The sequence below is a fragment of the Notechis scutatus genome, chromosome 8 (genome assembly GCF_049901735.1).
Source record: "Notechis scutatus isolate UNSWTSFEM ecotype Mainland chromosome 8, rNotScu1.2, whole genome shotgun sequence".
Lineage (NCBI taxonomy): Eukaryota > Metazoa > Chordata > Lepidosauria > Squamata > Elapidae > Notechis > Notechis scutatus.
Window position 1 is genome coordinate 25,987,195 of NC_142016.1, and position 139,221 is coordinate 26,126,415.

Below are 139,221 nucleotides of genomic sequence, written 5' to 3' on the forward strand. Positions count from 1 at the left end.
AAGACTCCTCTCCATTTGCTCCTCCTTTATGTCTTATGGGAGGGGCCAATCACCTCCAAGCCTTCCTCCCGAGTCGCCTCTTTTGTCTTAACTGTTCTTACCTTCTGGCAGCTCTGTGCATGCGTGCACTGGGAACAGGCTCCCACTGTTCCTCTGCCTCGCTGCTGTCAGATTCTGGTGGCTCCGGAGTCAGCACATAACTCCCAGATGGCTCTGGCCCCATCTCTGCATCGGACGCAGGACCCTCGTCTGAGTCCTCCTCAGACTCCCAGACTGGCCCATGTTCCTCCCCAATGTCCGACTCTGCTGCCAGCTCCACAGGCTGACGGACGACCACAACAGCTTACTGCAAAATCCCCCTTCCCTCCCCACCCCACTAACCTACTTTCCAGCTCCGTTCTCCTGTGCAAGGCAACCAAAGGAGACCCAGCCAATCAACTGGGACTCAATGGGAGGCGGAGACTAGATGGGGGGGTGGGGCCAGTCAGAGGTGGGATTTGCCGGTTCTCTGAACGACTCAAAATTTCCGCTACTGGGTCTCCAGACCTGGTCCGAACCGTCTGATACCACCCCGTGGCTACATCTGAGCATCTTCACGCATCAACAACTAGGTGTGGCCAGAAACAGCATCCGTGGTGCTCCCCCGGGAAGGAAGATTTGGGGAGGGGGTATCCGGTACCGAGCTGTGGATGATCAGCCTTCCCATTAGGAGTTTCACAACCCACGATTGTACAAGTCTGGATGGACCAAACACCATTCCGATATTTGCATGACACGTCGTGTCTCCATGCGCTGGACAACGGTGTCTGAGCCTCACCGCTGGGCCTGAGATTGTGCGGGGGGGAGAGAAGGGGGCTGGTGTGATGCACAATGCTCCAATCCTCAGGGCTGGGAAGGGGAGGGAGGGCAGGGGGCATCCCAGTCCAGGGTTGGGACTGGCCGAGCATAATTGAGCAATCTCACCTGTGGGAAATCTCACTGCTCTCCAAGCCTTGTGAGTCACAATCCTTCCATTTGCTGTTAAGAGTCAGCCTGGCCAGGAAAATGTTATTATTATTTTTATTTTATTTTATTTTATTTTATTATTTTATTATTTTTATTTTGCATTTATTATTTTTATTTATTTTATTATTTTATTTTTATTTCTTTTATTATTTTTATTTTTCATTTATTTTATTATTTTTATTTTTCATTTATTTTATTATTTTTATTTTTCATTTATTTTCTTATCGTAGATTGCATCTTTTAGTTTGCATGTATTGCATTTTTTTATTTTACTTCAGTTCAGTGACCTGATTATTTTATTATTTCATTCCTTTCATTTTATTCGTTTTGCTTTTTTATTATTGTTTATTGCCAATGTTCTGTTCGGTTTCGTAATCGCTTTATTTTATTTCCTTTATATTTTATTATTTTCCACGTCTTCAAGTGGTCGTAACCTGGAGCAGCTGCCGAACGAACGCTCCTAAGTCGAGGAGAACCTGCAATTAGAATTTTTATTTAGATCTGTATTTTGTAAAGATGTGGAAAGATTGTTTGGAGGGTGGGATTCTGCACAGGGGTGCCTGGCGTGCCAAACCTTGCCCCAGCCAGCAGCTGTCTTGCCATCTTCTTCCTGTCTGCCTGTTTGCAAATTGGATTTGGCTTTGAAAAAGAAAAAAAATCCATAATACATTTCCGGCAATTTTCATTTCCAGATCTCTCGAGTTGCGGTAATGATTTTACGATAATAGAAGGTTATTTAGTCATTCCACCACAGCAGTAAACAAAGTGGAAGCTGAATCAATAATTTGGAAGCCGGTTATGTTTATTTTGCAGATGCTTAATGGATTACTAATGAATCTTGTTTGGATGAAAAACAAGAGCAAAGAGGTGGAAAGAAAAGACTAAACATTTATTAGGATAAACCCAGGACAAGAAAATTTGTGCGGTTTTAATCTTCCAGGCAACTGGATCTCGGTGACGATGAGGACTACAAGCTTGCTTTTTTTTTTTTTTTCCAGTTAAAACCAGGCTGTTCCGCTTGTTTTACGGCGCTTCTCATTCAACTTGGAAGAAACAATCTGGATAGATAGATAGATATTGGAGGGAAATAAAAAAGAAGCCAACTTTAGAGGCAGGCAGATTAGAAAGGAATAAAACACCTTAGAAGCTCAGGCTTCCAATGTTTAAATACAAGTACAGGGTAGTCCTTGGGGTCAGGATTCTGGCACTTAACCCAGTTTAAATCCTGAGTCTCAAGCCAAACTTCCAAAACTTCAAAAGGATTTATCGGGAGTTAACATGCCAGCGCTGCCTGGGTGTGGCCAACTCTGAGACACATCATTCATTGTCACCCATGACCCTGGTTTTCCCTCCACCCCCTGGGTGTATCCTAATTCATATTCTCCAATGGGACACGTCCATAGCCAAGAGTCATCCATCATGCTACAATGGTCATACTTGTGAGGATGGGTCACCAGTCCCCTTTTTCGACGCCGTTGTCATCTCAAACAGTCACTAAATGAGTCATCGTAAGTGGAGGACTACCTGAAGGGGAATGCCATCCCTCCCCTATTCAATGCCACTTCCCCCCCACCTCCGTGCCGAAGTGTTTTGGGGAGGGGGGGTTCTTCTTACCCAAGGAAGAGGCCACAGCAATTGAGGAGGGGGGGGCTGTCCTGGCTCACAGCACGATGCAGAAGAGGCGTTTCTCTCGGAAGGGGTTCTCGGCCGAGGAGACGGGCGTGACCAGGGGGTCCTCCTTGGCGTGGGCTTCGCAGTACGCCAAGAGATCGGCCGCCGCCTTGGACACCTGGCACACAGGAGGAAGCGCGAAAGACAGGCTGTAGCTAGATTACGGCACCACATTATTTCAGGAGCAGCCCTGGGCATCTCTTCAGTGTGGATCTGATGCTGGGCGGGGTGGGGTTACTGGCTCCCAAAGCCTTTTGCTAGACTACTACATTGCATTACTTCAGGAGCGGCCCTGGGCATCTGTTCAGTGAGCATTCGATGTTATGTGGCTCACTCGTTTGGCTCCCAAAGCCTTTAGTTAGACTACTACATTGCATTACTCCAGGAGCGGCCCTGGGCATCCGTTCAGTGAGTCGATGTTTGTGGCTCACTCGTTTGGCTCCCAAAGCCTTTAGTTAGACTACTACATTGCATTACTTCAGGAGCAGCCCTGGGCATCTGTTCAGTGAGCATTCGATGTTATGTGGCTCACTCGTTTGGCTCCCAAAGCCTTTAGCTAGACTACTACATTGCATTACTTCAGGAGCAGCCCTGGGCATCCGTTCAGTGAGTATTCGATGTTTGTGACTCACTCATTTGGCTCCCAAAGCCTTTAGCTAGACTACTACATTGCATTACTTCAGGGCAGCCCTGGGCATCTGTTCAGTGAGCATTCGATGTTATGTGGCTCACTCGTTTGGCTCCCAAAGCCTTTAGTTAGACTACTACATTGCATTACTTCAGGAGCAGCCCTGGGCATCCGTTCAGTGAGCATTCGATGTTTGTGACTCCTCATTTGGCTCCCAAAGCCTTTGCTAGACTACTACATTGCATTACTTCAGGAGCAGCCCTGGGCATCCGTTCAGTGAGCATTCGATGTTATGTGGCTCACTCGTTTGGCTCCCAAAGCCTTTAGCTAGACTACTACATTGCATTACTTCAGGAGCAGCCCTGGGCATCTGTTCAGTGAGCATTCGATGTTATGTGGCTCACTCGTTTGGCTCCCAAAGCCTTTAGCTAGACTACTACATTGCATTACTTCAGGAGCGCCCTGGGCATCTGTTCAGTGGGCACTTGATGTTATGTGGCTCACTCATTTGGCTCCCAAAGCCTTTAGTTGACTACTACATTGCATTACTTCAGGAGCAGCCCTGGGCATCCGTTCAGTGAGTATTCGATGTTTGTGACTCACTCATTTGGCTCCCAAAGCCTTTAGCTAGACTACTACATTGCATTACTTCAGGAGCAGCCCTGGGCATCTGTTCAGTGAGCATTCGATGTTATGTGGCTCACTCGTTTGGCTCCCAAAGCCTTTAGCTAGACTACTACATTGCATTACTTCAGGAGCGGCCCTGGGCATCTGTTCAGTGGGCACTTGATGTTATGTGGCTCACTCATTTGGCTCCCAAAGCCTTTAGTTGAGACTACTACATTGCATTACTTCAGGAGCGGCCCTGGGCATCTGTTCAGTGAGCATTCGATGTTTGTGACTCACTCGTTTGGCTCCCAAAGCCTTTAGCTGACTACTACATTGCATTACTCCAGGAGCGGCCCTGGGCATCTGTTCAGTGAGCATTCGATGTTATGTGGCTCACTCGTTTGGCTCCCAAAGCCTTTAGTTAGACTACTACATTGTATTACTTCAGGAGCGGCACTGGGCATCTGTTCAGTGGGCACTTGATGCCTTTAGCTAGACTTGGGCATCTGTTCAGTGAGCATTCGATGTTTGTGACTCACTCGTTTGGCTCCCAAAGCCTTTAGTTAGACTACTACATTGTATTACTTCAGGAGCGGCACTGGGCATCTGTTCAGTGGGCACTTGATGTTCAGGGCCCACTTCCTGGCTCCCCAAGCCTCTTTAGCTAGACTACTGCACCACATCACTCCAGGAGCAGCCCTGGGCATCCGTTCAGTGAGGATTTGATGCTCTGGCCCCACTTCCCGGCTCCAAGGGAAACCCTTTTACCTTCATGCGATCGATGTTGACCTCCAGCTTCAGCTGCTCCACCGTCTTGCGCGCCTCCGCAATCTTGGCCATGTTGTTGGACATGCCGTTCTACACACACAGGGGGGAGGGGGCACACCTTCGCCCAGCAGGGTGGCGCACACAGAGACCAGCCGGTTGTGCGTTGGCAGCAAACGGGGAAGCACAGTGTTCCCTTCCCCGATGAGAAGATATGCATGCAAAACACGAATTTTGCATTCTCCATCAATGCAGCCCTTGACTCTCAGAATGTCCTTAATCACAACACACACACACACACACACACACACCATACACACCATACACAAGCCTGGGCCAGAAAAGTTGCATGGTCCCCACAGTATCTAACTGTCCCGCTTAATGACCAGCCTCCCCCAATCTGGAAAGTCCCATATGAGAGGAACACAAGTAACACACGCAGTTCCTGCAACCATTGGTCAAATATTTTAGTCTCTAATCCACTAACCCTCTTTTTGCTCTTCCCTGCACTCTTTTTCTAGAGGGCAATTAACCAATGTTGGTTTCCTGCGTCCAGCCATCTTTCTTGCCAGAATGAAAGGGAAAAAAATAACAGAATAGAATAACAGAATGGGACCTTGGAGGTCTTCTAGCCCAACCCCCTGCTCGGGCAGGAGAACCTATCTCGTTTCAGACAAAGGGTTGTCCAGCCTCTTCTTAAACACCATTGTAGCACCCACAATGTCTGGTGGCAAGCTGTTCCACTGGTTAATTGTTCTTGGGTTTTAGGGAAATGTCTTCCAGGTTGCTTCTGCATTCGTTTCCATCCATTGCTTTTTATTCTGTCTTCAGGTGCTTTGGAGAATAGCTTGACTCCCTCTTCTTTGGGGCAGCCCCTCAAATCCTGGAACACTACCATCATGCCGCCCCCCCCCTAATCCTTCTTTGCGTGACGTACCCAAGTCCCTCAACCATTCTTCCTATGCTCTATCCCCCAGCCCCCTAATCCTCTTTGTTGCTCTTCTCCGCACTCTTTCTGCAGAGCAATTAACCAATGTTGGTTTCCTGGGTCTTTAATTCTTGCCAGAATGAAAGAGAAAATGAGATTTTTGGGGGTGGGTGGGGGTGTGTGTGCAGGCTGCCGAAGAGATGAAGGGTGACAGTGGGAGGCTCTGAGCCTGGCCTGCTTTCCAAAGGAAAAGGGCACCACTGGACCCCCAACCGGGTGGAGCAACCATTTGCAGGGGGCAAAATGCCATTAATTAGCTCCCTGCTTACACCCCCCCCCCTTCTGCTTCTCCAGGTTCAAAGCCATCCGCTAATTGCACAGCCCTCCTGCGTGGAAGATGGAAGCGGCGGCAGGGAAGAAAGCTTAGGATACAGCTAGAGATATTTTTTTGGGGGGTGGGGGGGAATGGGAGAAATGTGGCAGGGTAGCAGGAAGGGAGGGGGGGGTCCCTGGAAGCAGCCCCTCCCTTCTAAAGGCTCCCATTCTCATAAGATGCGAGGTGTTAATACGGCTTTTCTACTGCCTTGGAATTTAGACCACGCTGAGAATATTTGCAGTTTTGGCCCACCACATTTGAGACTCTGGAAAGGGTGCCGAGGAGAGCAATAAAGACGAATTAGATCATAGAATTGGAAGGGATCTGGGAGGCCATCTAGTCCAACCCCCTGCTCCAGCAGGAGAGCCTGTTCCAAATATTAGGGGACTGGAGGCTAAAAAAAACATCTATAAGAATGGTTGCTGGAATTGGCTATGCCTGGTTTAATGAGAAGAAGGATTAGGGGGGTGACATGATAGCCATCTTCCAATATTGGATACTTCCAATCCTTATTCTCCAAATCACCTGGAGGCAGGACAAGAAACAACGGATGAAAACTAATCGAGGAAAGAAGCAACCTGGAACTAAGTAGCAACTTCCTTATAAGTTAGAAGAATTCGTCGTGAATTAATTCAATGTTAACTCATTAATTCAATGGGATGATTTCCCTCCCGAAGTTGTGCTGCTCCAACATTGGAAGTTTTTTTTTTTAAAGAGACTAGGCAACAATTTGTCCAGAATGGTATATACTAGGATCTCCTGCTTGGGCCGGGAGTTGGACTAGATGACCTCCAACGGTCCCTTCCAACTCTTGTTATTCTGTTCTTTTGTTCTCTTAAGAGTTCATTTTGGCCCCAGAGGGCAACAGTGCCTCTGAGAATACGCAGAGCTCTTTTGAAACCTGCAAAGTAGGTCAAGCCACTCTCTTTTTCCCCCCTTGCCAATTTTTTGGAGGGAGGGACCCCAATTTTGGAATCTGGAAGCCTTCTGGCAATTTGCTCCATTGTTTTACTTAGTTGCTGGGGGGATTCTGGGAAGAACAAATGGCGGTTTACGAGGCTGCATCAAAGGTAGGCTAAAGCAGCTTGCAATGCCAGGCGTCCAATGCTAGTTGCCAAGAAAGGAAGACTCTGAGCGTACGCAGAGGGCTTTTCACGGCGTTTTCTGCTTTCCTGGCAGGAAAGCCAGATCTTTCTGCTGCCCTGCCCTGCCAGCTGGGGCCCAATCCAGCTCAGCTTGGCACCTGATGCCAAGGGAGAAGAGAGGGCTCCCTCATTGCTGCTTTGCACAGATAAATATCAGGAAGGGAGCAAGTGATCCCTGGAGATCCCCTCCGTGTTTGAATGGCACAAAGAAAGGATCTCAAGAGCAGAGAAAGTGGCATCAGGGGTCACACACCCTACAACTTAGGGCAGTTGGCCCAAGTGAGAAGTATTTGATTGGGATCTAAGATGGCTAAAATACAGTAGTTAAAAGTGAACTGTTTTAAAATAAAATGGCTAAATAATGCTAATATTCATTACTGGAATGTTTGAAGATTTTATTCTGTTGCCTTTCTTTGTTCTAAGCTGCCTAGAGTCATCTTTAAGTGAGATGGGCGGCATATCCATTTCATAATAAATAAAATTATGATGCAAAGGGATAAACAACAGGCAGTGATCCAAATGGGTGTATTTATCCTACTTTTTTTCCCCTCTTGGGTACGTAAAGAAATAAAAATATAAGGGAAACCCAAACCTATTTTTCAACAAGGACCTAGTTTAAACATTCAAATTTTATTTCCCAAAAAGATTATAATTTTATTTATATCATATTCAGAAACCGCCCAGCAACTCTGGACACTGATAAACAAAAATAAACAAAAGCTTTTAGAAGTTTTAAATTAAATTAATTTTTAATTACAGTGGAAAAGCATCTGGTGCTTTACAGTTATTAAGTCCACATTTCCTGTGGGATACTGAAGGACTGCCAATATAACACTGCACGCAGCACATGAATTTTTAGTGCCTCCTAAACTGCTCATATTCCGAATATTCCATCTTGGCTCTCACTGTTAGCTATAGGTAACTTTCTCCTATACTGTAAGGCAGAGGGAAAAGGGAATTTCTGATCTTCGAAACCTTTAACTTGTGAGGATGCAACTCAAGTGAAACAATAAAAAGTTTGCAATGAGGCAAGAAAACCAGGTTGGTCTGTACCAGCCCGAAATTTGAATTTGAATTTTTGAATTTTACCTTTATTGTCATTGCATTCCACGAATACAATGAAATTTGAAAGCTACTCCAGCACAGTGCCCCAAGCACCACATCACAATCACACTACATGTATTTAAAAATTAATAATAATAATAATAATAATAATAATAATAATAATAATAATAATAATAATAATAATAATAATAATAATAATAATAAAAACCTAGTCTAAAACCTATCTAAAACCTATCTAAATAGTAAGTCAAATAGTTTAAAAATGCCACTATATACATCGGAATAGATCACAAATGCACTGTTTGATTCAAGACAATTCAGGTAGCATTTTTTATGAATAATAACATTTTATTCAAAGCCATCCGCTCTGCAACTTTGGATCCAGGGTTCTGAAAATTTGATTGGATTTGACTAAAGAAATATTGCACCTTATTTAATATAAGGCTACACACTTTTGATCTCTTACTCTCTTTCAGATGAAATTAAGACAAGAATGTTTCACGAAAACTGGCTTTTAGCAGGTGGGTGCTATTTATCGGTGTTACTTCTTCAAACTTAGAAAGAGCTGGTGGGATGGCTAAATAACTCTGCCTCAAAAGGAAACGAGGTCACTTATCTTGGACGTCTTTTTTTGGTTGGTTTCTTATTTCATCATTCTCTTTGTTTGTATTTTAAGGTGAGATGTCGAAACTGAAATGAAGGCACGCTTAAGAAAAAGCTTCGCTTTTGATGCCTCTGGATCAAATCTGTTAGCCAGAAAAAGATGCTAGCAGACCCCTCTAGAAATTTTTGATCCTCAACGCCTAATCCATCAAAACACAGGTCCTAAGAAGCAATTAAAATCTTGGCTTTGCTCGAGGGGGAGGTCCCCAAATCCCCTCCCTCCCGCCCCAAATCCCGGTTTAGAAGGAGGCAGCTTTGCTAGGGTCCGTGTGTGTTTGGTTCACCCTTCGGTTTCTCCAGAATTAGGGGTACCAAATGCCAGGCTCCCCTTCGAACCCACGCTGCCCAAGTTGGAGACTGTTCTTTCTCCATTCCTCCCTCCACCCCCGCCCCCACAAATCGAGTGGCTCCAGGTTCCAGAGAAGAAGAAAGAGAAGGTTCCTACCTGTTGCAGCTTCAGGGAGGGACTGCCTGGGTCTCTGGGTGGTGTGAGCAGCTGGTGGAAGGTCCCCGCTGGGGTTTCGCAGACAAAGCATAGAAGAAAGGGACCTGCTGCTGACAGTGGCTGCCCCCCCCCCAGGAGAAGCCGTTTTATACGCAGAGAGGAGGATGGGCCAGGCAGGATCTAAGGCTGGAGACCTGGTTTATGGAAGCATTTGGAGATTCCCACGATCAATGTTTCTCAAGCTTAAAAACTTATAAGGTGGGTGGACTTCAACTCCCAGAATCCCCTAGCCATCATGCTAGTGAACTTATAAGATGGGTGGACTACAACTCCCAGAATTCTCCAGCAAGCATGCTAGTGAACTGACAAGATGGGTGGACTTCAACTCCCAGAATTCTCCAGCAAGCATGCTAGTGAACTTATAAGATGGGTGGACTTCAACTCCCAGAATTCTCCAGCAAGCATGCTAGTGAACTGACAAGATGGGTGGACTTCAACTCCCAGAATTCTCCAGCAAGCATGCTAGTGAACTTATAAGATGGGTGGACTTCAACTCCCAGAATTCTCCAGCAAGCATGCTAGTGAACTGACAAGATGGGTGGACTTCAACTCCCAGAATTCTCCAGCAAGCATGCTAGTGAACTGACAAGATGGGTGGACTTCAACTCCCAGAATTCTCCAGCAAGCATGCTAGTGAACTGACAAGATGGGTGGACTTCAACTCCCAGGCTAGCTGGAGAATTCTGGGAGGTGAAGTCCACCCATCTTCAAGTTGCTAACTTTGAGAACCACTGCACTGAGAGGCCCTCGACAGGTAGAACTTAACTTACAACTGTTCATTCAGTGACCAAATGTACAACGGTGCTTTACAAAAACGACTCACCGTTCCTTGCTCTTAGGACCCCCATAGCACCCCTACAGTCATGCGATCCAAAAAAAAAAAAAAAAAAAAAAAAAAAAAAAAAAAAAAAAAAAAAAAAAAAAAAAAAAAAAAAAAAAAAAAAAAAAAAAAAAAAAAAAAAAAAAAAAAAAAAAAAAAAAAAAAAAAACAAAAAAAAAAAAAAAAAAAAAAAAAACCAAAAAAAACCAAAAAAAAAAAAAAAAAAACAAAACCAAAAAAAAAAAAAAAAAAAAAAACCACAAAAAACCCCCAAAAAACACCCCAAAAAAAAAAAAAAAAAAAAAAAAACCCAAAAAAAAAAACCCCCCAAACCAAAAACAACCAAAAAAAAAACCCAAAAAAACAAACCCCCCCAAAAAAAAAAAAAAAACCAACACCAAACACCCCCCCCCCCCCCCCCCCCCCCCCCCCCCAACCCCAACAAAAAAAAAACCCCCCAAATCCTTCGTGGCCGGGGTGTATGTACAATGGGCTCAGCATCCTGGGATTGCATCTCGTGTATTTTGCCCGGTTAGAAGTAACCGAGTTTGGTAGGAAGTTGGCTTAGAGTACCAATCGCAAGAGATGGTGTTTCTCTACCTTATGCTTTTTTTTCTTTTTTACAAGGAAAAAAAAAGGGTGGGGGGTGAAAATTAACTCGGGGTATCACAGGATGACCAGATTGTTCAGAATAAAATTCTCGAGAATTTTGCAAAAAAAATTCTGCCAGCAATGTTAGATTTTAGCAGCATTTGGGACAGGGGTCCCCAAACTTGGCAACATTAAGACTTGTGGACTTCAATGCCCAGAATTCCCCAGCCAGTATGTTAATGAACTTTGAGATGAGTGGACTACAACTCCCAGAATTCCCCAGCCCGCGTGTTAATGAACTTTAAGATAGGTGGACTTCGATTCCCAGAATTCCCCAGCCAGCAGCTTAATCAACTTTGAGATGGGTGGACTACAACTCCCAGAATCCCCCAGCCAGCACGCTATTGAACTGGATCATGACTGCCTCTGGGGAATTCTGGGAGTTGAAGTCCACAAGTCTTAAAGTTGCTCAGTTTGGAGACCTCTGATTTGGGAGGAGAAAACCACCTTGGGCGCAGTGCTGATGTCAGCCACAGGGGGGCAGAGCAGGCAAGACCATCACCCCGTGTGGAAGGCGCCTGCTTCACAGTATTAACAAATATTCTTGGAAAATTCCTGCCAGCCTCTGAAATTCGATTCCGCTACCAAATTTGGAGATCGAGCAACTTGCTAGACCTGAGTGAGCAAAAGGGAATTTCTGAGCTCATATATGTGGCCTGCCAGATTTTTATCACCTGATAAATGCCGCGGTTGTCCACTTTGGCGACTTAAAAGGTTTGTGGACTTCAACTCCCAGAATTCCCAAGAGGCAGTCATGTTCCAGTTCAATAGTGTGCTGGCTGGGGAATTCTGGGAGTTGAAGTCCACCCATCTTCAAAGTTTAGTAGCACGCTGGCTGGGGAATTCTGGGAGTTGTAGTCCACCCATTTTCAACTTCATTAGCATGCTGGCTGGGGAATTCTGGGAATCGAAGTCCATCTTAAAGTTGCTAAGATTAACAAACACGGTGGTAACGCAAGAGTTGGGTCTCCATTGCACACCGAATTCTATTTTTGCATTTAAGTCATATTCTTTTGCTAGACCCGGAAACCGTCATAAATACAAGTCAGTTGCCCAAGGTCTAAATTTGGACCACGTGACCACAGGAAGGCTGCAACGGTCGTAAGTGTGAGGTCCCTTTTCCCAGTGCTGTTGTAACTTGGAACCGTCACTAAATGAATGGTTGCAAGTCTCGAGGGCTAACTGTAGATGGGAGGATTTTTTTAAATTCCTAAATCCCTGCTTGTGTCTTCCGGACCTTCTGGATGATCTCTCTCTGCCTCCAACACAGAGGACGGAAGCTGAGTGTGTCTGTGTGTACATGGAGTCCTTTTTGCACAAATACTGCGACTGTGTGCAAGCTGCATGGGACTCTGACAGGAGCGCTCAGTTCCTTTGACAAACGTGTGTGTGTGTGTGTGTGTGTATGTGTGCGCACAACTCCCCTGCAGCCCCCTCTGGTTCTCCTTCTGCCAGCTGCGATAAGGGTGTTGCAGGGCAGGGGGGGGGCTAAAATTAACGGGGGGGGGCGGAGGAATTCTTGGGGCAGCGTCTGGAAAAGATCAGAGCTCTGCCAGAGGGTGGGACGGGGAAGGACGGCTGCGGAGCCCGGCAGGCAGAAAGGAGAGGCCAAAGCCCAGCCATTTTATTGCTGGAGAGGAAGAGAGCTGGGGTCAAGAGCAGTCTACCTGCAGAAGGGGGCCATCGAGGGAGTTCTGCAACGCAGCGAGAGAGAGCCGCTCGGCTATGGAGCCTGGGGTTTTAGAGCCGCCAGTGGGCGAATCTTCCTCTCCTTCTTTTTTCAGGAAAAGAAGAATGCAAAGTTAGCAAAAGACGTATCCGCTCTGCCGGGAGTGGCCTGGAGCGTCCCCAGATTTTGAAGGAGGGGCTGGTAGTTTTGGGGTGCCTTCGTTCTGTGTTTATATGCACGTTATATGTGAGTGGGTGAATGGGTGCGTTTCCATCCCTGGGGAAGGAAGGAAGGAAGGAAGGAAGGAAGGAAGGAAGGAAGGAAGGAAGGAAGGAAGGAAGGAAGGAAGGAAGAGAGAGAGAAAAGGAAAGAAGAATGAATGAAAGGGAGGGAGGGAGGAAGGAAGAATGAATGGAAGGAAGGGAAGGAGGGAGGGAGGGAGGAAGGAAGGAAAGAGAGAAAAGGAAGGAAGAATGAATGGAAGGAAGGAAGGAAAGGAAGGAAGGAGAGAGAGAGAAAAGGAAGGAAGAATGAATGAAAGGGAGGGAGGGAGGGAGGAAGGAAAGATAAAAAGAAGGAAGAATGAATGAAAGCAAGGAAGGAAGGAAGGAAAGAGAGAAAAGGAAGGAAGAATGAATGGAAGGAAGGAAGGAAAGGAAAGAGAAAAGGAAGGAAGAATGAATGGAAGGGAAGGAAGGAAGGAAGGAAGGAAGGAAGGAAGGAAGGAAGGAAGGAGAGAGAAAAGAAGAATGAATGAAAGGGAGGGAGGGAGGGAGGAAGGAAGGAAAGAGAGAAAAGGAAGGAAGGAAGGAAAGGAAGGAAGAAGAGAGAGAGAAAAGGAAGGAAGAATGAATGAAAGGGAGGGAGGGAGGAAGGAAGGAAAGATAAAAAGAAGGAAGAATGAATGGAAGGAAGGAAAGGAGAGAGAAAAGGAAGAAAGAATGAATGAAAGGGAGGGAGGGAGGGAGGAAGGAAGGAAGGAAGGAAAGAGAAAAAGAAGGAAGAATGAATGAAAGGGAGGGAGGAAGGAAGGAAAGAGAAAAAAGGAAGGAAGAATGAATGGAAGGAAGGAAGGAAAGGAAAGAGAAAAGGAAGAATGAATGAATGGAAGGAAGGAAGGAAAGGAAAGAGAAAAGGAAGGAAGAATGGAAGGAAGGAAGGAAGGAAGGAAGGAAGGAAAGGAGAGAGAGAAAAGGAAGGAAGAATGAATGGAAGGAAGGAAGGAAAGAGAAAAGGAAGAATGAATGAATGGAAGGAAGGAAGGAAGGAAAGGAAAGAGAAAAGGAAGGAAGAATGAATGAAAGGAAGGAAGGAAGGAAAGGAGAGAGAAAAGGAAGGAAGAATGGAAGGAAGGAAGGAAGGAGAGAGAGCAAGGCTATAACAGTGTTTCTTAACCTTGGCAACTTTCAGATGCTTGGACTTTCAGTTGGCTGAGGAATTCGGGGGTGGGGGGGGGGCGAACTCCACCCATCTTCAAATTCATTGGCATGCTGGCTGGGGGATTCTGGGCCTTGAGGTCCAAGCATCTTAAACTACCCAAACTGGAGAAACACAGTGCCCTTTGGCTTCACCCAGGAGAAAGGCACTCTGCACATGCTCCCGGCACCCCTGCCATCCCTTCCCAGGGTGGGATCATTCGAAAGCGCCCACCGGATGCTTGATTCTTTAAAAAATACAGATAACTGGACTCTCAAAAGTGAGAAGACGTGGTATTGAGAAGGCGTTTTAAAATGCTGGAACTATGGATCCTAGTCCCATGTGGACTAGAAACTTAGCCTTTCTTGCTTAAGGGGTGGGGAAGGGGGCCTGGTTGGTTTCTGCAGCCTTTTTCAGAGCAAAGGTGGCTTGTCAAGGAAGACCTACTGGATAAAATCCGGGGAGCGGGGAAATAAATTAACCTTCCCCCCCCCCCCCAATTCCCTTCTCCCCATCTTCTCGGCTCTTCCGCTCATCCTCCGCTGACTCTTCAGCATCTCCAGAGGATGAGGCTGGCTGGGGCCGTCGCCATAGCAACCCCGCCACCAGCACCCGCATCCTTCTGCTTGGTGGGTGAGGAAGGGAAGCATCTCCCGGCTGGTGGCTGGGGGGTGTGGAGGGGAGAAGGGGGAAGACACCGATCCTCTCTGACTCCCCCCCACAGCCCTCGCCCCAACCACCACCAAGGCCCGTCTTCCCCCAGTGCCTTTATCTCAGGGCGGTGTGACCCGGTGGCTGCATGGCGTGGGACGCTCGGCTGGCAGAAACCGGGATTAGAAGAGTGGGTGGCTTGCGCAAACTAGGTTTCAGAGTCATTTGCAGGTCCAGAAATGGGTCGATAGAGAGTAACCAGGTTAAATACCTTCGTAGGAGTGCAGCCCGGATGCAGGATTGCACGAGCGATTGGTTCCCACTCCTGCTTGGGCAGGGGGGGGGGGTTGGACTAGATGACCTACAAGGTCCCTTCCAACTCTGTTAATCTGAATTCTGAATCCTTTGTTTCCCCTGCATGGACCAGGGAAGTACAGGCCGTCCTCGGCTTAACGACGGTTGCTAAGTGAAACGTTTGTTAAGGGAATTTGGAGAAAGTTCTGCGGTTGTGAAGTTAGCCACAGTGGATCTGGCTTCCCCATGTTGAATTGGCGTGTCAGGAGGTCACAAAAGTGGATCACATAACACACACACACACACACACTCAACTGTTGAGCCAAAGAACACACAACCGCTTGGCTGCGGCCTTTTAACCCACAACAGGCAGTCCAATCTGTTCTCAAACCTTGGCAGAATTCGAATCGTCCGTCCGTTGGGCTCCAACTCAGCTTTGAACCCCGAATGCTAGGGGGTGAAACACACAGACACACACACACACATTGAGCATGCTTTCCTGGTGTGTTCAAGAGGGTTCAAAGCAATCCTGTTCCATCCTGTCCAGATTAACAGATAATCAGAGTTGGAAGGGACCTTGTAGGTCATCTAGTCCAACCTTCCAACCCAAGCAGGAGACCCTGCACCATTTATGACAGATGGCAGTCCAATCTCTTCTTGAAAGTCTCCAATGGCGCTCCCACAACTTCGAGGGCAACTTCTGTTCCATTGGTTGATTGTTCTGTCAGAAAGTTTCTCCTTATTTCCAGGTTGAATCTCTCCTTCTTCAGTTTCCATCCTTTATTCCTTGTCTGGCCTTCAGGTGCCTTGGAGAATAGCTTGACCCCCTCCTCCTCTCTGTGGCAGCCCCTCAAATATTGGAAGACTGCTCTCCTGTCTCCACTGGTCCATCTGTTCATTAAAATCAGATTAAAGTCAGATTAACAGAGTTGGAAGGGACCTTGTAGATCATCTAGTCCAACCCCCCTGCCCTCAAATATTGGAAGGCTGCTCTCCTGTCTCCCCTGGTCCTTCTCTTCCCTAGACCAGCCAGGCCCAGTTCCTGCAAATGTTCATCGTATGTTTCAGCCTCCAGTCACTCTCTCTTGTTCTCCCTCTCTTTCTCTCCCTTTCTTTCTTTCTCTCCTTCCTTCCTTCCTTTTTCTCTCCCTCTTTTTTCTTTCTCCTTCCTTCCTTCCTTTCTCTTTCTCTTTCCTTTCCTTTCTCTCCCTCTCCCTTCAAATATTGGAAGGCTGCTCTTGTGCCTTCTCTTCCCTAGATCAGCCAGGCCCAGTTCCTGCAACTGTTCCTCGTATGTTTTAGCCTCCAGTCACTCTCCCTTGCTCTCTCTCCCTCTTTCTTTCTTTCTTTCTTTCTTTCTTTCTTTCTTTCTTTCTTTCTTTCTTTCTTTCTTTCTTTCTTTCTTTCTTTCTTTCTTTCTCTTTCTTTCTTTCTCTCCTTCCTCCTTCCTCCTTTCCTTGTTTTCACTTTTCTCCTCTTTCTTTCTTTCTTTCTTTCTTTTCTTTCTTTCTTTCTTTTTTCTTCTTTCTTTCTTTCTTTCTTTCTTTCTTCTTTCTTTCTTTCTTTCTTTCTTTCTTCTTTCTTTCTTTCTTTCTTTCTTTCTTTCTTTCTTTCTTTCTCTCCTTCCTCCTTCCTTCCTTGTTCTCTCACTTTCTCTCCCTCTTTCTTTCTTTCTTTCTTTCTTTCTTTCTTTCTTTCTTTCTTTCTTTCTTTCTTTCTTTCTTTCTTTTTTTCTCTCCTTCCTTCCTTCCTTCCTCTTCTTCTTTTTCTTTCCTTTCCTTTCTCTCCCTCTCCTTTCACATATTGGAAGGCTGCTCTCCTGTCTTCCCTGGTCCTTCTCTTCCCTAGACCAGCCAGGCCCAGTTCCTGCAACCGTTGTTCTTCGTAGGTTTTAGCCTCCAGTCCTCTCGTCCTCCTGGTCGCTCTTCTCTGCCCTCTTTCCAGAGTCTCATCTATCCAGCAGATAGACAGACAGACAGACACACACACACACACACTGTTTTTGCAAAGGAGAGCCTGTTTTATGGCTTCGGCTGCGGGTGGGTGGGTGGGATGGCTTTATATGGCCTTCTCCGCTTCGTGCGTTCTCCCGGCCCGTCTCATGCTGCCTTTGCAAACCCTCCTAATATGAAGCGATTGCTGTTTGGGGAGAGGAAGCCCCCTTGGGCCGTGGAGTAAGACAGGAGAAAAGGAAACAGGGGAGGGGGTGGTGTGTCTTTTGTCTCCCATCTGGAAAAGATTAGGAGAGGCCCTGTCCCCATGCCAGGTTCAAGTCAGCACGGTGGAGAGCCAAAAACCCCGGCCTGCCGACAAGCTTTCCCTCCCCTCTCGCTTCCTCCAGCTCAGATTTCGGTCGGTCTGGCTTTCCACCCCCGAAGGGCTCGGCTGGATAGGTGGGTTCATGAAAGAAGAAGTGCCCCCCTCCCCACCTTGGCTGGTGCCAGATCTGAGCCCTTGGTCAGGGCGGACTGGGTGGGGCAAAATCCCCCGAAGAGGTTCGTTGCTGGCCCCCCTGCCCGAGTGGCTGATCGGAGTTTGGAGTTCGGGGTTTTCTCCTTGGAGTGGAAAGGAAGGAGGAGAAGATGGGGGAGAAGAGCAGCAAAGAGAGGAGGAGGAGGAGGAAGAAGAAGAGGAGGAGGAGGAGGAGGAGGAGGGAAGAAGAGGAGGAAGAGGAGGAGGAAGAAGAGGGAGGAGGAGGAGGAGGAAGAAGAAGAAGAGGAGGAAGAGGAGGAGGAAGAAGAGGAGGAGGAGGAGGAGAGGAGGAGGAGGAAGAGGGAGGAGGAGGAGGAGGACTGTGGGGTCCTGGATGCTCCCTGAACTTGGTTGTTTGTTTTCAGATGTTTCATGACCCAACTAGATAACATCATCAGTGCTAGGAGGGAGTGTGATTTGCAGACAGGAGGAGGAGGAGGAGGAGGAGGAGGAGGAGAGGGAGAAAGAGGAGATAAGATAACCCATCCAAGCCCACCCTTAAAATAACTGCAGCCGAACTGGGACTGCTCCCAAATGAAGGGCGCGGGAGGGAGGAAGAGGCCGCCCAGCCAGCCTCCCCCCTCCCCCTAAACTGGGAAGGGAGAGAGGGAGGGGAAGTGGGGAAAGTGCCCTTCATTCCTGGCTATCTTTTCTGAGGGGGGGGGCAGCATCTGGTTCTCATAAGGGCCTCTGGGCTGCTGGAGTTGGAAGCAGAGGGCCGTGTGTGTGTGTGTGTGTGTGTGTGTGTGTGTGTGTGTGTAGGGGGAGAAGGGAGGGGCTGCAAGGGCGGGGGAGAGATGGACCCCAGAAAGCCGGATGGAAAGTGGAGCTGAGCCCATGATGCACAGCTGGGAGCTGAGCAGTGGAACGTGTGTGTGTGTTTGCAACAGGGGACCCAAAGAAATTGGGGTTTGCTTTCCAGGAAGGGTCGGCCCACCCCACCTTCTATCTCACGATCAGGGGGGATATTCTTCGACGTACAACAATTTGTTCACTGACCAAAGTGACCACGGCACTGAAACAAGGGGAGTATGTTTTTCACACTTACGACCATTGCAGTATCTTCACCGCCACGTGATCAATATTCGGACGCTGGGCAACCGACTCGTATTTACAACGGTCACAGTGCCACATGATTCCCCGTCTGGGAAGCCAAGTGGGCGGATTTCAAACCGCCGTCTCCCTAACTTAACCAACCGCAGGGATTCCCTTTAAGAATGGCAGCGAAACGCGCTGAACCCATGACTCGCTTAGCAACAGAAATGATGGGTTGAATGGTGGTTGTAAGTCGAGGAATCTACCCTCCTTCACTGACGAACCACGCCGGCCATTCTCTCCTTTTAACTCCAGTAGCCTTTCCGTTCTGTTGTCTTTGAGTGACTTTGGGTAAACAGATCAAATACTTTCCTTGCTATTGGCTTGAAGGACAGGTGTGTGTGTGTGTGTGTGTGTGCGTGTCTTTGTGTTGACCTTGGAAACAGTGGTGGGCTGCCAATTTTTTAACAACCGGTTCTCTGGCTGGGTAGGCGTGGCTGGTTGGTCATGTGACTGGATGGGTAACATCACTCATCACACCCAGCCTCACCTCCCAGCCAATTGCTTCAAAGGCAGAGATAGGAGTCAGCCAGTTGGGGCTAATCTAACCACTGGCTGGTCCCGCCCATTTTTCAGGCGGTTTTTGGCTGGTTTCATGCTATTTTTGAGCTGTTTTTTTTGGGCTGTTGTTGGCTGGTTTCAGGCTGTTTTTGGGTGGGTTTTTTTGGCTGTTGTTGGCCAGTTTCAGGCTGGTTTTTTGGACTGTTTTGGGGCTGCTTTCGGGCTGTTTTTTGGCTGTTTTCAGGCCGTTTTTCGGGGGTTTTTCAGTCCATTTTTGGGCTGAAAACAGGCCATAAAACAGGCCGAATAATGAACAGGAGCGGGGCCAGCCGGTGGTGGGATTTGCTGGTTAGCCAAACTGCACAGAATCTTAGCTACCGGTTTGGTTGAACCGGTGTGAACCGGCAGCTTCCCACCTCTGGCCTTGATGCCAAGTCACAAAATCTGCAGCCATGCCCAAAAAAGCAGTGCAGACCAGAGAAACGGAGAGAAGCAACTCTGTTGAGGAAAGTGCGAATTCCCGGGCTGAACTGTTGTTATCCCTTAAATCTCCCAACTTGACCACTTTTAAGACTTGTGGACTTCAACTCCCAGAATTCCTCAGCCAGGAAAGCTACCGAGTTTGGAGACCCCCCTCAAGCGGTGGGGAACCTAACAAAAAATAAAATCAATTTGCAAACTTGTTTTTGCTGAAAGATGCAACTGGGCTTGGTGGAACCACCGTAACCATCAACCTTCCTTTCCGATCCCTGCAGATTCCCCACGTAGAGGTAAGATGGAGAGAACACTGGGAATTCTGCCCAGACTTATAAAAATGGATCAACAAACTCAGGGGTTTTACCCTCAGGGAGTTCCCAGCGTTAGTGCTCTTGTTCTTTGCAAAAGAGCATAAACTTTAGTGGGATTTGCAGGGGGCCCCATGAAGATTTGGCCTGCTGTAGCTTATGGGCTCAAGCAGGAAGTTCATGTCTCTCCAGATTGAAGTAGAGATCAATCATTAGAGACCTTGGGAGGTCCAAGGTGCCCCCGTTTAGCCCAAACATTTGGGAGGTTAACCTGGAGGTGAGAGATACTTTCAGGAAGGGCCAGGCGGTAAGACAGATTCTGCAAGCAGGTTCTCTCTCTCTCTCTCTCTCTCTCTTTTTAAATGTAGCTTTTTACCTTTAAGTTGGTTTTTGAAACGTTCCTTTTGGGATCCAGGCTGCTGAACCAAAGGTTTATCCAAGCAGCTTTTCAACAAAAACACACACAAACAAAACCATAGATTTTTATTTACACAGCGAAAAGAAATATCTGTATACAAGATCGGCAGGGTGGACTCCATTTTCAGAGTTTTAAAACAAAAAACGTGGACTCTTGAGAAATCTGGAAGAAGAAAGGAGAAAGAAAGAAGAAAGAGGAAAGGAGGAGGAGGAGGCGGGAGGGAGAAAGGGAAGGAGGAAGGAATGGAAGGAAGGAAGGAGAAAGAAGAAAAAAAAGAAAAGAAAGGATGAGGAGGTAGGGGGAAAGGCGGCAAGAGAACAAAAAGAAAGAAGAAAAAGAAAGGATGAGGTAGGGGAAAAAGGCAGGCAGGGAGGAAGGAGGAGGAGAACAAGAAAGAAAGAAGGAAAGAAAGAGAAAGAAAGAGGGAGGGGAAGGGAAAAAAGAAAGAAAGAAGGGAGAGAAGAAAGAAAGAAAAGAAAAGAGGAAGGAAGGAAGGAAGGAAGGAAAGGAAGGAAGGAAGGAAGGAAGAAAGAAGAAAAGAAGAGAAGGAAGGAAGGAAGGAAGGAAGGAAGAAGGAAGGAAGGAAGAAGGAAGGAAGAAAGAAAAGGAAAGAAAGAAAGAAAGGAAGAAAGGAAGAAAAGAAAGAAAGAAAGAAAGAAAGAAAGAAAGAAAGAAAGAAAGAAAGAAAGAAAGAAAGAAAGAAAGAAAGAAAAAGAAAGCCATAATAAATATCTCTCCTTTTAGAATGGATGGAGTTAGCAAGAAGGGCAGCCAGGAAGCCCCAGTCTCAGCACTTTCCGGGCAGCCCAGGGAGAGAAAGACGTCCCAAACTTCTCTTCCTTCCATCCAAGGCAGCCTTGTTTTTGCCACTGTTTTTCTTCCCAGCCCAGACGTGAAGCTGAGCAGCCCCTGGACTGGCACCTCGCTGGTTGCTGGCAGCTGAAAGGGAAGATGAGACACATTCAAGGGGAACTTTCTGCCCCCTCCACACCACAGAAATTTGGGGAGGCGACGGGACGCTGTGGAAGTGACTCTGCTCCCCCTTACACCGTTGTCATGACTTTGAGCGAGCCGGATCGGAAGCGCATAATTTTCTTCTTGAGTGCGTGAGAGGCCTTGATCTTGACGAAGACTTTGGGCTGCCCGCTGGTTGCCTTTCCTGGGCCAGAGGCCGACACCAGCTGTGGGGAGAGCTGCTGCGGCCACACGAGACCCCCACTTTCATCCGTATCGCTGGAGGCGCCGCTGCTGTACGGCGGTGGCGAGTCCCCGTCGCTCAGGCTGGACTCGCTGTCTGCGCCGACCAGGCCATCCTCCAGGCGGCACACGGGGGCCCTCCTGGCTGGCTCGCCAACACTCGGAGTCGCTGCCCGGATAGGTGTACCCTGCAGGGCCTGGCCCCTGTTGGCCCCGTGCCGGCTCCATGGTGCTGCCGGGAGACAGCTCCTCTTGAGAGATCTCAGCCGTCGAGCTCCACTTGCGGTAGCCGCTGTCCACGTTCCCCTGCAGCCGACGTTGGCGGGACAGTTTCTGTGCTGATTCCTCCCGGTCCACGGTCCCGTATTTCAGCCTGGACCTGTGCAGGAGGCTGTTCTCCGACTGAGACCTGGCCGCCTTCTTGGATTTGGGGGAGCTTTTCCTCCCGCCGCCCTTTCTCCCGGCCCCCTCGCTCCCCTCATCTGTAAAGCGGCACTTCTTGGCAGGGGCCGCAACCCGCGGCCGTTCCCTCACCAGCAGAGGGACCCTTTCGGGTGACAGTTCCACCGAGCGGCCTTTGGTCAGGGGTGGGGGCTTCTTCCTGCCCGCCCGGTTTGCCTGCTGGGCCCAGGGGGGCTGCTGAGCAGGGATGTACTGGGCTTTGACCATCAGGCAGCCTCCTTCCTCTGACTCGTAGGAGACCGGCTCCTGGCCACTTCCCCGCAAGGACCCGCCCTCCCTGTCCAAGAGAGGGGACGAGGGGTAGACAGTGTCGTAGTGGTCTATGGAGGGAGGCCTTCCTTGGGCTAATGCTTGCAGTTTGGGGGGCTTCCGGAGATTGGATGGAGGCGGGTGAAAGTCCTCCACCATCGTCTTGGCGGCCAAAGTCCTCTCGGCCGCAGCATCCCACGAAGACCAGACACGGGCGGTGGTGACAGCCGTGCCGCCCTCGTGGCCGCAGGGCGAAGGGGTGCTGCTCCCCCTCTCCATGGCCGGAGGGTGCCTGCGTTCAGCCTGCAGAGGGAGCAGCTCCGGGGGTCGCTTGCGGAGGCTGCTCTGGCGCACCACGCCACCCTTGGCTGGCGGTTCCGAGCTGAGGCTCGTCCGGGGCTTGCTGCCTCTGACCAGCTGGCTGCGGCGACGGAGAAGGCGCGAGATGTAGCTCTCCACCCGCTGGCCCTGCGAAGCCGCCTCCGTATACAGCTGGAAGTCGTTCCCGTAGGCCTCCAAGTTGCCGTCAGGGTCCTCCGGGTAGGACAAGGCTCGGGAAGCGGCCGAGAAGGTGGGGTCCTCGTAGAGGGGGCTCTGGAAGAAGGGGCTCTGCAGGGCCACCGCATGCAGGGGGCTGGGGTACAAGAAAGGGTCTGGGGTGAAGCAGGCGGGCAGCGGCTCAGCAGGCTGATCTTGGGATGAGGCGTAGGGGGCTGAGAAGGAGCGCGGCATGGTGCTCCGTTGGGTCCTCTCCTTGCTGTTGTTGGCTACGTCCCCTGTGGAGAGCAAGAGAGAGAGAGCTGGGCAGGTGGGGAGCTGGACCCCCGAGCTCTGAATGCCAAAGCTGCCTCAAGGAATCGTCCTCACTGAATAGGGGCTCTCTGGGCCTGGTTGTTTTCTTGAAGACATTTCATTACTCAAGCTAGGGAACACCATCAGTCCTGATATTGTTGCCTGGTTAGGTCAAGAAATGTCTTCAAGGAAAGCACCCAGCTCAGAGACCACTAAGGACCACCATTACCATCTCCTCCTCCTCCTCCTCCTCCTCCTCCTCTGTCTTCATCTTCCTCCCCCTCCCCCTCCTCTTCCACTTCCTCCTTCTTCTCCTCCTCTTCCTTCTTGCCCTCCTCCTCCTCTTCTGTCTTCATCTTCCTCCCCTCCCCTCCTCTTCCACTTCCTCCTTCTTCTCCTCCTCTTCCTTCTTGTCCTCCTCCTCCTCCGCCTGTCTTCATCTTCCTCCCCTCCCCTCCTCTTCCACTTCCTCCTTCTCCTCCTCCTCCTCTTCCTTCTCATCCTCTTCCTCCTCCTCCTCCTCCTCCTCCTCCTCCATCATGAAACATCTACAAAACACCACCAAGCTTGGAGAGCTCCAGGGGCCTCACAGTCCTCCTCCTCTTCCTCTCCCCTCCAACCCCACTCCCTTTTTACACTGTTGATGTATCTACTCAGGTAGTGAAACATCTGCAAGAAAACCACCAAGCTCAGAGTTCACCAAGAACCCCCACTACCACCTCCTCCTCTTCTTCTTCTTCCTTTCTCCTCCTCCTCCTTTTCCTCCTCCTTCTCTTCCTCCTCCTCCTCCTCCATCATGAAAGATCTGCAAGAACTCCTCCAAGCTCAGAGAGCACCAGGGACCCCATAGTCCTCCTCTTCCTCTTCCTCTCCCCTCCAATCCCACTCCCTTTTTACACTGATGACGCATCCACTCAGGTAATGAAACGTGTGCAAGAAAACCACCAAGCTCAGAGTTCACCAAGGACCCCTCCCTCAATCCAACCCTGACAGTGTTGGAATTCAAAAAATTTTTACGACTGGTTCTGTGAGTGTGGTTTAGTGGGCGTGGTTTGGTGGGCATGGCAGGGGAAGGTTACTGCAAAATCCCCATTCCTTCCCCCTCCCCGTTGACCTGCTTTCCAGCTCTGTTCTCCTGTGCAGGGCAACTCAAGGAGACCCAGCCGATCAGCTGGGACTCGATGGGAGGCAGAGAATAGATGGGGTTGGTGGGGCCAGTCAGAGGTGGGATTGGCCGGTTTTCTGAACTACTCAAAATTTTCGCAACCGGTTCTTAAGAACCGGTCAGAACCAGCTGAATCCCACCTCTGAACTCCGATCTACAAATATTCTCCTTTCTTAGGCCTCCCTTTCCCCACCCAAGACTAGCCGGCTGCCCATCGAGATATCCCCTTCCTCTTACCTACCTACAGATTTGGGGCGCTCGTTGGAATAACCGAGGCGGGATTCTGGGTGGCCGAGCCGGGAATAGGAGCCGGATGCCGACGGGATACTGGACGAGGAATCTTCAAACCCGGAAGCTGGTGAATCGGAGGCCACTGCTGACTGTTGACCCTCGTGGAACCCTGGTGAAGAAGGGGCATCTAGGTCAGCGGTTGCCAACCGGTGGTCGGGCGAGAAAATTTTGGTGGTCCGCAGAGAAATGCCCCCCAAAGCAATTAATCCAGGCTGCGCAGGAACACAAGGCTGCACCACCCACATGGCCTGCGGGAACACAAGGCTTGCGTCATTTGCATTGAGGGGGGGACTCGCCCCCCTCACCCCACACCACTCGCGCTTCTTTCTTCTTCTGCTTTTGGTTGCACGCAAGGAAAGCAGCAAAAGTCTTTCTTTCTCTCCCCCAAAACTCTGCCAGAAATGAGTCTTTGGGACCCTGCAAGGCCTCCTGCTCCAAGAGGCTGTGCCGGCAAAGACTCATTTCTGGCGGAGTTTGGGGGAGAGAAAGAAAGACTTCTGCTGCTTTCCTTGCATGAAGCCAAAAGTCTCTCTTTCTCTCTCCCCCTGAGAACGGAACTGGAGACGATCTCAAATAAAGAAGGATCGATCGTTAGGACAAATGGGGTGGGGAATTTTCCTGCAGAGATCTCTGGGGATTTTCCCAGGGTCTCTGGTCCGCGGGATTTAAAACGATGAGTTTGGTGGTCCCTGAAGTCCAAAAGATTGGTGACCCCTGCTCTAGATTACTGGCTTCCTGTGACCCCCTGACTTTCCAGCCGAGCAAGGAAGGCCAGATTTCCCATGATCCCACTTTTGACACCAACCATAGAAGGAGGGAAGGATCAAGGGGAGACCCAACCAGCCAGCCAAGTCCGGCCACACCCAACGGAGGACGATGCGTCAGGCAGATGCCGTGCTTTCTTCTCCCCCATACCTGAACTAGGCCAGCTGTCTGTTTCCACTGCCTCCCCACACGTCTTCTCGTTGCTGTAGAGTCGCAATAAACCCATTTGCTGTTCCATTTCCCACATCAGGTCAGGAATGGAATCCTAGAAGAAGCAGACAAACCGTCAGTTGGTCCCTTGATAATACAGGATATTACTGCCTCTTCAGAATCTATAGTAGCGGGTATAGTGGCATGTATATAGTAGTCTCATAGTAGGTAAAAATTAGGTATACCCCTCATGCATCATCACAAAATCTCCAGAACTGTAAAGCCTACAAACTTGAAATTTGGCACCTATGTTCCTTTTGGCTTCTAGGGGCTCACTAAGGAAGGATTCTTTGAAATGACCATCAGAGCATTTAGAGTATTTCCTATAATATTATTATTATTATTATTATTAACACGCTCTGATGCTAAGGCGTTCTACTCCCCCTCCCCACCTGAGAAGAAATCTCTTCCAAAGGCAAAACACAAGCAGAGGAGTTTCAGTTTCAGTTTTGGTTTCACAGCAGCCCCAAGCAGCTTTAGTCCAGAACAGTTGAGCTAAACCACGACCAGGCTCCTTGCGGTCTCCTTCTTGCACACACAGCAAATACTGTTTTAGTTTCCAAACAGCCCTCAACCCTCTCCCACGCCGACAGGACGCTAGCCAGATGAATATCGAAGGATGCTGGTAGGCAGAGGCACAATTTTTCCCCCAGATTTTCCTCCCCAAAAACTAAGGCCCACCACATAGTTTCATAGCGAAGCACACGGGTATCCAGCTAGTTATTAATAATAAATAATAAATAATAGCATTGAGTATATATCAATGCTACTCTCAGTAGGTATATACTCAATGATTTGTATGCCCAATATATAATGTAGTAATATTTACTCAGTGTATGATTAGTACGTTGAGTAGGTATTGCCTCGCGGCGACAACTGCTCGATGTCCTAATCACTGCTGGCGCTGTCCTCTCCCCGCCCCCCAAAAAAACCAGGGAAATCAACACAATCTCCTAGCCCTGGAGACTCACAATCATTTCCTTCTCCCATCGCTCCCTACTCAAAGACACACAACTCTCTCTGGAGACACAACAGCACGACACCTCTAGCAGTAACTACTAGACCTTTTGGGGCGCTGTGTATCTTCTCCTTGATGTGCTCCCCCCCCTTTCCTTACAAGCCCAAGTAGATTCCATATGTGGGACCCCTGAGTGGTAGATGGGGTCAGCAGTCCACACAAGCATTATGGTGGTAGCCAGATGGAACATGGAGCTGCTGGTCTCCAGAAGTGTGCGTGTGTGTGTGTGTGTGTGTCTTTCTGTCTAGGGGTGGGTGTGTATATGTGAAAGAGAGAAAGGGACTGGGGGGGGAGGGGGGAGAGCTATGGGGCAGATTTTGACCTTCAGACAGATGGTGGCCCCCAGGGACAAAAAAACGATTCCTTTGAGAACATCAGTCAAACTCCAGACAGGAAAACAATGGGGTGAAATTCTCACCCGGCCCCAAATTACGTGTGTGTGTGTGTGTGTGTGTGTGTGTGTGTGTGTGCCTACGTGGGCCTGTAATCCCAAAGTAGCATCTGTTGGCAACCACAAAGGTCTTCAGATGTCCCCATCTGGTCAATCTAACCAGAGATTTGCAAAGATTGGAGGAAAACACCACCAAATTGTCTGCTTACAACGTCCTACCTGTCAACGGCTACCTCAGCTTCAACCGCAACAACACACGGGCAAACAATAGATGCAAACTCAAAGTAAACTGCTCCAAACTCGATTGTGGAAAGTACGACTTCAGCAACAGGAGTGGTCAATGCCTGGAAGTCACTCCCTGACTCCGTTGTCACATCCTCAAACCGTCCCCCCAAAACATTAACCTTAAACCAGAGGTCTCAAACTTGGCAACTTTAAGGCTTGTGGACTTCAACTCCCAGAATTCTCCAGTCAGCTTTGCTTGAGCAAGGGGTTGGACTAGAAGACCTCCAAGGTCCCTTCTAACCCCATGGTTCTATGTTCTTATGGTCTATGTCCAACCCCTTGCTCAAGCAGGAGACCCTACACCAGAGGTCTCCAAACTTGGCCACTTTAAGACTTATGGACTTCAAACTCCCAGAATCCCCCAGCCAGCAGAGCTTACTCTCTTGCGATCCCTTCCTCTGCAATCTCTCTCCACTTTAGGAGATTAAGAGAGAGAGAAAAGCAGGCATAGCTGGCTGAGGAATTCTGGGAGTTGAAGTCCACAACTCTTAAAGTGACCAAGTTTGGGGACCTCCGGTGTAGCGTCTCCTGTTTGAGCAAGGGGTTGGTCTAGAAGACCTCCAAGGTCCCTTCTAACCCCATGGTTCTATGTTCTCATGGTCTATGTCCAACTCGGGGTCAGGGGGAGAAGGCAACCTGTGTGGCTTTTTCTCACACCAACAACAGCTGCGTTTGAACAGAGTTTCTGGCTAGCTCAGGTTTCCTAGGTGAGACTTGGGGTCTAATTGTGGTGGGAAGCAGGGAGATTGATTTTTCCACCTTGGCCCCTTTAAGATGGGTGGACTTCAGCTTCAATTCCTCAAAGCTGGCAGGGGAATTCTGGGAGTTGGAGTCCTCCCATCTTTTCAAGGGGCGAAACTGGCCGGAGGATTCTGGGAGTTGGAGTCCTCCCCATTATTTTCAAGGGGCGAAACTGGCAGGGGAATTCTGGGAGTTGGAGTCCTCCCATCTTTTCAAGGGGCAAAACTGGCAGGGGAATTCTGGGAGTTGGAGTCCTCCCATCTTTTCAAGGGGCGAAACTGGCTGGAGGATTCTGGGAGTTGGAAGTCCTCCCATCTTTTCAAGGGGTGAAACTGGCAGGGGAATTCTGGGAGTTGGAGTCCTCCCCATCTTTTCAAGGGGCGAAACTGGCAGGGGAATTCTGGGAGTTGGAGTCCTCCCATCTTTTCAAGGGGCGAAACTGGCAGGGGAATTCTGGGAGTTGGAGTCCTCCCATCTTTTCAAGGGGCGAAACTGGCAGGGGAATTCTGGGAGTTGGAGTACTCCCATCTTTTCAAGGGGCGAAACTGGCAGGGGAATTCTGGGAGTTGGAGTCCTCCCTTCTTTTCAAGGGGCAAACTGGCCAGAGGATTCTGGGAGTTGGAGTCCTCCCATCTTTTCAAGGGGCGAAACTGGCAGGGGAATTCTGGGAGTTGGAGTCCTCCCATCTTTTCAAGGGGCGAAACTGGCAGGGGAATTCTGGGAGTTGGAGTCCTCCCATCTTTCAAGGGGCGAAACTGGCAGGGGAATTCTGGGCGTTGGAGTCCTCCCATCTTTCAAGGGGCGAAACTGGCAGGGGAATTCTGGGCGTTGGAGTCCTCCCATCTTTTCAAGGGGCGAAACTGGCAGGGGAATTCTGGGAGTTGGAGTCCTCCCATCTTTTCAAGGGGCGAAACTGGCAGGGGAATTCTGGGAGTTGGAGTCCTCCCCATCTTTCAAGGCAAACTGGATTCTTTGGATTCTCAAGGCGAAACTCAGGCGAAACTGGCAGGGGAATTCTGGGAGTTGGAGTCCTCCCATCTTTTCAAGGGGCGAAACTGGCAGGGGAATTCTGGGAGTTGGAGTCCTCCCATCTTTTCAAGGGGCGAAACTGGCAGGGGAATTCTGGGAGTTGGAGTCCTCCCATCTTTTTCAAGGGGCGAAACTGGCAGGGGAATTCTGGGAGTTGGAGTCCTCCCATCTTTTCAAGGGGCGAAACTGGCAGGGGAATTCTGGGAGTTGGAGTCCTCCCATCTTTTCAAGGGGCGAAACTGGCAGGGAATTCTGGGAGTTGGAGTCCTCCCATCTTTCAAGGGGCGAAACTGGCAGGGGAATTCTGGGAGTTGGAGTCCTCCCATCTTTTCAAGGGGCGAAACTGGCAGGGGAATTCTGGGAGTTGGAGTCCTCCCCATCTTTCAAGGGGCGAAACTGGCCAGAGGATTCTGGGCGTTGGAGTCCTCCCCATCTTTTCAAGGGGCTAAACTGGCCAGAGGATTCTGGGCGTTGGAGTCCTCCCATCTTTCAAGGGGCGAAACTGGCCATTGAGGATTCTGGCGTTGGAGTCCTCCCATCTTTCAAGGGGCGAACTGGCCAGAGGATTCTGGGCGTTGGAGTCCTCCCATCTTTTCAAGGGGCGAAACTGGCCAGAGGATTCTGGGCATTGGAGTCCTCCCCATCTTTTCAAGGGGCGAAACTGGCCAGAGGATTCTGGGCGTTGGAGTCCTCCCATCTTTTCAAGGGGCGAAACTGGCAGGGGAATTCTGGGCGTTGGAGTCCTCCCCATCTTTTCAAGGGGCGAAACTGGCAGGGGAATTCTGGGAGTTGGAGTCCTCCCTTCTTTTCAAGGGGCGAAACTGGCAGGGGAATTCTGGGAGTTGGAGTCCTCCCCATCTTTTCAAGGGGCGAAACTGGCAGGGGAATTCTGGGAGTTGGAGTCCTCCCTTCTTTTCAAGGGGGCGAAACTGGCCAGAGGATTCTGGGCGTTGGACCTCCCCATCTTTTCAAGGGGCGAAACTGGCCGGAGGATTCTGGGCGTTGGAGTCCTCCCATCTTTTCAAGGGGCAAAACTGGCAGGGGAATTCTGGGCGTTGGAGTCCTCCCATCTTTTCAAGGGGCAAAACTGGCCAGAGGATTCTGGGCGTTGGAGTCCTCCCCATCTTTTCAAGGGGCAAAACTGGCCGGAGGATTCTGGGCGTTGGAGTCCTCCCATCTTTTCAAGGGGCAAAACTGGCCGGAGCATTCTGGGCGTTGGAGTCCTCCCCATCTTTTCAAGGGGCGAAACTGGCAGAGGAATTCTGGGCGTTGGAGTCCTCCCATCTTTCAAGGGGCGAAACTGGCTGGAGGATTCTGGGAGTTGGAGTCCTCCCATCTTTTCAAGGGGCCATGGTTGAGACGTACTGATGTAAGGCAAATAAAGAAGGAAGCAGACCGGAGAAGAATGTACAGCACCCTTAAGCCAGTCTGTGGTCACGGGTTGAGCCAGATTCCTTTAAGCTCCACTGATGAATTCCCGTCTGTGCCTCCCTATCAGCTGTTCTGCTCAGCAGGAGCTTTGCTTCCAAGTTGTCTGGATGAGGTCATGGAAGAAAACTTCTCCAGGGCTCAGCTTTTATCCGGGGCTGAGCTGCTTCTTTTGTCTCAACCTAACCGGTGGATTTCCACTCACGGGGAAAAAAAATGGTTCCTTGCAGAGCACAGAATTCTCTGGCGTGCCACAAAAATGCTTCAGCTAAGATCATATACCAGTATAGGGAGTTGAAGTCCACAAGTCTTAAAGGTTACAACAAGGTTGGTCACCCTTATCCTGCCTAGACCGAAGGATTGTCCAATCTTTTCTTAAAAACCTCCAGGGATGGAGAAGCACCCACAACTTCCGATGGCAAGCCGTTCCACTGGTTAATGGTCCTCACCGTTGGGAAGTTTCTCCTTCATTCCAGGTTCCATCCATCGCTTCTTTTCCTGCCTTCAGGGGCTTTGGAGAAGAGGTTGACCCCCAAATCTTCTCCGGAGCAGCCCCTCAGATATTAGAACACGGCCATCCTATCGCCCTGGTCCTTCTTTCCATTAAATTAGACACACCCAGGTCCTGCAACCATTCTTCGTGTATTTTAGTCTCCATCCTCATCATCCTTGTGGCTCTGCTACTGTAAGGATGTGACCACCCCAGATTTTGCACTTCCAGTTTGCACGTGTCTAACAAGGAAGAGACCCTCCAATCCTCTCCCTCGCCTGTCAACATTTACATCTAGCCTAGAATAGAAGAAGGGACCTTTGGAGGTCTTCTAGTCCAACCCCCTGCCTAGGCAGGAAACCCTACACCACTTCAGACAAATGGCTGTCCAACATCTTTTTAAAAACCTCCAACTTCTGGGGGCAAGTTGTTCCACTGGTTAATTGTTTTAACTGTCAGGAAATGTCTCCTTAGTTCTTAGTTGCTTCTCTCCTTGGTTAGTTTCCATCCGTTGCTTCTTGTCCTGTCTTCAGGTGCTTTGGGAAATAGCTTGACTCCCTCTTCTTTGGGGCAACCCCTGAGATATTGGAAGACTGCTATCCTGTCTCCCCAATCCTTCTTTTCATTAGACTAGACATATCGAATTCCTGCAACTGCTCATTGTATGTTTTATCCTCCAGTCCCTAATGATCTTTTTTGCTCTTCTCCGCACTCTTTCTAGAGTCTCAACATCTTTTTTACCTACTTTTTACCCGGCGCTCCAGTTACAGAATCAGTCCCTTATAAGGAAAGAGAAGGGGGATCTTCAAAGCTTTTAAGAAGATAATCTACCCTGGGGTATCTTGATTCCTTCTGCAAGATAGACTTCAGAGACGAGATATATTCTTTCTTATCTCCTACCTTCCTCGTCTCTCATTTCTCCCCTGCCCTGGGTGTCTGTGTGTGTGTGTGCAAGAAAGCAGCACGGATAGATTGCGTTCAGTTGCCTCACTATAAGTCTCCCTGTTTCCTTTCTGAATTTCTCAGAGTTTCCTGTGAGCAACCCGGGGTTCAGGTTTAGCTGAGTTTTTAAACAGCCCTAGGGATCCACTGTCCTTGGTCGCTCACTATCTTAGGAGCTGGATCTACCTTGAAGCCACTAAAAAAGAGAGGATTAAAAGAATGCAAAAGGAAATAAAAAGGCCCCCAAAAGGCCTCCTCCTTCCCTAACAATCCACACCCCAGATGAGCAAAGATTAGCACCAAGATTAACACTACTAGACCAACAATCAACAACTGCACAATACCCCAATCAAGGAGCTAACAACACAGACAAAAAAGCGAATAGTAAACAGCAGCATAATCAAGGAACTTAACAAGAATACTCCCACCAACCCTGGGGACAGGGTTGCCCTATGTAGATAAAAATAAGAGCAAATCTTACTCCCTTCTAGCACTGATGGTGTTACCTAGTTTGGTGATGCAACGTCTGCAAGAAAGCCACCATGTTAAGAAAGCACTGAGGACCTCACTGTCCTCCTCCTCCTCCTTTTCCTCCTCCTTCCCACTCTACACACCCCACTTCCTTCTACCGGTAGCACTGATGATGTTACCTAGTTGGGTAATGAAACATCTGCAAGGAAATCACCAAGCTCAGAGAGCATCAAAGAATCCACAGTTTTCCTCCTCTTCCTCCCCACTCTACACACCCCATTTCCTTCTAGTGCTAATGATATTACCTAGGCAGGAATATCTCAAACACAAATGTGGCTCCATTAATACGCTCCATTATCCCCCAGATTTATGGGGCAAGCACAAAAGCACACACACTTTGAAACTGCCAGAGAAATCTAGCTGTGAAATGGATCAACTGTTTGTTTACAATCCAGTTCTAGCACAAACAGGTTTACAGTCCTTCATCCTTGCTTATTTGCTCTAGATATTTTATTTTCAAGGAAAAAATGCCCCTTTTTATGCCCAGCCCATCCTTGGTGCTTCCAGCACGTGCTGGTCAATTTCACAATCCCAGCTTGTCAATTTCATCATTTTGGGGCAGCTTTTCATAACAGCTGGCTTGCTTTGATTCTAATTCCCATCTTTCCCTAAGCATTTCCCACAATAAAACTGTGATGAAACCAGAGTTATAAAACACATTCGGACTTGGAATTGCAGCAGAGATATAATTACCTCGAAAAACCCTTGCATAAAACCCATAAAGTCAGAATAACCAGATTGTTTATTTTCTAAGGGAGGGAAGGAGGAATAACATCAGGAAGCTATTAGGAGAGAATCTTCCAAGAATGATCGCAAGAATATGATATGGTTTCCTTGCAAGAAAAGAGGAAAGCCAAGGTGGAAATAAAAACAGAACTCACTTGCACAGTATTTGCAACGTTCATTTATAGCTGTTGCATTTTCGTTTATTTTTAAAGTGGGGGGATTGAAAATTCCAAGGAATTCCATGCCGGCTGGGGAATTCTGGGCATTGACATCCCGAAGTCTTAAAAGATACCAAAGTTGGACACCTTTGATCTAATCCATCATTTCTGCTCTGGCCCTAAAACAAACTCTTATTTTTTTCTCACTTGCTTATCTTGACAGTTTTTATCCAAGTTGAAATCACTATTTTTTTATATATATAAAAAGCCAGCACAGTGGCTTGCAGTCTGCAGGAACCGAGGCGGCTACAAAAATGTAGTTTTTTAAACTTGAAAAAGGATTCTTTTTTTCCTCTTCCTGGTTGGGAAAAACACAAAAGTCCCAGTGCAAGGAACGAAGGAAGCTCACTTCAGATTTTAATGGTTTTGCAGAGTTTTCCCAGCCGTTTTGCATCTGGGCTTTTCCCAATTTAACCAAAGAGACAATTGGCATGCCCTGGCTGCAAGGAAGACCCTTCCTCCCCTCCCTTTGCAAAGGTTTGTGGGAGTGGGGAGCCCACAAAGTCTTCTCAAGCTGTTTTCCAGAGGAAAAAAAAGGGAAGCTTGAACAGTTCTGGCTGCCTAAGCTGAAAGTTGTCCACGTTATTTCATTTCATTTCTTTTTTTTTAAAAAAAAAAAAAAGCTCAAAGCTTTTGCCATTTTTTCTTTCATTGCCACGCATTCCTCGGATGATCCGTAGATTGCCAAACCAGACCCTGGAAAAAACATAGCTGAAATGACTGCGCTACGAAATAGGAAAGCTGGCCCCGATGAAGGAACACGCACGGCTGGCTGAACTCTCACTAGTGCCTCCGAGCTGCGCTTGGACTACAAAGCCCACGGTCATCAGCCAGCCCAGACCCACTGAGGTTCATAATCCAGCACACCTGCAGCTCCTCAAGTGAGGAAGGAAGCTTCTGTTTGGCAGGAGCTGCTCAGATTTCAAAGCCATGGTGTGTATCGGTGGTTTGGTTTTTATTACAGGGTAGGGTTAATAAATGCTAATTAAAGATATTAGCCTCTTGCAAGCAGGGACATAAAGGGCTGAGCGCATTCAGGACTGGTTTTGTTCAGTTTCATAGCAGGGATATCGAGGGGGAGGGGAAAATAAGCACAGCTGACTGGGGAATTCTGGGAGTTGAAGTCCACAAGTCGTAAAGTTGCCAAGGTTGGATACCGCTGCCCAATGCCCTTCCGGCATGTCCAGTCTCTTGGAGCAGCCACAACTTCTATCTGTTACTTCTTGTCCCAAACAGAATACAGAATAAAAGAGTTGAAAGACACTTTGGAGGTCTTCTAGTCCACCCCGCAAAGGAGAATTCTGGGAATTGAAGTCCACACGTTGCCAAAGGTTGGAGAAAGGCCCTAGTGTAGATGGTCCTCACCGGTGAAGATGCCTAAATATCCAACAGGAGTGCAACTTCTTCTGAAGCACGCCGGTTCCTAATGGGCTGGACTCCTAGTCCCATCATCCTTGGATGGGAGTTATGGGAATTGAAGTCCAGCCCATCTGCAGGGGTCTCAGGTTTGGGGGAAGGCAAGCTTGGTCCAATCTCTATTTACAGAGTCGTAAATTCCCTTGGAAGACCCATCAAAGCCTCTCCATTGTTAGCAGATCTTCTGCGTCAGCCTTATCTTATCTTCTGTGCCCCTGAGTATATTTAGAAAAACCTTCCCCAACCCGGCTGCTTAAAGCAGTTCCTGCCACGGATTCCCACCTCCTCTTTTGCATTTTGCGCTTAATTACGGAGGAAATTTGCATTTTCCCCTCTTTTGTTCATCTTGTTTTCCTGCTGGAAGTGTCAACACCGTCACTTCTAGTCCAGAGGTGGCTAAACTTTTTGGGCTCCTGTGCCAAAAATTGCTTGCGCTTGCACGCTCATGTGCCAGCACCCAGAAGGCAATGTGTGCGGGGGGGGCCCACACCCCTTACACATGCACCCCCGATTCCCCCCCCGCCCCCTTACCTGCACTGCGCCTCTCAGCTGATTTTTGGCCTGTTTGGGGGGCTTTTCTGGCCTGCCAGAAGGTTGAAGGATGCCTCTGCAGACTTTGCAGGCGAAAAATGGGCCTCGTTTCATCACTTCCGGTATTTCCAGAAATACCGGAAGTGACAAAACGGGCCTATTTTTCGGCTTGCAAAGCCTGCAGAGGCTTCCCTCAAGCCTCTGGCAGGCCGAAAAAGGCCCGAAAATCAGCTGGTAGGCGTGCGCATGAGCAGTGAGGTAAGTTTGCCTGGGGCTTGCGTGCCCGCACAAATGGCTATGCGTGATACCTGTGGCATGCGTGCCATAGGTTCGCCATCACGGTTCTAGTCCAACGCATGGCTCAAGCAGGAGACTTATATACCAAGGGTATCCAACCTTGGCAACTTTACGACTTGTGGAGTGTAACTCCCAGAATTCCCCCAGCCAGCTGCAAAATAAATAAAATAAAATAAAAACCAAGCTCAGAGAGCACCAAGATACCCTCATTTCAATCCTGCAAATATTCTCTTTTATCGATCCTTTTTAAGTTTCAGTCAAGAGGCTGGTCTTTGAAGGTGTCATGCAGGAAACTGAAATAAGCTTTCTCCCCCCCCCCCTTCCAATTTGGTATCCACTCTCTTCTCTCCTTGTTAGTTTTCCTGGAAATGATCAAGCAATCCACATTTTAAGAACAGGCGTTGGGATTGCAAATATTTTCTGGCTGGGTTCCCCCTCTGCAACGTCCAAATTCAAACGATTTATAAGCACACACATTCAACGCTGGATTTCAAAACATTTCTACCCACTGAAGTTTATGCTTCGAGAGAGGAAGAGAGAGAGAGAGAGAGAGGGAGGCCTGAACTTGTATCCGTTCCTTCTTAAAAGCTCCAAATCACTGCACCATCTGTAAGGGCTGCGCCTTACAAAGAGACAAGGCAGAACCCAAAGCTGCCCTAAATTTGGGGGAAATGCAGGAAAGGGCTTGCCAAAAAGCGCCTTCAACTTCCCCAGATCAGCAGCCAAATGACCTGTCCTAGTCAGACCCTGGCATTAGAAGAACCAAGTGGAGCACTTTGAATTTTATGCACATTTTGGAAGTCTTCACGATGTTAGAAAAGCCAAAACAAACACAAACGTCAGCAAGGAGAAAGAGGGTGGTGGAGTTTTTCTGCCTTATTTAGTTCATAAAACAGAACCCGGAAGGAAGGAAGGAAGGAAGGAAGGAAGGAAGGAAGGAAGGAAGGAAGGAAGGAAGGAAGGAAGGAAGGAAGGAAGGAAGGAAGGAGAGAGAGAGGGAGAGAGAGGTGATGGATGGATGGAGAGATATAGAGATAGATAGATGATAGATAGATTTGATGGGTGGATGGATGGTAAATGGATGGATGGAGAGAGAGAGAGATGATGGATGGATGGACAGATAGAGATAGAGAGATAGAGATAGAGATATGACGGATGGATGAAGAGATAAAGATATAGATGGAGACAGAGAGAGAGAGATTATAGATTTGATGGATGAATGGAGAGAGAGAGATGATGGATGGATGGATATATAAAGATAGAGATAGATATGATAGATGGATGGATGGATGGAGAGATAAAGATACAGATTGATATAGATTTGATGGATGGATGGACAGATTTGATGGATGGATGGACAGATAGAGATAGATAGATATAGAAAGATATGATAGATGGATGGATGGATGGATGGATGGATGGAGAGATATATATATAGAGAGAGAGATGACAGATTTGATGGATGGATGGGAGAGAGAGAGATGATGGATGGGTGGATAGATAGATAGATAGATAGATAGATAGATAGATAGATAGATAGATAGATAGATAGATAGATAGATAGATAGATGATGGATAGATGGTTGGATGAATAGATGAGAGAGAGAGTGGATGGATGGATGAATGATAGGTAGATAAATGGGGAGGTGGGGAGAGACAGTTCAGGCGGGGTTGTTGAGATAGCCAACCTTTTCTCCATGAGGGAAGGCCTTTGGCAATCCGGGCCCCACCCTCTTCCTCCCCAACCCTCATAAATTCCAAGATAAGCCTTCAGACGGGAGCGGGACGGAGGGAGAGACCAGCCCTCCATCTGCCAATTCTCCAAGCTGAGTCAAGCTGAGCCATTGGGCTGATTTGGAAAAAGAGACTCAGGGAGAGCTGATTTCCCACCCCCTCACCCCCCACCCCCGCAAACCTCCTTCCCTGGGAATTCTTGCACCTCCCCCTCCTCTCCAAGGTGCTCCTCTACGGGAGCCCTTGACTTACGACCACAAGGGGTCTCCCACCAGGACTCCCTTAACCACCGTCCCTGCTCAGCAACGGAAATTCACTTGTGGTTGCAGGTGGAGGATTGGCGCCATCGCGGCTGCCCCCTTGAAGTTTCGGAAACCCCCTCCCCTCGATGACTGCAGACTCCTCGGGGCCAAAGCCCAGGTCTGGGGGGTGGGGGGTCCCTTCAAGCGAGCCTAGCCAGGTCTGTTACTCCTCCTCTGACCTTCGCTCTCATTACCTGCCCTGCCCTGAATCGTCCCTTCCCTCCGTGCCTGTTTGTCTGTCCTGGGTCCCCCGCCCCACCCGGGGCCCTTTAGCCCCCCCCTCTCCTGTCCCCCTCCCCGCCACATACCTGCCATACTTTCAGGGTTGACCTTATCCCAAACCTTCTCCAAAGTCCTCCCCTCCTGATCCCATTTCTCCCTCCACCCTAGCACAAAAGGCCGCCTGCTTTCTGGTGTTGACACGGCCTTCCTGGTGCCTGGTTGACCTGAGACAACACACACACACACACACACAAGGTGGGGGCCATTCCATATAGACAACCCCCCCCACACACACAAACCCATCACGTTGAAAGAAATGAACGGCAATCTTTAAGATAAGGCTTCCATTTACTTGGCAAACTTCAGCTCTCGGTCCAGGACTCTTAACCCATGAAGGGTTTTAAAGGGTGGCCCGTTAAGAACCACCACTGGGGAAGCTGGGGAAGATAGGAGTTGTAGTCCAATGGCTCAGAGGTTGGCTCCACAATCCACCCCTTAGAAGCCACGGTGCAAAAGGACCGTGTGGTGGAGGAAGATCAGCTATGAGTTAGAAAAACTGGCAACAGACACTGAGTCATTTGGGGGGGCTAGAGAGGGGGTGCAGACTCAGAAAGGTAAACACAGATTTCTTACCCCCTTTCAGGGAGGGAGGGAGGGAGGAAGGACAAGGAGAGGAGAAAGGAAGGGAGGAGATGGGGAAAGAAGGAAGGGAAGAAGGGAGGGAGGAAGAAAGGAAAGAAGGGAGGAAAGAAGGAAGGGAGGAAAGAAGGGAAAGAAGGGAGGAGATGGGGAAAGAAGGGAGAGAAGAAGGGAGAGAGGAAGAAAGGAAAGAAGGGAGGAAAGAAGGGAAAGAAGGAAGGGAGGGAGGGAGGAAAGGAAGGGAGGGAGGGAGGAAGGAAAGAAGGAAGGGAGGGAAGAAGGGAGAGCGGAAGGGGATGGAGAAGGAAGGAAGGAAGGACAAGGAAAGAAGGAAGGAAGGAGATGGGGAAGGAAGGAGGGAGGAAAGAAGGGAAAGAAGGGAGGAGATGGGGAAAGAAGGGAGAGAAGAAGGGAGAGAGGAAGAAAGGAAAGAAGGAAGGGAGGAAAGAAGGGAGAGAAGGAAGGGAGGGAGGAAAGGAAGGGAGGGAGAGAGGAAGGAAAGAAGGAAGGGAGGGAAGAAGGGAGAGAGGAAGGGGATGGAGAAGGAAGGAAGGACAAGGAAAGAAGGAAGGAAGGAGATGGGGAAGGACGGAAGGAGGGAAAGAAGGAAGGGAGAAAGGAGATGGAGAAGGGAGGGAGGGAGGAACAAAGGAAAGAAGGAAAGGAGATGAGGAAGGAAGGAAAGTTGGTGCAAAAGAGCTTATTTTCTTCTAAAGGTGGAGAAGGGGAAGAATACATGGTATTGGGGGGTCTGTACCAACTCCCCCAATTCTCAGCCCCAGCACATCTGGAGGTGGCAAAGCATCAACCTTGGCCAACTAAAGAGGGGTGGACTTCAATCCCCAGAATTTCCCAGCCGGAATTCCCAGTTGTGAGAATTGAAGACCACCCACCTTCAAGTGGCTGAGACCCCCGGGACAGGAGGAAACGATATGGCCCACATTGGACATGACTCGCCAATGGATCCCTTTCAACTCAGAAAAGCAGGATGGCCAAAGAGGCAGGTGACCCCCCAACCCCCTCCCCCGCTCTCCCCAAAACCCCTGAGTTCATCGGTTGGCCAAAGAGGTCTAGTCGACTGGAATGCAACCATCCAACTCAGAGCTCCTTCTAGCTCAGGGTCTCCAACCTTGGCCACTTTAAGCCTGGAGGACTTCAACTCCCAGAATACCCCAGCCAGCAAAGCTGGCTGGGGTATTCTGGGAGTTGAAGTCCTCCAGGCTTAAAGTGGCCAAGGTTGGAGACCTCTCTGTTCTAGGTGACTCTAAGTTAACCTTTTCTTTGTAAGGAACTCAAAGTCCTTAGGGTGACCGATTCCCAGGAGGAGGCCCTGTTAGACTACAAATCCCATCATCTCCAGCTGCGGGGGTGGAGGGGTGGGATGAGAAAGAGAGTAATACCACACACTGCAAAGCATCCGATGCAGAAAACCTGCCCTGGGAATTTTGCTTAAAAAAAATCAAGAAAAATCTCTCCATTCTTCAGTCCGGCCCAGGGATGCTTGCTTGCTTGCTTTCTTGATCTGACTTTGTGCTAGAACTAGTTGGGGTTCTAGATCTCTCCAGCATGGCTTTTAAGACCCTCCCCGCAACAAGGAATTGATCATTCTCCGTCCTCTCCAGCCAGCCAATTCAACCCGAGAGATCCTAAATTCAAAGTTCTTCCCTCAAAGAAGGAATTATATGTCAGGAACAGCCAGTCCTGGTGCCTAACGCTATTCAGCAGGCTGAGAATACAAGCTTTCATTGTGCCCAGATGTAGAATCGTTAGCTAAAATACTGCCATATCTGTTCACAAACCACCATCTGGGGGCGTGGATAGGCCTGTTAACCCAGCAGTGGCCAAGTTGTCATTCTGGGCAGCACCGGCCATGGCATCGCCAATCGCACAAAAAAGTGTGCCCAGCTGGGCCCTGCAACGGCAACCAGCAGCTCAGAGAATCGTTAGAGTTCGAAGGGAACCCAGAGGTCATCGAGTCCATCCCGCTGCACATTGTAGGATTCGCAAGACCCTCCTCTTTGATAATAGCCAGTCTCTGTTTGAAAATCTCCAGGGAAGAAGCAAAACACACAAAAAAACCCTTCCTTGGATGCAATTACCTAATATTTCATCTAATATTCCCAATATTTAATTGGCACCTTAAATTTCATCCCATGAGTTCTAGTCTTGCCTTCTGGAGCAAGTGGGAAGAAACTTGAACTCTCTACCACAGGGGTGGCCAACCTTGGCCACTTTAAGCCTGGTGGACTTCAACTCCCAGGATTCCCCAGCCGGTTGGCTGGGGAATCCTGGGAGTTGAAGTCCGCCAGGCTTAAAGTGGCCAAGGTTGGACAACCCTACTCTACAAGGCAATGCCTCTCTTCAGGGATTTGATGGCCGCTATGGTGTCCTCTTTACCAGCTAAATATTTGAGTCTTTTCACCGGTCCTCTAGTTTTTATCCATCTTAAAATACGCAGACTTCAACTCCCAGAATCCCCTGGCCAAGCATGCGGATGAACTTTTAAGACTGTGGACTTCAGCTCCCAGAATGCCCCACCACCAGCAGCCTTGAGAAACCTCCTCCCCGATAAAAGCTGTAAGACCATCCAGTTGCAACCAGTAGCCCTGAACCAGAATCGAAGAGGGAGGAGGAAACCTCCGGCGAGATGATTCAGAGTTTGGGGGGGGAGGGGGGAATGAAAAGGATCCACTGGATCCTTCTTTGAACTTCCAGGGATCCCATCGTTCCGCATTTCAGCACACCCGTCCGCTGGGGACCTCTTTCTCTCCTCCCCCATCCTTCGAGCAGGCCCAAAGGGCACTCCAGAGGTCAACTGAACTGCCCCCCCCCTCCGAATTGCCACAGACTCCAGCCTGGTTTGAATCCGGAGTCGATTCGGTTCGCCTTTGCCGGGGAAAATCGCTTCTCCCCCGAGGAAGCAGCCTTCCCGGAGGAGGCCAAAGGAGAGCTAGGCGGACAGTTGTTCCCTCCAGCCGCGGGTGGATTCCGCCTTCTCCGTCCCCGGGGACGCCGCTCGGACCCTTCTAGCTAAGCCCGACCGGGAAGCATGGGAGGTGGAGTCCTTGAAATCTGGAAGGAACCTGCCTTAGGGGAGGAAGAGGAGGAGGAGGAGAAGGGGGCCTTGGGGTGCCGAGACGCTCCAGCAGCGGCCCGCCTGCCCAGAAACGCCCCCGCGGTCCCGGGAGCCGGCCGCAGCGGCGGATGGATGGCTCAGCCTCGGTCGCTGGTGCAAGCAGGAGACCCAGCGGGCTTGCAAAGGAGGGAGGGGCCTTTTCGAAGCCCGACCAAGCGCGGAAGACCAAGCGACAGAGGGGGCGCAGCGGCCCGTTTCCACGAAGCCCCCCACTTAGGGCCGGGGTGGGAGACGAGGGGCAGGAGGGGCTGCAAGGGGGATTGGCGAGCGCGGTTCTGCCCCCCCTCCCCATCCCCGCGGCCGCGCTCCTGCTCCATCCTCGCCGCCCCCAGACCCATTAAGGCGACTGCAGAGAAAGGAGCCCGCGCAGGCGACCCGCGCCCATCGTCCGCCTCCCCCGGTTCAGGTCGGGCAAGGAGGAGCCTCCCCCGTCCCTCGCCCCCACAACCCAACCGGGGGAGGGGTGTTCCGACGCCCCTTCCCCACGGGACAGCCAGAGGACCCTCCCACCCCCCCACCCCCAGGCAGGTCAAAGACCCCCTCTCCCCCAGGCAGAAAAGGAGGAGGCCCCCTCCCCTCCCCGCCTTCCCTGCCGCCCCCTCCTCCCTCTCCCTCTCCGGTGGGGGTGTCCCCCAATCCGGCGCGACCCCTCCCCGCCCCCGGCCCCGGGAAGGCGGCTGGGCTCCGCTTCTCTCTCACCAGCTGCTGCTGCTCCTCCGGAGAAGGCTCCCCGGCGGCTCCTCCGGGCTCGGCGGCGATGCGCAGCGCCTGCCGGACCCGCCGTTCCTGGCGCTCCCGCAGCAAGTGGAGCTCGCACAAACCGGCCAGGGTGCCTTCGAGCCAGGCGCGCAGCCGGCTCCGCTCCGGGCTGGCCGGGAAGGAGAAGGCGCGGATCATGATGCCGCCCAGCCGGCCAAGGCACAGCTGCAGCCCCGTCGGCTTCGGCGGCCGGGCGGGCGGCGCCTCCTTGCTCGCTCGCAGCAGCTCCGGCGCCGGGGAAAAAGCGCAGCGGCGGCGGCGGCGGCTGCTGCTGCTGCGGTGGCTGTCACCGCCTCATTTGCATGGGCGCCGCTCATTGGCTCGCTCTCCCCGCTACGGATTGGGAAGACCTCGGCTTCTCATTGAGCCCCCCCGCCCGGCTCAGCGCCACGCCTCCCATTCAAACAATTGGGCCCTCGCCCAATCGAGCCACGCCATTGGTTCCGCCCCCCCCCCCACCAGGCTTCGGGCTTTATTTACAAAAGGACCCGCCCCTCCCTCCCTCCCTCTCGCCGCCGCCGCGCGGTGGGGATCGGCCATTGGCTCAGCTGGGAGGCTCTATTTGCATAGCGTGCGCCCTGGAGTTCCAGCCATTGGAATTTCGTCCGTTGGGACCCGCCCTTCGCAGCGAGCTATTGGTCGGCTGGGGAAATACATCTGCATAAGTCCGGCCGCGGAGCTTCCAGCTCCTGGACACACCTTCATCTGCATAAAACGCCCCGCCCCGAATGCGCGTCCTTGATTTGCATAACCGAGCCCTTGTTTCAAGCCATTGGTTCCCTTGCCTTATCTGCAAGCCACGCCCTGCGATTCATCTATTGGTCCGCTCGGCTCAATCGACCTGGCCGGTCACGCCCTGTGCTGGGGGAGCCACCGATGCCCGGGACCTTCAATCATTTGAAACCATTAATTAAACGAACAATCAATCGGAACAAATAGTCCAGAGTTCCTCAACTCCCTGATCTCCGCTTCCCCAGCACGCCTGGACCCCAGCAATATCATTTGCCAGCTCATTTGCATGTCTCCGCCCTCTGCTGGCCCAAGCCCCACCAGCTGCTCATTGATAAAAATCGGGCCCCGCCCACCGAAGTGAAAGTGTTTCCCACCGCCCGACTTTTTCTGAATGAATGAAGCTTCGACCCAAGCATCCTTCCCTCCCAGCAGGGCCCCGGAGATTCTTTGGTCCCAAAGTGTGCCGAGAGCGGCTTTTCTCAAGCGGGCCCCCAGCCAAAGGGGGCTTTCCGGGGATCCCCGCTACTAAATGCCGGGGGGCTGGACGGCTTGGCGCCTGGGGTCCCCGAAAGGTTTGGGGGAACGCACCCGCCGACTGTCCCTCTGCAGTTCAGACAGGCGTCGCTACGGAGGCCGGCTCAAATCCACGCGCACCCGCACTCCGGGAGTGGAGGGCGCCCGGTTGGGGAAGGTAGGTGGGCTGACTTGGGGGTTCCGACTCGGTCCCGGAAAGGGAACTTTTCCCCTCTAAGCAGCACTCCGGGAAATCAGCTCCCCAAAAGCAGGAGGCCAAGACCCAATATTGGGCATTCTCTGGACGAGGTGGTGCTTCCCCGTTCTGTACCTTCCCAATCAGTGTAAAAATGAGGTTTTTGGAGAATGGAAGGAAGGGAGGGAGGGAGGGAAGGAGGAAGGAGGGAGGGAAGGAAAGAAGGAAGGAAGGAAAGAAGGAAGGAGTCACAGGGGAGGGAGGGTGGGAGAAAGGAAGGAGGGAAGGAAAGGAGGGAGGGAGGGAGGAGTCAGGGAGGGAGGGAGGAATCAGGGGGAGGAAGGAAGGAAGGAAGGAAGGAAGGAAGGAAGGAAGGAAGGAAGGAAGGAAGGAAGGAAGGACTGACTCAGACAGGGAGCGAGGGAGGGAGGAGTCAGGGAAGGGAGGGAGGAAGGAGGGAAGGAAGGAGGGAAGGAAAGAAGGAGGGATGGAGGGAGGGAGGAGTCAGGGAGGGAGGGAGGAATCAGGGAGGAGGGAAGGAAGGAAGGAAGAAAGGAAGGAAGGAAGGAAGGAAGGACTCAGACAGAGGGAGGGAGGAAGGAAGGAAGGAAATCCCATCCCCCAACCCCCCCCACACACACACACACATACCCTGCTGCTAATAACCCTGGCTGAAGACTTGAAACTGGGAGCTTCCCAGGAAAATTTGGGGGAGCATCTTTGACATGAGCCATTTGAAGAGTTCTGAGCATCTTTTTTGGGATGGGGAGAGAAAGCGTCAAACTGACCAGACTCCTCCTCTCCCAGGGCCCTTCTGGGATTTCGGACTACAACTCCCATCACCCTACACACCTTGGGCATTGGGTGGGGATGGAAGATGAGGCCTGCCACACCTTGGAAGGCCCAGCTTGGAAAAGGGCTTTGCTTTGAAGAGTCCCACCACAGAGGAACCATGGTAGGAGACGATGGCCGGATTTCTGACCAACAAAACACACACACACACACACACACACACACACACACATTGCAAAAGGGGGAAAGTTGGACTGTCCCTTGGATGATTCTTGCAGGAGAGAAACCTGGAGGAGAGGCTGCCTCTCAGCTTCCAGGGAGCAGCCATGCGCCGCGATGCTCCAGCGGCCAGGAGGAAGGGGCTGGCAGAAGTGACAGTGACAAGGATGGGTAGCAACAGTGGTTTATAAATGGTGGGGATAATAATAGTGTGAGGAGGTAGCCATGGTGATGGAGAAGCGGGTAGCCATGGCAATGGCAGTAGGGGGGAGAGGAAGGATGCTGGCAGCCTTTTGCTAAGGACAGTGAGAAATCGCAAGGTTGGCCTTGGGGGGGGAAAGGAGGAGAAAGGAAAAGAAGAAGGAGGCTCTTTGAAGCTGCTGGGAAGCGGTGGTGAAAAATATTCCTCTCGCCATCCCGCTGGGTTGCCCACAAGGAGTCTCACCCAATGGGTGGGTGCAGGTGGGATGCAATTTGGAAATGATCTCCCCCCCAAAGCTGATCCCCCAAAGGCTTGGCTACCCAAGAGGGGGGCACAGACTTTCACAGCAGGAAACTCAAAATAAAACTCCGCAAGGCCTCCCCTCCACCCACCAGACCAAAAGGGGTATTAGTAGAGGAGGAGTAACAGCGGCTTTTAAGCAGCTGCCGTTACCTCTCTGGCTCTCAGGAGTAATCCTGAGCCGATGCAAGATGCATTTCTTCCTCCCCATTGGGTACCTGTGTCAATTCCATATCTGGAGCCCTTGTCAATTTCACACCTGGAACTCTTGTCAATTCTCCATCTAGCACCTGTGTCAATTCCCCATCTGGAACTCATGTCAATTCCTCATTTGGCATGCTTGTCAATTCCCTATCTAGAACCCATGACCATTCTAATCCGGAACCCATGTCAATTCCATACCTGGAACTCTTGTCAATTCACCATCTAGAACCCATATCAGTTCCCTCATTTGGAACGCATGTCAATTCCCTATCTAGAACCCATGTCAATTCCCCATTTGGCACCCATGTCAATCCCCTATCTAGAACCCATATCAATTCTCATCTGGAACCCATCAATTCCTCACCTGGCATGCATGTCAATTCCCCATCTGGAATATATGTCAGTTCTCCACCTGCAACCCTTGTCAGTTCTATACCTTGAACTTGTCAATTCCCCATCTGGAACCTGTCAATTCCACCCCTGGAATATATGTCAGTTCTCTACCTGCAACCCTTGTCAATTCCATACCTGGAACTTGTCAATTCCCCATCTGGAACCTGTCAATTCCACCCCTGGAATATATGTCAGTTCTCCACCTGCAACCCTTGTCAATTCCATACCTGGAACCTGTCAATTCCACCCCTGGAATATATGTCAGTTCCCCATCTACAGCCCCTTGTCAATTCCACACTTGGAACCCGTGTCAATTCCACTCCTGGAAGCCTGGCCAACCTAGAGCCTGCTGGCAGCCGGCCTTTTAGCAGATCTGCGTGTGCCTCTCCGAGAAGGAACACATCGCCTTGCTAAAACCCGCCACCGCCGAATCTGTTGCAGGCCTCCAGATTTTCTAAGCGCATGCAGAGCGAGAGGGGCCGCGTGCCAAGGCATGTGCAGCAGAGTCGTGTTCTGGAAAAAGTGATTGGAAGGAGGAAAAAGCTGTTTATTGTCTGTTTTCCATTGTTGCTATAGCCACAGCCTGCATGGAAAGTCCTCCTGCCTCCCCTCTACTTCAAAGTAACCTCGTCGCCAGGCATGGACGGATTCCAGGCAGCCTGTGCAGAGGAATCTCACCAGGGACCAGATCCTTTAAGGCAGGGTTTCTCAACCGGGGCAGCTTTAAGACGGGTGGACTTTAACTCCCAGAAGTCCCCAGCCAGCTCTGCTCCGTCCTTTGCACAGCTGGAAAAAAATCTATATTTCTCTGAAAAACAAGATTCTTCTCTCTGGAGAGGATATGTGTAAGTCTAGAGTTGTGGTGTCATCTTAATCTAGTGTGCATGTGATTTTGTGAGGCTTTCTGAGACATTCACATGCTGGCTGGGGAATTCTGGGAGTTGAAGTCCACCCATCTTCAAGCTCATTAGCATACCAGATAGGGAATTCTGGGAGTTGAAGTCCACCCAGCTTCAAACTCAACAGCATTTTGGCTGGGGAATTCTGGGAGTTGAAGTCCACCCATCTTCAAGCTCATTAACATACCAGATAGGGAATTCTGGGAGTTGAAGTCCATCCCTCTTCAGGTTGCAAGCCTGTTGTTAGCCATCTCGTCTCAATTCCTACCGATTGCTCCTGACCACCCTTCTAATCTGCTGCCTGCTTGGATCCAGGATTAATCACCCCAAACCAACTTTTGCCACCCTCCCCTCCTCCCCCCAAAGCTTCCTTGGACCCATAGCATCCCTCAGCCTCTGCCACTGCTTCCTTCTGGTCTCTGCAAGCCCATCTCAGGTAACAGATAATCCGAATTGGAAGGGACCTTGTAGGTCATCTAGTCCAACCCACCGCCCAACTTTCTTTTCAACTGTAGGCAAATAATGTGGAACTCTTCTTAAAGTGGCACTTCCTAATGTGGCATTTTAGGGTCAGTTTGGTCTCGTAGTTATATACAGATTAAGAGTTGGAAGGGATCTAGTCCAACCCCCAGCCTAGCAGACCCTACACCATTTCTGACAGATGGCAGTCCAACCTCTTCTTGAAGGTCTCAAGTGATGGCGCTCCCACAACTTCTGAAGGCAACTTCTGTTCCACGGGTTAATTGTTCTCACTGTCAGAAAGTTTCTCCTTATTTCCAGGTTAAATCTCTCCTTGATCAGTTTCCATCCATTATTCCTTGTCTGGCCTTCAGGTGCCTTGGAGAATAGCTTGACCCCCTTCCTCCTCTATGGGGCAGCCCCTCAAACGTTGGAAGGCTGCTCTCCTGTCTCCCCTGGTCCTTCTCTTCCCTACACTAGCCAGACCCAGTTCCTGCAACCGTCCGTCGTATGTTTCAGCCTCCAGTCCCCTCATCATCCTGGTTGCTCTTCTCTGCACTTTTTATAGAATCTCAACATCTTTTTTATAGTGTGGTGACCAAAACTGGATGCAGGACTCCAGGTGTGGCCTTACTAAAGCTTCATAGAGTGGTATTAGTCCCTCCCTTGATCTCGATTGTATCCCTCTTTTAATGCAGCTTAGGATTGGGTTGGCTTTTTGGGCTGCTGCTGCACTCTCAGAGTTGACCTTCCTTTTCAAAGTTGACCATCGTCAACTCATTCCAAAACCTCCACGCCTTTTTTGCATGATTGCAACCCCACGCAGCACCGTTTTCAAAAGCCCACCTTGCACAAATGACACACAAACCAGCTGGCCAAGTGGGGGGGGGGTCAATGGCCACGCCAAGTCTGGGCCAAGGCAGCAGAGACCCCAGCTGTTGAGCACCCCTGGAAAAGCAAGGGACGGGGGTCTTCCCAGCAAGAGACACCCCCCCCCCCGCAACAGCAACAAAATGCAAAGTACAAACTTGAAGGATTTTTCTAGCGACTGGAAAGCGGAATGAAATCGAGCAACGCTGTAAGCTGCTCAGAAATGCTTGATAAGAGATGGGCGGTATATAAATTTGATAAACAGATATATAAATAGAAGGATCAATAAATAAATAAGCAAGAAGCCGATGGGCGTTTTCCCCATCCTGACTTCTTCAGCCAAATCTCCATGCAACTCAAAAGACGGCTTTTTCAAATCTAGGATTTAAATGTATTTTTATATACAGCACAACGTTTAGGTTATTTTAAAAAAACGAAATAGACATTTCAGGATATAAACAATTGTCCGAGGGAAGCTGCCTCTTCAATGCAAGGCCAAAGGCTACCAAGTGGCCACATCAGAGACTGCCCCGTGCTAAAAACTGACTATTTCCCCTTGACCAGTCAATGGTGGTTTATTCCACAAGCTCTGATGAGCGAAACAGAGTTGGTGCGGTTTGTGTGAAACCCAGTTATGTGCCAGGGCTGGGTGAGGGGTGGGAATCGGTGAGATCCAGCAGGAGGAGGATGGCCAAATTTAATAGCAGGGAGTAGAGATGGACCATTAATTTAATACATGCCAATATTGAGGGGCTGAAATCTTGGTGGCAAGAAGGGAAAATGCCACCTCGGTTGGGTTATGCAAACCACCTCAAGCCCACATAGTTCTCCTTCCCAACCTCATAATCCAGAGACCTGCAAACTTCTTCCGTACTTCCAACCATGTGAGAACTTACCATTCCTACCAGCCTGGCTGTGGACAGAAATATTTCTTTGCTGACCATCACGGAAAGCATTAGATTAGATGGAGAATTCCTGCTCCGCCCAAAAATTATGGGTTTGATCCAGGGGTCCCCAAACTTAGCCACTTTTAAGACTTGTGGACTTCAACTCCCAGCACTCCTCAGCCAGCTATGCCTGCTTTTCTCTCTCTCTCAATCTCCTAAAGTGGTGAGAGATTGCAGAGGAAGGGATTGCAAGAGAGTAAGCTCTGCTGGCTGGAGAATTCTGGGAGTTGAAGTCCGCCAGTCTTAAAGTGGCCAAGGTTGGAGATCTCTGGTTTAATCCTTCACGCCGGATATGCAGAATGGGGTCTGAATCTTTCAAAGAGAAATACTTTTTTTAAAAAAAGGGAGGGAGAACCACACAGTATTTCCCTACCCCCTGGGGGTTCCACATCTCTCTTCCGGCGCATGGATTTCGGCCAGCCCGTGTGGTTTGGAGGCAAAGACATTGGCCCACTGAAAGAGAAAGTGGCTTTGTCTGCACGCACAAGGAGCCACTCTTTTGCGGCGCTGGCCCGTTTCAAACGGCCGACTTTGGAAAGCTGACATGCTGTTTGGGAGACTTAGAGGAAGGAACAGAGATTTTGGAGGGGGAGGCATTCTGTTTTTGATCCCCCAAAAGTTGCATCCTGCTTGAAGACGGCCTGAGTGAGTTTTTGCCTGCTTGACAACAATCCTTGCCTCTCTGCTAACTCATTAAAAGAAGTGTTTCTTGAGCTTGACCACTTGAAACGGAGTGGACTTCAACTCCCAGAATTCCCCAGCCAGCGTCTTTCTGCCTGCCGCATGTTTCCTGCTGGGGAATTCTGGGAGTTGAAGTCCACCTTGCTTCAAGTGGCCAAGCTCAAGAAACACCGATTCAGTGATCAAAGAGACCAACTCCCACTCAGATTTATTATACTAGGGAGGTCTCCAAATTGAGCAACTTGAAGACTTGTGGACTTCAACTCCCAGAATTCCTCAGCCAGCATCTTTCTGCCTACTGCATGTTTCTGGCTGGGGAATTCTGGGAGTTGAAGTCCACAAGTCTAAAGTGACCAAGTTTGGAGACCCCGGTATTAAGAGATCCTCTCCCCCCAAAAGAATCTTCATTCAACCAAAAACCTCCATCAAAGAAACCATCACTGCTGGTCTTCAAGGTTCAACCTCCACCTTGAAACATCTCCGATGTTCCTTTACATCCCCCCAAAGTTGCCCCTGCACCCCTGGATGAGTGGGGGGGGACCCACAATCTGTAGCTCCCATCGGTTCTAGAATGAAGAAAACTGGCCGTTGTTGCGTTAACCCAGCACTATTGTTGCAAAGGGTTCAAACTAGGCAGATGCAACCTGCAAAGAAAGTCTCTCTCTCACACACACACACACACACATCAAAAGGAGTGGAGGAAAGAATGAATGCAGGGCTCTCTCCCAGGGTTCGGGGGACCCTCTACCCATTCTGCATGACTACCTCGCCCATTGTGGGTCTTTAGGACAAGAAAGAGGGCAGGTGGGTGGTTGCCAGCCAGAGGTGGTATTTGCTAGTCCTCAGAACTACTCAAATTTTTCTGCTACCGGTTCGTCGGAACCAGTCTGAACCGGCTGAATGCCACCTCTGGTCTTCTTAAACGTGGCTGTTGCAAGTCTTAGTAATTGTGGCCCCGGAGCAGCCAAAAAATGTTCCAATAGGTTCCATTTCTTTTTGTTATTTTCCAACCTCCAGAAATGAGATTATTGGGAAGGTGTTGAGTGCGAATTCAAGACGAGGCCGGGGTTGCTCCAGTCAAGGTCCTCCTTCCAGTTTTTTGGTCCTTCTTCGTCCTGCGGCAGGCCTTCAGAGGACGCTGACCCTCTCGGCCAAGCCTTGCATTTCCATCTCCTGCTCTCCGGCCTCCTCTTCCTCCTCCTCCTCCTCCTCTTCCTCCTGCAGCCGGCGAACGCGCAGGTGCTCGGGGTACTGCAGGCTGTGCTCGGCCGCAAAGTGCTCCCAGCGGGCGTCGTCGCTCTCGTGGGTTATGTAGCGCTCGCCCATCCGGCTCTCCAGCTCTCGGAGGTCCAGCCAGGTCTGGTAATCCTAGACGGGGAGGGGGAGAGAGTGGGGGGGCAGAGGGAAACCACAAAGCAGGTTTGTTGTATTTGCAGAGGGTCCTAGGGACCAGCTGGTGAGCCCAAATCTCACTCCTTTCTGGCACGGATGGTGTTACCTAGTTGGGTCATGAAACGTCTGCACGAAAACTGTCAGGTTCAGAGAGCACCAAAGACCCCACAGTCCTCCTCCTCTTCTCCCCACTCCCCTCAAACCTACAAACCCCACTCCCTTCTAGCACTGATGATGTTACCTACTCTGGTCATGAAACGTCTGCAAGGAAACCAAGCTCGGAGAGGCCCGAGGTCCCCTCGATTGAAGACTTTTACAGTCTAAATGTACAGAGGCCACCGTGGCGGGGAAGACTGACCCAGAGCGATTCCATGCAACCCACCAACCCCCACCTCTCCCACCTACCTGTAGCCAAGTGTGGCTGAGTGACTTATCCACACTGTAACGTTTCCTCATCTTCACCTGCAGCAGGTTGTTGATCAGGTCGATGGCTAAGAGGAGGCAAGACAGGAGAAGCGAGCCTTCAAACGAGGACTGTTTAGGAATGAAATTCATTCAATTTCTGTCGCCACCCAACTCAACCCAAGTGATGCGAGGAGGGATGGAAGGATGGAAAGAAGGGAGAGAAGAAGGGAGTGATGGAGGGAGAAAGGAAGGAAAGGAAGGAAGGGAGGGAGGAAGGGAAGGGAAGGGAAGGGAAGGGAAGGAAAGGGAAAGGAAAGGAAGGAAGGAAGGGAGGGAGGGAGGGAGGGAGGAAGGAAGGAAGGAAGGAAGGAAGGAAGGAAGGAAGGAAAGGAAGCAAGAAGGAAGGAAAGGAAGGCAGGAAGGGAAGGAAGGGAGAAGGGAAGGGAAGAAAGGGAAGGAAAGGAAGGACGGGAGAAAGGAAGGAAAGGAAGGGAGGGAGGGAAGGGAAGGGAAGGGAAGGGAAGGAAAGGAAGGAAGGAAAGGAAGGAAGGAAGGAAGGGAGGGAGGGAGGAAGGGAGGGAGGGAGGAAGGGAGGGAGGAAGGAAGGAAGGAAAGCAAGAAGGAAGGAAAGGAAGAAAGAAGGGAGGGAGGAAGGAAGGAAGGGAGGGAGGGAAGGAAGGAAGGAAAGGAAGGAAAGAAAGAAGGAAGGGAGGGAGGGAGGAAGATGCTATACTGGCTGGGGAATTCTGGGAGTTGAAGTCCCTCCACCTTAAAGCGACCCAGCTCCCATCCTTTCAAGCCGCGCCCTCTTTCTAAAGGCAATTCACCTCCGACCGAGATCTGTCGCCACGGGTTGTGTGGGTACATGAAGTCGGCGTTCTGGATCTGGTCATTGATGTCCTCGTCCTCGTTGAACGGGAAGGTGCCGCTCAGGCTGACGTACATGATGACGCCCACCGACCACATGTCCAGTGAGCGGTTGTAGCCCTGGTTGAGTAGCACCTCCGGGGCCAGGTACGCCGGCGTGCCCACCACCGAACGCCGGAAGGATTTCTCCCCAATGATGCGGGCAAAGCCGAAGTCGCACAGCTTCACCTGCAGAGCCGAGACAGGACGGAGGCTTAATAGCTGACCGGGGTCAGCGGTATGTCAGGACTCCGGCAGTGACCCCCCCCCATTTAAATCATGAGCCTCGAGCGGAACTTCCAAAACTTCAAAAGGATTTAGTGGAAGTTAACATGCCAGCACTGCCTGGGTGTAGCCGACTCTGAGGTGCATCATTCATTGTCACCCTTTGTCATGTTGCTCGGCAAATGATTCGTAGTTACGACGGTCGCAGCATCCCCCCAGACTTTCCGGAAATACCAGAAGTGACGAAACGTGCCCATTTTTCGGCCTCCAAGGCTGCAGAGGCTTCCCTCGAGCCTCTGGAAGGCCGAAAAAGACCCCAAAGTCAGCAGGAGGAACACACATGTGCACTGCAGGTAAGGGGGGGGGGAAACCCGTGTGCATTGCCTTCTGGGTGCCGTCTCACGTGAGTACACGCACACAATTTTCGGCACAGGACCCCGTAAAGGTTAGCCACCACTGCCCTAGGGAATACGACGACGGTCGTAACGGTGAGGAGAAATGTTGGGCTCCATTGTGGTCATAAGTCAAGGACTGCCCTGTAACTCAGTTAACTTGAACTTTCCCACAGGGGCCTCATCTTTCACCCCGGACACGAAACACAATGTGTGGCCCTGAGATTTTTGTGGACTAAATTCAGCAGTTCCTCTCCATTTCGACTGCATTCCCAGGCCCCCTTTCTCTCTCTCTCCTCGCTTCCTTTCCATTCCTGAGGCAAAACCCACCTTGTTCTCCTCAGCCAACGTCAAGCACAAGAACACGTGTGGAAGAAAAACATGGTTACTTTTTTTTTAAGTCAAGCGCCACGCATTCATCGTTACACGTAATTCAGTCTTTCAACCACGCTGCGCTCGGGGATCACGGCCAGCCCTGAAGGGAATAATTCTCAAGGGGGGGGGGGGGAAGAGTTCATGGTTGACTTGAATTCTTGAAGAATTGGGGTCAACTATCCCCCCACCAACAGTGGGACGCAGTGGCTCAGAGGCTAAGATGCTGAGCTTGCCGATCAGAAAAGGTCGGCAGTTCGGCGGTTCGAATCCCTAGCGCCGCAGAACGGAGGGAGCTCCCGTGACTTGTCCCAGCTTCTGCCAACCTAGCAGTTCAAAAGCACGGGGGGGGAAAATGCAAGTAGAAAAATAGGGGCCCCACCGGCGGCATATAAAGAGAATGCTTATAAAATGTTTTACGACATTAGCTGTATTAGATGGATCCCAATATGAATCCGGCATGTTGGAAGTGCTCAAAGAAAAAAGGCACATTCTATCACACGTGGTGGTCCTGCCCGTAGACCCAAAAATACTGGTTAAAAATTAAACAATGGTTGCAAGGGATTGTTAATGAACCAATAGAATTAGAACCGGGAATTATTTTTATGGGGGATATTCAAAAAGAAATATGGGAGAAATATAAAATATATAGTGCTACATATTCTAACCGCAGCCAGAATTGCTTACGCCCAGTGCTGGAAACATACATGAATACCACCAGAGGAATGGATTATTCAAAAAATAATGACTTGTGCTGAGATGGATAAATTAACACCCATGTTAAAAGAGAAAGAGGAGACTGAGTCTTATAAGACTTGGGGAAAATGGTATGATTGGATTGAGCAAAGATAGATAAATGGATGACGGAAAAAATTAATGATAAGCAACATATAAACTAATGTTTATATTTGCATAAATGGTATATATTTGTAAATAATCCACAAAATAGTAGTCTAAGACGAATGCCACAAACTGTTGGAAGTTAAGATATTTGTACTCCTTGGTTGTTTTTTTTAAGTCATAAAAGACTAATAAAGTTTATTTTAAAAAAAGAAAAGGAAAATAGGGACCCCTTTGGTGGGAAGGGAACAACGTTCTGTGCGCCTTCAAAGGCATTTAGTCGTGCCGGCCACATGACCACGGAGACGTCTTCGGACAGCGCTGGCTCTTCTTCGGCTTTGTAACGGAGATGAGCACCAGTGCCCCCACAGAGCCGGAAACGACTAGCATGGATGTGCAAGGAGGGGAACCTTTATCTTATCCCACAAACGCCATTTTGCCTTTTGGGGTGACAGGGACGCTAGCGTGCAACAGGGAAGCTCCGAGGTTTGTCCAGAGGTGCCCAGGACACGCCTTAATGCAAAGAAACGGTTTACCTGCGGAAAGGGCTCGGCGGACGCCAGGAGGACATTTTCAGGCTTCAGGTCGCAGTGGACGATGTTCTTGAAATGCAGATGTCGGAGGGCAACCAGGACCTGAGGGGACAGGAAATGTCCAGAAGAAACAACTTTGCCATCAAGTAACTTCTAGTGTCAACAGAGCAGGATCTTTGGAGCTCTCTGAGTGGAGCTGAGAGGTCCTTGGTGCTCTCTGAGTGGAGTGGTTTGCTTGCAGACGTTTCATGACCTAGCTAGGTTATGTCATCAGTGGTGGGAGGGAATGGGGTTTGTGGAGTGGAGAAATGGGAGGAGGAGGAGGAGGAGGAGGAGGAGGAGGAGGAGGAGGAGGAGGAGGAGGAGGAAAGGAAGAAGAAGAAGAAGAAGAAGAAGAAGAAGAAGAAGAAGAAGAAGAAGAAGAAGAAGAAGAAGAAGAAGAAGAAGAAGAAGAAGGAGGAGGAGGAGGAGGAGGAGGAGGAGGAGGAGGAGGAGGAGGAGGAGGAGGAGGAGGAGGAGGAAGAAGAAGGAAAAAGAAGAAGAAGAAGAAGAAGAAGAAGAAGAAGAAGAAGAAGAAGAAGAAGAAGAAGAAGAAGAAGAAGAAGAAGAAGAAGAAGAAGAAGAAGAAGAAGAAGAAGAAGAAGAAGAAGAAGAAGAAGAAGAGAGGACTTTGGGGTCCTTGGTGCCCTCTGAGCTGGGTGGGTTGCTTGCAGACATTTCATGACCTAGCTAGGTTACATCATCAGTGCTGTAAGAGAATGGGGTTTATGGACTGGAGAAATAGGAGGAGGAGGAAGAGATCTGTGGGGTCCTTGGTGCTTGGTTGTTTTCTTGCAGACATTTCATTACCCAACTAGGTAACGTGTTCAGCGTTGGGTAAGGAAGGTTGAATGACCTAGTGCTTAGTCCTTCTCCTCCACTACTCTGCAAATCCCACTCCCTTCTAGCACTGATGATGTCACTTACAGAATGGGGTAAACATGATCAGAAGCAAAAGACAGAAGTTACATTTGACATGTCGATAACTTAGAAAAGGGACCGAGAGAGCCCTGTCTTTCTTTTGGAGATGGCTGGAGTCATTCTGGCGCTAGAACAGCCTTGACAGGTTCCAGGTGGATCCCCACTTTCCTTCCAGACAGCCCCAAAGGGGATTTCTGCTCTTTGTTTTAAGGGATCTATAAAGGAATCTGTTTATAGATTAGAGACTGGGAACAATCTCTAATCGTATCATTGGTTTGCAGATCAAGGCAGAAGCGTTAATTTTAGTTAGGACTCTGGCGCCACCTAGCGACAAGTCCCTGCATTACATCCTTCAAGATTCGGGCGGCAGGAAGTTTATTTATGAAGAAATGAAGGAAGGAAGGAAGGAAGGAAGGAAGGAAGGAAGGAAGGAGGGAGGGAGGGAGGGAAGGAAGGAAGGAAGGAAGGAAGGAAAGAAAGGAAAGGAAAGGGGGAAGGAAAGGAAGGAAGGGAAAGGAAAGGAAGGAAAGGAAAGGAAAGGAAAGGAGGGAAGGAAGGAAGGAAGGGAAGGAGGGAGGGAGGGGAAGGGAAGGGAAGGGAAGGAAGGAAGGAAAGGAAAGGAAAGGAAAGGAAAGGAAAGGAAAGGAAAGGAGGGAGGAAGGAAGGAAGGAAGGAAGGAAGGAAGGAAAGGAAAGGAAAGGAAAGGAAGGAAAGGAAAGGAAAGGAAAGGAAAGGGAGGGAGGGAAGGAAGGGAGGAAAGGAAAGGAAAGGAAAGGAAAGGAAAGGAAAGGAAAGGAAAGGAAGGAAGGAAGGAAGGGAGGGAGGGAGGGAGGGAGGGATAGATTTGGAGAAGCATTTACCTGGGTGATCAGGAACTTGGTCAGTCTCTCTGGGAGCCGTCCCTTCTCCGAAGACAAGATCATCTCCAACATATCCCCATGGAGTTTCTCCATCACGACAAAGACTTTCTCCGGGGTCTCAAACATGCACTCCAGATTTACAATCCCAGGGTGCCTCAAACTCTAAGACAGCGTCGAAATGAGAAACGGGAGGCTTAGCCTTAAGGAAAGGGGGCTCCCCAGCCCACCCCTGCAGAGGGATTAGCAGGCTGGGTGCCCCAAGAAAGTCAATCGGTCATTTTATTTGTGGCGCTGACCCCCCAGAGCAAATATCTACGCAGCCTGTTGGAACTTGAATAAAAGAAGAAACCAGCTATAACCTCCTGTAGCAATATAACTGAAATTGTAAGTTTAAAAGCTTATAGATAGACTACTATACAGAATAACGGAGTTGGAAGGGACCTTGGAGGTCTTCTAGTCCAACCCCCTGTTGGGCCAGGAAACTACACCATTTCAGACAAATGGTTATCCAATTTCTTCTTAGAAACTTCCAACGTTGGAGCATTTACAACTCCGGGATAAATAACCTTTGTTGTATTTATTTTTCTTACTGTGGGCACACTGGCACACATTAAAAATGAAAATTCTGTTGCTTATATAGCTAAGAAACATTGATACAGTAAGGCATTAAAGCAATTTGAATAAGGCAATCCCATCATTAGAACGGTAAAATTACCAGACTGAAGTATAGTGTTATTATAATACTAAAATCCATGAAAAAAATAGGTGTAATCAATAAAAAAAATATTACATCTAGAGAAAAGGCCATGCGGCAGCACAGTGCTTCTCAATCTTGGTCACTTTCAGATATGTGGACTTCAACTCCCAGAATCCCTTCCTGGCTGAGGCATTCTGGGAGTTGAAGTCCACAAGTCTTAGAGTTGCCGAATCAGGAGAGCCCTGGCTTCAAAACCCAAATAATATATTTATATTTGTTGTGGTCTGCCGACAGCCTGCGGAGATGGCAGCAAAGTCGGACAGTGGGGAGGAACGTGGGCCAGTCCGGGAGTCTGAGGAGGACTTGGATGAGGGTCCTGCATCCAATGCAGAGATGGGGCCTGGGCCATCTGGGAGTTGTGTGCTGACTCTGGTGCCTCCAGAATCTGACATCAGCAAGGCAGAGGAATAGCGGGAGCCTGTTCCCAGTTTGCGTATGCGCAGAGCTGCCAGAAGGCAAGAGCAGCTGAGACAAAAGGGGCAACTCGGGAGTAAGGCTTGGAGGTGATGGGCCCCTCCCATAAGACATAAAGGAGGAGCAAAGGGACAGGAACCTTTGCAGGAAACAACTTTGTTTGTCCTGGTTGGTTTGAACTCTGAAGCTCTGTGTTGAATTTGTGCTCTCTTTATTTAGCCTTGTACAGCTAACTGGCAATTTAGTCGTTGGCAGCATTTCAAGGGAGATAAAGGTGGGTGCTTATCAGACTTATCCCGAAGGACTTTGGCAGACTTCTGTGGGACTATTTACAAACTGGGCTGTGAATGACTATAATTCACAGCTGTTGAAATAAAACAAAAGGTTTTTGGGACTAAGCTTCTGTTTGTTAATGTCTCAGGGAGCCTTGTGTCATGCCCCTGGTGGAGACTGACTCTGAGTCAGAAGAGGAACAGCCGACAGGGAGTGGAAGTGTGGCTCCAGAGGTTGTGGAGGAGGCTGGGGAAGGGCAGAGGCCGGCTGAGCAGTCAGAGGAGGACCCAGGCACATCCCCTCTCCATCCTAGGGCATGCAGGGAAGAGAGGATAAGGGAGAGATGTGGTCTACTCGGGAGGAGAGGGCCTTGATCTTCTTCATGGGCTGCAGCTGTGACAACTGAATAAAGAGGACGGACATGCGTACAGGCGAGCGCTGGAAACAAAGCGTGGAAATCTCTCTAGTTTATGGTTCCTCTCTAGTTTGGCATCCTCCCCAGTGTGTGTTCTGTTATCTGTGGGCTTCCTCCAGCCCTTATCTTGCCTGGTTGGTGTTGCTTTTTTCCTCCTTCTTGTAACTGTTTGTGTGGGAGTTTTTTGTCTTCTGTGAAGGATATTCGGAGCTTGGAAGCAAAGTTGAAGGAATAAAAGGGGCTTCACCTGTTTTCTGTGACTGTGTTTCTTTTGTATCCCACCCTGGGTCATCACACCTTGATCAGAACAATACTGCCCAATGACGCCGGCAACTTAATTATTAAAAATGAAATAAAAATGAAAAGCGAGAGTCCACCGACAGGGGTGCCGGAAGATTGGATGGGCCTGCTTACCTGCAAGATGGCAACCTCGTTCCGCAATTGGCTCTCCTGCTTTGTGGGGAAACGAAGCTTGTCGATGACCTTCACCGCCACGTCCCTGCCTGTCTTGCGGTGTTTCCCTGACAGGAGAAGAGACAGCCAGCTCTTAGCAAGAAGTTATGGAGTTAGTTGGTTCCAACCCACCTCCAGACCAACTAGGAGTGTCGCCAGAGATGACACATCCTCTGACAGGGCGGGAACCCTTGGGGAAACCAAGGGTTGGTAGATGCCTTCAAGACTTCATCTTTGGCCCCCAATGGGCTTGCCGTCTCTTTCTAAGGGTTGGCTGAGTTTTTGATTGAGGCCAAGGGCTGATTTTTTTTGGAAAGGGAAACTAATTTCTGGAAAGGGAAACAAGCTTGACTCAGCCTTCCATCCTTCCGAGGTCGGTAAAACGAGGACCCAGATTGTTGGGGGCAAGAGGCTGACTCTGTAAACGGCTTAGAGAGGGCTGGAAGGCACTGTGAAATGGCATAGAAGTCTAAGGGCTACTGCTAAGTGCTAAGGAAGGAAGAAGGAAGGAAGGAAGGAGAGGAAGGAAGGAAGGAAGGAAGGAAGAAAGGAAGGAAGGAAGGAAGGAAGGAGAGAAGGAGGGAGGGGAGGGAGGGAGGGAGGGGAGAGAGACAGACAAGGAAGGGAGGGAGGGAGGGAGGAAGGGAAGGAGGAGGGAGGAAGGAAAGGAGGGAGGGTGGGCCCTGGTGGCACAGTGATTAGAATGCAGTATTGCAGGCTAACTCTGCCCACAGCCAGCAGTTCAATCCTGACCATCTCAAGGTTGATTCAGCCTTCCATCCTTCTGAGGTTGGTCAGATTGTTGGGGGCAATATGCTGACTCTGTAAACTGCTTAGAGAGGGCTGTAAAAGCACTGTGAAGCTGTACATAAGTTTAAGTGCTACTACTAAGTGCTAAGGAAGTAAGTAAGTAAGTAAGTAAGTAAGTAAGTAAGTAAGGAAGGAAGGAAGGAAGGAAGGAAGGACCCTTGTGGTTGTAAGTCAAGGACTACTTGCCCAGTGATGGGGGGGGGGAAACTCTGTTTGTGGCTCCCCTTCAGTTGTTGAACTTAAGTTCTCAGCACAGCAACGACCAGAGACAAACAAAGTTGAACATTGCAAGATTTGAGGGCCACAATTGGTCCTTTGGGAGACCCAGAGACTGTCTCCGGGGTCATTCCCACAAGCTTTGGGGTGCGTATCACTACATTTCAAGACTGGCATGGTGGAGGGTTGTGAAAGGAGAACAAATCCAGCCTCCCTCCTCGTTTTTGACCTGTGTGGCGAGCTGCCATCTTGACTTTTTGACACCCGGTTAGGACGCTTGTCAGGGCTCCAGTAGTTACCCCCATTTTAATCATGAGCTGGATTTTCAAAGCTTAAAGAAGATTTATTAGGAGTAAACATGCTGGTGCTACCTGGGTGCAGCCGACTCTGAGACACATCATTCCCTGTCACCCTTGACCCTGGTTTTCCCCACCTCCTGGGTGTATCATAATTCATATCCTCCAATGGGACACGTCCATAGCCCAGAGTCACCAGTTAGATATTTGCACAGCAGAAACTTCAGTCACTTAGTTACTATCTTTGAAAACATTTATGGAATGCAATTTCGGTTTTTGCAAGCTGCTACACTGCTCCCCCACCTCCTCCCTTTCTGTTGGCAACTCTAAAACGACCATAGAAATATTGGATGAGTTGACAAAGCCAAGCCCACCAGTTGGGTTTACCTCCGTAGACCACACCAAACTGCCCGGAGCCCAAGACCTCATCTGGGAAGATCTGGTAGACGGTGGCAATGTCCTGCAATTGGACAAAGAAGTCACCTCTTGAGGTCACCTCCAAGCAGGTGAGGAGAATCAAAGAATGAGATCCAGAGGCAGAATGAATGGAGGATGCCGGGACACTCACCACGTTCTCCTGGATTTGGCTGTTGGACACGGAGATCCTCAAAGACGCTTGTCCTAGATGAGGCAGGACCAAAAACAAAACAAAAATTAACCTCCTCCATCTCTTCATCACTGGAAGCTTTCAAGAAAAAACTGTCAGAAACGGTGTAGGGCCATGATGGCACATATGTGACGTAAGTGGGACACAGAGCCACTTCTGCCGGCATGCGAGAGGTCATCCAGAAGAGTCCTGCTGCGCCACAGCGCCCCCCCGCCAGCCAGCCGATTGTCGGGTATCCTCCTCCCTTTCTGTTGGCAACTCCAAAACGGCCATAGAACGGTTTTATGAGTTGGCATGGCACTCACTGTGCGGGGGCTGCCCCTGGGCAGCCGGCACCCCCTGCAGGACGACGGGCATGAGGGCTTGACGGAGGGCCAACTCCCAGGCCTTGGCGTGTTCCAGGCCATCCCCGCCATGCTGGGGGTTGCTGGGGGCGCCGTTCTCGCCCACGTAGTAGGTGGCGTTGGCGGTGACGATTTCGAAGCAGTGAGGATTGGCGCCAGGTGGCAGGAGGGAGAGGTCCTGAGCCACCTCCACCGTCAAGATCTCGGACAGCGGGATCTCCTGGGAAGTTGGAAAGGCGGCGAGAATGGAAAAAGGGAAATAAACCAACTCTTCCCCACCTAGGGATAGTCCTCGTTTAACGACCGTTGGCTTAACAACCGTTCATGGTTACAGCAGGCCCCCCCTCAAAAGGTGCTTATGGACTGGTTCCGAAGTTCTGACATCTCTCCAGCCTCCCCTGTGGTCACATGGCCCATATTTTTTGGCTGTTTGGAGCGTCCGGTGAGATTTACATTTTTTTGCATGCACACTGAGTAGATTGACAATGGCGATGAGAGAACAGGAAGAAAAAGATTACGATAAAATTTGGAATTTGTTCCATGAAATGGCTAGACAGAAGAGTCAGAAATTGAAATATGTAATAATGGTATAACGTATCATAATTGGTTCAGTTAGACTGAGTAAGGAAATGAATATAACTCAAGTAAAGATGAAATGTATTTTTGAAAGACGGTAACTATAATGTTAATGATAATACAATAATTGATAAATGTGATATAAAATATTGATTAGAATGGTTATAAATATAAACAAGTAAGAAACATATGATAATATTATTATGCGCACAAGATATATGTTCCCAACCGACACACCATTGGAACCGAAAGATGGATTTATTTGTCTTTGCTTTTGTTATAAAATAAAAAAAACTTTTTAAAAAATGGAATTTATTTCCATTTTGTGGGCAAAAGCATCCATAGTAAATCAGGGGTTCGAGTGGAGGCTGTGGGAGATGCTTCAGTCTGAGCAGGGGGTGGAGTGGATGATCTCAAGGGCCTCCCACCCCTCTGGAATACTCTATTTATTCGCCTCCTGGGCTGTGAAAGACCCAACGGCTTCTCCTAATCTGCTCACTTTTTCTACCCCAAGGTCTCCGATGGGAGAAGGCACCCCACCTGCTGGCTCCCCACCTTCGCCCCCCTGTCCTGGAGGCCGCGAGGAGACAGACAGACCCACCTTGTAGTAGCGGTTGCTATTGTTGTTCTGGAAGAGGGTGAGGCACTTGCTGTCCAGCCGCCAGTAATGGCGTTTCCGCTGCAAAGGGAGAGAAAATAGAAAATGTTTGGGGATTGGAAGGAGAGGAAGGGGCTTCTCTCTCGCATTGAAAGGCCCCCTCTTGGCTCAGCCTGCTAATGAACTTGAAAAAAGGTGGACTTCAACTCCCAGAATTCCCCAGTCGGCATGCTAGCAAAATTTAAGATGTATAAACTACATCTCCCAAAATTCCCCAGTCGGCATGCTAGCAAACTTTAAGATGTGTGGACTACAACAACTCCCAGAATTCCCCCTGTCTGCATGCTAGCAAACTTTAAGGTATATAAACTTAAAATTTTTCTCCCACAATTCACCAGGCAGCAGGCTAGAAAGAATGGAAGTGGAGTGAACTACGTCTCCCAGAATTCTGCAGTTGGCCGGCTGTTGAACTGGAAGACGAGTGGACCACAACTCCCAGAATCCCCCATCTTTTTCAATTGCCAAGCTTGAGAAACCAGGCTCTAGAACAGTGGTCTCCCACCTTGGCAACTTTAAGCCTGAAGGACTTCAACTCCCAGAATTCCCCAGTCAGCTTTGCTGGAGGAGAATTCCTCAGCCAGCTTTGCTGAGGACTTCAACTCCCAGAATTCCTCAGCCAGCTTTGCTGGGGACTTCAACTCAGTCAGCTTTGCTGGAGGACTTCAACTCAGAATTCCTCAGCCAGCTTTGCTGAGGACTTCAACTCCCAGAATTCCTCAGCCAGCTTTGCTGGAGGACTTCAACTCCCAGAATTCTCAGTCAGCTTTGCAGCCAGAATTCTCAGCCAGCTTTGCTGGAAGAGCTCAACTACCAGAACTCCCAGAGGACTTCAACTCCCTCAGCCAGCTTTGCTGGAGGATTCTCAGCCAGCTTTGCTGGAGGACTTCAACTCCCAGAATTCCTCAGTCAGCTTTGCTGGAGGACTTCAACTCCCAGAATTCCAGGAGTTGAGGTCCTCCAAGCTTAAAGTTGCCAAGGTGGGAGACCCCTGCTCTAGAGCAAGGGAGGTCTCCCAACTTGGCCCCTTTAAGACGTTTGAACTTCAACTCCCAGAATCCCCGGTCCCTGGGGAAGGGGGCAGCCCCATCCTCTCGCTCACCAAGGTGTCCTTGTTGCTGAAATGCACCATCCAGCCTTCCTTCAGCGCCGTGCTGGATTTCCGCGTCGTCTGGCGGACCGACTGTACCACACGCATCAGGGGGATGTACCCCATGGAGCTGGGGAGAGGGGGCCGAGGGAGAGGGGGGGGCACAGGTCAGTGTAGTTGGGGGGCAAAAAGAGCAGGGACACTAAACACACACACACACCCCTCCCAGTGGGAAAAGACCCCCTCCAAGATGGGGAGCGGCTGACTGGAAGTCCTGAAAAATCAGAATTACCGACGGCTATGAAACTGGGAGAAGAGAAAGAGCCGTCATACAGATAAGTCCTTGACTTACGACCAGGGGTGGCATTCAAAAATCCCAGCCACCGGGCAGCGAACCGGTTGCTGGGTGGGCATGGCCACAATGGATGTGGCCTACCGGAACTTCTGGTTCGGCCCTTTTTCGCCTTCCCCAGACTCCGGAGGCTTCCCTCAGGCCTCTGGGAGGGCGAAAGCAGCCTCTCCCGGCCTCTGGAGGGTCTCTTGAAGCAGGAAACAGGCCCGTTTCCGGACTTCCACAACTTCCGGTTCGGCCATTTTGTGCCTTCCCAGACCCGGAGGCTTCCTCAGGCCTCTGGGAGGGCGAGCAGCCTCCCGGCCTCTGAGGGCTCTTGAAGCAGGAAACAGGCCCCTTCGACTTCCACATCTTCCGGTTCGCCATTTTGTGCCTTCCCCAGACTCCGGAGGCTTCCCTCAGGCTTCTGGGAGGGCGAAAATGGCCTCCCCCGGGCTCCGGAGGCCTTCCGGAAGCCGGAAACACGCCCGTTTCCGGACTTCCTGAACTTACAGAAGGCCCGTTTCCCCCCTCCCAGAATCTCCATGTGGACCCTGCACTTACCTGAATCCAAAATGGGCCACCTGGAGACCCCTGGGAGGGAAGGGGAGGGATGGGCAGGGCCAGCCAGTCGGTTCAACTACCGATTCAGAGAACCAGTTGTAAAGTTAACATCCGGTTCGCCCAAACCGGTCCGAACCGGTAGAATACCACCCCCTGCTTACGACCACCGTTGAGCCCATGAGCCAAGAGGATGGCGCACCCGGGGTCTCTGCCTCACCTTTGGGACTTCTGGAGGCTCTCCGCGTCTTCGTCCATGTGCAGCTCGTTCTCCGAATGAGACCCCGGGATGATCCCCGAATCGTCGGACTCGTCCATGAGCGAGTTTTTATCCGCCTCGCTGAGATCACTCGATTCTTCCATCGGCACATCTGGGGGGAAGGAGAGCGGGGAGGAATCCAGTGAGGCAAATCCAAACCTGATTCCCCAGGCGCATCAGGTTTCTAGTCCTCAAGGCTCAGGAAGAACCAGCAAATTGCCAGAGATCTGGTAATCCGTGGGTACCTCGAAACGGTCAAACGGGGTACTAGAGAGGTAGTCCTCGCCTTATGACCACAGTGGGACCAGGATTTCCTGCGCTAAGCAACACAGTTAAGTGCATCGCGCTCAACTTTATGACCTTTTTGCCACGGTCGTTAAGCAAATCACTGCCATTGTTAAGCGAATCGCACGGGTTAGAAACACTGTTTGAAGGTCAGCTTTGCATTGTTTGACGCCAATCCAGCATCTGGTGTCCTTCTGCCCCTCCCGGGGTCCCAGTCAGGAATAAAATCCCACCCACCCCACAGCAAGAGTCTCCTCCTTCTTGCCCCTTCCTGCAACATGAGATGTCTTTGGAACTCACCGCCACCGTTAAAGGACGCCTCTCCCAGGCAATCATTGGGCACCCGGGTCGCACAACGCTTGTGACAGTTGAATTTGCAATCTGGAGGGGAGTTTGGGGAGGGGGGGGGAGAGAAAAAGAGAGAGATTAACCTGTTTTTCAGTGACCCCCGCTCCCCGAAAGCCACTCGCTTCCCCTGTGTCCATGAAAAGGGGTGACTAGGAGGCTGTAATGCCATCAGCCACCAGCAGGGGGAGACCGGGAATAAAACAGGTTCTGTGTTAATGTATTGAAATTTAAGAGCTGGCCAGTTGCTGTAAGGCTGATGCAATAAGGAGGAATCAGCATAGCATGGGCATTGCCCTTTTAAGACAAAGAGTGGATCTAGAGAAGTTTTACCTCTTTAAGAGGTGTCTATATAAAGGCAGGCATTAGAGGGCGTGTTCTCTCTCCTTGTGTCCTTCTTCATTGTAGAGTTTCTCTTGTATATAAACCACTGTTCATTGTGTGCTGTGTGTTTTGCTCCTGGGATGTCTCGTAATAGGAGTCATGCTGCAAACGCTCAGACATTCTGTAAGGCTGCGGATATCTGGTGGCAGGGAGTTCCCCATTCCCCCTCCTCACCTTTGCACTGCAGGCCCTGGCGGAAGAGCCCCTTCAGGAGCTTCTTGCAGTACTGGCAGACGGTGGGGCGGGTGTAGGAGTGGATGAGAAAGGTGTGGGGCACCTTCACCTTGGAGAGAAAGAGCTTGTCCAGCTCGATGGGGCGGCCAATGTAGGTGCAGGAGGTCAGGCGGCGGGGGAAAATCTCCGTGGAACTCCGGCTCTGGATGAGGCGGAAGGAGAGGAACAGGATCAGTACAGGGAGAGAAAGGGAGGGAGGGAGGGAGGGATGGGAGAAAGGAAGGAAGGAAAAGAGGGAGGTAAGGAGGAAGGGAGGAAAGAAAGAAGGGAGGAAGGAAGATGGTGAGGAGGAAGGAGGGGGGAGGGGAGAAGGAGGGAGGGTGGTAAGGAGGAAGGAAGGAAGGAAAGAAAGAAGGAGGGGGGAGGAAGAAAGAAAGGAAGATGGTGAGGAGGGGAGGAGGGAGGGGAGGGAGGAAGGAAGGAAGAAAGAAAGAAAAAGGAAGGGTGGGTGAGGGAGAGGGAGGAGGGAGGGAGGGAGGGAGGAAGGAAGAAAAGAGGGAGGTAAGGAGGAAGGAAGGAAAGGAAGGAAGGAAGAAGAAGGAAGGAGGGAGGGGGAGGGGAAGGAAGGAAGGAAAAGAGGGAGGGAGGAAGGATGGTGAGGGAGATGGTGAGGGGGAAGGAGGGAGGGAGGGGAGAAAGGAAGGGAGAAAGGAAGGAAGGAAGGAAAGAAGGAAGGAGGAAAAGGAGGGAGGGAGGGATGGGGAGGGAGAGGAAGGGAGGAGGGAGGGGAGGGGGACAGGAAGGAAGGAAGGAAAAGAGGAGGGGGAGGGAAAGATGGGGAGGGAGGAGGAGGGAAGGAGAGAGGGAAGGAGGCATGAAGGAAAGCTGCTTCGGAGTGCTCCAAAACCGTTAGAAATTACTGAATCACAAAAGTGACACACCGATGAAGGAGAATTCACGCTCCGCCCCGAGCACATCAGGTTTCTAGTCCTCAAGGCTCAGGAAAAACCAGCAGAGCCAAAGCAAAGCCTCCTCAGACCCAGCGTGGGGGTGGTGTGTGGCAGCCAGGGCTGACTCACCAGCTCGTCCGGGACGCAGGGCAAGGACTCTGTGGTGGACAGGCGCAAGGACTGCGAGTTGGCCAGCGAGGTGGACGAGAGGCGGCGTTTCCTGGCGCTGCTGCAGTTGTTGGGGATACTGAAGGCGCAACGCTTGTGGTAGTTCAGGCCGCAACCTGAGGGGCGGAAGAGGCCAGAGAGGCCAGGAGAGTGAGGAAAAAGTATTTCTTTCCATAATCATTTCAAATGCTCTGCCAGTAAACTTATATTCCCTACACCGTTCGCTCTGCAGGCTGAGAGGGAATTTACAACAGCCCTGCAGGGTAGGCCAATGCTCAATTTTAGTGTTTCTCGACATAGGCAACTTTAAGCTGTGTGCGGACTTCAACTCCCAGAATCCCTCAGCCAGGAGCTGGCTCTGGAATTCTGGGACTTGAACTCCACCCAGCTTAAAGTTGGCCAGGTTGACAAACATTACTCGTTTAGGCATGTCTTTTAGGTCTTCCTTTCTGACAGTCCAAACATCTGGGCACATCCAGATGTTTCAAGACCCCGAAAAGTCATTTTTCCCACATGGAAAATAAAAATAAAGACTTTTACGAGAAATAGATTAGTTAGAACAATTAATCCGTGGAACAACTTGCCTCCAGAAGTTGTGGCTGCTCCAACACTGGAAGTTTTTACGAAGAAGTTGAATAACCATTCGTCTGAAGTGGTGTAGGGTTTCCCACCTAGGCAGGGGGTTGGACTAGAAGACCTCCAAGATCCCTTCCAACCTATTCTGTTCTGTTCTGTTCTATTCGATTCTTATTTATTTTATTTTATTTTATTTTATTTTATTTTATTTTATTTTATTTTATTATTTTATTATTTTATTTTATTTTATTTTATTTTATTTTATTATTTTATTTATTTTATTTTCTATTCTATTCTATTCTTATTTATTTTCTATTCTATTCAATTCTTATTTATTTTCTATTCTGTTCTGTTCTGTTCTATTCTTATTTATTTTCTATTCTGTTCTGTTCTGTTCTATTCTTATTTATTTTATTTTCTATTCTATTCTATTCTATTCTATTCTATTCTATTCTATTCTATTCTATTCTATTCTATTCTATTCTATTCTTATTATTTTCTATTCTATTCTTATTATTTTCTATAATATTCTATTCTATTTGATTCTAATTGCTCATTCTTATTGCTATGGCTTCTTTCCTCCAAGGAAAATAGGAGATATAGATGGCCATCACAAAAAAGGAATAAAAAAACCCACCTCTGACCATCCCTGTTCTCTATTGCAGCTTTCCCTTCGCCCCTTCCCCAAAGAATGCAAATCCCGAGTGCAAATCTAGCTTTCTTAGAAGTACAAAACTGCATCTAGGGGAGGGAGAGGTTTCATACCATCACATTTGAGGCCTTGGCGGACCAAACCGAAAAGCATCTCTCCACAGTGGTCGCAGAATGCCGGTGCCCGGTAGGAGTGGACGTTGAGAGCATGCGGACGGATCTGGAAGTCCTCAAAGGTAGCCGAGGCTGCAGAAAAAGAGAGAGAGAGAAAAACTGAGGGGAAGAAGGAATATCCAAATAATTTTTCTTTCCTTTCCCTGTCCTTCTCTCTTTTATCTTCCTTTCTTTTCCTTCTCTTTCTTTCCCTACTTCCCTCTTTTATCTTCCTTTCCTTCTTTCCTTTCCTTTCTTTCCTTATCCTTTCTTTTTTTCTTTTCTTTTCTTTTTCTTTTCCTTTCCTTTGTTTTCATTCAAGAAGCAAAACCTTTTGGTTAAGTTAGTGAGCCTCTGAATTTTGCTGATTTCCAAATCTCAAACCAAGCCCTTTAAGTGGGTTTTTAGCTAGCAGAAGACAAGATAAGGTAAGTAGCTGCCTTATTTTATCTATCTATCTATCTATCTATCTATCTATCTATCTATCTATCTATCTATCTATCATCTACTTGTACATATTGTTTAATTTAGCTATTCTAGTGCAAATGATCGGCTCTATAAACTAACAAGAAGGGGCTGGATTCACACAGCCTGCAAAGAAAGATTTTTTTAAAAAAAATGTACTCCAAATTAAAAACAACCAAGCTTAGCTGCTGATGCATTTACCTGATTGCTAAACTTGCTTTTAAATTGGGGGAGTTGAGAAGAGGAGGAGGAGGAGGAGAGGAAGAGCAGGAGAAAGGAAAAGATAAGGACTGTGGGGTCCTTGGTGCTCCCTGAGCTTGGTGATTTTCTTGCAGACGTTTCATGACCCAGCTAGGTAACATCATCAGTTCACTGCCTTCTCTAACCGAGGCACTTTACCTGAGAGAACCACCTCTACCAAGTCACCCTCCTGAATGTCAGAGGCGGCTCGAACCAGTTGTAAAATATTGGTTGTTGAAGCGTCATGTTTGAACAGCAGGATTTTATCGTAGAGGCCATAAAACCCGCACTCAGGAAACTGCAAAAGAGAAAGACCAGCATGGATCAGATAAGCAGTGCAGGAAAAACACCGTGCAAAGATCAGAATTTTGGTACCAGGGAAAGGCAGATGCGTGGCTCTAATGGCTCGAGGTTTGGGGGAAACACAGCCTTGCGCCCTCTTGGCTGTACAGGTCAGTCCTCATTTAGCAACTACAATCGGCAACTCAGTCGCTAAATGAAACGGTCGCTAAGGGAAGCCGCAACTGTGCCTACGAAGAAACTTCAGGGTTCTTTTCCGTTATGAACCTGTGAAGATTGTAAATGAGGCGGTGGCTAAACCAGGACTAACCACCCTGTTTCCCTGAAAATAAGACCAAACTGGAATATAAGCCCTAGCATGATTTTTCAGGATGTTCATAATAAATAAGCCCAACCCTGAAAATAACCCCCAGTTAAGATTGGCAGCTAGATGGATGCATTTAGACCCGTATTTCCCCCCAAATAAGACCCAACTGGAAAATAAGCCCTAAGCATTTTTCAGGAGGCTCGTAATTATAAAAATGCCCCGAAAATAACCCCCAGTTAAGATTGGCAGCCAGACGGATGCATTTAGAACCGTATTTCCCCAAATAAGACCAAACTGGAAAATAAGCCCTAAGCATTTTTCAGGAGGCTCGTAATATAAGCCCTATTCTGAAAATAAGCCCCAGTTAAGATTGTCAGCTAAATGGATGCATTTAGTACCGTATTTTCCCCAAAATAAGACCTAACCAGAAAATAAGCCCTAATGCATCTTTTGGAGCAAAAATTAATATAAGACCTGGTCTTATTTTCGGGGAAATATGGTAGATAAGGAGATTCCTGCTGGACCCCCAAATCTTTTTGGGGAACACTCTCAGTATACATAAAAGAAAGATACATTCGTTAAGAATCAAGAATCATCAGGTACAACACTTAATGATAATTGTAGGGTACAATAAGAATAGAATAAGAATCAGAATAGAATAGAATGGAATTCTTTATTGGCCAAGTGTGATTGGACACACAAGGAATTTGTCTTGGTGCAAATGTACATAAAAGAAAAGATACATTCATCAAGATTCAAGAATCATCAGGTACAACACTTAATAATAGTCATAGGGTACAATAAGCAATCCAATCATACTAGGAAACAGTCAATATAAATCGTAAGGATACAAGCGACAAAGTTACAATCATACAGTCACAAGCGGGAGGAGGAGATGGGCGATAAGGAGTGATGAGAAGATTAACAGTAATAGTAGTGCAGACTTTGTAAATAGTTGGACAGTGTTGAGGGAATTATTTGTTTAGCAGAGCGATGGCGTTCAGGGGGAAAAAAACTGTCCTTGTGTCTAGTTGTTCTGGTGTGCAGGGCTCTGTAGCGTCGTTTTAAGGGAAGGAGTTGAAACAGTTTATGTCTGGGATGTGAGGGGTCTGTAGATATTTCCACAGCCCTCTTTTTGACTCGTGCAGGATACAGGTCCTCAATTGAAGGCAGGTTGGTAGCCATTGTTTTTTCTGCAGTCCCAATTCCACTCTGGAGTCTCTGTCTGTCCTGTTGGGTTGCAGAGCCAAACCAGACAGTGATAGAGGTGCAGATGACAGACTCAATCCTTCCTCTGTAGAACTGGATCAGCAGCTCCTTGGGCAGTTTGAGCTTCCTGAGTTGGTGCAGAAAGAACCTTCTTTGTTGTGCTTTTGTGATGACGTTTTGGATGTTAGGTGTCCATTTTAGGTCTATTCTAATTCTACACAATCTACATAATTCTACATAATCAAAATATAATTCTACATATTCAAAATATCAAACTATCAAAACATAATCAAAATAATCTAAGTATTATTTTGACAGGCCTGTCAAAATAATCCATATTTATCAGGTAGGACCAGTGGTCTGTGTAGGTCAGAGATGGGCAATTATGGCCCTTTGGCATCCTGTGAACTACAACTCCCAGAATTTCTCAGCCAAGCATGAGTGGCTCAGGCATTCTGGGAATTGAAGTCCACAGGTTACCATACAGCAGAGGTCTCCAACCTTGACCACTTTAAGACTTGTGGACTTCAACTCCCAGAATTCCTCAGCCAGCAGAGCTTTTTTTTCTCTCTCCCTCCCTCCCTCCCTCCCTCCCACTTTTTCTCTCTCCCTCCCTCCATTTCTCTCTCTCTCTCTCCCTTTTTTCTCTTCCTCCCTCCCTTTCTCTCTCCCTCCTTCTCCCTCCCTTTCTCTCCCTCCCTAACTCTCCTTATTTCTCTTCTCTCCCCTCCCTTTTTCTCTCTCCCTCCTCTCTCCTGCCCTCCCTCCCTCCCTCCCTCCCTCTTTCTCTCTCCCTCCCTCTCCCTCGCTCCCTCTTTCTGTCTCTCCTTTTTCTCTTCCTCCCACCCTTTCTCTCCCCAACTTTCTCTTTCTTTCTCTCTCTCTCCCTCTTTTTTCTCTTCCTCCTTCCCTCCCTTTCTCTCTCCCTCCCCCCACTCTCTCTCTCTCTGCATCCCACCTTTGCAAAAAAACCAAAAGGCAGGTGACCCTTTGTGGCGCTGCCAACTCGGCACATATTTTGCACGAGGCTTTTCAAAAATGCAGGCCAACAACCTTGGGGCTGGGGGGGAGGTGAACTCGAATCTGGAGGGTTCCAGGAACAGCAGGGAAGTAGCAGCTCTGCGTGGCAGGCAGGCAGGTGGAGGCCGAGGGCTGCACAGGAAGCAGGCGGGTTCCAGGCAGGTAGGCAGGCAGGCGAGGCGAGGCAAGGCGGCCATGCGAGGCATCCTGGCACGGACAGTTATGCAAATCTCGGCTGTGATTTGTGAAGGGCTGGTCCAACTGATTTCTGACATTCCTTTGCAGGACAGATTGGCTTTCAAACGCTCTTTCTTGTCCTTTTCCTTCCTTCCTTCTTTTCTTTCATGCTTTTCTGGCATGCTTGCTTTTCCTTCTTTCTTTCATTCCTTTCTTTCTTTTCCCCTTGCTTTCCTTCCTTCCTTTTCTCTTTTCTTTCTTTTCCATCCTCCCTTCTTTTTTATTTTATTTTCTTTCCTTCTTTCTTTTACTCCTTCCTTTCTTTTCTTTTTCTTTCCTTCTTTCCTTCCTTCCTTCCCATCTTTCCTTCCTTCCTTCCTTCCTTCCTTCCTTCCTTCCTTCCTTCCTTCCTTCCTTCCTTCTTTCCTTCTCTATACACTTAAACCCTGAGATCCAAATCCACCCCCCTCTTAAGGGTTAAGAGGGTGAACGTCACTGCCCAGAGGATCCTGGGTTGCCCTCTGCCCTCTTGGGAAGAGCTTTACAACTCCCTTAAGAAAGTTCAAAACATCCTCAAAGATCCATCTCACCCTGGGAAAACTCCCCTCCCCCTCTTTTTTTTAACTATTACCATCTGGTAGTTTGGATCTCAGGGTTTAGATGTTTAGAGAAGGAAGGAAGGAAAGATGGAAGGAAGGAAGGAAAGAAAAAGAAAAGAAAAGAAAGGAGTAAAAGAAAGAAGGAAAGAAAAGGTGGTACAGGGCAATAATAAAAACAAGGACAAATAGGCTGAAAAAAAGCTTCTATCCCAGGGCAGCATCTCTATTTTATTCTACTCTATCGTGCAGTATTAATGCAATATCAGGGGTTTTCCATTCAAGGGCATGGAATGTGAGGGATGCGTGTTTGTGTTTATTTTCATGGTCACAATGTACACTAAAGATGGCATTTAATTTTGTTGTACCAGGTGCAACGACGATAAAAGTAAACTAAACTAAACTCTTGAAAATGCCACAACTTCTCAGCTGGATAGGGGGGGGGGGGGGGGAGGAATAGATTCAGGCTCCCCTATTCTATTGCACACACACACACACCGCTCCCCAGTACTGCGCAGCATTCAAACCTGGGTCCAAAAAAAAAACCACCAACTTATAAAACCGAGAATAAATTTAAGGGCAGATCAGTCCAGGCTGAGTTAAGGAGGGTAGGGTTGGGGGAGGTGTGTGAAAATGCCAGTGACTCACCCAGCTGGCACCAGCTCGGCTGGACTGCAAGGAGGGAGCAGACTGGGAAAAAGACCAAGACGTTGCACAAATCCCAGTCTTTTTTGTGTGTGGGAGGGGGGGCTGTTCCCTGCGATTGTGGGATTGCATTAGGGCTGGGGGAGAGGGCAGCCAGACCCCTGCCTGCCTGCTTCCCCCCCTCTCCGTCCTACAGGGCTATTTTGGTCTTTAGAGGGGCGATATGGAGCCAGGGATTCCCCATAGTTGTAGTTCTGCCAGAGGTAGGAATCAACAACAACAAACAAAATGGAGGCTTTCCTATCCGGTTCTGTGTTTCCAAAGGCAACAGCTGGCTGGCAGATGTGCAGCCAGGGAAAGCACCAAGAACATGAGGCGGGCGTTGGTGGGTCCTCTGCCTTGAGGATTGGGCGTTTCCAAGGTAGACGGTCTCTGAAGGTGGAGGATCGGTGGCATTAAGCGGGGTGGGGGTGCTTCTCTCCCCAAGCAAGGTTGGAAGCTTGTCATTTGCAAAGCAGCTGGCAGAGTTTGGACTTTTAAGGATGCGTTTCTCAAATTTGGTCACTTTAAGAGAGGTGGACTTGAAGTCCACCTCTCTTAAAGTGCTTTCCCATTTTTTTCAGAACTCAGATGATTTGCACCTCCTCAATCCACACCTAAGAAGGGCCTTTATATCAAACTAATCCATTCACACCAAAGGCACTTAAGTCTAAAATTAAAAACAGGCTTTACGGACTATTACAAAAACAGAAACAGGCCTAGTTTTCCAAAGAAGCAAATTCCCCCAAAATAAAACCTACTTTTTATTCGTAACACGCAGGACCTGGTCCCGCTTTATCTAAACTTTTAGTGTATTGTGCCACAGTGGGTACCCGGTTCACATTTAGGGGGCTGGACTAGAAGACCTCCGAGGTCCCTTCCAATTCTGTTACCCTAGTTATTTTCAACCGGAGATTAGATTCCGCATCTTGGAGTGGTGGCCCTAGAGGTGGAATTCTCGCCTCACAATCAGGAAGCTGTGAGTTCAATTCTAGTTAGAGGCAGATATTTCTCTCTCTGGGCACACGGATGAGAATATAGCTGCTGAATATGACTCCACCCTGGTGACAGGAAGGGCATCCGGCCAGAAAATACTCAGCTCCATTCAGTTGCCCAAACTCCACCCCACAAGGGATTATGGGGTCATTAAATGAAGATGATAATGATGATGATGAGATTCCACATCTTCCCTTTGTGAAGGCACCACCTTCTAAAGAATTTGCTTGTCCACTTAAGTCCAGAAAAAAAACACACATTTCCTGTCTCCTGCTCAGCCACAATAAGGATCTGAGGTCATAGGCTTTCAGCCCCGTTCATTTTCAGCCCCAGCCATTTCTCAGCTAAATTGGTCATTTTATAAGGAATCCTCAACATACGGCCACAATCGGGACCGGAACCGCCATCACTAAGAAAGACCGCTGTTGAGTGAGGCACGCCCGGTTTTACGATTTTTGCCCGCAATTGTTAAGTAAAGGATGGGAATCGTTAAGTGAAAATGAGTCAGTTGTCCTGCGTCCCAATTTGGATCACCTGATCACAGGAATATTGCAACGGTCGTAAGTGTGAGAAACAGTCATAAGTCCCTTTTTTCAGTGCCGTTGTAACTTCGGTCCCTAAACGAATGGTTGGAAGTTGAGGACTACCTGCAAATAGCAATTAAGACAAGTGGCTCTCCAGCGTTTTCTTAAAAACCTCCAGTGATGGAGCCCCCACAATTTCTGGTGGCAAGTAGTTCCACTGGTTAATTGTTTTAACTGTTAGAAAATTCCTCCTTAGTTTTAAGTTGCTTCTCTCCTTGATTGGTTTCCACCCATTGCTTCTTGTCCTGCCTTCTTTGGTGCTTTGGAGAATAAGTGGACCCCCTTCCTCTTTTGGGGGGCAGCCCCTCAGATATTGGAACACTGCTATCATGTCCCCCCTGGTCCTTCTTTTCATTAGAGTAGACATACCCAGTTCCTGCAACCGTTCTTCGTATAATAAGTTTATTTCTGGTCTCAATTGAAGTTGTAAATTGAAGAATAGTGGAATATCATCATTGGAAGGGACCTTGGAGGTCTTCTAGTCCAACCCCCCCGCACAAGCAAGGGGCCTCATACCATTTCATACAAATGGCTGTCCAACCTCTTGAATAATAATAAATAAATAATAATAAATAATGCACTCAATAAATAAATAAATAATAAATAAATATAATGCATTCAATAAATAAATAAATAATAAATACATTAAATAAATAAATAAACACATACAATAAATAAATAATAAATAAATAATACATTCAATATATCATTCAATAAATAATTCAATAAATAAAAATAATAAATAAATGCATTCAATAAATAAATAAATGCATTCAATAAATAAATAATGCATTCAATAATAAATACATTAAATAAATAAATAAATAAATAATACATTCAATAAATAAATAAACACATACAATAAATAAATAATAAATAAATGCATTCAATAAATAATAAATAAATAAATAATAAATACATTCAATAAATAAATAAACACATACAATAAATAAATAATACATTCAATATATAATTCAATAAATAATTCAATAAATAAAAATAGTAAATAAATAAATGCATTCAATCAATAAATGCATTCAATCAATAAATAATAATTAAATCAATAAATGCATTCAGGCACGATTAATGCATCCCGATAAACTCCTCTGGGCTACTCAGAGGCCGGGTGTGGTGGGGTGGGGAAAGCTCTCTGAAGAGCCACCCAGGCCTCACGGAGAGACCCCAAGGCCCCCCACTCTCCTGGAGCCTCCAGGCTTCCTTCTGGCCTCAGCAGCAGCAACGGATGCAGAGAGGGCGGCTTCCATCCGGGAGATGAAGCCCCCAAAGATTATCACTCTCCAGAACGGGGCCCCCGTTTCCCTTTCCTGCCGAGCGAGCAATCGGGCGAGCAGGGCCCAGCTGCCGTTTCCGCTGCTTTGCCGGCACCGTCAAAAAGCCTCGCTCGGCACCGTCCCCGAGGCCCCACATCCCTCGTGCAGGGAGAGGAGGAGGAGGAGGAGATGCTGCCGCCACCACCGGGGTCACCCAGCTCTTCCTCGGCTCTGAGTTCAGGTCCAGCACCTATCAGGGGCAGTTTCTGCTCTGGCTTCTCTTACTTTTGACTTTTATAGTCCTTGCATCTCGTACAACTGCAATCAAACACCACCTTCGGTGCCATGAAAATAAACACACAAACACACATCCTTTCACACGCCGCCCATTGAATTGAAAACCCCTGATATGGCATGAATATGGCACTACACAGTAGAACTCAAAAGAGCCGGTGACAGCCCTGGGATAGAAACTGTTCTTCAGCCTCTTTGTCCTTGTTTTTATTATCTTGTACCGTCTGCCAGGTGGTAATAGTTCAAAAAAAGGGGGGGGGGTTCCCAGGATGAGATGGATCTTTGAGAATGTTTTGAACTTTCTGAAGGCAGCGGGAGCTCTAAAGCTCTTCCCAAGAGGGGAGAGGGCAGCCCAGGATCTTCTGGGCAATGACATTCACCCTCTGGAGCGTCATCCTATCTGCCACGGTGCAATTGACAAACCACTCTTTGTTGTTGTTAGTTGCCAAGTCGTGTCCGACCCATCGCAACCCCATGGACAACCTTCCTCCAGGCCTTCCTGTCCTCTACCATCCTCCGGAGTCCCTTGAAGCTCATGCCTCCTGCTTCAGGGACTCCATCCAGCCCCCTCCTCCTCTGCCGTCCCCTTCTTCTTCTTCTTCTATTGCCCTCCATCGTTCCGAGCATTCGGCTCTTCTCCAGCGCGTCCTTCTTCCTTCTCATGAGGTGGCCAAAGTCTTTGAGTTTCCTCTTCGGGATCTGGCCTTCTCAAGAGCAGCCAGGGCTGATCTCCTCTAGGACTGACCGGTTGGATGGCCTTGCAGTCCAAGGGACTCGCCGGAGTCTCTTCCTCCAGCCCCAGAGTTCAAAGGCCTCCATTCTTTGGCGCTCAGCCTTCCTTCTGGTCCAACCTTCACAGCCATACATTGCAACTGGGAAAACCAGAGCCTTGACTATACACACTTTTGTTGGCAGGGGGGTGTCTCTGCTTTTTAGTATACTAGCTTCTCTACCTGCCCTAAAAATACAGACTTTCTCCCCAGCCCCCCAGCCCCAAATTGCAAGCAAGAAAACCCCAGACCGGATCGAAAGCGCCACCTGCAAAATGCAAACTTCAGAGCACGCCGCGAATTCTGCAAGCAGCCCTCTGCAAAAAACGACGTGGCAATGTAAAAGTTTCTTTCTTTTTTTTTTCTTCTAAGTCAGCGTCGCACCTCTTCGTTCTCTCCCCCCCCCCTCCCCGCCCGTTTCCATTTTGGGGCTTTCCCGGCCCCCAATTTTATTTTCCCTTGTGGTTTCCTGAAGTCTATGCTTGTAACTATCTCCTCATTGTCATTCAGGAGGTGCTGCCATACTGTTTGTATATGCCCTGACACCCTGTAAACTAATGTTTTTGCAAACTTGGCGAGACTGAGTGGAAGGCAGGGGCCAAGCTTGAAAAATGGAAGTATAAATTATGGCTTGCCACTGAATCAGGGTTTTGTGCACCCTTTGGGCATCTCGGTTTAAAAACTGGAGGCTTTTAAGAAGAGATTGGAGAGTCATTTGTCTGCAATGGTCTAGGCAACTTTAAGCCTGGCCGACTTCAACTCCCAGAATCCCCGGCCAGCTTAGGAGTTGAAGTCCGCCAGGCTTAAAGTTGCCAAGGTTGGAGACCCCTGGTCTAGGGTTTCCTGCTGGAGCTGGGGGTTGGGCTAGAGCAGGGGTCCCCAACCTCCGGTCCGCGGGTCCGTGGAACAAGTCCTACTGGGCTGTGCTGCCATCTGTTTTGATGACCTCCGTGAGCTTTTCCGGTAGAAAGCTCACCGGAAGCACTTCATCAAAACAAGATGGCGGCGCCAGCTTGTACCGGCGCGCCATAAAAGGTTGGGGATACCGGGCCGCGCGTAAAAAGGTTGGGGATCACTGGGCTAGAGGACCTCCAAGGTCCCTTCCAACTTTTGTTATTCGTGTGTGAAATCCAAACCCTTGTACAGCCAGTGGGGGAGAATGACAAACTTTAAGCCCTTCCCCTTTCCTTTTGCAAACAGGAAGCGTTTGGAGGATGATGGGTGCTGGAATCCCACATTTTTTGAGGGTATTTGATATCGGAAAGCCTGTTTGGTCCCGTGGCTAAGAAAGAAGGGAGGCCATGAGTTCTGGTCCTGCCTTAGGCACGCATGTCAGCTGGGGGACTTTCACCAGGAGACAGTGAGTTCTAGTTTTGCCTCAGCTAGGAAAGCCGGCTGGGGGACCTTTGGCCCAATCCCCAGGTGACTGGGAGTTCTAGTCCCACTTTAGGCCCGAAAGGCAGCCAGGTGACTGCCTTTTGTCTCTTAGGCCAACCCACCTCGCAGGGTGGTTGTTGCTGTGGGGAAAACAGGAAGAGGAAGGTGCGTTGGATAGGCTCACCCCCTCGAATGATTTGTAAGAAATAAATAAACAAAGCTAGAATAGAAATAAATGAATAAATAAATATTAGCGGTGGAAGAGTCCGGAAGCAAGAAAACGATACACCTGCCCGGCTCTAACCTGGCCTCTTTCCCCAACTCTGCTGCTTCTCTCTCTCTCTCTTTTTTCCTCATTTTGGATGTCTTTGGCTTTTCCCTCCTCCCTTCCAAGCAAGTTGCTGCATTCCTGATCTGCCCCACACCTGCCCAGGGGAGGTGAGCTGGGCTAGCAAAGGACCCAGAACCGGTTTTGCCGCTCCCGGCTCCCTTCTTCTCCAGGCCAAGGAGCCCCTCGCCCAAAGGCAGCTCACTGGGAGCAGGTGGTGTGTGAGGCTGTCGCACCAGCAACACACCTGTCCCCCCAAAAGGTGCTTCTTTTTTCTCCTCTCCTCCGCCCCCCCCAAAGGCAACTGGGACTTTTCTTGGGTTTTGAGAAATGAACTGTGAACTGAAACGTTTTTCAAAGAAAGTCCATTTGGCTTTTGGAGTGGGGGCGGCACACAGAAGCACCTTGGCCACCATCATCACCTGGAAAGTCTCCACAGACTCACCTGTACAACACACCTAGCCGGCCAAAGGGCAGCGGTGGCCCAGCCCGAGGCTCCCCGAGTGGGTCCTCAGCCTTTGAGACTGAAGCGCCCGGAGCCGGGAACCGCGAGGGGGAGCCGCGGAGCGACCACCCCACGCGAAAAGCCCCGCCGGCCGGTGGGCATCGGAGCTGCCCGGGCCAGGCCGGAGAAGCCGGAGCGGCGGGCGGGGTTTCGGGGCAGCGCTGCGGTGGCTCGTTCCCTCCCGCTTCGCCGTCGTCGTCGCCCCGCGTGGAGGGAGGGAGGGACCCCCCACGGGTGACCGCGGAGGCAAGAGTCGCCGGCTTCTGCCCTGCTCTCCTGGTGGTCCCCTTTTTCGCCTCGGGTTGGGGCCGCTCCTGGAGGCCGGCGCTTCGCTGCTACGTCCGGGCAAAGCGGCCCTGGGCCCCCCCCTCCCCACGTCCACACACCCCGCTTCCCCGCGTGGGCGCCCCCCGCACCTTCTGGTCCACGATGGAGCAGGCCAGCTGTTTGACGTGGGCGAGGTCGCAGGCGGCGGGCAGCAGGACGTACTCGCGGGTCAGCCCGATCTGCAGCTGGAAGGAGACCCCGGCGGGGCTGGCAGGGGGCGGCCGGCTGGATGGGCTCGGGGGCACCCGCGGGGGCGGCGGGCAGGGACGCCATCCAGGCGCCCGCGGGCTCAGCTGCCCTCCCCGCCGTCTCTCTCTCTCTCTCTCTCTGCCCCAGCCGGGAAAGGCTGCCTGGAGCCCTCCGGCGTCTCTCCAGTGTCCGGGACGCGCCTCCGAGGACGCGGCAGCAGCGCCCGCCCCGCCGGACAAACTTTTCTCGCCCCCCCGCCTCTTTCCCCGAGGAGGAAGTGCGCGGAGTGACACGCCGCCCGGCCAATGGCGAGCCCCGGGGATGAAGTCACGGAGCCCGCCCCGTCGCTCCGGAGTGGAGCCGGAACGAGCCCGGAGCCCGCGGGGAGGAAGCGGAGCTCGAGGGGTCCGCTCCCCTCCCCTCGCTCCCCATCCCTCGCCTGGGTCCAGGACGTGGAGCCAGGGCCTGCGAGCATGGGCAGGGTGCTCTTTCTCGGGGTCTCCGAGCATGTACAGAGTGCCCTTTATCGGGGTCTCCGAGCATGTACAGAGTGCCCTTTCTCGGGGTCTCCGAGCATGTGCAGAGTACCCTTTCTCGGGGTCTCCGAGCATGTACAGAGTGCCCTTTCTCGGGGTCTCCGAGCATGTGCAGAGTGCCCTTTCTCGGGGTCTGCAGGAATTGCAAGCTTTTGCCTTCTGCGAGTGGGATCGAGCTCATTTTGGAAACACACAACAAAACACGCAACCTTTTTGTTCCCGTTGCCCAAGTCTAACCCCAGCCAGGAGCTTTGTTCACACGATCGGATGGGCCGCTTGCGACCTGTCGACCTGCCGTTGCAAGCAGGTTCACACGTTCCTCGTGATGACGTTTGCCCCCCGTCGTGGCGAGAGATTCGGGTTTTTGAAATTGTTGGCCTCGGGAGTCCAAATAGCCCCGGAATACCCGTGACTTCAGCGACCCCTCCCCAGTTCTGGTTGGGTTCTGGTTCTCCCCTCTTTTTAAAAGGCGGGAGGGGGAGCATTTGGTCCAGGCCAGTCCCGGGCAGGAATCCGATCCAAAGCAACCCTGTCCTGCCAGTTGGTCAAAGGGAGCCCATTTAGCAGGAGAGCAAGGGAGAAATGCGGGCGGGGGGGGGGGGAGAGACGCATTGGGGGGCCAAAAGTCCCCTCCCCCATCTCCCACAGCCCTGTTAGCAAAGGACTATAGGATTTGTAGTAACAACCCATCTCTATGCACAAATATGCGAAGGAAAAATCGCTTGGAGGTGAGATAGGGGCTGTATAAATCTAATTAATCGGTTGATTGATTGATTGATTGATTGATTGATCCCTGGCTCTTGTTTAGACGCTTGGAATGTCTCGGCGGAGGAGCGATCTGGCGATTACTGGGAGCCTTTCCGACACAAAAGTCCTCCCACCAAGAACCAAAAGGAGGAGGGTGTGATAAGGAATTGCTCCGGGGCGCTTCTTCCCGGAATGGGAGCCTTGAGTCATCGGAAGGGGTGGAGGAATCCAGGTGTGGCCTTTCAGTAGGAGGGAGACCCAGCGCCCCCTTCTCAAAAGAACCCCGGGAGACTTTTGGAGACCCTCCACTCCGGTCTCCTGGCCCCACAGAGGGTGGAAGGGAGAGGCCTAAGGCCGCACTGCTGGGGGGGGGGGATTCTGGGAGTTGGAGTCCATCCATCTTTCTTTTCAGTTTGTGGCACCTTCTGTTAAAACAAAAACAAAAAAAGAGTTTGATCCAAAACTCAAGTCCGTTGGGTCTGGTGTTTAGGGCACAGACAAGAAACCAGGTGACGGTGAGTTGTAGTTCCCCATTAGGCATGAAATTTGGCTGGGTGATTTCGGGCAAATCACCAGGAGGCTGGGAGTTCTAGTTCCACCCTAGGCATAAAAGCCAGCTGGATGACTTGGGCCATTCCCTTTCTCCCTCTCTTTCTATTTCTCTCCATCTCTTTCTCTCTCTCTCTCCATCTCTCTCTTTCTCTTTCTTTCCATCTCTCCCACTCTTTCTCCTCTCTCTCTCCATCTCTCTTTCTTTCCATCTCTCTCTTTCTCTCCTCTCTCTCCATTCTCTCTCTCTCTCTCCATCTCTCTTTCTCTTTCTTTCCATCTCTCTCTTTCTCTCCATCTCTCTCTCTCCCTCCCTCCATCTCTCTTTCTCTTTCTTTCCATCTCTCTCTTTCTCTCCATCTCCATCTCTCTCTCTCTCTCTCTCCATCTCTCTTTCTCTTTCTTTCCATCTCTCCCACTCTTTCTCTTTCTCTCCATCTCTCTCTCTCTTTTCCAACTCTCCCACTCTTTCTCCTCTCTCTCTCTCCATCTCTTTCTCTCCCTCTCCCTCTTCTCTGCTCTCTCTCTCTCTCCCAGCCCAACCTACCTCACAGGGTTGTTGTTGTGAGGAAAACAGGAGGAGGAAGAAGTTTTGGAGATGTTTGCTGCCTGGAGATATTTGTAAAAAGAGCAAAAAAAAGAGCGAGATACAACTCCCTCCAATCGCTTTGGACAGCCTTTCTTTGCAAAGCCCCCCCCTCCTCCCCCTGCCCCCAGTCCTCCTCCTCCTCCAAGGCAGCCGGACCTCTTGAAAGAGCCACCCCGCCCCCTTCCCGAAGCTGCAGCTGCCAGATATCCCAGGGCTGTTCCTGGAAGTTAAGGAGGGGCGGCTTGGCTCCCTCTTCCTGTCTGCCTTTGCAGAAACATCCTGCTTGGAGAGGCTGCCCGGATTATGCCCCTTGGCAGCCAGGTTCCCACAGCCTGGAATGCCGGCTTGCGTGCCAGCCCTGGGCGTGAAGTGAAGCCTCTCCTTCCCTTCTTTTTTTGTTCTTTTTAAGCAACGAAAAAGCCTTCGATCAATAACACCGGATTAGCTATCTAGTCCTCGACGTACGACGTACGACCACGATTGGGCCCAGAATTATTTCCATCAATCGTCAAGGCGGGGTGTTAAATGAAGCCCCCCCCCCTGATGTCGTGCTCTTCTATTCGCCACGGCCGTGAAGCAAACCACTGCAGCCGTGACGTGACTCCGGCTTCCTTCATCCCACAGAAGCATGAACTGCCCTTATTCCCAGTCCAAGCAACCCCGGACTTGCAAACCAGCCAACTGGCCAAGAATTGTGCCAGGTGGACCTTCCGACGTGGCCTGCAGAGCTGATGGTTGGAGGACGGCTGGGCCGGTTGTCTTGCAGAGGAGGAGGAGCCGCCTGTAGAAACGGTGTAGGGTCTCCTGATTGGGCAGGGGGGAGGGTTGGACTAGATGACCTACAGGGTCCCTTCCAACTCTGTTAATCGGTTAAGACGTCTGTTAAGCTTTGCCCATCCCAGTAATGTCCTTCAGCCAACAGCCGAGAAACGCCATTGCTTCAGCGTCTCCCTTTTAGGAGATTGGCCACGGACTCGCCGTCAGGCCGGGGGACCCTGGCTGTTCCTCCATCTGCTCAACCCCAAATCCTCGGCTTTGCTCTACGGCAGCTTGACAAGTGAGTGCAGGCTGCCAGCAGATGAGATCAAGGCCAGTCCCGGCTGAGGCTGGGGCGATATTTAAGCTCCAATTCCCAGTTTCTTAATCCAGGATAGCTGGCTTGGTGGGAACTGGGGTTCAAATCTTTCCATGGCACCACCTTAATGAAAAGCACATCTCTGAGCATACGCAGAGTATACAGGTAGTCCTCAACTTACGGCCACCATTGAGCCCCCAAACATTTGAGCACCGCACACCAGAACAACTAGACACAAGGGGGTTTTTTTCCCCCAACACCATCACTCTGCTCAACAAATAATTCCCCCAACTATTACAAAGTCTGCACTACTATTACTGTTAATCTTCTCATCACTCCTTATCACCCATCCCCTCCCACTTGTGACTGTGTGACTGTAACTTTGTCACTTGTATCCTTACGATTTATATGGACTGTTTCCTAGTATGATTTGATTGCTTATTGTACCCTATGACTATCATTAAGTGTTGGACCTGATGATTCTTGAAGAATGTATCTTTTTTTTAATCTACACTGAGAGCATTTGCACCAAAGACAAATTCCTTCTGTGTCCAATCACAATTGACCAATAAAGATTTCTATTCTATTCTATTCTATTCTATTTCTATTTCTAATCGAACCCTATGACTATCAATAAGTGTTGCACCTTATGGTTCTTGATTCTTGGCGAATGTATCTTCTCTTTTATGTACACTGAGAGTATTTGCACCAAAGAACAATTCCTTGTGTGTCCAATCACACTTGGCCAATAAAGAATTATATTCTCTTCTCTTCTTCATTCCAATATTCTATTCTATTCTATTCTATTCTATTCTATATTCCATTCTCCATTCTCCATATTCTATTCCATTCCATTCCATTCCACCATCCCTAAGACCACTTCACCACCCAGAGGCCATTGACCAGCTCTACCCCAAAATGGTGCTTCCAGGTTTTATCATTACATTTTGTTGATTCTAGGATTGATTTGCTCAAATTCTATTAATAAGAAGTTACTGGCAAGGCAGTGTTCTCATAGTGATTATTACGTTTCCTAGTGTTAAGTACTGCACCTATAATTCTTGATGAATGTATTTTTTTTCCTTTTATGAACACTGAAAGCATTTGTACCAAGACAATTCCTTGTGTGTCCAACCACACTTGGCCAATAAATAATCCTATTGTATTGTATTGTATTGTATTGTATTGTATTGTATTCTATTCTTAGTCTATTCTATTCTCCATTCTCCATCTTCTATTCCATTCCATTCCATTCCAATCTACATATTCTATTCTATTCTATTCTATTCCATTCCATTCCAATCTACATATTCTATTCTAATTCTAATTCTATTCTATTCCATTCTACCCTACCCTACCCTACTCTATTGTTCCATTATTCTATTCTATTCTATTCTATTCTATTCTATTCTATTCTATCCTATCCTATTCTATTCCATTCCAATCTACATATTCTAATTCTATTCTATTCTATTCCATTCCATTCTACCCTACCCTACCCTACTCTATTGTTCCATTATTCTATTCTATTCTATTCTATTCTATTCTATTCTATTCTATTCTATTCTATCCTATCCTATTCCATTCCATTCTATTCTATTCCATTCCATTCCAATCTACATATTCTATTCTATTCTAATTCTATTCTAATTCTATTCCATTCCATTCTACCCTACCCTACCCTACTCTATTGTTCCATTATTCTATTCTATTCTATTCTATTCTATTTTTATTCTATCCCATTCCATTCTCCATATTCTATTCTCCATATTCTATTCTATTGTCAGAAGGCACCGAAGACTCTGCACTTCAGCCCTGAGCGACAGTGCCTCTCTCTTCTATCCTTCCGTGGCTCACAAGGCTGGAAGCCAAGACAACCACAGAACGAGACGAACCCCCCACCCCAAGACATCCAAAGGGCTCTTCCCTTGGCAGCCCGCCGGGCTTGGCTCCCTGAAGGTAACGGAGCCAGTTCGACAGGCTTTCCCCTTGAGCTGCCCTGGAGGTGCCACCCTGCGGGCACCGCTCGTTGTGTGCCCCAGCCAGGGAGCCTTTCTGAACCAGGTGCAGCGCCCGGGAGGCTGTGCGTGCATGCACCGTTTCCTAAAGTCAGAGAAGGACGGGGGCTCTGGAAAACCCGTGCCCAGGGCAGGCGGGGCAGCGGTTATGGCAGTTGCCATGGCATGCCCGAGTCACAACAGCCAGCCAAGCTGGCTTGGGGGAAGCCCCCTCCTGCTTCTCAGGGCCTGGATTGCAGTAAAGGGTGAGGACTGAATGGGAAATCCTTCCCCCGAGCATTTAAAAATAAATAAAAAAATAAAATAGGATTGCAATCTCAGCCGTAAGAGGAAACAGGCCACAAAGTGGTGAACAAGCCATTTAGAGAGAGTTTGGTTCCTATTTCATGCAGGAGTCCGCAAACCCGGGGCCTTTACAAGCTGTGGACTTCAACCCCAGAATTCCTCAGGCATTCCTCAGCTAGATCTGTAGCTCTACCACCCCGCTGTGTTAATTTTCTAACTTTTGGGAGCTCTGGATTAGCTAAAACGTCTTGATCATAAGGTCCAGCAGCTTAATTTTTGAGCAGGGTTTCTCAGCCTGGATTGCTTGAAGATTTGGGGACTTTGACTCCCAGAATTCCCCGGCTAGCTAGAAAACAGGAGTTCCAATCCCGCCTTAGGCATGAAAGATGGTTGGGTGACTGGACCAATCACCAGGAGACGGCGAGCTCTAGTCCCGCCTTAAACATGAAAGATCATGGTTGGGTGACTGGACCAATCACCAGGAGACGGTGAGAGTCCCGCCTAAACGTGAAAGGTGGTTGGGTGACTGGACCAATCACCAGGAGACGGTGAGTTCTAGTCCCGCCTTAAACGTGAAAGGTGGTTGGGTGACTGGACCAATCACCAGGAGACATCCCGCCTAAACGTGAAAGGTGGTTGGGTGACTGGACCAATCACCAGGAGACGGTGAGTTCTAGTCCCGCCTTAAACGTGAAAGATGGTTGGGTGACTGGACCAATCACCAGGAGACGGCGAGTTCTAGTCCCGCTTTAGGCATGAAAACCAACTGGGTGACTTTAGGCCTGTCACTCTCTCAACCCCACCCACCTCACAGGGTTGTTGTGGGGAAAAGAGGAAGGCATGTGCATACTTTCCCTGCCTTGAGTTATTTGTGTAAAGGCAGGATACAAATGAATAAAATACTGATTTTTATCACCCCACCTGGGGGGGTACACAGCCCCCCTGGCCTTTATCCTGAATGCTGCCCCCCCTCCCCCAAATCACACCATCCTTTTTAAAGGAAGTGAATGGGAAAGTAGCATCCGGGTTGTGGGAAGGGGGCATCTCCCCTCCCCTCTCCAGTGCATTTCCAAAGGAGGCCCCAGTGTGGTCAGGTGTGGGCCTCCTTTGGGGAGCCTTTCTAAAATGACCAGAAAAATCCAACCCTTGAAAGCAGCCCAAATGTTGCAGGCGGCCAGAAAAAAGGAGTTGCAAATTCCAGCCCTGATTGCAAAACAAAGGGGGGGGGGGGTTTGTTTGTTTTTTTAAATTTATTACTTTTATTAATAATATTATTACCAAGGCAGGATTTCTTTTGTCCCCCACATACAGTCGAGTTTTAGGATTAACACAAAAGGCCCCAAATGATAAAGACAAAAAGAGTTCAAATAAATACAGGAGAAAGCTAAATTGGCAGGTTTGGTTTTTTGTTTTTAAAAAGCAGGTGGGCTCCGTCCGATGAGCCTCACCGAGAAGAGGGAGAAGGAGGGGTGGAAAGGGGTTGGGGGAGAAGAAGGGCCAGGGGTGAGTCTCGGGGGGGCGAAATATGGGCTGCTTCTCCCCTTTGAACCCCCGGCTCGAGTTCAAATAGGGCGTCTTTTCTTCTTCTTTTAAAAAAAATGACTGTGATGATGGTGCGTAGAAAACTTATCACACAGTGATAACGAGGTTGTGGTTACTTCCAGGATCATCATCAGCCCTTCGGAGTGCCCCGGTGTGTGTGTGTGTGTGTGTGTGTGTGTGTGTGTGTGTGTGTGTGTGTAAAAGGTGTCTCCTTTTTCCTTTTCAAATCTTGTTTTCTTCGACTGAACAGAATGTACAAAAACAAACGAGGGAGACCCAAATACCCGCCCCAAAGAACGAAAAGGAGATAAAAGTTGGAAAAAGGGAAACCCAAACCGTCTCCCACCCACCCACCCTAAAAAAAGAAACCCCTTACTCTCCAATGCAGGGAGGTGCTGTTTGCAAACAGCTTGGGGAGGGTATTGGTACGGGGGTGGTCAGTTTATAAGGTCAAGAGTGAAGCCAGTCAGGACATCGAAGCCCACGGAGGTGCATTTTAAAGAAAGAAAAAGGGCTTTGATCTCCTGGTGGTGCTCGCTCCCTTGACTTTGAGGACCTCTCGCTGCAGATATGCCCCCCACCCCACCCCAAGAGCTGCGCTTCTGCCCTCCCCTTGCATGGAGTGCTTGGCACAGCTGCCCGTGTCTCTCCTTCCACAGGTGTCCCAGGCCAGGAACAGCTGCCCACCCCGGGTTGGTCTGGCAATTTAGAGCAAGCCCAGATGGGCTACAGAAGATGGAAGTGCTGGGGGGGGGGGAGCGATTGATAACAGCTCCACCCCTCCAGGATAGCAAATGGTCTGGTCCGCAGTGTAGAACCCGCCCTACCCCTCCCCAAAAGGTGGGAACCCGGCTCCTTGTGCCCCTCTGCGACCCAACACTAGACCGAGGAGGCCACATCCAAGGAGGATTTGCTCTGCTAGCCAAGGATTCACATCCAGCTTGAACGGCTCTCTCCAGTAAGGGTTTCCCCCACCCCCCAACCTTAGCAACTGGAAGAGGGGGGCAGACTTCAATTCCCAGAATCCCCCATGCTACAGCATGCTACCAAATTTGTAAAGCTCCGGACTTCAACTCCCAGAATTCCCCAGCTCTTGTCCTTCAGGATGGGTGGGCTTCAACTCCCGGAATGCCCAACTGGTTATTGTTTTGGGCTTACGATACTCCCATGGCTGGCGAGCTGGGGAATTCTGGGAGTTGAAGTCCACCCTTCTTAAAAGCGGCCCAAGTGGGTTGCTTTGCTTCCAGCTGTCCACAAGAGGTCAAATCTGGAGCCCCCCACCTTCTGCGAGCACGCAGCCCACCCACCCACCCACCCACCCAGGGGCAGGCACACCTTCCTCTTAGCCCAGGACAGGTTGATCTGGCTGTTTTTACAACCCCCCCCCTCCCCTCCCTCTCAGGGTCAACCAGGAGTAGCCCTGCAGGGTGGGCTTCCAAACTTTCATCATCCTCATCACTCTATACATCACATTCGGGACCCCTTTCTCCTGCCCCGAAAGCCCCCTGCCAGCAAGGAGGGGGACAAGCCGGGATGTTTCGTCCCTAGCAGGATAGACCAGCATGGGCTGGTTGGCTGGTTGATTGGTCAACGCTGCCCCCTCCTTCTTGGACCCCTCCTCCTTCTCTAACCTGCCCCCCTTAGAACAGAAGTCCCTCTGCGTGGCCCCTTTAAGACTTGTGGACTTCAAGTCCCAGAATTCTTTGGGGAATCCTGGGATTTGGAAGCCCACAAGCCTTAAAGGGGCCACGTCTGCTTTAAGAATACCGGCAAAAGCAGAGGAGACCCTCACCCAGAACCCCCTGCCTCCTTCCAGGATACCTGCCTGAGAAATTGGGGAAGCGGGGGTTGGAGGAGAACGACACCCCCATCTCCTCTTCCAAATATCGTAGAAGGGGTTGTAAGGTCAGAAGGGGAGTAGCAGGTGAATGGGGGCGTATCTCGGGGCTCAGAAGGAGCAAAGGTTGGCACTTGATTTCCTCCGGATCTTGAGCCCGGAGCCCACGCCGTGGGGCTGGAGGGAAAGTCAACGCCCCCCACCCACCCACCCAAGTTGGCGCTGGGCATCCAGTGGGTTTCGTCCGTCTTCGTCCAGAAAAGCTCGTGCGGCGGCAAAGCGACCCAAAATGTTTGCAAAAAAGAAAAAGAAAATGTCCTCAGCCAACCGAGCCAAGAAAGGGGGAAGCATTTCAAGGCCCCTTCCCCAAGGTGGGGCAGAGGTTTGGGGGTCCAGGTGCAGCAGAGTTCGGGGAGGATTCCTTCCCCTTCCAATAGCAGTTGTGGGGTGGGTGGGGAGGGAGGAGGTTAATTGGGGTTTGGTTTTGTTTTTTTCCACTCCCTGAGCTGGGAAATAAAAACCACGGGGCGGCCTTGAAATGAGCAGAAGAAAAAAAACCGTTTTCAGTGCTGGTGAAGGAAGGTGAGGGCTGCGAGGGCTGTGGGGAAGGGGCGGCGGCTGGCCCCTCGTGCTGTCCAGCAGGCATCGGTCCCCAGTTCAGGTGGGAGACAGGGAGGGTCCCGGCAGGTGAGGGAGGGACGCGCTGGGTTAGCACCACCGCCCGGGCCGGAGAAAGGAGGAAGCGGAAGAGACGGGATTCCTGGGGAGAGGAGAAAAAAGAGAGGCTGGTGAAGAGGGAGACAGACAGGAGGCCCTAACGGAACACAGACGGTCCTCGACTTACGACAGTGCGTTGAGTGACAGCTCAAAGTTACAACGACAGCACGGGGGGAAAGGGGGTGGGGGCTTGGGACCGTTTTCACACTTTTATGACCGTCGCAGCATTGCAACTTTTAAGACTTGCGGACTTCAACTCCCTGAATTCCACTTTAAGACTGGTGGATTTTGACTCCCAGAATTCTGGGAGTTGAAGTCCACCAGTCTTCAAGTTGCCAAGGCTGGAGACCCCTGTTCTAGCCCAACCCCCCTGCATCCTGACCAGACGTTACCTGTCTTCCCCCACTCCACGCCCCCCTCTCTGGAGCGAGGCTTACCTGCAGGGCTGCCTCCTCGTCATATGAAGACCTTGGCCAGGGCGTCGGCTCCCGCGCTGGCAATCAGGGCCTTGCTGGGGTGGAAGGCCACGTCGTGGATGGCTTCCTCGTGCTTCTTGCGGTGAGCCGTGATCTCCTGGGTGCAGGTCTTGTTGTCCAGGTTCCACAGCCGCAGCGAACAGTCATGGCCTGTGGGAAGAGAGCGGTGGCCGGGAGGCAACCACAATCCCACCCGTGCGACGCCAAGACCCTCCTGGACCGCTAGAATCTTCCCCGTCTCCGGGCACCGCCGCTCGGCCCAAAAGCAATGGTTAGGGTTAGATCCCAGGAGGAAGCCCCAGGCCTCACCGCTTCTTCCTTCCACTCTACCGGTTTGGGCCGGTTCAGGCGAACTGGCCTTTATCTATCTATCTTTCATCTTTCTTTCTTTCTTTCTTTCTTTCTTTCTTTCTTTCTTTCTTTCTTTCTTTCTTTCTTTCTTTCTTTCTTTCTCTTCTATCTATCTCTCTATCTATCTATCTCTCTATCATCTCTTTCTTCTATCTATCTATCTATCTCTCTCTCTTTCTTTCTCTCTCTTTTTCTTTCTCTCATTTTCTGTCTCTCTCTCTCTCTTTCTTTTTCTCTCTCTCTCTCTCTCTGTCTCTCTTTCTCTCTCTCTCTCTCTTTCTTTCTCTCTCTCTTTCTTTCTTTCCTCCCAACAATCACCTGTTCCGACAATCAGCTGTGCTGGGATTCCCCTCACTATCTTACTGCTTCCATGAGGACCAGGAGGCCAAAACATGGAGTGAAGGAGGTGTTTTTAGCATCCTGGGCCTTAGGGAAGCCAAAATGGGCTCCCGGGAGGCTTCCCTGAAAAAACAGAGCATGGGGTGGTGCTGAAAAAAAGGGGGGGCGGGGTTAGAAGCCACACCCACCCAGTCACATGGCCCCGCCCACCTGGCCCCGCCCACAGAACCGGTAGTCAAAAATGTTGGCAGGCCACCCCTGTTCCACTCTGCGGTGCTGAGCCGGGTGACGTTTGCTCCAGGGCTCACTTCTCTGCCCAGGAGACGAAGGGAGAGGAAAGGTACCTACTTCCCGACATAAGGAAGACTCCTTTGGGGTCCACGGCTAGGCAGGTAACCGCATCCAGGTGAGCCACCATAGAGTGCACGGCTTTTCCTGGGCAAGAGAGGGAGAGGAAACAGGATTAGGGCCAGACCGTTTTTCTTTTCCAGTCCTGAAAGCGGAGGAGCGGGAGTGGGGGGGTCACTTCCGTCCTTGGGAAGGAATCAGATAAAGGAGAATATCTGTAGCTCAGGCTTGAAGTCCAGCCCATTCCTCACTGACACTGATGAGGTTGCCTAGCGGGCTAATGAAATGTCTGCAGGAAAACAGCCAGGTTCAGAGAACACCAAGGACCCCACAGTTGCTGTTTCTTCTTCTTCTTCTTCTTCTTCTTCTTCTTCTTCTTCTTCTTCTTCTTCTTCTTCTTCTTCCTCTTCCTCTTCTTCTTCTTCTTCTTCTTCTTCTTCTTCTTCTTCTTCCTTCTTCTTCTTCCTTCTTCCTTCTTCTTCTTTCTTCTTCTTCCTCTTCCTCTTCTTCTTCTTCTTCTTCTTCTTCTTCTTCTTCTTCTTCCTTCTTCCTCTTCTTCTTCTTCTCCTCCTCCTCCTCCTCTTCTTCTTCTCCTCTTCTTCTTTTTCTTCTCCTCCTCTTCCCCTCTCCTCCTTTCTCCTCCCCCACCTCTCCTCCTCCTCTTTCCTCCTTTTTTTCTTCTTCACGCCCCCCCTCCACCCACTGATATTACCTAGTTGTGTTAGGAAACACCTGCAAGCAAACAACCAAGATCACAGAGCACCAGGGTCCCGAGTCTTCCTCCCCGCTTCTCCTCCTCTTCCTCCTCCTTCACTCCACAATCCTCCCTCCCTTTTCTAGCACTGATGACGTTCCCTAGTTGGGTCATGAAATGTCTGCAGAAAAGCCACCCAGCTCAGAGAGCCCCAAGGACCCCTTGAAGGAATCGGAGGCCGTAAATCCCACCCACCCACCCCCTTACCTGTCCGATTGTCTAGGAAACGAATCCCTCGGTCATCGTGCGCCGTGATGGTGACAGGCTGGGTGGGGTGACTCACCACTTGGTTGATCTGACTGGCTCCTGTGCCAAGGCAAGAGAAAGGGCATGCGCTCAAGTTCAGTGATCGCCAACCAGTGGGCCGGGGGCCACTGGTGATCCGCGAGAAAATTTTAGTGTTCCGCAGAGAAATATCATCCCCAAAGCAATTAATCCAGGCTGCGCAGGAACACAAGGCTTGCGTTGCTTGCGTTGTGAACACCACGAGGGAGTGAGGGGAGGGGGGAAAGGGCGGAGGGGGGAACTTGCCCCACGCGCCTGGCCCGGCCCCCAGGCTGCTTCTTTCCGCTTCTTTCTTCTTCCGCTTTTGGCTGCACGCAAGGAAAGCAGCCAAAGTCTTTCTTTCTCTCCCCCAAACTCCACCAGAAATGAGTCTTTGGGGACCCTGCAAGGCCTCCTGCTCCAAGAGGCTGCGCCGGCAAAGGCTCATTTCTGGCGATGTTTGGGGGAGAGAAAGAAAGACTTCTGCGGCTTCTGCTGCTTTCTTTGCATGAAGCCAAAAGTCTCTCCCCCACCCCAACCTCCCGAGAATGGAGCTGGAGATGGTATCCTGTAATCCCAAATAAAGAATGATTGATCAGTAGGAAAACGGAGTGGGGGATTTTCCGGCAGACTTTTTTAGGGGGATTTTCCCAGGGTCTCCGGTCCGCGGGATTTAAAATGATGAGTTTGGTGGTTCCTGAGGCCCAAAAGGTTGGCGACCCCTGAGCTAGTTCAAAAAGGGGCTGTAGAACTAAGGACAGCTCCTATCATTGCGAAATGCAACCTGCCCACCTAAAACTCACACCCAAACCCACTGCTCCCTCCTTCCCTCCCCCGCTCGGGAAACAAGTATGCCCTTCTCCCTTTTCATCCACCCGCCCCAACTCACCGCCGGCAGGTCTGCCCTCAAAGGTCAGGATGGGGCAGGAGGCCTCCGCATCGTAGAGCACCGCTCTGCCCGTCTGGAAGGCTGCCACCACCCGCGTGGCATCGGTGCTGGAGAAGGCGACGGAGGTCGGGGTGCCATTTTCTGCAGGAGAGAACCGGCGGGCCCACCGGGGGGGGTGGGAGGAAGGTCAGCCCTCGAACACAATGGTAATTAAAAACAAAAACAAAACCCTCCGTTCTGTAGTATTCGGATTATTAACTTACAGGTAATGCTCGACTTAGAACCGTTTGTACGCTGGCCATTTGGAGTTACAACTGGTTTATATTCAAGGTGGTTTCTATCTTGTTAACTCTCAAGACTCTTTTTTTCTGCTATGTATTCTAAATCGGGGGTCTCCCACCTTGGACACTTTAAGCCTGGCGGACTTCAACTCCCAGAATTATGGGAGTGGAAGTCCTCCAGGTTTAAAGTTGCCAAGGTGGAAGACCTGTGTTGTAAATTATGTATATATAAATACACACATAGACACACACACACACACATATATGGATCTTTGGTTATTCGGGTTTTCTCCCGGGTAAGATTGGAAGTATCTAGGCAACGTTTCGATGAAGTCCCCACCCAATCAAGTCACACCCCCACTAGCAGTTAAAAGGAAGAAGCAGCTGCAAGCTCACATCACTCTGAGAAGCACAGAGCCGAAGACACAAGCCTGAACATTATGATGAATGAGACTTCATCGAAACGTTGCCTAGATACTTCCAATCTTACGCGGGAGAAAACCCGAATAACCAAAGATCCACATACAAATACCCGCGAGAACCTCAGAAAATATATATATACACATACACACACACACACACACACACACACATACATACATACATACATACATACATACATACACACACACACTCGCAGGGTACCCGTGCTTCACTATGAAACTAGGTGGTCAGGCTTAGTTTCTGGGGAGGAAAAGAAGAGGGAAAAAATACTGCCTCTGCCTACCAGCATCCATCAGTATTCATCTGGCTAGCATCCTGTCAGTGTGTGAGAGTTGAGGGCTGTTTGGAAACTGAAACAGTATTTGCTGTGTAAACAAGGAGACAGGGAAGAGCCTGGGGCGTGGCTCAGTTCAACTGTTCTGGACTAAAGCTGCTTGCTGCTGCTATGAAACCGAAACTGAACCTCCTCAGCTTGTGTTTTGCACTTTAGAAGAGATTTCTTTTTTTCAGGTGGGGAGGGGGAGTAGAACTCCTTAGCATCAGAGCATGTTAATAATAATAATAATAATAATATAGGAAATACTCTAAATGCTCTGATGGTCATTTTGAAAAATCCTTTCTTAGGGAGCCCCTAGAAGTCAAGAGGAACATAGGTGCCCAATTTCAGGTTTGTAGGTTGTACGGTTCTGAAGACTTTGTGATGATGCGTGAGGGGCCTTTCGCTTTTATATATAGAAATATATAGATATGTTTGTGTGTGTATAAGGTGTTTTATATATACATTTAGGTATGTATGTATATGTGTACATACACACGCACACGCTTTTGAGAGCACGCACCAGAATTTCATTTTTTAAGGCGTTCCAGTGTGTTCCAGATTCTCTTAGCTCATCCCACCTTATCTTAAAAGCCTGGGGTCTGCCCCACCCCTTGTGGTGCCAGGGGAATCCCATGCACCACCACCCCCCTGCAGACCCCTCCCAGCCCAGCTCACCGCTGTCCCCGTTGTAGGTGCTAAGACAGGAGCCACTGCAGGGGTCCCATATCCTCACGGTGCCGTCTGCCGAGCAGGAAGCCAAGCGATTCCTGGCGAGGCTGAACGCCAGACTCCAGACGGCGTCTGTGTGGCCGTCCAGGACAGTGTGGAGCACGCTTGGATCTACGCCACAAAGAGGGAAGAGGCAACATCTGGCACGCTTCGCTTGGCGCAGACGGGGCCCGGCAAGCGGGAGAAGAAATCGGACTAGCAGGCCCCTTGGTTGGTTCTACCTGTGAGCCGCTGAGATTTGTTCAGATCAAACTAGCATCAAAGCCTGTTGGCTCTAGTGATGAAGGAACGAGGCTAGAAACTAGGAGGCTGGGAGTTCTAGTCCCACCTTAGGCATGAAAGCTGACTGGGGAACTTTGGGCCAATCACCAGGAGACTGGGAGTTGTAGTCCTGCATTAGGCACGAAAACCGGTTGGATGATCTTGGCCCAATCTCCAGCAGACAATAAATTCACTCTCTCTCAGCCCAACCCACCTCACAGGGCTGTTGTTATGCAGAAAATAGGAGGAGGAAGGAACGTTAGTCATGTCCGCTGCCTTAAAGTTGTTCATAAAAATAATAAAGGTGGGATAAAAATAATGTCTCGGTCATAAATCAACCACGTTTACAGATTCTCCCAGGCGTTCCCAGGTTAGGCGGAAAGACAACCACGGAAGAAGCGATCAGCCATTCAAGACAACGTCAAAGGGACGCTGAACTGAATGATGACGCAACAACCAGCTAAGGAAAGCCAAAAGCCTCCTTCCAGATCAGCAGGAGGAGGGAGGGAGGGAGGGAGGGAGGGACGCCCTGAGCCCAAAGCCGCGGCACCAGAAGGATGAAGGGATCCACGGAGGACGCATCGTTTCTCAACCAGCGTTTGTGGAGGAAACGAGACTGTCAAGGCTGTCCCTCCTCTTTTGTCTCTGGTTCTAAACAAGGAGGAAGCCCCATTAATGGTTCTCCTGCCTCCCAACAATAAAACTCGACTCTCCATCTGAGCGTTTCCTTTCGGGATTGAACTTTGCGAGCAGAGGAGGAGGAGGAGGAGGAGGAAGAGGAAGAGGAAGAGGAAGAGGAAGAGGAAGAGGAGGAAGAAGAGGAGGAGGAGGAAGAGGAAGAAGAGGAGGAGGAGGAGGAAGAGGAGGAGGAGGAGGAAGAGGAGGAGGAAGAAGAGGAGGAGGAGGAGGAAGGAGGAGGAGGAGGAAGAGGAGGAGGAGAAGGAAGAGGAGGAGGAGGAGGAGGAAGAGGAGGAGGGAGGAGGAGGAAGAGGAGGAGGAGGAAGAGGAAGAGGAGGAGGAAGAAGAGGAGGAGGAAGAGGAGGAGGAGGAGGAGGAGGAGGAGGAGGAAGAAGAAGAGGAGGAGGAGGAGGAGGAGGAGGAGGAAGAGGAGGAGGAAGAGGAGGAGGGGGGAGGAGGAGAGGAGGAAGAAGAGGAAGAGGAGGAGGAGGAGGAAGAGGAGGAGGAAGGAAGAAGAGGAGGAGGAAGGAGGAGGAGGAAGAAGAAGAAGAAGAGGAGGAGGAGGAAGATGAAGTGGAAGAGGAAGATGAAGTGGAAGAGGAGGAGGAGGAACCAGGGGAGCTTCCTACCTACCGTAGCCGTCGTAAGGGTCCATGCCAAGATCGGGGATCTTCCAACAGCGGATTCTGGCGTCTGATCCCCCACTGTAGCAGGACTCGCTGTTGCAACCCATGGCCACCGAGAGCACCGGGCCCCTAAGGAGGAAGCCAAAGAGAGGAAGGACGACTTTGGAAGAGGAAAGGAGCATCTCTGTACACCCAAATGACGTTTCCAAACACGATGATGAGGCACCTGGAGGTGACCTGGGAAGGTGGTTTTGTGAGTCCTTCGGCAAACTGAGTGCAGAGTTGCCTTCCGAGGTACTCGGGGCCACCCCTCCCCCCTTGTTAGGCAGGGCAAATCGGCCGAGTGGGGCAGCTGCTGGGGGTCACAAGGAGGCCCCAGGCTGCCATATAATGTATTTATCATTGTGCTGGTAGTCCTTGATTTATGACAATTGAGCCCAACATTTCTGGTGCTAAGCGAGACAGCTATAAAGTGAAATTTACCCCGTCTTACGACTTTTCTTGCCACGGCTGTTAAACGAATCCCTGCCGTTCTTAAGTTAGTCCCATGGCTGTTTCAGTGGTTCTGGCTTCCCCCCATTGACCTTTGCTTGTCAGAAGGTCCCAAAAGCCGATCCTATGCCCCTGGGACACTGAGTCCGTCATAAATATGAGTCAGTTGCCAAGCAGCTGAATTTGGATCACTGACCGCGGCTATGGTCGTGTGAAAAAACCGGTCCTAAGTCCCTTTTTTCAGGGTCCTTGTAACTCTTGAGCGGTCACTGGGTGAATTGTTGTAGGGTCGAGGATACCTGTAACTTTCCCACAAGGGAAGTGGGGAGGAGCCAGTGGGATTGCCTGCCTGGCATCCTAAAAAGCCCCCCCGCCCCATTTGCAGCAAGCACATCCGCGCACCTGTGTCCTCGGAACGCGTAGATGGGTTCCACGTCCAGCGCAGTGTTCCTGCGAGAGAAGAGAGAAGAGCCACAAATAGACCACAGCTTTTACAGGATGGGACTGGTTTATTTGGGCGCTGCCCAGAGGCCCAGAAGTGTGGGGGATGGATGGGAGATAGATAGATAGATAGATAGATAGATAGATAGATAGATAGATAGATAGATAGATGGATGGATGGATGGATGGATGGATGGATGGATGGACGGAGAGGAGGAGAGAGAGAGAGGGAGGGACGGATAGATAGATAGATAGATAGATAGATAGATAGATAGATAGATAGATAGATAGATAGATAGATAGATAGATAGAGAGAGAGAAAGAGAGAGAGAGAGAGAGAGATAAATAGATAATAGATAGATAGATAATAGAGATAGAGATAGATAGAGATAAATAGATAATATTGATAGATGATAGGTAGTATTGATAGATTAGATAGTTTGATATAGATTAGTTATAGTATTGACAGATGATAGATAAAAGAGGCAGTTAAAAGATAGAAGATGATAAATTGATAGTTAAAAGATAGAAATAGATTAGATAGATAGTATTGATAGATGATAAAAGATAGGTAGTTAAAAGGTAGAAGATGTAGTTAATAGATGGATAAAAGATAGTTAAAAGATACATAGAAATAGGTTAGGTAGTATTGATAGATGGATGGATGGATGGATATGGGGGGGAGATACAGATAGATCTATAGGGGAGGGTGGGGGAGTTTCTCACTTTTTGGCAGCCACCGTCTTCTGAAGGTTCCACAGCTTGAGGGTCCCGTCCTCCGAGGCGGTGACCAAAGCTGACTCCCGGTGGTGGAAGACCAGAGCTCGAATGCCATCGTAGTGACTCCGCAGGGTGAATTTGGGGTTCCACGTCTTCTTAAAAGCGTCTTTGCTGTCTGAGAGCTGAGGGAAGCAGGAGAGAGAAGACTCAACGCCTGTTGCTCTGCAGAGCCCTCCCTTTTGGCCCACCCGGGAGCGCAGCAGAGCGGCTGCAGGGAGGGGAGCGAGAGGGCGAGGCGGGCGGCCACTGTGGGCGGCATCTCCAAGGCTACTCACATCGCAGCTCAGCTCATTGTCGTTGGTGACAGTCAGGTCTGCAAGGTCCCCCCAAGCTGACCTCCCCCCCTCCGATGGTGTCCATGATGAACACGTCTGAGGAGAAGCCCAGCGACCCTGATTTGGGGAGGGAAAAAGAAACTGTTGGGATGTGGCAGAGCGAAGGAAGGAAGGGAGGGAGGAGGAGGGAGGGAGGGAGAAGGGAGAGGGAGGGAGGGAGGGAGGGAGGGAGGGAGGGAGGGAGGGAGGGAAGGAGGGAGGAGGAAGGCAGGAAGGAAGGAAGAAGGAAGAAGAAAAGAGGAAGGAAAAGAGGGAGAGGGAAAGAAGGAAGGAAGGAATGAAAGAAAAGGAAGGAAGGAAGAAGGGAAGGAAGGAAAGGAAGGAGGAAGGAAAAGAGGAGAGGGAAGAGAAGGAATGAGGGAGGGAAAGAAGGAAGGAAGGAAGAAAAGGAAGGAAGGAAGGAAGGAAAGAAAGAAAGAAGGAAGGAAGGAAGGAAGGAAGGAAGGAAGGAAGGAAGGAAGGAAGGAAGAAAAGGAAGGAAGGAAGGAAGGGGTGCTTTGGACAGGGTGACCAAAAAGGTAAACTGGGAGCCAAAAGAAGTGCGGAGCCCTCACCTTCGTGGGACCTGGGCTGAGACGTCATGGCTGGAGGTATGGAAGGCTTAGGGGAGAGGCCATCAACATCACAGAGATCAGCCAGCATGCCTTGCAGCTTCACCCTGCGGGGTCCTGGAAAGAAGGAAGGGAGAGAAGGGAGGAGAGGGAGGAGGGAGGGAAAAGCGAGTCAGCCTGGATGGTTGCTAGACAACTCAGCCTCAAATTTCTATCACTAAAGCAACTGGACTTCCTGGTTTCTCTTTGAAGACGTTTCGCTTCTCATCCAAGAAGCTTCTTCAGATGAGAAGCGAAACGTCTCCAAAGAAAAAACCCAGAAAGTCCAGTTGCCTCTTGGAAAAAAAAGAAAAAAACCACCTTTGGGACAACCAGGGCCTGGAGGAGGGAGGATCTCCGTAGATACCAAGGAAAACATTTGTTTTGTGAGTTTTGTGTCCCATTTCGCGACTTTCTTTGCCAGGGTTACGAAGTGAATCGCCGCAGTCGTTAAGCCACTAACGTGGTCGTTAAGTGAACCTGGCTTCCCGCTTGTCAGGGGATTGATCACAAAAAGTGATCCCACGACCTTGGGACCCCGCGACCGTCATTAACGCCGAGTCAGTTGCCAAGCCTCTGAATTCTGATCACACAACCACCACAGGGAGGCTGCAACGGTCGTTAAGTCTGAAAAACGGTCATAACTCACTTTTTTTTTCCTGGGCCTTTAGATGAGCTTTAAATGAACTGTTTGTAAGACAAGGATCACTTTCCGTCTGAAACGGGATGGGGTCTCCTGCTTGAGCGGGGGGGGTTGGTCTAGAAGACCTCCAAGGTCCCTCTCTTCCAAGCCCTGTTATTCTGTTAATGTGGGTCTCAGGCGGCTTCTCCTGTCCCCGAGTGAGGAACCGTCTTCTGACCCCCAGCAGCTACAACCTCAAAGCGTCTGACGGCAGCTTCTTCCCCAGGGATTGAACTCCCTTCTCCCACTTCCAGGTACCACCGTTCCCTGGGGAAGAAGAGGTCAACGCCACCGAGGACTTACCCAGTTCGTTGCTGTCTCCAGCACGCCGCGTGTCCCCAGACCCTTCCCCGTTTTCCCCGGAGCCCAAGTAGTCGAACTCGCTCAGGGCGTCCTCCGAATCTTCGTCATCGTCTTCATCCTCCACCTCCGGCATCAGGGACTTGTTGGCCAGCTGCCAAGAAAAGCACAGGGCAGCCGAGCTTGGTTAGGCCTGGATTCCTAATCCACCTGTAGGGGATTCCTCCCCCCTTTGGCCGTAGAAAAAACCCGTTTTCCCGTTTGCGGCCTGGCACGCGATGGGAGACGGAAAGGCTGCAAAATATTCCTTGCGCCCCCACCCACCCCATCGAACAGAAGGGAAAGCAGGCCGACTCTGAGACACAGAATTCACTGTCACCTTTGACCCTGATTTCCCCCCCACCCATTCTGGGTGTATCGTAATTCATATTCTCCAATGGGACACATCCATAGGCCAAGAGTCATCAATCACATTCTCCAATTAGATTTTTGCTCGACAGAAGCTTCAGTCATCTAATCAGTCTTTGAAGAAAATATGAATGGAATGTACTTTCAATTCCACACTGCCGCCTGCTCTTTGAAACTCCCCCCTTTTTTTCTGTTGATAACTATAAAACGTGTATACAAAATGTTTTATGGGTTGACAATTCCCTCAATAAAGCCTCACAATTCTTAGGGTGGCCCTGTTGTGAAGCTGCAGCGCTTCTTGAGTGAATGAGCAGCTATCACAATGGCAGCAGGCTGATATTTGGCTTTTTCAACTTGAACAGAAAAAAATTCTGAAACCGTATCTGTTCTTTTTAATTTGCATGCTATCAAATGTCTCTGCTGAATGACTCTTTATTTCAAAACAGTGCATTCGTACTGTGGATTCTGCTTAGCAAGGGTAGACTATAGGACATTTTTGAAAAACCCCAAAGCAGCCAAGATAGTTTCACTGACTGCATATATGATGTACATAATTTCAAGTAACAATTGATTTTTGGACCAAGCAAGCGGGGACCGAATGTGTTCTAAAAATGTCAAGCAGAGTTGTTATGAACTATCCAAAAGTGCCAGGTCGATTTCTGTGCTTTTCTCTTTATAAAACTGCTTGGTTATCCCAAAATTATAATTCAAAAATAAGGTTTTTGAAAAACAAAAACAAAAAGGAACGCATTAAAATATCACACACCCAAAGCAAAAGACACAACTAATTGTACCCACGTGGTGATTGATATCCCGTGCTTTTAAAGCAGGGGAGGCTCCAAGCTTGGCCACTTTACAACTGGTGGACTTCAACTCCCAGAATTCAGGTCACAATTCTGGGAGTTTGTTCTGATCCAGACTTCGTCAAACGTTAATTAAACAGAAACTTGTTTTAAAAGCAAAACCGATTTTAATGCAACACAACACTGGGAATTATTTTCATTCACAGCCAATACTAACTTAAACAGTTCTCCAAGATAAGCACACGCCTGTCAGTGCTGTGGAATGTGGCCAAAAATAGAAGTCTCCAATTGTAACAGAAACCAAACCGAAGTAACAGAAAAAAACATCCAGAGCTGCAAGGAGGACTTGGAATCTATCGAACGACTTTGCTTCCTGCAAAGCTTTCGTCACTGAGGTCTGACTTTTATCCCTTATGGGAGGGGCAATCACCTCCCAGCCTTATTCCCGAGTCGCCCCCCCTTTTCTCTCAGCTGCTCTTGCCTTGTAGCAGCTCTGCGCATACACACACTGGGAACAGGCTCCCCTGGGTCCTCTGCCTCGCTGCTGCCAGATACTGGAGGCTCCGGAGTCAGCCCCCCCACTCCCAGATGGTCCTGGCCCCATCCCTGCATTGGATGCAGGACCCTCGTCCTAGTCCTCTCCAAACTCCCTGACTGGTCCCTGTTCTTCTCCACTGTCCAGTTCTGCTGCCGGCTGCACTGGCTGCCGGCGAACCACCTCAGAGTTGAAGTCCACCAGTCGTAAAGTCATCAAGCTTGAACACTCCTGATTAATAAGCCAAACAAGGCATGGACAAAAAACTTTCACATCCTTGAAATGCTTCCAAACTGTCCCAACGGGTCATAAAACACCCGTTGTGACTTGCATGTTTCCTTGGTCAGTTTTGCTTTAGGAATTTGATTGCAAGAATAGCTGAAATCCAGTTTTCACCCTTCAAAAACAACGACAAGGTTCGAGGCCTCCCCGGAAACTGGGTCCCGCTCAGCAGCTCAGTGTCCCTGCCTGCACCCCAAAAACTTCGGCTCCGGGAGCAGAGGGGGCACCTTTACGCGCTGCTTCTTGTGCTGCCGCTGCGTCTCCAGGGACAGGCCTTCCAGGTCCTCCTCTTCGTCGCTGTCGTCGTCCTCGCAGCCCCTCAAAAAGGGGATCTTCTCCATGACGGGGTTACTGACCCGCTCCTTCACTTCCTTCCCTGCGTTCCTGCCAGAGGAGAAGACGGATCTTTTGTCGCTCAGGGTTGGACTGAGGGGTCCTGGGTGCTCTCTGAGCTGGGGGGGTTTTCTTGCAGACATCTCAGGGCCCAACTAGGGAGCATTATCAGTGCTAGAAAGGAGTGGAATTTGCAGAAAGGAGGAGGAGGAGGAGGAAAAGGGGAAGAAAAGGAGAGAAGAAATGGAGGAGGAGGACTGTGGAGGTCCTTGGTGTTCTCTGAGCTTGATGGTTTTTCTCACAGACCTCTCATTACCCAACTAGGGAACATCATCAATGCTACTGGCCAGCACCTGAACGACAATATCGAACAGGAACTACGAAGGAAGACCGCAAGTCCCTCACTTCCTTGTTCCAGGAAACCTAACGAGAGCCGCAGTGACGGGTGCCCGCAAACCAAGACCCCCGCGAGGTCATCCTCTCCAACCCGGACAGAACCCCCACCCATCCCCAAGCCCCGCCCCTCAAGGGCCGCTCACCTTTTGATCTGCTCCTCAATCTGCTTGACGAGAAGCGATTCTCCTCCGTTGAGGCTGGTGGCCGCCAGGGCTGGTCCGGGGCTCAGGCCGCTGGCTTCGGCAGCCCCGTTCAGCTCCATGGAGCAGCGGCCCAGCAGAGAGCGGACGCGCTTGGAGCGCATGTCCAGGATGGTGTCGGTGTAGCCCACTTCTTCCAAATACCTGGGAGGGGAAGAGACCCCGGGGTCCGAGGGAGGGAGGGAGGGAGGCAGCCTTTAGTCCCACGGGAGGGTTGGCAACTGGCAGGCACGCTTCGACTTGCAACCAACCAAAGTTATGACGGGGCCTCTCTGGACCTGGCTCCGAACAACCGACGGCCCCCAGCCTCCCCGGTCATGTGACCACACTCTGGGTGCTTGGCAGCCGGCCTGCCTTTACGTCCATTAGCAGCATCTCGTGGTTACACGACTGTGATTTTAGCCCGGGTTTTGCTGGAAACCGGCACTTCCTGTTTCCAGCAAACTGGCCTGTGGCCAGGCACTGCTTTGCTTAACGACTGCCACGCAAATCACATCTTAAAATCAGACTGGACCCGTGGCTGACGCACCTTACGAACATCCTGCCTTTATTTATTTAGAAGGCTTTACATTTACTCGTTTATGAGACTTAACGACCGTGATGGGCAGGCTCCCTTCCGGTCACAAGTCAAGGACTACCTGCAAAACGTTTTTGAAACAGCCCAGTTTGGCTCAGAGGGCTCTCCCAGCCAGAAAAGGACCGGGGTCCTTCACGCAAGGATGGAACAACTCTGTCCAATTTGAACCTGGCACACTTCATTTGGGTGACAAGGAATCTGACACGCCCTTTGCTAAAACTGTCCAAAAACAGCTGCCCCCCCCCGCCCCCCAAACCATCACTGGGGAGGACCGGTGCACTTCCCCTCCCTTAGGGGGAACCCCCCTCCCCCCAGAAAGCCACCGCTACTCACTGACGGAGGAGTTGGCGTCCTTCTTTCCAGATGAACGGGCTGTTCTCCAGGGAAAGGGGCTCCGCTGGCCCGTTGGACACTAAGCGTAAAAGAGAGTCCCATCAGCGTGTCCCTCGGCTCCGGGGCCCACCCAACAGCAGCCCTGGGACCCCCTGGCCGAGGTGCAGCCCTGAGCCCGGCCCCACTACCTGGTTCAGAGGCCTCTGGTTTCTTTTCTCCCTGGTTCAGGTCCGTCCCGAATTTCAATTTGTGGTATTTTGACCTGGAATTAACAAGGGAAGCTGAGGAAAGGATGGGGGATGCCAGCGGTAATTTCTCCCTGTGTCCCTTAAAGTAGGGAATGGCTTCTAACCGAAGGGCCGACGTCATAGAGAGGATGTTGAACAGTGAAGGCGCTGGCCTAGAAAACAGGGGGCTGGGAGTTCTAGTCCTGCCTTAGGCACGAAAGCCAGCTGGGTAGCTTTGGGCCAATCACCAGGAGACCGTGAGTTCTAGTTCCACCTTAGGCTTGAAAACCGAATGGGTGACCTTGAGCCAGTCCCTCTCTCTCTTTCACTTCAACCCACCTCACAGGGTTGTTGTTGTAGGGTGAAGGAAGTTGTGTTGGATATTTTCACCGCCTTGAGCTACTTATAAAATGAAGGCAGGATAAGCTTTTAATAAATAAATACACATACACACGTACTGTGAGGATATTTAAAAAGGAGAGAATCCCTCAAGAGCATCTTCCCTGCTTCCCAAATTCAGGTGTTGACTTCCAGCTAAATAAATTAAGGCAGGAGTCTCCAAACTTGACAACTTGTGGACTTCAATTCCCAGAATTCTCCTATCCTGGCTGAGGAGTTCTGGGAATTGAAGTCCACAAGTCTTTAAAGTCGCCAAGTTTGGGACCCCTGAACTAAGGGGAATCTACACCCCGCCTCTGAATCTCCACCTGGGACAGCCTGGGGGGGATGCGACACCTGTGAGGCGGCTCACCTTTCTTGCTTCAAAGCATATTCCAGCATCTTGATTCTCCGCACGAGGTCAGCCTTCAGGTTCTCCTGACCCTTCCTCTCGCCCTGCAGGAAAGCCACTTGGGCCTAAAAGAGGCAGGAAGCCCAAGTTAAGGACAGGCCATTCTGACCAGCTGCACAAACATCCCGCATCAGACAAATAGTGTGTGTTAGGAGGAGCATAAACCCATAGTAGAGCATCCAGTTCTGATCACAACAATAAAAGATGCTGAGACTCTAGAAAGTGTGCAGAGAAGAGCAACCAAGAGGACAAGAGCTTTGGGGGCTAAATTGTAATAGTTGAGGGAGCTGGGCACGCCTAGCATCTATGGATGAGAAGGAATAAGGGGGACATGATAACTGTCTTCCTGTACTTGAGGGGCTGTCACAGAGAAGAAGGGGTTGTGTTATTCTCCAAAGGAGGAGAGGACAAGAAGTAATAGGTGAAAGCTTGATAAAAAAAGAATCAACTATGGAGAAATTTTCTGACAGCGAGTAGAATTAATCAATGGAATAGCTTGCCTCCTGGTGCTCCACTGCTGGAGGTTTTCAAAAATAGACCCAACAACCATTTGACTGAGATGGAATAAGATCTCCTGTCTTGACCAGGGGGTTGGACTAGAGGTCCTCTAGTCCCCCTTCTAGCCCTAGGGTTCTGTGTTCAGTGAAGTTCAGTGTAGAGAAACACTTCTGACCTTGGCATTTGCCTGGTTTTCCTGCTAATAATAGATTAGATTAGATTAGATTAGATTAGATTAGATTAGATTAGATTAGAATAGAATAGAATAGAATAGAATAGAATAGAATAGAATAGAATAGAATAGAATAGAATAGAATTCTTTATTGGCCACGTGCGATTGGACACACAAGGAATTTGTCTTTGGTGCAAATGTTCTCAGTGTACATATGTCGTCCTTCTTATTAACTTAACCATCCAGTTGCCTCTTGGAAAAGCACCTTTGGGACACCCAGTTGACCTGGGTGGCTGAAAGTCTCCATAGAGTTCAGTATACCAAGGACATCCAGTTGTAGCTTTGCACTCTGGGCCAACCAAAGGAGGCCTCCCACGTTTTGTGCCTGGAGATTGTGGTGGTCTGGATGGGGAGGAACAGGTTGAGGACGGACCCTTAACAGGACCAAGAGGTTTTAAGAACTGCCCAAATCTGGGGATCTTTCCTCATTGATTCCGGGTGGGGCAGCACTTCTTCAGAAGGGAAGGGACAAACAACCGGAGGGCTACTTTGTGAGCTTAGATGTATTTATAATAAATATTATTTATAGTAAACAAACAAATGAAATCATTGTGCAAAGGGAAGGGGGCTTAAGGGGAGATGCATTTCGCCCAGCTTCCAATAGCAACCCTGGCATCTCTCTCTCGGGCTAAACCCACAGTGAACGTGACCAGAGGGATCTGATCTCCACTTCGGTGCCAGTGCAAACAGGTTGAGTGGGTTAATGATTAGAGGCTGCACTGAGGATGCAGTTGAATCAGGCTTCGCAGAACTGGTGCGGTGGATAAACTCCGTGGCAGGAGCCCTCGGAGCACCAGAAAGGGAAGAGAGGCGGAGGGTTATTTGCTAGAATTAGGGTGGCTGGGAGAGGTAATTCTGGTGGTTGAGTTTCAGTGGGGCTTTTAATCATGGCTAACCATGGACGGATGCACCCTCCCTCCTCCCTCCTCTGACAGTCGGTGTGCGCGAGGCTTTTTTCTCTCTTAATTGTTTCAAAGAGACCTGTAAAACTCGCTGGGCAAGGAATGGCGCCAAGAAACACAACTCTGGAGATCCCAGTGTCAGAAACCCCGATGGTTGAGTTCACACCACCAACCAAGACATACAGGTAGTCCTCAACTTACGGCTGCAACTGAGCCCAGAATTTCTGTTCCTAAGCAAAACTTAAGTTGAGTTTGGCTCAATTTTACGCCCTTTCTTGCCACAGTGCTAAGTGAATCACTGCAGCTGTTTAATAGTCACGTGATGGTTAAGTGAATTGGGCTGACCCACTGACTTTGTTGAAAGGACATAAAAGGGGATCCCATGACTCTGGGACACCGCGACTGTCGTAACTATGAGTCAGTTGGCAAGTGTCTCAATTCTGATCACGCAACCAGGGGGATGCTGCAACGGTCGTAGGTGTGAAAAACGGTCCAAAGTCATTTTTTTCATTGCCATCGTAATTTCAAACGATCACTAAACGAATGGTCGTAAGTCAAGGACTACCTGTAGTCAAAACCCTTTGAAAGGACCTAGAATGATGGCCAGCGATTTGCACGTCAATCAGAATAGAGCTGGAAGGGACCTTGGAGGTCTTCTAGTCCACCCCCTGCTCAAGCAGGAGACCCTATATGCCATCCTAGACTAGTGACTGTCCGGTCTCTTCTTAAAAACTTCCAGTATTGGAGCATTTACAACTTCTGGAGGCAAGCAGTTCCACCGGTTAATTTTCCTCATTGCTAAGAAGTTTCTCCTTAATTCCAGGTCGCTTCTCTCCTTGGATTAGTCTCCATCCATTGCTTCTTGTCCGATGGCCCCACGGCCGATTTGAGGGGAACGCTTTCTCTAAACAGATCCTTCCTTGCTCTCAAGGGTGCATGTGCCACCCTCATCTCCAGTCTCCAGTCATCACACCCAATCCTATATTTGTACATGCTCCGAGACATAGAAGCACCACCCGCCTTCTATATTCTCCACCGTCACTATGGCAGCCGGGAGACTGTTGCTTCCCAACCGGTTTGGGGTGACAAGGATGAGTTTTCCTCCCTACCTCGCACAGATGCTCCTTTCTTTTAATACTTCCCTGATCTGCTACTGAGTAGGTGGCTGCAACGCTTCCCTACACATCCCACTCTATCGCCAGCTTGGGTTGGGAACTAAAAATGGGACATTTCGCTGCCATTCCAGTACTAGACTCCACGGCATCGATTATAATTTCTTACTCTTTTACAGAGCCCACCAAATTGTCTGAGACGGTGCGAAGAGCAGCCTTCCAAAGTAGGACTCAGCACCCCGTGCCTGGGCTTACACACAGCTTCAAGTAAAGTTATCCTTCATGGATAATTAGCATGCCTCTCCCCTTCCTTCTTTGTGGCCTGGCTAAACATCAGACAACCAGGGACTGAACTGTAGCCAAACAGCATGTCTGCAGGTGTGTTTCTGACCACAGCACGGAAGCTGATTGCAAAGCGCCTTTTTGTGGGATGCTGTTCGACGTCCTCATCTGTTCTCGCCTTTCCTGTACGGCAACGTTCATAAGGATCCCAGGGCTTCCAAGGGACCTCGGAGGTCTTCTAGCCCAACCCCGTGTCCCAGGACAGGCGTCCTTTTTTTAAATTCCATCCTGGGCAAGTGGTGATCTAATCTTTTTATGGAAAGAACAATAGCATTCAGGCTTCCATACCACCCCATAGCGCTTGAGAGCACTCCACCTGGGTGGTTTACATTACAAAGTCGGCGTTATTTGCATACATTTTACCAACCAAGGAAGAAAAACCATTCCCCAGACGTGATCCAGCCTAGATCTTTTGAGATCAAGGAAGCCGAACCCGATGCAGACGTGGGAGGCATTTATTATTTCGAATTCCCGATTACTTCTGGCCCTAGAGAAACTTTATGGCAATCCAACCCTTCATTCTAAACCCCTTTTGGGGGTGTCTTTAAGTGTCTCACCTCTGCATCCCAAACTCTCAGCACACACACACACACACCCATCAAGGGGGGGAGGGGCTCATGTCCCCCCCAATTTCCAACCCAGTTTCTACAGGACAGAAGGGACCACAAAGTGGGGGGGGAGGGGAGGAATTCAGGAATGGCTGCCCCCACCTCAGCTGTGGTTGGGGGGGGGTTCAGATATGCTGGGCTTGAGGGTCCCTGAAACTTCCCCCCAAGCAACCCCCTGGAGGGTTACAGACCCCCCCCTAGTTTTAAAGGGGGGGGCTCCAAGGAGGCCCCATTTGGAGAAGGGGGACTACAAGTCCCAGCAGCCTCCAAGCACGGCACAAGCAAAGGGGCGTCTCTGGGAGCCGCCCCCCGGGACTGAGGATGGGGGGCCTGGCAAGCTTTATTATGGGATGGAGTGCTCCCCCCCACGGTCTCCGCAAGGAAGATGGCGGCGGGCAGGGTCGCCTTCGCCCCCATCCCGCCCGGTTCAGCGCCCCACCTGCAGCTCGGCCCGCTCGGCCTCCCAGCGGCTCTTCTCGGCCTCGAAGCGCGCCCACTCGTGCTGGATGAAGTGCAGGATGCCCGGCAGGCTCAGCTCGCCGCTGCCCGGGGTGGAAGGCGGCGGCGGCGGCGGCCCCACTCGGCGGCGGCAGCAGCGGCGGCGGCGCCTGGTCTCCCCGCGGCCTGAAGCGCTTGAGGCGGCGGCGGGGCCCGAGCCGGCGGGGCCCGCTCGGCCTCCATGGGCGACGAAAGCAGCGGCGGGGGGGCGGCGGCGGCGGCGGCTGCTGCCACATCGCGGGCCCGGCCGGCCGGCGCGGGTGGACGGCGACGACGAGCCAGAGGACGGAGCTGAGGAGGACGGGAGCGCGCACGCGGCTGAGGGACGAGCGCGCGGGCGGGCAGGCGCGCGCCGGTGGGCCGCACTTCCGGCCTGAAGGGAGCCGCGCCGGAAGTGGGCCTGAGGCGCGCGGCAGGGAAGGAAAGCGACAGAGGGGGCGGTACCCGCGGCTGCTATGGCGACCGGAACCGAGCGCCGTCTCCGAGGCAACGCGGCCGGCCGAGCCTTGACTGTCCTCCGCTAGGGGCGCTGCTGCGAGGAAAAGGCCTGGCGCCGCGCAAAGGATCACGGGGAGCGGCCCACGCTGACGGTTGAGAGGGGGGCAGGGGGAGAAAGTAGAAGCCCGTCCTCACGGTACGCGGACACGCGTGCCCCAGAAGCGGGTTTTTCTGAAGCGGGAGGCGTTATGGTGCAGGGGGACGCGTAAGTGCCGCGCGTGGGGCGGCGCCCCCACGAGAGACTCTGCGGGACTCTTCCCCCCGTGGAATGGGAGGCCGGCCCGGGGAGGGGAGGGGCGTGGCCGGAGCAGGCGTTGCCCCGGCAACGGAGGGCCCAGCGGTGAGGGGAAAGCCCGGCCCTGCCAAGGAAGGGGAAAGGGTGCCTCTGAGCATACGCCGAGGACGCTCCCGCCATTCTAGTGATTTCTTTGCCCCCCCCCGAGGTTTTCAGTCAGGAGGAGGTCAAAAAAGGGGCTCAAGACAGTCAACGCCTGTTATTTATATTGTTCTATATTAAAATATATTTTATCTTCACATAGATGGATGGGGTCAGCTTTGCCTAACACAAGTAGTCCTCGACTTACAACCATCCGTTTAGTGACGGTTACCAAGGCACCGTGACCCTGAAAGAAGTGACCTGACCGTGTTTTTTTTGACCCACCAACTTTGGACGGTTTTTGGAAATTGGCCCCGTATTTAGGACGGTTGCTGTGTCCCTGGATCTGGGTGTGCGACCTTCCCAGTGGGCTTGGATTCACTCAACCACTGCGGCGATTCACTTAACAACCTGTGCCACCCCCCCCAAAAAAAAGGTTGCATCGCCTGGCCGGTCACTGGAACCAGCTGCCTTGCTTAGCCGCGGAAATGCTGGCCTCCCTTGTGGTCCTATGTCAAGGACTACCTCCTCCCGCCTGCTTTCCCCATAGCAACAACAACCCTCTGAGGTGGGCTGGGCTGAGAGAGAGAGAGAGAGTCTCCCAGCCGGCTTTCATGACTGAGGTGGAACTAGAACTCCCAGCCTCCTCCTGGCGTTGGGACCAAAGTCACCCAGCCGAAGGCAGAACTCGAACTCCCTGCCCCCTGGTTTGTCAGCCAGCACCTCCACCACAACGCCAAGCTGGCTCTCATGAAAGCAAACTGAGTTATTTTTTTCCTTCTGGTGTAATTTGGGACGGAGCATTTTAAAATGTCCAGGTAGACTACGATCTAAATTCCTTGGGGTTTTTTTTTTTTTGGCTAACATTTACCTTCCTTTTTCTTCTCCCCGCCTACCAGAGGAACTAACATTGGATGGACAAGTCTGGAGCTGCAGGACCCTTTGCGGGCCACAGGCCGGAACCCCTCGACCCTAACCTTGCAAGATGCGAGTCACCTTCTGCCAAGGCGTCTTGGCCGCCGCCATCGCCCTTAACCTGCTGATCCTCTACTACATCTCCAGGCTGCAGCAGCATGTCCTACAGCGGCACAGGGACCACGCCCAGCCCAGCCACCCTCAGCACCTGGGGCCCCTCCGCCCCGGCGTCACCCTCCTCATCCGAGACTTTGAAGATTTCGAGAACTACGTCTCCAGCGTGGCACAGTCTTTCCTGAAGCAGGATCCGGAGCTGCCCATCCTGGTGGTGGCCGACACCTTGCCCTACCCCCCCTTGCTTCTTCCCAAGGCGCCCAACGTCCAGCTGGCCATCCTCAAACCTTCCCCGGCTCAGCCGGCCTTCGTATCCAGGCCGGAGACTTACGTGAAGACGGAGTATGTGGCCTTGGTGCCCGACGGGGTGAGAGTGGAGTCCGCGTCGCAGCTGGAGGAGATGCTGGAGGAGCTCAAGAGCAGCCAAGGGAAAGTAGAGATGGTGGCAGCTGCGGTCCACTCCCTGCTGCCCTTCCGGTGCCTTCATCTCAAGGTCAACCTCAAGGAATGGACCGCGGAGTACAGCGAGACGCCTCCTGCCTCCAAGCTCTGCACCGCCTTGAAGGGGAAAGCCGTGGTGCTCCTCCGTACCAGGAGCCTCTTCAACCTCTCCCTGCCTCTGGCCAAACCTTTGCTGACCTCCCTCTTCATCCAGACCTCCCTGCGAGGATGGTCCGTCCGCCTCCTGGACCGCCCCTTCTCTTTGTTCCACCTGCCACTGCTCACCTCCTCCCACAACCAGTGGAAAGCTGATAACCTGGCCAAGTCCAATGAGCTGCAGCTCTTCCGGGATTTCGGCATCAAGCAGGTGATTCTGGAAGACGGCAAGCAGCAGTGGTTTGGGTGCAGCAAGGAGACGCCGCGGTGTTTCGGAACCATCCATGACGACACACCGGAATACCTCTACCAGGACCGCTGGACTCCGCCGTGCTGCCTCAAGGCCCTGAGAGAAACCGCCAAATACGTCATCAACGTCTTGGAAACCTCCGGGGTGCGGTACTGGCTGGAGGGGGGCACACTCCTTGGGGCAGCCCGCCACCAGGACATCATCCCTTGGGATTACGACGTGGACCTGGGGATCTACCTGGAAGACGTTCCCAACTGTGAGATGCTCCGGAGCGCCGAGTCGGGGTCCATCGTGGACGAGAAGGGCTTTGTGTGGGAAAAAGCCATCGAGGGCGACTTCTACCGGGTGCAGTACAGTGAGCACAACCACCTGCACGTGGACCTGTGGCCCTTCTACCCCAAGAACGGCGTGATGACCAAGGACACCTGGATGGACCACCGGCAGGACGTGGAGTTTCCTGAGCATTTCCTAAAGCCCCTGGTGCCCATCGAGTTTGCCGGCTTCGTGGCTTTGGTGCCCAACAATTACCGCAGCTTCCTAGAGCTCAAGTTTGGGGAAGGAGTGATTGAAAACCCAGAGTACCCAAACCCAGCCGTGAAGAGCATAAACGCGAGGAGATAAGGGGACGCCCACCCCGGGCCCGGCTGCAAAGGGAGAGGACGTGAGGTCTCCCCCGTCTAAAAGCTTCCCTTTCATACGAATTGGGGGCCCGAGTCATTGACGCGTGTAAAGGGGTGTGTGTGTGAGACTCATCTATGGCTGGTTCCCCAGCGTCTCTTCAGAACTCAGGGAGAGGTTTGCAACACTGAACGGAGTCAGAGCACTGGCCAGAGGGCTGTTTGTTCTGCATTTCCCCCAAAAAGTGCCATTCACTGGACGCTTGCACGCCACGCATTCCTAGGTTGTGATAGCCGTAATCCGGCATTCTTTATCCTCAGCAGCTGGTATTCAGGGGGAGACCTGCCTCTGCGCCCTCAGCTGTGATCGTTGCATTTGGAAAAAAAGAAAAGAATCAAGCACCAGAGAAGACGGCTGTCTTTTAAAATGGGGGTTTTGTGGGCTGGGGCAGAGAAAAGAAGGGGGAGGCTGTTCATTTTGGCAAAGGGCGTCTGGAGGGACAGATGTGGTCACAAAATGTCCTAAAAGATCAAAGGCGACTGTTGTCCGAGGACTGAAAGAAATATGATAGACAGATACACACACAGACACTCACCCCGAATGGGACAACTCGCCACAATCAACTCATCACAGCCAACTTGCAGCAGGACAATGTAACCATTCAATTATTTAAATTATTAATAAACAGTTAATTTTTATCGTTCACATTTCCTTTTGTCCCTCCTTTTGCATCCTTTCTGTAGTGATTGCATTCCACCATTCCTTTGATATTAGCATAACTCTTGCTCCTCAGCGAATCGCCCCATGGCCAGATTGTCATAAATGTACACCTACCACCACCACCCCGATTCAGCCACCTCTTTCTCCAAACTTTTTAGAAGAATGTTGGCAGGGTGATAGGAAGCAGACCTTCGTTTTCCCAGAGGAAGAAGCTACAGTATAGGAGCTAAGGGAAGTCGGACTTCTCCAAAGATGGCCACATCCAAGCAGATGCCTGGCCGTTGCGTTGGATTGCGCCCAAACATTTCATGCCAGCGTAGCAAGGGTAAATCTCCAGTCCGTGCCAGGGGGCAGGACGATGGTCTAGGAATGCCAAAGAAGGGAACTGCATCCTTGTTTTCCCTGGTCAGCGGCCCTGAGGGCAGCAGGCAGAAGCTTTGTCCGAGGCTCAGAAAATAAACGGAAAGGAAAGGCGACTCATTCAGCTTCGGTCATCCTTTGAATTGCATTCTTTTGAAGTTAGTTACTCCCGTGGGTGGATGCCCTCCAGATGTTCAGGTCAAGAAGGCATGTTGGTCATCGGCACAAGAACATGAAGGGCCGGGCCTCTGGCAAACACCCATTTTTTTATTTTATTTTTTTGAAAGAACAGAGTTCCCTGTTCGGCTCTCCTCTCCTCCCAAAGCCTCCCACATCAGTTTCTGTCATATTTGGGCTTCTTCTACAGCTGTTGGGGGCTGTTCCCACACTTTTTTTTTTTTTTTTTGCTTAACAGACAGTAGTTGATAAGCGCCAAGAGTCGGGCTTGTCAAAACTTCAAAACAGGTCACCTGATGCCCTGACTTAACAACCGCAGAGATTTATGACCATAATTCCCAGCTTGATTATGATCTAAATCAAAGATTATCTGCTTTCTGTAATCCTTCAAAGAGTCTTTGAGTTCCTCCTGGTGAAGAGCAGTCATCAGTGGGAGGAAGATTTGGGATTAAAGCATCTGTTTTTCGCAGCTGCCTTCTACCCACATACCAGACAGAAGAATTGCAAAAACAGGAGCCATCTAGCAATAATTTCGTCTTATCTGTCCACTGGGACTTTCTAGTGGGTTGGGCAGGGTTGGGTTTTTTTTAAAAAAAGGCTTCCTGACCATCCACAATCTTAGAGGCAGAGATTTATTCCAGCTCCTAAAGATAAATTAAAATCAAACTCCTGACCTTTTAAAATATATTCCCCTTGAATTTTGCAACCCAGGTACAAATGCATTTTATTGTAAAGCAGGGGTCCAACCTTGGCAACTTTAAGACTTGTGGACTTAACTCCCAGAATTCCTCAGCCAGCAAAGCTGGCTGAGGAATTCTGGGAGTTGAAGTCCACAAGTCTTAAAGTTGTCAAGGTTGGACACCCCTGTGGTAAAGTGTGAGAATTTGAAGGTCTCCAGCTCCTTACCTGTGCCGCCATGGTAGCCTGAAATTTTGCAACCTGGGTAGGAGGTCTTTAACGGAGTAACTAAAAATGAGCCAAGGGAAAATCAAAACGGGGGAGGGAAAATGTAGCTCACTTCCTGACTCCTTATTTCAAGTTTACTCAACCCACTGGGCAGGGAAAGGATTGTGTAGCAAAGTTGCTGTCCCTACACAACTCCTCCGATCAATTATGCCTGTCCTACTGCAATGCCACGTTCCTGTCAGCAGAGATCAGCAGATGCTAAAAAAGAGCCAACTTGGAGTCCCAAGCTGGCCATGGCAATTCTCCAGAATTAATTCCAATTTCTAGCCCGGAAGGATCGATTCTGAATTCTTGTCGGGAAATCCTGCATCCAGAAACTAAACAAAAATGGGGCTTTTCCTGCCAGGGGCTAAACCGGGAAGGGTAAAGAGATCCGTGACATTCCTGGCACAGACCTCTCCATCCTCCCCAGTGAAGCCCCTGGCAGGAAAAGGCCCATTTTTGCTTGGTTGCTGGATGTAGTTTGGACACGGGGAAGAGGATAACAGCAGCTAGAATTGTATTCGCACAAAATTGGAAAAATGAGAAAATTCCCACAGAGGAGGAAACAATTAAAATAGTGGAATGTGCGGAAATGAGTAGACTAGCAATGCCAATTAGAGAACAGGAGGAAAAAGAGTATTACAAGATTTGGGATTTATTTTATGAATGGTTAGATAGGAGAATAAGAAACTGAAATATGTGGCAAATACATATAATTGATCAATCTTGAATGAGAAAGAGAATGAACATAATTTAGCAAGACAGATGTTTTTTTTAATAACTATAATGTTAATGGTAATTGAATAATATGATACAAAATATTGCTTAGAATGGTTTATAAAGATAATTAAGAAATGTAAAATAATTTTACTGTGCGCACAAGATATATGTACCCAACCGACACACTGTAAAATTGAAAGATGGTTTTATTTGTTGTCTTTGTTGTTTAAAAAAAAAAAAGGAAACGGGGAAGAGGCAAGAGATGAATTTTAGCTTCGGGGGGAACCTCTCTTGGCTTTTAATGGCTTGGCCACAAGAAAGACGACGGATTGGGTTGGAAGGAGTAAGCGATTTGCAGTTTGGCCTGTTACAAAATGCAGTTTCAAAACTCTTTTCTGAATTTTTATTGTTTTTATATGATGTTTTTATATTCTTGTAAGCTGCCTTGAGTCACCATTTGTGCAAATAGGTGGAAATACAAATCTAATATAAAAAAATAAGTGCTGAATAAGCCCTCCATCCATTTAACACATCCCATGCTTTAGCATGTTATTTTTGAGGTTCAGGGTATCAAAATTCCCCTTCTGGGGAAATTTCATTTATATTATTGTATTTCTTTTATAGGTAGTCCTCAAACTTATGGCCCTAATTGAGCTGGGAGTTACAGTCGCATGTGGATTTAATCCCCTTTTTTTCTGGCAATCATTAAGCAAACTTGTTTTGCTCAGGGGGCATTTTTTGCCAGACAGTGGAAAATAATGCTAGAAACTGGCAAAAGAACGTCAAAAATTGGGGTCACGTGACTATGGGGTTCTGCAAATGACCATTAATTTGTTTCAGGCACCCAGAAGGCAATCTTGAGACCAAGGTGTGTGTGTAGCCATTGGGATTTCAAAATCGGGCCGTAAATAATTCTGGGGTGATCCACCGTAACTTTGAACAGTTGCTAAGCAACTGGTCTTTAAGCAAGGACTACCTATATTTAGTCTCTCTCGGAGTGAAATTTCTTATTTTTGTTCCTCTGGGCTGCCATTTGTCTGAACCTGCGGAAATGAAGCATCTCAAATCTCCCACAGGACTCGAGATGCGGGTCTGATAGCGGCAGGATCAGATTTCGAGGATCAGTTGTAAAGGAATCGAGAGTTGATCTTGGGGGGAAGGCAGCAAACAGCCATTGAGAAAAACCTGGAGATTGAATACCTTGCAGGTATTCTGTCAGGATTCTGGCAGTTACTCCAATTCAATCATGAGCCTCGAGCCAGTCCCAAAACTAAAGTGGATTTATTAGAAGTTAACGTTCCAGCACTAGCCTGGGTGTAGCCAAACATTTTGTATACACATTTTAGTTGTCATACTGCATGAAAAGTGAGGGGGGCAACTCAAAATAACGGTGTCTTGACTTTCATTTAGTATAACTGGAAACGGGAAGAAACTTACAGAGATATCTCAAGATTCTGTTAATTCTACCCTTCAAGCCTCAGAAGTCATGGGAGCTTCATCCCCGGAAGCTTTCAAGAAGAGACCGGACTGCTATTTGTCAGAAATGGTGCAGGACCTCCCGCTTGGGGGGGGGGGGGTTGGACTAGATGACCTACAAGATCCCTTCCAACTCTGTTGATCTATTAAAGCTGCGTTCCTGAAATCCTTGCCGGGTGTCCTTGACTTGACCCAGCCTGCATCGGACGGTCCTTGTGAAAAATAGACCCAGACTGCTTGGAAACATGACAACGGTTCCTTACGAGCCCTTGCCAAATGAAGACACCCCTCCTCTTTGCCCAGATCCGTTTTCTGAGAAAAACAAACACTGCCACACGGCAAAATGCCAGGGCTGTGCCCACACCTCCTACCTGCTGTCAGCACTCCAGGTTCTCTTCCTTGTCACCTACGCATGCCTCCCCTACCAGCGTCAGGAGGGGCAAGCCAAGACAAGGATGGTTTTCCCTGCGCCTCAAAGCTTTGCGTTTTGTTGTCACGAACAAGCGGGCAACCTGCCAGTTTCTCAGTCTTCCTGCCCTTCAGGTGAAACCTCAGCTGCTAGGTGTGTGTGGGGGGAGGAGGAGAAGGAAGGTAGGCAGGTAAAAAGCTGCAGCTGAGCCCCAGCAAATATGGAAAATGTGCTTGGTTTTACCTCAGAAAGATCTCTTTAAGAGTTGCCATACATGGAAAACTCGCAGCCCAGCAGATATCCGCCAAGGAACTAATAGCAGAGCCTGCAATCATGAAGGAACCATGGAGGGATTTGGCTCTTTGGGATTCCTCTCTGGACAAGAGAGAGGGCTTGAGATCGCCCACATGTGCTCTAAACAGTTGCTCCTCCCAAGGAAACTACAAAAAAGCAGCCTGTGGTAGGTTTAATGCTATAGGTCAGGAGACGAGGGAATAAGCTATCCTACTCAAACCAGGTTTGGCACCGTTGCATACTTCCTTTTTCACCATCTTTTGGAAATTGCATAACTTTTTCAGAGATTTGGAACTTTCAGAAAGGACATTTAATTGCCCAGATGAGTTTCTTCCATCTTTAGCAAAAGGAACTTTTGCTAAACTTAAGGACAAACGTTAAGGACTTAATGAATACAAAGTTGGTTTATTTGACCAAGTTTAAAACAGATATATTATCTCTGTCAATCTTTTATGGACTTTTTCCTGGCATCAAGATTGGCCTTTTAAGAATTCGTTAATAGCTAAAAGAAGAGATTTGGGAAGAAGAGATCATTAGTTTATTTTAAGAGGTGATATTTAAGTTCCTAAAAGCATTTATACTCGTTGTAATGAAGGGGGAAGCTGTTTCTTCGGGTATTTTTCCTCTTTGAACTATTTTTTGGTTTGTTTTCTGCACTATTTTTTCCATTCCTTTTTTTTTCAGCTGTCTCATCTTTTTAACTGAAACGTTCAATATTACTTTTTGTTTTTTAAAGAGGAAAACCCAACAGCTCTCCAGAACTCGGGAAAAAGGATGGGCAGAAACCACAGGTTTGAAAAGGGCGAGATTCTACAGACATCTCCCGTCTCCAAAAAAGCGCAAGTGAGTGCAATCCGGCAGGCGAATGCACGATAGCGGCTGCCTTGTTAAAATAATCTGAGCATTAATGACCAGCATCCTGTGATGGAAACCCACGTGCTCACGGCCTCAGCCTGGCCCCAGAGAAGGCTGTCCAACCCCCCTCCCCCCTTTTTTTTTGCAAAAAAAAAGACGACAAAACGCTCGCTAAAATTTCAAACATATTGCTTTTATTTTGTGCAATGGTTCTCTGACAGTTCTCTTTAAAAGCAATTGTTTCTGTAAAGGCCAGCCAAGTGCTGTGTGCAAATGCATTATTAGTTGGAAAAAACAAACAAAGAACAGTTTGATCAGTTCCTGCTCCGCTGCACATGGAGCGTCCATCCATCCTGGAATGGGGGAAGAAAAAAACCATCGCTCCGGGTTGTCCAGGTACAAAAGAAGGGCACGTGTTCACACACAAAACATTCAAAGTTAAAAAAATTAAAAATTGCCCAGAGGATCCTGGGTTATCCTCTCCCCTCTTTGGAAGAGCTTTAGAGCTCCCACTGCCTTAAGAAAGTTCAAAACGTCCTCAAAGATCCATCTCATCCTGGGAACCCCTTTTTTTTTAACTATTATCATCTGGAAGAGAGTACAGGACAATAATAAAAACAAGGACAAACAGGCTGAAAAACAGCTTCTATCCCAGGGCAAGTAACTCTATTGAATTCCACTGAGTAGTGCAATATTAACGTAAATTCAGGGGTTTTCCACTCAACTGCATAGAATGTGAAAGGATGTGTGCGTGTTTATTTTCATAGTCATAAATTGTACACTGGACATGGCATTTGATTTCATTGTACGAGGTGCACTGACAATAAAGCAAAATAAATTTAAGTCACAGATCCCAGGCTCACAAAACCAGACCCAGATTCCCCCGTTTTTCTCCCCAAAAAATTCTCACCCAGCGGGATCACCCACCAAAGATCCGACAAAGCAGCCCTCTGTTTTCGTCTGCCCAGACTGATTGCCCCAAAATTTCAGAGAACTTGCCATGCACCATTGCGCCTTGCCAGGGCCTGGCAGGGCAGCCATTTGCCCCTTGGGATGCCCCTTCCAATGCTCAGATCGCATCACCCAGAGGCAGCCGCCCTACACGGGCAAAAAGGATCGGCTCCAATTTTCTACATTGCCTAGCTCAGGTTTAGGCAACCCGCAGCTCTGGAGCCGCATGAGGCTCTTTGGGCCCTCTGCAGCTGTGGCTCCCTGTTAGGTGATCCCACCGCTGGCTGGCCCTGCCTCTCCCCTCCCCGCCATGCCCGAGAAGGTAAAACACACAAAAACAGAAATGGGAGGGAGACCCGTTTCCCACAGAAATCACTGGCAGCCACAAAACCTGGGTAGGCGTGGTGGTGGTGGGTCATGTGACTGGGCAGGATTGACATTGAGTTGGCCACACCCACCCAGATTTTCTGGCTCTTGTGTTTTCCTTTCTGTGGGAAACGGGTCCAAATGTCTCTTTGAGTGTTTAAAGTTGCAGACCCCTGGCCTACCTCCAAAACTCTACGCCGGGGGTCTCCAAACTCGGCCACTTTAAGACTTGTGGACTCCAACTCCCAGAATTCCTCAGCCAACTGTGTCTGTTTCTTTTTCTCTTATCCCCCAAAGAGGAAAGATTGCAGAGGAAGGGATTGCAAGAGAGTAAGCTCTCCTGGCTGGGGAATTCTGGGAGTTGAAGGCCACATGTCTTAAAGTTGGCCACGGTTGGAGACCTCTGCTCTACGCCATTTATACCCTGGGCACACAAGGGTACCAGGCGATGTGCATTTTCCTCTGCAGATGCAGCACAGGTAACCCTCAAATTACCACCTTTCGTTGAATGACTATTCAAAAGGTACAACGGCACCGGAAAAAACTCTGACTTATACGGGTTTTTCCCTTACGACCACTGCAGCCATCCCCAGGGTCAAGCAATCAAAATTCAGACACATGGCAACCGACTCCTGTTTACGACGGCTGGGGCATCCCGTGATTCCCCTTTTGCGACCTTCTGACAAGTGACGTCCTGGGGAAAAAGCCAGATTCGTTTAACGACTAGCTTATCAACTTGTGGCAAGAAAGGGTGTAAAACATGGGGCAAAACTCAACTTGACTGCCATCTCACTTAGCAACGGAAATTTTGGTCGTAAATCGAGGACTACCTGTATAGGGGATACGCTGCCCCACAACACACAACTACTGGAGGAACAGCAAGCTCCACCCTGTCAAAATTTGAAAATTTCGCTGTTATTTCCTCCCCTTGTTCCGCTTACATGTGTAAAAGCTGACCAACTCCTTACAGCAAATTTTAAAAGTCTTTCAACCTGTTTGGCACAAAAAAAAACCAAACCAAACCCTGGAATATAGATTTATGAAGAGCCACAAGAGGAGACAATCTTTGGGTGCTCTGTTAAAATTTCAGAACATATTCCTTTCCCGTACTTCTACTGCAAAACTGAACACGAACAGTTCCCTCTTTCAGAAATAAATTACCACTAGTCGCAAATCAGCCATTCCAATCCTAAAACAAGAGGACGATCATTAACAGAAATTTAAAAATTACAGGCTCGGGGGTGGGGAAGACTGTTAAACAAAGCTGGCCACGTTGAAAGGCAGTGAAAAACTCATCCGTAGGTCCCCGTGTCAGCCATCATGGAGTGCTAAGCGACAGAAATAAGAAATGGCGATTAAAAAAAATCTCTTCCCCTCCAGTTTCTGCATTTACAAGAGCTGTCGGTCACCTTGCAAATAATATTCAAGTTGCTTGGATTTGGAAAAAAACAAAAAAAAAGTACCAACAGAGTTAAGATTTAACCTGCTTCATTTCTTGTTCTTCTGGCCCGACAGGTCAGAGAACGTCAAGTAAAGAATGAAAGGAAAACAAAACAACGAGAGAGAAAAAATAGAAGACTCTCTCTGATGGCTTGGTCCAAAATATAAAAATAAATGCAGAAAAAATTGCACACAAAAGAGAAAACAACCAAAGGATGATTGAACAATCTGGATAGGTCGATTCGTTTGCTGAATTTTTTCTATTTCTTTTTTTCTTTTCTGGATTTGCACGGCGGACGTTCCCTTGCCGCTGAATTTCGACAACCGTCACCAGAACTACGGAGAAACATGGAGTGATGATCCCACAGCGTTCCGTTTGCACTGAAATTTCCAAACGTACCGTTTCCCTGAAAATATGATATCCCCCGAAAATAAGACCTGGTGCCTTTTTTGGTGGCACAAAAAATATAAGACAGGGTCTAATTTTGCGGAAAACACGGTACAAACTGCATGAAGTTCAGAGAAGAAACAACGGTGGGAAGGGGAAAAAAGGCTGTGTTTAAAGCAAATTCTCGGTAGGAAAGTTCTCCATTCCCGTTATTTAATCTCCCATCACCTGGGAAATTCCGATCTTGAAAGACGGAGCAAAATGGTGTCTTTTTGAAGTTCTTTTTTGAAAAAAAAAAAAGTTCTAAGTTCCTTTTTTGGAGAAAAGTTTTCAAGTTCTTTTTTCTTTTTTGTTGGATGAGAAGAGCATCTCCTCCTAAATCATCCGGACGTTGTTGAGCTCGATCACATCACGGATTCCTTTTCACGAGACTTGCTATTCTCTAAATGGGCTGGACCATTCTGCTTAATGAGGGGGGACCCCTCCTCTATCCCCTCTCCCTTGCCGGCCTCCAGGGCCTCCGTCTTAACCTCCAACAGGTCGTCAATCGCCGTCTGGCCCATTTTCTTCTCCGAGTACACCTGCAGGAGCCCAGCGCCAAAGGCATCGCCCTCCACATTCAGGACAGTACACGTCCGGTCTCTGTAGGGGAGGAGGAGGAACCAGGACTGAGCATGCATGCAAAACAACCCCCCACCCGCTTCAGAGCATCTTCACCTGCAAAACCAGGGTCAAAAAACTTCACTGCCCTGGTTAGGACAGGACCAAAAGATCCCTCATGTGGGGCCCTGGGGGCTCTCTGGGCTTGGTGGTTTTCTTGCAGACGTTTCATGACCCAACTGGGGAACATCATCAGTGCTAGAAGGGAGTGGGTTTGCACTGATGATGTTACCTAGTTGGGTAGTGAAAGGTCTAGAACAGGGATGGTGAAACCTTCCTGGCACCGAGTGCCCAAACTGGTATGTGTGGGCATGCACGTGCACCAGAGCACCGGAAATCTGAAGACCAGCTGGCCAGTAGAGTGCATGTCTGTTTTTTTGGGGGGGCATTTTCAGACCGTTTTCCAGGCCAAAATTAGTAAAAAATTGCAAATCCACCCCCTGCACCCATCATCGCATCACACGCCCCAATCACTATCCGTCACAACTTGAGACTCCCCTTCACCCAGGTGCAGAGATAACGTGACCTTGCCTTAGAAAAAGAATGTTATTATGTCTAACCACATACTCTCCAAGAAATTCCCCCTTCCCATTTTCCCAGACCTCCCTTCACCACCCAGTTTCCTCCAGCTGCACCAGATAAGCCTGTCGGAAACCCCACCCAGTCCTCCCTTCCATTACACAACTTAACACACGGACACAACAAGATTCCAAAGGGCAGCTGGACAAGGAGCTGTTTTTTAAGTCCTCTTTCCAGATTGCATCCAGAGGTCAGAACAGGGGTGGGCAGCTCTGGCCCCTTTCCAGCCCGTGGACTTCAACTCCCAAAATTCCTGAGCCAGCCATTACTGGGAGTTGAAGTCCACAGGCCAGAAAGGGGCCAGAGCTGCCCACTTCTTGCTCCCAAACAAAGCCCTTGAAGATGGAAAAGCCCCCAATCTCACATTACGTCTTGCGAAGGATTGCAGAGAACCAAGGAAAGCCCTGAGATCAACTCTGGATCTTTTCATGACCTGCCCTCCAGAATCTACCCCCCCCAAAATAAGACCCTCCTACGCGTCACTTTCCTTGTAGAAGCCGCGAAAAAACAAATGCCGGTAATTCTTGACTTGCAGCAGTTCATTTAGTGACTGTGCGAAGTGACGTCACCAGGAAAAAAATGACCGTTTTCCCACTTAACGACCGTAGCGGCATTCCCCAGGGTCACGAGATCAAAATTTAAGACGCTTGGCAAACTGACTCGCCTTTATGACGAGAGCGTCCCATGATCCCCCTTTTGCGACCTTCTGACGTACAAAGTCCACAAGAAAGCCAGATTCACTTAACAACCGGGTTGCTTAACTTTAGCTCCTGCGGGGATTCGCTTAACGACTGTGGTGAGAATGGTCGTAAAACAGGGCAAAACTGTCACAACTGTCCCACTCAATAACCAACATTTTGGGCTCCATTGTAGTCATAGGTCGAGGACAGCCTGTAGTCCTCGGACCAGCTAGCTCACCTGCTTTATGGTTGCCCAGACGAGCTGGGTCACCTACTCTATGGTTCCACCAGCCTGACTAGGGAATGCTGGCTAGTTCCCCATCAAGGGCTGTTTGCCCAGCTCGCTGGCCATACTTACACAATCCAATCCACCGCCAGGATGAGCGAGATGTCGTTGGTGGGCAAGCTAATGGCCTCCAGGATGATGGCCAGGGTCAGGACGCCCCCTGCGGGAATCCCAGCTGCTCCCACGCTGGATGCTGTCGCTGTGATGCTGTGGTTGAAACCAAGAAGGGCAGAGAAGAAGGTTTAGACATCCTGGTTGAACCCGAGGCTCTGGGGCAGCTCTGGGTTGAGTGTTTGCCACTCCTACTGACCCCCTAACGTCACACAGGATGGACCCCCTAACAGGACAGACACAGACTGCAGAGAGTAATTAGGACTGCAGAAAAAGTAATTGCTACAACCTGCCTTCCATGGAGGACCTGCATCCTGCACCCTGAGTCAAAAAGAGGGCTGTGAAAATATCTACAGACCCCTCGCACATCCCAGACATAAATTGTTTCAACTCTTTCCCTCAGAACAACGCTGTAGAGCTCTGCACACCAAAATAACTAGGCACAAGGACAGTTTTTCCCCAAACTCCATCATTCTGCTAAACAAATAATTCCCTCAACACTGTCCAACTATTTACAAAGTTTGCACTACTATTACTATTAATCTTCTCATCCCTCCTTCTCACCCGTCCCCTCCCAATTGTGACTGTATGACTGTAACTTTGTCGCTTGTATCCTTACGATTTATATGGTCTGTTTCCTAGTATGATTTGATTGCTTATTGTACCCTATGACTATCATTAAGTGTTGTACCTGATGATTCTTGATGAACGTATCTTTTCTTTTATGTACACTGAGAGCATTTGCACCAAAGAAAAATTCTTCGTGTGTCCAATCACACTTGGCCAGTAAAGAATTCTATTTCTATTTCTATTCTATTCTATTTCTATTCTATTCTATTCTATTCTATTCTATTCTATTCTATTCTATTCTATTCTATTTCTATTCTATTCTATTCTATTCTATTCTATTCTATTCTAATTCTACACCTTGCATCTCCCAGATGTCTCTCAAAATTGACCCCACAGAAGTAGAACATCTGGATCAAGATCTGATCATTTTATTTCCATTCGCATGACCGAAAGAGCGAAACTTTTTGCGGAGTTTGCAACTCGAGACACTGAAGACCCAGTTCAGCCAGGGAGCACAATTAAGGAGGTACAAAGCCGCAATTGCACTTTGTACAATCCTGGCTTAACGAGTGGTGGGCAGCCAGGCAGGAGCGCTTTGAGGGCTATTTATGAACTTGGCCAGTTGTGCTTCGTCAGCAGGTCTCAGTTAGGCGAATCCGGTGTTGTGGGCTGTTGGCTGCCGGTCCCTCCAGCGACCAAATTGGAGAAGGAGGAGGAGGCATGAGAGTCAGGGTCAGCAACAAGACAACCTGAGAGCTCTGAGGGGGAAGAGGGAATGGAGCTGTGTGTGTGTGTGTGTGTGTGAGAGAGAGAGAGAGAGAGAGAGAGAGAGAATATGGAGAGTCAACAGCCCCCAGGTCTGGAGGTGGCTGATGAGGAAGAGGAGGAACAGCTGGGTCCACTGCCTGACACGCAGATGCACAGAAGGCAGAGGAGAGGAGAGCAGTGGACATCTATGAGCCGGTCCTTGGGACAGAAGAGCCACCGCTGCTAGCAAAGCCCCACCCTCGCTCTGGGGATAAGAGGTGAATAGATGTGGGAGACAATTATTTATCTCCCAGCCAGACGGACTTGTTAGCCTGCAGCGAGAGAAACTTTTTCGCCAGGGCTGCTGGCGCTCCTAATAAAGGAATCTTTTTGAGTTCAGGTCAGAGGGTTTGTCATGTTTGGGGAGCTGGGTCAGAACACCTGGCTTAGCATCAGGTATGAAAGACACTGGCCACAGCCTTTGCAAGAAGCTGGAGGAGGCCGTTCTGCAGGAGCAGAAAAATAACCAATATTTAATTTTAACAGGATGCCACTTTTAGTCTCGTTGGACATTTTTTTTCCACCGAATTTCAGCCTTGGAGCTTCCACCCTGAATTTCTCCAGATCCTGTAATTTCAGCATCTCTCATTAAAGGCTGCTATTCCAAGAACTATTTTTTTTTTCTTTTCATCACCACGTGTCCCGAAGCAACCTCTACTTATGAATTTCTCCTTTGTTTCTGGGCCAACCTCATGACTCTGTTTCTGCCGACAAAATTACAGCCCATTGAAATGTTAATATCAGACTAATTTCATGGAGAGAAATGAGGTTCCATGGAAGGACAGCTCCAACCTCCCCAAATTAAACAGTTTAAAGAGGTTTAGTTTCATTTTATTAAATTTATGGGTTGCCCATTTGACTATCTGAACTTTTATAGTCTCAGTAAATTGCACATGGGCAGATAGGACGGCACTCCAGAGGGTTAACATCATTGCCCAGAAGATCATGGGTTGCCTTCTCCCCTCTTTGGAAGAGCTTTAGAGCTCCTGCTGCCTTAAGAAAGTTCAAAACATCCTCAAAAATCCATCTCATCCTGGGCACCCTTTTTTTTTTTGAACTATTACCACCTGGCAGACGGTACAGGACAATAATAAAAACAAGGACAAACAGGCTGAAAAACAGCTTCTATCCCAGGGTAGTAACTCTACTGGATTCTGCTGTATAGGGCAGTATGAATGCGATATCAGGAGTTTTCCATTCAATGTGTGGAGTGTGAACGGATGTGTGTTTGTGTTTATTTTCATGGTCACGATGTGCATTGAAGTTGGCGTTTGATTTCGATGTACGAGGTGCAATAACAATAAAAGTAAACTAAACTTTCCAGAATATTGCAAGGTTGGGAGATGTCACAAGATATGGAGAGTTTCAAATGGGAGCAGAGGAACATTGCTAGCTGGTTTCCGCACGCTTGTAATCATGGTTTGTTTCTAATCATGTTGATTGAATCATCACTGATTGGGTTGTGGTCATGAGTAAGGTTTTAGTGATGAGTTAAAGCAGTGATTCTTAACCTGGGCAGCTTTAAGATAGGCGGACCTCAAACTCCCAGAATTCTCCAGCCAGCAGAGCTTACTCTCTTGTGATCCCTTCCTCCGCAATCTCTCTCCACTTTAGGAGATTGAGAGAGAGAGAAAAGCAGGCCTAGCTGGCTGGAGAATTCTGGGAGTTGAAGTCCACAAGTCTTAAAGTGGCCAAGGTTGGAGATTTCTAGTGTAGGGTCTCCTGCTTGAGCAAGGAATTAGACTAGAAGACCTCCAAGGTCCCTTCTAACCCCATGGCTCTATGTTCTTATGTTCTTATGTCCAACCCCTTGCTCAAGCAGGAGACCCTACACCAGAGGTCTCCAAACTTGGCTACTTTAAGACTGGTGGCCTTCAACTCCCAGAATTCTCCAGCCAGCAGAGCTTACTCTTTTGCGATCCCTTCCTCCGCAATCTCTCTCCACTTTAGGAGATTAAGAGAGAGAAAAAAGCAGGCACAGCTGGCTGGAGAATTCTGGGAGTTGAAGTCCACAAGTCTTAAAGCTGCCCAGGTTGAGAAACACCTAGACTAAAGTTGGCATCTGATCTTGGATGAACACGGTCCAGAAAGCAGTAAGATCTTGCACAAAACAAACTCTTGACTTTCTTTTATGTAGCTTTAACATTAATTGGAATTAAAACCAGGGGGAAAGGGATTCATTGATACGTCCATTGTTTCTTTAATGCTCTTCCTCTCTTGATCGTGTAAACACAAAAATGTTTTAGGGGTCCCTTCTGACGTTCAAGCAAGACAGATCTGGGGTGTGGGGGCCCTCGATACTCACAGGATGGTGATGACTTGGATGAAGTTGAGCGAGACGTTGTTGAGCTGGGCGATGAAGACGGCGGCGACGCACTGGAAGAGGGCCGCTCCGTCCATGTTGACCGTGGCCCCGATGGGCAGGATGAAGCGGCTGATGTGCTTGGAGACGCCGTTGTTCTCCTCCACGCACTTCATCATCAGGGGCAAAGTGGCAGAGCTGTGGGGAGGAAGCCACAGAGACGGGATGGGCCATCAAGGCCTCCGAAAACCTGCCACCTCCCTCCTGCCTTCCAATCATCCCTCCTCCCCTTGATCTGCTCTGTGTCAGGATTCCGGCATTGACCCCCATTTAAATCCCGAGTCTCAAGCCAAACTTTCAAAACTTCCAAAGGATTTATTGGGAGTTAACATGTCTGGCATTGCCTGGGTGTAGCCGACTCTGAGACACATCATTCATTGTCACCCTTGACCCTGGTTTTCCCTCCACCCCCCTGGGTGTATTGTAATTCCTATTCTCCAATGGGACACGTCCATAGCCCAGAATCGCCAATCATGCTCTTCCAGTTAGATTTTTGCGCAGCAGAAACTTCAGTTGCCTAGTTACTCTCTTTGAAAAACATTTATGGAATGCACTTTTGGTTTTTGCAAGCTGCCACACTGCTCCCCCCTCCTCCCTTTCTCTTGGCACCTCTAAAAAGACCAGAGAAATATTTTGTGAGTTGACATTCTGTTCTTGAGCACCCAACCAACATCTGGGATCCCTTCCCCACATATTCATCCAGGATAGCAGATTCTATGGTCTACACCTGGAGGGAACAGGATGTTCTCCTCAACAGGGGCCCCTGCCTGCTGAAATCGACTCAAAGCAGCCCTTCAAGGTCACCCCAAGGACGCAAAGCATATTGGGGTGGCCAACGAAGGGAAAATGGTGGCCGCAATATCACACAATTGAAGCTACCCCCTTTTGAACATCTGCCTAGATGCCAGAAGGCTGAAGTGAGCGAATTCTGGGGGATGCTCTTAACATGAACTCTGTGTGTGTGTGTGTGTGTGTGTGTGTCTCAGTGCTCTCTGAGCCTGGTGGTTTTGCTGTAGACATTTCATGACCCAACTAGGTAACATCATCAACGCTAAAGGGTTTGCTCTCTATTTATTTACAAGTTGCTTTGCCCTAGAGAGTTGCTTGCCCACTCCCTTCTAGCCCTGATGACGTTATCGAGTTGGGTCATGAAACGTCTGCAAAAAAAAACCAAAAAGAAAAACCACCAAGCTCCGAAAGCGCCCAGGACCCCCCACAGTTCTTGTATGGTTCTCCATCCACCTCCACCCAACCTCCTGCCCCAACAAGTCTCTGAATACCTGGAGGAAGTCCCGAAGGCGGTGGCCAGCGGCGTGAAGATGCCCCACAGGAAGCGGTAAGGGTTGCGGCGGGTGAAGACGAAGTAGATCCCCGGGAGAACCAGCAGGCCGTGGATGGCATGGCCCACCAGGCAGCAGCAGATGTATTTGCCCAGGCTGGTGAAGAGAAGCACCACATCTTCCATCTCCACAATCTTGCCGGCTACCAGGAACATGATCCCCAAGGGGGCATACCTGGGAAGGAGAAGAGGCCGTCAGCCCAGCTGGAGATCTGCAGTCCCAGGTCAAGAGTCTTCAGGACTGGAGGGAGGCTGGGGGGGGGGGGTGTCACTGTTCCAACTAACCGACTCCGAGACAAGCATTTCTTCAAAGTTCCACTTTATTAGAGTTGTCCCATTGAGAGGTCTCCAACCTTGGCCAACTTTAAGACACGTGGACTTCAACTCCCAGAATTCTCCAGCCAGCTTTGCTTGAGCAAGGGGTTGGACTAGAAGACCTCCAAGGTCCCTTCTAACCCCATGGGTTCTATGTTCTCAAGCAGGAGGCCCTACTTCAGAGCTCCCCAAACTTGGCCACTTTAAGACTTTTGGACTTCAATTCCCAGAATTCAACTTTAAGACTTGTGGACTTCAACTCCCAGAATTCCTCAGCCAGCAGAGCTTACTCTCTTGCAATCCCTTCCTCTACAATCTCTCCTCTTTGGGGGAGAGGAGAAAAAGAAACAGACACGGCTGGCTGGGGAATTCTGGGAGCTGAAGTCCACCAGTCTTAAAGTGGCCAAGTTTGGGGACCAAGTTTTGCACTAAATGAACCATTGTAAGTTGTATCCTACTTATATCACGCTAGGATATAGCCAGACCCGGGAGACGGGTTCCTCCCAGCCGCAACATTTACTGGCTTGGTTGCCTCACAAATTGCTGGGCTTGTAAAATGGCTTCTTTGGGCTTAGTGTCTCGTGGGAATACAGACACCACGGTTAGAGTTTGGGGCAAGATTTCCCAAACCTTGCTAGAAACCCCAGGTCCCTTCTGGAGATTGGGAAAAGCTGGATTAAGGGACTGACTCAGCCCACCTTAATTGCAGGTTAACTAATGATTCGGTCAACAGTGGGGAAAACGAGCGAATGCAACCTCTGGATAAACTGGGATTAGGCCCGAAGTCTGAGTCCAAGAAAGCTTCGTGAGGTTATAGGGAAATTGATAAAAACAGCCAACTCCCCCGCTCCACCTCAAGTTTCTAATCCTTCGGCCTGCAGGCAAAAAAGACCCAGGCCCAACCCCTATCCATCCTAGGGCACGCAGGGAGGAGAGGATAAGAGACGTGGTCTACTCGGGAGGAGAGGGCCCTGATCCTCTTCATGGGCTGCAGCTGTGACAACTGAATAAGAGGACAGACATGCCTCTGACTCCCATGTCGCCTCCTCCTCCTCCTGTGATTCGGCTGCTGGAGAGGCCGGCAGCTGATAGGCCACAACACTTTCACTTACAAGTCCGTCCGGCTGGGAGATGAATAGCTGTCTGCCACACCTATTCATCTCCTCCCCCTGCCTTTTGTCCCCAGAGCGAGGGTGGGGCTTTGCTTGCAGCGGTGGCTCTTCCGTTCCAAGGACCGGCTCATAGATGTCCACTGCTCTCCTCTCCTCTCCTCTGCCTTCTGCACATCCATGCGTCAGGCACTGGGCCCAGCTGTTCCTCCTCTTCCTCATCAGCCACCTCCAGACCTGGGGGCTGTTGACTCTCCATCTGAGGGCTGAGGGACAGCCCAGGCCCCGCCTCTCTCTCGGACAGCTCCATTCCCTCTCCCCCCTCCCAGGTTGTCCTTACGCTGACCCTGACTCCCACTTCCGAATCGGCTGCTGGAGGGGCCTTCGGCCAACAGGCCACACCAGTCAACCAGCACTGGAATTACCCGGATTTTGAGCAGGAAAGAGTCCCAAACCCCCGAATTCAGGGCCTCGCAAGGGGCTTTGACACACAATCTTTGGGATCCAGAAGAAGGTCTGTACGAGCAGCATCCTTACCACATAATCCATGAAACCAGGATCATGGTGGCTTCATTGAAGGAGTTGAAGAACTTGATCAGGTTCTCCCCTTCAGGCCCGAGCTTCCTCAGGGCGATCCCGAAGACGATGGCGAAGACCACCAGGCCGAGGATGTTCATGCCTTCGACCTCCTTGCCCTCGGGCACCTGGTTGCAAGGTGGGAGAAAACTATCAAGTTCAGAGGGTGGACTTCCAACACCCCCAGGGTTCCTGAGCCAGCCATACGTGCAACGCTCGACTTATTTTAACAGATAAAACAGAGTTGGAAGGAACCTTGTAGGTCATCTAGTCCAGCCCTCCCGCCCAAGCAAGTTGACCTGCGTGTTCGTGTGAACGAGTGCTGGCCCACCACCACACATGCAAATTAAGATGAACCTAATTGTGCAGCCCAGTTCTAAATGGGCCTGGTAATGGGCTGCAGCCCCGGGGGGCATGGGGGACCCCCTGCCTTACACTACACCAAGGGTCTCCAATCTTGGCCACTTTAAGACTTGTGGACTTCAACTCCCAGAATGCCTCAGCTCACCTTGGCCACTTTAAGACTTGTGGACTTCAACTCCCAGAATTCCTCAGCTCACCTTGGCCACTTGTGGACCTCAACTCCCAGAATTCCTCAGCTCACCTTGGCCACTTTAAGACTTGTGGACTTCAACTCCCAGAATTCCTCAGCTCACCTTGGCCACTTTAAGACTTGTGGACTTCAACTCCCAGAATTCCTCAGCTCACCTTGGCCACTTTAAGACTTGTGGACTTCAACTCCCAGACTTCCTCAGACAGCTTTGCTGGCTGGAGAATTCTAGGAGCTGAAGTCCACAAGTCTTAAAGTAGCCAAAGTTAGGGACCCCTGCACTACACAACATTATTGGGTTGTTGTTTTTTACCATCAAGACTGTCTTGTTCATGGATTTGGTCCCATTCACAAGTGCTGCCACGCTGACGAGATCCACGTTGTTGTTGTTCTTGTCTTCTTTATAGGTGGTTGCGTACTAAGAAGGAAAACATAACATATTTTCTTGTTTTCGCTGCGCTTTCTCCAGGAAACAGGATTTGGGGATGGGAGAGACACACCCTGGCAACTATATCATGAATGGGCAGATCTTTCCCGGAGATTGTTGTGTCAACCACATGCCCTCACAAGACCCAATATGCCCAGGGCAGGAGGGCCCACATCCCATAATATCTGGATTAAAAAAGAAAAACCACTCCTTTGAGCGAAGTTGACTTTGTTGATTCAGGCTCGGAATTTACACAAACGGGCAGACAAAAGCTTTGCCCAACTCATCGGTGCCAAGAGAGAGAGAGAGAAAAACTCCATTGCCACTTGGCACTGGCTTCCGGGATGGAAGGAAGAAAAAAAAAGATACAACTTTTGTTGTTTCTGCTTTTTAACAAACAAAAAAAAAAAAAAAGCAAAAATCAACCGGCAGATTTCTCTCTCGAAAAGCAGGACGGTTGCACCACTAAGAAGGCCCCCGGGGGGCTTGGACAATGAGAAGTTAATTCCAGGACAAAATTGTGACACTCAGCAAAAAGTCCACCTGGGGGTCCAAGAAATTGGCCTTTTAATTTAACGCGGCTATTAAAAATTAAGCCAAACTGGCTTGCTGACCTGTGTACCAAAAAGAAAAAAGGATGAGATGCCAGATTTTAAAATGGTTAGGCAAGACGGTGTTGAGCAAAAGTTTTTGAGAGGGTGGGGAATAAAAACATCTCGCCCCCGCTGGGCCCGGACCTCCTCCTTTGTCTGTCAAAGCAGAAACTCTGCACTTTTTCCTGTCTTGAATTCTAGACGACCAACACATAAATCATATAGCTAGATAGATTGTTATAGTTAGTTAGTTATTTAGCTAGATAGAAATAGATATAGAGATGGATAGATGGAGAGAAAGAGAAAGAGAGAGAGAGTGAGAGACAAGGAAATAGAAATAGACAGATATCGAGATGGAGAGAAATAGAAAGATAGATAGATATGTGGAGAGAGCGAGAGAGAAATAGATAGAAATAGAGATAGAGATGGATAGATGGAGAAAAGAGAAAGAGAGAGAGAGAGAGAGAGAAATAGATAGAAATAGAGATAGAGATGAATAGATAGAGAGGGGGAGATAGATATACTTCCTCCAAACAGTGGGGTCTGGATGCATTTTGAATTTATATTTAATTTTTAACTATATTTAATTTTGGATAGTGATTTTTTCATTGTAACAGTTATGCACAGCTGCTTTTATGACTATTTGTCCACCATCAAGTCTCTCTTCTCAGGGAGATGGGTGATCTCTAAATAGGATAAGCAAAAATCCGCCATTAACTCCCCCGGACAGTCTTGATGGCCAAAGGGCGCTTTTTCTCGTCCTCCCAACTTCTTTCTGGAGAAAAGGCTTCGGAAAAATCCCTGATTAACCTCTGATTAACCTTAACCTCCGAGGAATACACCCACATAACTCTTTTTCTTCAGAAAAGGCCAGGCCGATAAGTCGCCGGGAGTCACAGAGGCAGCCTGTGCTGCTGGTCACAGGATGTGGTGGGACCGGCGGCCCCAATTTAGTTCCTTTCCAAAAAGCCTCCAGATGGGATCAGCTCAAGGAGCAGAGGATATTTTTTTCAGTCTCAATCCCAGGCCCAGAACATCAAAGCAGCTGCTGCCAAAGGTCTTCAGCCCAAACTCTCTGGCTCCAGAGTCCCTTTTCCTCTTTCGCACAAACCCTTTTGCTGCCAGTTCATTTTATTCTTTTTAATTTATCCGTGTCTCCATCACCGATCTCACCTAAGCGACTCTGGGCAGTTCACAACATCGCAATGTAAAACCATAATAATATCTGAATAAAACTCTGGATTAAAACAGGTAGTCGCAAGTAGAAATAAGAATTCAGATCCTCCAGTTTGCAGGGAGGGTGGGATGGAAGTAAGGAAGAGCGGAAGAAAGAAAAGAAGGAAGAGTGGAAGAAAGAAAGGAAGGAAGGAAGAAGGAAGAAAAGAAAGAAAAGAAAGAGGAAGGAAAAGAGGGAGAGGGAAAGAAGGAAGGAATGAAAGAAAAGGAAGGAATGAAAGAAAGAAAAGAAAGGAAGGAAGAAGGAAGAAAGGAAGAAGAAAGAAAAGAAAGAGGAAGGAAAAGAGGGAGAGGGAAAGAAGGAAGGAATGAAAGAAAAGGAAGGAAGGAAGGAAGGAAGGAAGGAAGGAAGGAAGGAAGGAAGGAAGGAAGGAAAGAAAGAAAAGGAAGGAAGAAAGGAAGAAAGGAAGAAGAAAGAAAAGAAAGAGGAAGGAAAAGAGGAGAGGGAAAGAAGGAAGGAAGGAAAGAAAAGGAAGGAAGGAAGGAAGGAAGGAAGGAAGGAAGGAAAAGAGAGAGGGGGAAAGAAGGAAGGAATGAAAGAAAAGGAAGGAAGGAAGGAAGGAAGGAAGGAAGGAAGGAAGGAAAGAAAGAAAAGGAAGGAAGAAAGGAAGAAAGGAAGAAGAAAGAAAAGAAAGAGGAAGGAAAAGAGGAGAGGGAAAGAAGGAAGGAATGAAAGAAAAGGAAGGAAGGAAGGAAGGAAGGAAGGAAGGGGGAAGGAAAAGAGAGAGGGAAGAAGGAAGGAATGAAAGAAAAGGAAGGAAGGAAGGAAGGAAGGAAGGAAGGAAGGAAGGAAGGAAGGAAGGAAGGAAAGAAAGAAAAGGAAGGAAGAAAGGAAGAAAGGAAGAAGAAAGAAAAGAAAAGGAAGGAAGGAAAGAGAGAAGGAAGGAAGGAAGGAAGAAAAGAAAGGAGGAAGGAAGGAAGGAAGGAAGGAAGGAAGGAAGGAAAGAAAGAAAAGGAAGGAAGGAAGGAAGAAAGGAAGAAGAAAGAAAAGAAAGAGGAAGGAAAAGAGGGAGAGGGAAAGAAGGAAGGAATGAAAGAAAAGGAAGGAAGGAAGGAAGGAAGGAAGGAAGGGAGGGGAAGGAAAAGAGAGAGGGGGAAAGAAGGAAGGAATGAAAGAAAAGGAAGGAAGGAAGGAGGAAGAAAAGAAAGAAAAGAAAGAGGAAGGAAAAGAGAGAGAGGGAAACAAGGAAGGAATGAAAGAAAAGGAAGGAAGGAAGGAAGAAAAGAAAAGAAAAGAAAAGAAAAGAAAAGAAACTCACCGATCGGAATGCAGCAGTCACCAGGTTGGAAGGGAAGATGTTCCTGGATAAGAGAAGAAGAGACAGGTGGGCATTCGTGAGAATGTTGGCATTGTTGATTATCTATTTAATTTATATGCTGCTCGGTTTGTGATATGGACCGTATATGCATTCAGCACACACACACACAGCAAGGAGACCTTCACCTATGATTGGGGAATTCTGAGAGTTGAAGTCCACACTGCTTACAACTGCCACGGCTGGGAAACATCGCTGGGTAGAGACGTTTGGGATTCTCCCCAGCTCTGGGTCAGGGCCACGATGAGCTCACCTCCAGCCCAAGAAATTCAGAACCACCGCTGATCCTGTAGCCCGATTCACGAAAACGAAGCCCTCTGGCAAGGCATCCTGTTGGGGGGTCCAGAAAGTGGGGTGCCCATGCCACCCCTTTCCTCTGCTCCTGATGTCCCAGTGGACATCCAACTCTCTCTCCCCCTTTTAGCCATCATGGCTAACAGCTGAGCCCCCTTCCAAGGTTGTCATTGTGCAACCTCAAACAGTACATTTTCCTGCCTCCCCACCTGTTGTTCTCTCGTCCATTTCTGGCAACCCAGGAACCAACCTGCATGCTGGCCTGTCAATCACAGGAGCATACCTTCACCAAGAATAAATGGCTGGACTGTCTTAAACCCACAGAGATCAGGTATCACGGAGTTAAACTTTGCCGGACAAACATCTAGGCTTGGACTACTGCCCGGTCTCATCACACACACACACACACCCCACCTGCCTCCTCTCCTTCATCCAGTTTTGGGCATGACAGTATCAGAGGACAACCTAAGATCAAACCCTAATTCTCCCACCCACCCCAAAGCGGAAAATAACCAACTGGCTGTTCTATTTCCTGAAAGGAACACGCAGTGCCCTTGGCACCAGAAGCCACCAAAGGAAGTTCTGGAGAACATCTGATAGAACAGGGGAGGCCTCCAAATTTGGACGCCTGTAAGACTTGTGGATTTTCAACTCCCAGAACTCCACGGCTGGCTGGGGGATTCTGGGAGTTAGAAGTCCACCAGTCTTAAAGTGGCCAAGTTTGGGGACCCCTAATTTAAAGTCTATTTATTATTAAACCTCTTGGCCTCCCGTCTTATCACAAGGCAACTTGGATGCTGGGAACTTGCAAACCAAGAGAGCAAGCGTTAGTTCACTCATTCTTTTTCATGGAAAAACGGGACTTGGTTCCGTTGCGTTTCACACGTACGACTGTTGCAGCCTCCCCAAGGATCGTGACCCAAAGCCAAGGGGAACACCAGATTCACGTGAATAACTGTGGCGAGAGAAAGGTTGTGAAATTGGGGGGGGGGGGGACTCACTTAACTGCCTCGCTTAGCAACGGAATTGTTTGCGGTCGTAAGTTTGAGGACTATCTGTATTTTGCGGAGCTGTGTTGGGTTCTGTTTAGTCCCTTCCCCGCACCCACCCCAGGCAAGATTTGCTGCAGAATGACCTTGCCCCCACTGGGCCTTCCGTCCTGGAGGGAGGATACGCTCTGAAGGGTTCTTGCTGACCCCCAAGCCTGCAAGTTTAATTTTTAATTTCAATTTCAAGGTCTCTACAACTGCCTCTGGCTGGAAAAGCAGGACAACTCGCATAACTCTGCAAACTAGAAAAACACTGCAAGGGCTTTGAAGAGAGAAGATGCTATAAAAGGGGGGAGGAGAAGGGTCTTTGCAAACACCCTCCCCCCAAGGTTTTGCATATCGCCCAAATCCAGCACTGCAAAAAAAGAAAACAAGCTTTTGGGGCTGAACCCAATAAAAACCATAGCATCCCCCTTAAATTAAACCCAAAGTTCTCTCAAAAACTGCAAAAAATCAATTGTTTTTTTAAAAAGCAATTCAGGCCTGCCTACCTTTCTTCTCTGCCTTAAGTTTTTGTCATTCCACACACCACCCCCCCACATCTCCAATAAATTTGCATTTCCCCCAAAACTCCCCCAGTTTGCTCAATGCACCAAATGCAACTCAAAGCCTTTAGCTGTTTACTGGAAAAAAAATGCAACTCTGAAACTATTTGCTTTTCGGGTCTTGAAATAATCCCCCTCATAAATGAGACTTTTTTTTAAAAAATGCAGGTTTCGGGAAGAGGAAGAAAAAGGTCTTGGAGAGAGAGGGAGAGGGAAAAAAAACAGCCGACTTCCCCCTTGGCAAAGAAACTCAACAACAGGGAAATGTTGCATCAGATTTGGTGGCAAGGCTCGGCCCCGTTGCAACGCCCCTTCTGCAAAAATTTAAAAAAAAACAAAAACGGTCAGAAACAGAAACAGGAAAAAAAAAATAATCTGTGGCAGGTAAAAAACGATTCCATTCAGGGCATCGATCACCACTTTAACTAAATCTTCCCCGCCTCTCAAGATTATTTTAAAAAGCGGTTTCTCTTCCTGCAGCAGCAGACATCAACATGACCAGATTTATAAATCACATTTTCCAACGTGATAAACTTGGAAATTCTGCGTTTGGTCTAAGTAGGTGTAGCAGCCGAAGGGTCTCGTGTCTGTGAGCTGTCTAAAGGGGAAGGAAGCTGTTTGAGGAGGTGGGAGTCTGTATAATTCCTCATCCTGGACTTATATATTTATATATATATTTGCAATGACCAGATTTGAGAGAGTTTTTAAAAAAAAGGGGAGAGAAAATTCTTAAGGACAGGAAGCTGGTCAGATCAAACCATGTATATCATTGCCCATATATCACAGTACGAGCATTATTATTTAAGGTATTATTTACAGGGGGAAAAAAACTGAATTGCCAAAGCCACATTCATGCGTGCAAATAATCAGATTATAATGCAGTTTATCAATGGCTGAGGAATTCTGGGAGTTAAAGTCCACAAGTGGCCAAGGTTGGAGACCCCTGTTCTAAATGATACTCTAAAAAGGAAGCCTTTTTCGCCAAGGTTTAGCCTCGCTGGCGTTTTGCCTGAGATGCGTGGACTTTAACCATCTGTCTGTCTCATCTCCATTCCTCAGAAGCTCTGGAGAAAATGGTAAAAAAGGGTCTTCTTCTAAATTATTCTTCTGAAGGCCCAGAATTCTCAGTTGGCTAAGGAATTTTGGGAATTTGTATCTGCCTACCCTTGAGGGCAAAGCTGTTCCAGACAGACCTGGTGGATGATTCAAGGGAAAGGCGACTTGCAAAACGGTGGTTTTGAGGGTAATTGCAACGCTTTGTTGGTTGCTAAATGGGTTTTTAGAGCCATTTTTCTAAGACGCCTAAAGGGAAAACCTTAACCCCAGGACACGCAAGGGCCAAGCTGCAAGTCCTGGCATCTTTCAAAAACAAGCACCAGAGTTTAAAATTTAGCTGAAAGATGGGTAAGTCCTCACCCACACTGGGCTGTTTTTTTTTCCCTGCCTCAAGAGATGGTCAAGTGTTTGCGTTGGTACCGGCTGCTTACAACATGAGATGAAATCCAGAAAGATGCTCGTAGACCAGAACAGTATTTCTCGAAGTTGGCCGCTTTGGAGATGGGGGGTGGACTTCAAATCCTAGAATTCCCCACTGTGGGGGAATTCTGGGACTTGAAGTCCACCCGTCTCCAAGCGGCCAACTTCAAGAAACACGGACTTAAAAATCTCAACTGCAGTAAAACTGGATTCCTGTACCTGGAATTTTCCCCATGCCATTAAGATGGCCCTGGAGGAAAAAAAGGAAATATTCTAATATCTGCCTTATCTCGTTTTATTATTTTATAGTTCTTATAACCGTCCCTGTCCGTCAGAGACAGACAAGACCATCGATAAACATCACCCTTAAAATCAGCCTCATTTTAAGATTAAGCAGCATAAAAATGGTAGAAATAAACCACACTTCAAAAGAGGTAGGACACCCATAGGGGCCGACGCAACCTTTGAAATAAACCAGGACTCAAGTCAACTCTAAAAAAGTCTTAAAAGGGGTTTAACCCATTCATGGCAGGAGGAATCCAAGACAATAAATGGGTTAGAAGAGGCCCCTGCCCACCCACCCCAACAGGATCTTTCAAACTCTGGAGAGTTTTTATTCCCCCACACCCCGCTTGGTTATTTTGGAAATTTGGGAGAGCTGTGGGTCGACTTGCTCCAACACTGGGAGTTTTTAAGAAGAGGTTTTCCTGAAATGGTGTGGGGTTTCCTGCCTAAGCAGGGGGTTGG

General features: G+C 49.5%; 6 protein-coding genes across 8 annotated transcripts in view; 1 reads left to right on the top strand and 5 right to left on the bottom strand.

The window, feature by feature from the left end:
• Positions 1 to 1,556: 1,556 nt before the first annotated feature.
• Positions 1,557 to 4,855, bottom strand: GNG8 (G protein subunit gamma 8). Of its 2 annotated transcripts, none has more exons than XM_087971283.1 (3): positions 4,682 to 4,855; positions 2,620 to 2,794; positions 1,557 to 1,644 (listed from the first exon to the last, which is right to left on the bottom strand). In XM_087971283.1, the coding sequence occupies exons 1-2, from the start codon at positions 4,763 to 4,765 to the stop codon at positions 2,666 to 2,668; spliced, it is 213 nt and encodes a 70-aa protein (XP_087827409.1). In that variant the 5' UTR covers positions 4,766 to 4,855; the 3' UTR covers positions 1,557 to 1,644; positions 2,620 to 2,665. The 2 variants fall into 2 exon arrangements, with proteins under 2 accessions (XP_087827409.1, XP_026543858.1); XM_026688073.2 differs by lacking the exon at positions 1,557 to 1,644 and adding an exon at positions 1,874 to 2,063.
• Positions 4,856 to 21,057: 16,202 nt separating this feature from the next.
• On the bottom strand, positions 21,058 to 42,328 carry DACT3 (dishevelled binding antagonist of beta catenin 3). The gene is given in 5 exon segments (XM_087971269.1): positions 21,058 to 21,485; positions 21,487 to 22,816; positions 24,239 to 24,397; positions 25,204 to 25,318; positions 42,039 to 42,328. Coding segments are annotated over 5 exon segments (2,112 nt in total). The 5' UTR covers positions 42,237 to 42,328; the 3' UTR covers positions 21,058 to 21,175.
• A 5,928-nt stretch (positions 42,329 to 48,256) lies between these two features.
• On the bottom strand, positions 48,257 to 80,049 carry PRKD2 (protein kinase D2). The gene is made up of 18 exons (XM_087971266.1): positions 79,673 to 80,049; positions 68,998 to 69,136; positions 68,095 to 68,226; positions 66,715 to 66,869; positions 65,636 to 65,837; positions 65,033 to 65,113; positions 64,409 to 64,559; positions 63,309 to 63,426; positions 62,153 to 62,230; positions 60,937 to 61,195; positions 60,593 to 60,645; positions 60,412 to 60,484; positions 58,664 to 58,770; positions 56,391 to 56,552; positions 54,574 to 54,672; positions 52,130 to 52,397; positions 51,303 to 51,388; positions 48,257 to 50,873 (listed from the first exon to the last, which is right to left on the bottom strand). Exons 3-18 carry the CDS (start codon positions 68,132 to 68,134, stop codon positions 50,634 to 50,636), a joined length of 2,172 nt encoding a protein of 723 aa, XP_087827392.1. The 5' UTR covers positions 68,135 to 68,226; positions 68,998 to 69,136; positions 79,673 to 80,049; the 3' UTR covers positions 48,257 to 50,633.
• Positions 80,050 to 89,573: 9,524 nt separating this feature from the next.
• STRN4 (striatin 4) lies at positions 89,574 to 109,461 on the bottom strand. Its single transcript, XM_087971265.1, is given in 20 exon segments — positions 89,574 to 89,710; positions 90,105 to 90,293; positions 91,182 to 91,268; positions 92,143 to 92,241; positions 93,089 to 93,229; positions 94,808 to 94,972; positions 96,434 to 96,555; positions 97,321 to 97,368; positions 98,086 to 98,261; positions 98,415 to 98,465; positions 98,467 to 98,531; positions 99,029 to 99,142; positions 100,050 to 100,200; positions 102,302 to 102,458; positions 102,947 to 103,147; positions 103,914 to 103,992; positions 104,102 to 104,175; positions 104,892 to 104,995; positions 109,064 to 109,171; positions 109,173 to 109,461. Coding segments are annotated over 19 exon segments (2,298 nt in total). The 5' UTR covers positions 109,359 to 109,461; the 3' UTR covers positions 89,574 to 89,710; positions 90,105 to 90,123.
• A 75-nt stretch (positions 109,462 to 109,536) lies between these two features.
• Positions 109,537 to 113,185, top strand: FKRP (fukutin related protein). Of its 2 annotated transcripts, none has more exons than XM_087971273.1 (2): positions 109,537 to 109,825; positions 110,896 to 113,185. In XM_087971273.1, exon 2 carries the CDS (start codon positions 110,982 to 110,984, stop codon positions 112,491 to 112,493), a length of 1,512 nt encoding a protein of 503 aa, XP_087827399.1. In that variant the 5' UTR covers positions 109,537 to 109,825; positions 110,896 to 110,981; the 3' UTR covers positions 112,494 to 113,185. The 2 variants fall into 2 exon arrangements, with proteins under 2 accessions (XP_087827399.1, XP_087827400.1); XM_087971274.1 differs by having other exon boundaries at positions 109,694 to 109,756.
• A 5,436-nt stretch (positions 113,186 to 118,621) lies between these two features.
• The window catches only part of SLC1A5 (solute carrier family 1 member 5), a 24,094-nt gene continuing 3,494 nt past the window's right edge, over positions 118,622 to 139,221 (bottom strand). Inside the window, exons 2-8 of the mRNA XM_087971272.1 lie at positions 135,054 to 135,096; positions 131,852 to 131,956; positions 130,950 to 131,116; positions 128,930 to 129,163; positions 127,593 to 127,787; positions 123,872 to 124,006; positions 118,622 to 122,236 (exon numbers count right to left, since the gene is read on the bottom strand). Of these exons, the coding sequence (XP_087827398.1) occupies positions 121,999 to 122,236; positions 123,872 to 124,006; positions 127,593 to 127,787; positions 128,930 to 129,163; positions 130,950 to 131,116; positions 131,852 to 131,956; positions 135,054 to 135,096 (1,117 nt within the window). The 3' untranslated portion in view covers positions 118,622 to 121,998. The remainder of the gene's footprint in view (positions 122,237 to 123,871; positions 124,007 to 127,592; positions 127,788 to 128,929; positions 129,164 to 130,949; positions 131,117 to 131,851; positions 131,957 to 135,053; positions 135,097 to 139,221) is intronic.

What these genes read in the sequence shown, in the direction of transcription:
- GNG8 (XM_087971283.1), bottom strand. Translation starts at nt 4,765, where the DNA reads ATGTCCAACAACATGGCCAAGATTGCGGAGGCGCGCAAGACGGTGGAG. An exon ending in TCAACATCGATCGCATGAAG is followed by an intron (nt 2,795 to 4,681) that starts GTAAAAGGGTTT and finishes CCTGTGTGCCAG; the next exon opens with GTGTCCAAGGCGGCGGCCGA.
- PRKD2 (XM_087971266.1), bottom strand. Translation starts at nt 68,134, where the DNA reads ATGCTTTTCGGTTTGGTCCGCCAAGGCCTCAAATGTGATG. An exon ending in CCAGGGCCTGCAGTGCAAAG is followed by an intron (nt 65,114 to 65,635) that starts GTGAGGAGGGGG and finishes ACTCCCCTCCAG; the next exon opens with ATTGCAAATTCAACTGTCAC. An exon ending in TCAGCCACACTTGGCTACAG is followed by an intron (nt 50,874 to 51,302) that starts GTAGGTGGGAGA and finishes CTCCCCGTCTAG; the next exon opens with GATTACCAGACCTGGCTGGA.
- FKRP (XM_087971273.1), top strand. Translation starts at nt 110,982, where the DNA reads ATGCGAGTCACCTTCTGCCAAGGCGTCTTGGCCGCCGCCATCGCCCTT.